Source organism: Erithacus rubecula (assembly GCF_903797595.1).
Source record: "Erithacus rubecula genome assembly, contig: SUPER_W_unloc_1, whole genome shotgun sequence".
Taxonomy (NCBI): Eukaryota; Metazoa; Chordata; class Aves; order Passeriformes; family Muscicapidae; genus Erithacus; species Erithacus rubecula.
In genome coordinates this window covers 528,402-672,580 of record NW_027635709.1, presented here as the reverse complement: position 1 = coordinate 672,580, position 144,179 = coordinate 528,402, and the positions used below count along the sequence as shown (strand labels likewise).

The window sequence follows — 144,179 nt, the reverse complement described above, 5'->3', positions numbered from 1 at the left end:
CTGTTACAAAAAATAATACCACGCTTTGGAGTTCCATCCACTATATCCTCAGATAGAGGACCACACTTTATTTCAAAAATAGTGCAACAAATTAGTCGTCACTTGGGCATAAATTGGGAACTTCACACCCCATATCATCCTCAGTCAAGTGGCCAAGTAGAGAAAATGAACCATTTAATTAAACAGCAAATTGTGAGGTTAGGACAAGAAGTTAATTTGCCCTGGCCCCAATCACTCCCATTGGCATTGATGCAAATTCGAACTAAGCCAAGGACTAAAAAAAAGTTAAGTCCCTTTGAAATGCTTTACAGGAGGCCATATAGAGTGCAAAGGGGAACTTCTACCCAAGTTGGAGAGAAGACACTGGCCACCTATATGGTGGCTTTGAGCAAACAGCTCAGAAATATTGAAAAACATGTGGCTGGAACTTGGGGCAGAGGTCTGGATGGACCAGTGCATAATATACAGTCTGGAGATTATGTATATGTTAAGTCTTTTACAGAAAAAACCCTCAAACCACAGTGGGAAGGACCATTCCAGGTGCTACTTACCACCTTCACTGCAATTAAGATCAAGAAACAGAGCGCTTGGATCCACCATTCTCGGGTGAAAAAAGCTCCAGAAGCCCCTTGGAGAGTAACATCTGGTGATAACGGACTAAAGCTCAAGTTTACACGGACAAAATGAGCATATTACAGTTAGGGGTGTTTGGTGATTCAGAACATAGAAATTTAATTGTTTTGTTTGTAAGTATAACTATATTCCAAGAATTGGAAAGTACCTTTAGCCAGAGCAATGTTGAATGGCCTTGGTCCCAGGCTTTTGTTCGGTACACCGGATATATGGGGAAGGTACAAAATTTGAACTTGTCAACTGTAGTCATGCATGGAAACCAGGTATATGAAAAGCAAGAATGGCAGAAACAAGAGTTGTGGTCACTTCAGGCGACTATAAGAGAGACCATCAGAACAAGATGTCGAATGATTAATGGAACTACCCATGAGAAACCAACTCAAATCAGAGTCTCATCTCCCCCTGCAAACAGACATGATGAGATTTGTAACCGACACAGTGAGCCACAGTGTTGGTATAATTTTACATTAGATCAGACTGTTGAGGCGGTATGCCTTTGGGCTCATAAAGATCTTGGGCTCTCATTTAAATTTAAAATAAATGCCATAACTGAACCTGTTCAGATTCAGACTCAGAGTATGCCACTTGAACTTAAACTTATGATTTATGAGGTAGGCCCATGTATAGTGAGAAATGCAGGTCAACAGCAATTATTATTCAATCCAGAATGGTCTCTCAAGCGTGTTGAATTGCTAATACAAACCAATATTTCAGAGATTCAACCAGCCTGTTCCTCCTTCCTAAAACCATCCCTAGAAGGGTGGGCAACATGGTTACAGAAGCAAGTACACCTTAGGGATAGGATGCGAAGAGATTTAACGGGAATGTTGGGAACAGGATTAGGAATTTTGAATGGAATTGACTCTGAAATACTAGTAAATAAGCTAGCAACTGCAACAAATGATTTGACAAAACTGAGCCAACCCCTACAATCATCTTTATTGGCATTAGGAAATAGTCGGTGGCAGGTTTCAAAGGTATTACCGAACTGGGAAAAGGCTGAGGACCAGGACCATAAATTGATAATAGACGCACTTAGCACTGTCCAAGATAATGTGTCTTTAGCTCTCAGTTGTATACAAGCGCAGTTATGGATCCAATCCACAGCTGCCTTGGCTATAAAAGAAGGGAGTGAAAGCACTTTTCCGATTGAGGTGCGAAAAGCTGTTTGGGACAATGCTAATTATTTTGAAAGAAAATTTCAATCCTGGTGGACTCAAGTGAATTTCACCTATGATCCTGTTGCTAATATGGCCACTACCTTTGTGCTTACTATACGTAATGCCACAGTTTATGCTATTCACCCCATCATTGCATTGGGACTCTACCATGAGGGGAGGGTGTTGTATCCCTCAGAGCATAGGGCGTGGGCCCGGACAGTAAATGGGAAATGGCAAACTGTGAATGTAGAATCCTGTGTTACTCGAGAACATCAAGGGTTTATCTGTGAAAGCAATACAATTGATGCTCAAAACGTATGCCTTGACACTGAGCAGGGTCTATGCCACTTTGAAATTCATCCAGATGCTGATCAAAAGACTATGTTTATATATACTGGTCGAGGATGTGTATGTTTAAGAACCACTTGTGTTGTTGTAAATATAGACAATGAGAATGTAACCTTGCCTGTTAAGAATAACTTCAACTTCTGTATTTGTAATTTCGTTAGAATTGTGGGATGTGATTTTTCATATTCGTCACCAGTTACATCCCACCAGCTGATAAGGTCTAACTACACGACATACCACGAACTGTCACCTACGCCCATTGGAATGAACCTCACATTGGTAAAGCAACTGGTAAAACATCAAGATTTTGCAAAAATTCTGGAAGAAATCAAAGAGAGCGGGCAAAAGACTTTAGTCATTGTTCATCATGATGTCCAAGAAGTAAATAGAGTCTTACAAAGGGTTAAGCAGGATACATGCCACAATTGGTGGGATGCCCTTTTCGGGTGGTCCCCAACTGCAACTGGAATTTTGAATACATTATGTCATCCAGTAATTGTGTTATTGGTTTTAGTTAGTCTAAGCTTACTGCTGTCTTTTGTACTACTTATTTGGAATTGGAAGATGCTACAACAGATGGCAATACTAACTTCATTGTCCAGAGTACATGGTAAGGCATTAAGAGATACATATCGTAAGAATGGAGAAAAATAAATCTTGTACTAAGTAAAAGAATTTACTAATTTTCTAGAAAAGGGGGGACTGAAACGGGATTTAAGGGTTAAATAGAATGAAGAGTAAAACATATGTTGTCAATTACTTAAGGAATGCACATAGGAGACCCCTGATGTATAGATCCTGCTGGGCTTGCAAAAATGAAGGGGGTCCCTCTTCGTAAAAGTGCAGAGTCTGCAAAATATCACAACCGAGAGACTACAGCGCACGCGTAGAAAGACAAGGTGAGAAGTTCAACAGTGAGGAAGACTGCTGATCTTCATCATTTCCAGCCCACCGACTCACCTAGAGACCACCGACCCAATAAACTACGCAGCCACAATGAATATGCAGCTGATTTCCATATGGAGCCGGGAACAGGCGGGGCAGATAATCAATATGTATAGGCGATTTAGAATATGCATGAACTTCCTAGATAAATAGAAGAGTAGAAATCATGTAAGGTACGCAGGATTTGGGAAGATGCTCTCCCCCTGCGTCCAGCGCTGAATAAAATATGTACCTACTCCACAACTTTATAGGTTGTGAAGTTTATTTCCGTGCTTCACTTCCTCCCCAAAAAACTCTCGCGCGAATGCTGGGAAAGCTGTGGCCGGATCGCCTGACTAATTCTGCTTCCGCACTCACTGCGGCTGTTCTCTCTGCTTTTAATTGCTTCAATGCCGTAATAACTACCTTCCAAACTGTGCTAAGTTCTCTGGAGTCTCTCGTACCATCCCTCACAGCATCCCAGAGATTCTCACCCAGCTTTTCCCACTCAAGAATATCAAAAACACTTCTAGGTGTAGCGAAAAATCCTTTCTCCTGTCCCCACTTCAATAACTTTTTCAGACCTAGGTCATATTTATCTGCTTTCATGGAGAGGATATGCTGGAGGACGTTTAACGTTGCCTGCTTTTTAGATAATGGCTTTCCCATCCCTCCAGCCCCAACTGCTAGCCTGTTATCGTAATTATTTGCTGTGCAGCACACGCTTTTCTCTCGGAGCTCTTCTCACGTTCTTCATCCCGCGCTCCTGCCGGCTTTCTTCCGATCCGCTCTTAAGCATCTTCTCTCTCTCCCGTATTCTTCGGGTTCTCTTCGGAGTCACGCTCCGACCCCCGCTGCCATGGTCCGGCCGCAGCAGCCCGTGGCTGGGCTTCCCACTTTTCACTCTGCGGCCCCCTTTCAGAGACTAAGTCTAAAAAGTTTCTGATCGTTTCATGCACGAGGTGCACGATCTATCACGTCGCCGGGTCACCAAATGCGGGAAATAACTGGACTTCTAGACAGCAAATCAATATGATTTTGCAGAAGCTGATTTATTGTTTACAATTCACCCCAATTATACATTTCTAGAACCATCACCCATGTGGGAACACACTTTACAATTGGTAATTTTAGGATATTAATCCACCCCTTCAGCCCCTCAAAAGTTTCTAATTGGTGGTCTTCAAAATCTTCACCGCCCCTTGCTATCTTGAATCCTCTAATCTTGGTATTCTTTGTTTTCAACTTCTTCTCTCCCGATTTAGCATAGTTGATGTTCCAGCGTCCTTGGGGGGTTTCAAGAAGTTATCGAAAAACTCCTAAAATTTTCTCATGCTGTGCACCTGTTGTAAACACTGGTCTAAACTGAGAAATACACAAAAACAGCTAGCATGTGAAAGAGGCAAAATGTGCAGAAATAACTGAACAGCAAAACATAGCAACTAAATATAGTTTTTGGATGGTGCACACACAAGGCCCAGATTGGTACAGACATGTCAACCGGGGTCCAAACCCCGTTCAGCCTTAAAACATTCAGCATCCAGTGTCCCAATAATTTTGGTGGCTGTTCCTTGACCCAAGCTTTTCAGTAGACACAATGTTGTCGTTTTGCATGACTTCTGCTTTATTGGCCTAATCTAGGTACACAGGGCTGAGGTAGCATCCCACTTGCCTGAGTTCCATCCTCTATCTACTTCTTCAATGCTACTTTGTTCCCTTTATTTGATAAGTGCAAAAATGTTCTGCTCTACTGTCTTTATCATTAACCAGATCTTGCCTCCTCCAAGCCTGGAATTAGTGCCTTCCAATCACAAGTCTCTCCCTTCTGTGCTTATCTCAGTTTCCTGCTATTGTGGCTTATGGCAAGTTCCTTCTGTTGACTTGAGAGTGTTTGAGACAGGTAACTCTGCTCTTTAACTTCTAACACCTTGGGTGAGCCCTCCTTAACAGCTTTCTTCCCTTCCAGTTCACTGACATGAGCTTCCAGCTAAAAGGTAGGCGCACCATCCCATTTCCTCTTGTCGTCCACTTGGTCACACAGAAAGATCCACGCAGTGGGCCACGCAGCTTGTGCTTAAAGCTTCCATTCCCTCTGGGCAGAGCAGAAGGGAACTGATTTCTTGCACCACTCCTGACAGTCAAGAACTGGCCCATAGGGATGAGGATGTTCAGAGATTTTCTTCAAAGTTTTGGAGCCAGGAAAACTCTCTACAGTTGGTGTATTCACTTCCTGGTGTTTAAGTTTAGGACAAATTTGGGGAAAAAGAGCTTTAAAGGCCCCGCCCCTCCCGGCACTTTTTCTTTTTCACTATTTCTTCCTTTACTGAGCTTAGAAAGAATTGTTTTTTAGGTGAAAATGGAAAAAACTTTTTTATTAACAAAAATACAAAAGAAACACTTTTTAACTTAAACTTAGATAAGACGAACTTAGCTGGTCTTTGCTGGGGAGAGCGGCAGAGCTTTTTAAGCCGACTTTTAGCAGCGGCTTCTGAAGTTTAGATTTTTGTCTTCTGGAGTCGGTGCAAATCCCTGGAGCAGGGAGAAGGGAGAGAGGGGGAGGGGCAGCCAGGAGCAGGCTAAAGCAAGCTTAAGACAAGCTAAAGCGAGCTTAAGACAAGCAAAAGCAAACCCAAGACAAGCTAAAACAGGGGCACAGGCAAAACAGCTGGGGGAAAGGGGAAAAAAACGGCCAAAGCAGCCAGGGGAGGGGGTTACAGATGTGCAGACGGCTAGAGCAAGACACAGCCCACAACCGAAGCGCAGCACGAGAGAGCTGGAAAACACCAGCCTAGTTAAAACAGCCTGAGGGAGGGACTGGCAGCTGCACGGGGGAAGCAAGGAGAGGAGCTAGTTTAAACATTAGCTTATAACATTTCACTCCTTATCCCATATCGTGATCATTGACACACGATTGGGATACACACTTACTAAACACGATATGAAAACTTTTTTTTACTTGCTTAAACTTTTAACACTTACACATTTCTTTTTATTTATAGAATTTAGTATACAATGGTGGTAACACTTAACAATAACATTTGTGTATACTTTATTTTATAGTTAGATTTCTTTGAGGTACACAGCGGGTTGTTTTATTTTTTTGCATTATTTACTAAGTACATTTTGGTTTTTGAGCAAAGGCAATTTTACGAATGGGTTTGCTTGTACTTGAGGCAGGATGAATTTATACTGGTTTTTTTAGCAACTTTTTGACATGGGCCACTGGGACTTTGTTTTTGTTTATTACAGTAAGGCTTTTAGACTGGGCAGGACTTGCTTGGTTGGTGGAACTTTGAGTGTTGATTAACTAAGTGGCTTTTGCTAGGTGCTGCTTTTAGTTTTTTAGAGATTTTTCACCCAATGCTTTTAAGGTGGTTTTTAACAATTTATTGTACTTTTTTACTTTATTTGCAGCTGGTGCATGGTAAGGGATACGGTACACTTACTTAATACTATGTTCCCTAGCCCAGGTGTTGACAAGCTTATTTTTAAAATGAGTTTTATTGTTTGACTTAATTTTTTTAGGGGTACTATGCTTTTAAAGGACTTGCTTTTTTAGACTTAGGATGGTGTTGCGGGCAGTAGCATGGGACACAGGGTAGGTTTCTAACTATTTAGTGGTGGCTTTTACTATGGTTAGCACATAACGTTTTCTCTGGCGGGTCTGAGGCAGTGTGATGTAGTTAATTTGCCAGGCCTCTTCATACTTGTACTTGGACCACCGTCCACCATACTAGAGGGGTTTTACCCGCTTGGCCTGCTTGATGGCAGCGCAAGTGTCACAGTCATGGATGACTTGGGTAATGCTGTTCATGGTAAGATCCACCCCTCGGTTTTGTGCTCACTTATAGGTGGCATCCCTACCCTGATGGCCTGAGGCATCATGGGCCCATCGAGCCAGGAACAACTCTCCCTTATGTTCCTAATTTAAGTCTATCTTTGAGACCTCTATCTGTGCAGTCTGATCTACCTGCTTGTTGTGCCTATGTTTTTCATTAGCCCAACTCTTGGGAACATGGGCATCTACATGACGGACTTTCACGGGGAGCTTCTCCACTTGAGTGGCAATGTTTTTCCACTTATTAGCAGCTTAGATTGGTTTTCTTTTACATTGCCAGTTAGCCTTTTTTCATCTTTTCAGCTAACCCCACAGAGCATTGGCTACTATTCACGAATTAGTGTAAAGGTAGAGCTTTGGCCATTTCTTTCTTTCAGCAATGTCCAAGGCCAGCTGATAATAGATTTATTAGGTCTCTGGGTGTAATTTTTTTTAATTTACAAAGATTTTTTAGGGAAAAGGACTCATTATTGGTTTTTGCTCTTTTACTAGTTGTTTTGACTCCTAATTTTACATTAGAGGTGTTGAGGGTTCTTCTCTATCATCATCATCATCATCATTATCTACCGGCCGATTGGTCTTTTTGGTGCGTTTCTCACTTCTTGTACTGGTAGCTACAGCCATTGGTTGGGGCTTATTTTCTAGTTTAGTTGCTGGGGTTTGGCTTAGGGTGTTGGCAACAACCTGTGTAACTGGGATAGGAGACAATTTATCTCCCAGTTCTTTTTCCTTTGTCTACTGCTCTATAGTGCCTAGCAGGGTGCGATATGCATGTGCTAGGGCTTAGCTTACTGTAATAATTCTTTTCTTTTTAAAACCATCTTGGCACTTCCTTTTTAAGTAGCTTGCAACCTCGATTGGATCTTGAATTTTTTCACTTGGGAATTCCCAGATTATGGGTCAGAAAATTCCTTTAAAATTTGGCCCATTTTCTCCCATTTGCCATTCCACTCAAGATTCTTCCTGCCGAGCTTGACTCCTAAATCAGGAGTCTTCCCAGCCCCTTTAGAAATCTCGGCCTTTATTCTGTATAGACTGCAAATGGTGCAACAAAGACTTACTAAATTAATTGCCATAAAGATGATTTCCTTAATACTTAGGGAGATCTGAATGTTTTCTAATAAAGATGTAACCGATTCAGAGGAGAGGAAAGGAAATAAAGGCAGGAAATCTTCTTTGCCTGCTTCTCCTCTAATAAATAACACAAACCATGATTTATACATTCCTGAAGCAGATTCCAACATTCTCATAAATCTCCTGTATGCCATTGCAACCAAGCCTAGCTCGATGAGCATTTTCGTCAATATCCCTTTTATACAAAAACTATGCATCAAAGACAACACCGGAGCTATCTCCGGATGAGTAAACAGACCCATTGACCACAAAGGTATTAAAACGTCAAAGAAACCTAACGAGCCGACATGCAAACAGGCCCCCACAACGAAAGACATTATGGATTTAAGAGACTTAGCCATGCCAACAGCTGAAAACAACATAGTATTAGATAAAAGTTTTTTCTACTTTTTTCTGGTGCTGATAATCTGAAGGTTGTGAGTTCGATCTTCACACGGGGCACCAAAAAGTATGTCCAAGTTTAGGACAAATTTGGGGAAAAAGAGCTCCAATGGGCTCCCCTCCCCCTTTTTCTTTTTCACAATTCCTTCCTTCACTGAGCTTAGAAAGAATTGTTTTTCAGGTGAAAATGGAAAAAACTTTTTTATTAACAAAAATACAAAAGAAACACTCCTCAACCCAAACCCAGATGAGACGAACTCAGCTGGTCCTCGCCGGGGAGAGCGGCAGAGCCTCCCAAGCCAACCTCCAGCAGCGGCCCCCGAAGTCCAGATCCTCGTCCTCCGGAGTCGGTGCAAATCCCTGGAGCAGGGAGAAGGGAGAGAGGGGGAGGGGCAGCCGGGAGCAGGCCAAAGCAAGCCCAAGACAAGCCAAAGCGAGCCTAAGACAAGCAAAAGAAAACCCAAAACAAGCCAAAACAGGCACAGGCAAAACAGCTGGGGGAAAGGGGAAAAAAACGGCCAAAGCAGCCAGGGGAGGGGGTTACAGCTTAGCAGATAGCAGAGAGCAAGACACAGCCCACAACCGAAGCGCAGCAAGCAAGAGAGAGCCGGAAAACACTAGCTTAGATAAAACAGCCTGAGGGAGGGACTGGCAGCTGCACGGGGGAAGCAAGGAGAGGAGCCAGTCCAAACATCAGCCCATAACACCTGGTAATACAGTGCTGCCAAGCTGTTGGAATATGATGCAGGGGCACTTTGAATCACCTTCCTCCACATGGTTCGTGTGCAAGGGACATCCTCTGGATCTTTAGGGACATTATCACTTTTTAGACCACTATAGATGACTACCAGCACTGCTAATTCTCTCAGGTACTGGTTACCTTTATCTGTAGTGGCCCACTTCCCTACAGAGTTCACAAGATCTTCCTTAAATGGATATCTTGCCCTCACACTTGAGAGGAGCTGTCTCCAGAGGCTGAAAATTGCTCCTTTTTTTTCAATTCCTCTTTCCATTTCCTGAACTATAGCAAGGGATGCCAGCTGTTGGACTTCCTGACCACCTAATTGCTGACTGTTGGCCCCATTATCCCAGTACTGAAGCAGTCAGGCAGAAATCTGCTTACCTGGATGGCAGCTGTAGATTTTCCACAAATCTCAAAGTTCTGATGAGGTCAGGAACCAGGTAACTTCAGTTTCCTGTTTGATGTGTCTCACTTTTCTTCAATTTCTTTGTTGAAGAACCAGCTTCTTGATCTGACCTTTCCTTTCCTCATTCTCCTTCTTTTCCTTCCTGCCTTTTTTAATCTATGACATGGACCTGCAGCTCATTTTATCAATTGTTTCTTCTTCACTACTGGGGCAATTACTGTAGTTGCTGTGGTTTGAGTCACTGTCTCAGCTATAGTGTCTTCAAATGCAGTTTGGGTTCCTGCCTCAACTATAGTCTTCTGAGAGTACTGAACAGTGGCTCAATAGGTGCAGGCCAGGCCCAGCCCCAGCAGAGGATGAGAAGGACTGGTTTTCATTGGGATAGGCGAGGTACCTTTCTATCAGGTGACACATCAGTTTGTCAGGGTTAGTTACCTGTTCAGGGGTAAAGTCCCAGGTTGTGGGAGGTGATAACTGACCTAGAAACCTCCCAAAATTCTGCCACACACCCTGCCACCCAGCAACAGGATGGCTAAGGGCACATTTCAATATCTCCTCACCTGAAGTTTGTTTTCTCTTACACCAGTATGACACCAGATTCTATAAACCCCATTGTGAGGTTAGACCTCCGGTGCTCTTAGGCACCAACTTAGTCGGGTTATTTTCTTAAATGAGCAAAGCAGCTAATAGTTGCTATAAAGCTTTTTATTACAAAGGCGCATCAGTCTCAGAAGCAAAGTCACAGACATTCAAGTCCATGCTAAGTTTTGGTATAGAGTCCCAAACAGAAGCAGAAGCTGCTCCAGTCAAGGTCCCAGGAAGTTGATGTTGCTGCGACAGCTCCTATCTTCTTCTTGGGTGTTGATGATGGAGGCAAGAGAGCAAAGCAAAGCAATGGCAAATGGCAGTGGCAAAAAGCAATGGCAAAAAGCACCAGCTCTCCCCAATGCATGCTCTTATATAGAATCTTCCCAACAAGCTAAGACACAAACTCGGATCATCACTCCTTAACCTATTAGAATTCTAGTTTCTTAACACGCTACATTATGTATAAACTATGCATATGGTCTATCTTGTTCTATCTGAAAAATGTAAGCAATATTCTTACTATAGCTCTATTATGTCTGAAACTGCATTCCTGTAGCCTCCACTGAAAACACTAGTATGTTTTTCAACCTTCACCAGAACTCGCACTGCTACTCTGGCATTTGAAACCTTTCACTTACTGAAAGCACTAGAGCTCATACTAAAACTTACTTACTGACTCACTTACTTATCCTAAATCTTAAACTTACACCTCTAGTTTATGTGTGAGTGGCTTAATATACTTCAATCCATCCAAAGGTTTAATTAAATCCCTGCATTCTGATTTTTCTCTAAAGAATTCAGAGACCCCCAACTCACTGACTCCAACACTCCATAGTGGGCCAAGAGTATTAATTAATTAAATTACAGAAAATTATTAATAGCAATATTTAATAGTACTGAACAGCTCACTAAGGAGGAACAAGGACTGAGGGAACCTGCATAATGAAATTATCCACATCAATCCAGGAAAGGGATGGGGAGCTGCAGTCTCTCAACTTCTCCACAAAATATCTCCCACAGCACAAGGCCACCAATCTAAGGGCCAAGCACAGAACCATTGTTTATATTAGTATGTTCCCAAACTCATCAAAGTAAAGGAATAAACAGCACAGCTGGAAAACTCCGTGTCCCATACAGGAGCTTGATCTTTGATTACTGTAGCTATAGCATGCTTACTATGTAACTTCTGTTGTTTCCCCTCACATTGGGCACCAAAAAGGACTATAGTGGATGGACCTTGGCTGGACACCAGGTGCCCACCAAGTTGCTCTATCACTCTCTTCCTCAGCAGGGTGGTGGGGAGAAAACAACGTGAAAAACAACTCATGGGACAAGATAAAGGCAGTTTACTAAAGCAAAAAGCAAAGATCATGCCCACAAAAGCAAAGAAAAAACCCAATTATTTTATTCTCTACTTCACATCAGCAAATGATTTCCAGCTATTACGATAGGGTCATTGGCTGGAGACAGAGAAGACACAAATTCACTGAGGGTCATCAACAAACAGCACTGAGTTTATTATGGCTGTCCCATTTATAGGGGGTTTGAATTTCCCAGGCTTACACATGTGATTGAGGTCTTAACACCACCCAGCTCCCTGGCCAATGATACATCTGCATTTAGGGCTGAATTCGATTCGCTGAGGGTCCCTGTGTGGGTTTTTAATCCAACCTATCCTTGTTCACCCAGGGACCTGTTTATCAAACCAGTCTGCATTTTCGTGACAAGCGTTCAGCCCTCCCTGGTGCCAGAGATTTTCTGAGTTTGTTCATCCTCTCAGACTGGTGAAAGAGTTTCTTTTGTCATCTGTGACTGTTTTTTTTTCTTGTGTTGGGGAGTGGGGTTTTTTTTGTGTTTGTTAAATAAACAGATTTTTTCCACTTTTCCTCTGAGGAAATTCTTCCCGAACCCAGTGGTGGGGGGAGAAGTGGTGGGGGGAGGAGTAGTGGGGGTTTGTTTTTGGGGACCTCCTTCTGGAGATTTTCCCCTAATTTGTCCTAAACCAGGACAAATATATTTGGCATCCAACGTAAGGGGCCCTAGAAAGTGGAAAAAACCTTATTACTTTGTATTGGTATAGATGTTGTTTGAACTTATAATGTCTTTTGGGATGGAGGCTGGCATGTGTTTTTGGTCACTAGGGTTTTTTGAGGTTTTAATACCTCTCTGGTCCCTAGTTTTATTTTCTTATCTGGAAATAGCTCCAGTATTGTCCCTTATACGTAGTTTCTGTAGTAGAGGGACACTGACCAGAATGTTCATTGGGCTGGGCTTTGTTCCAATGGCTTGCAGGAGGTTTATAAAGATGCTGGAGTCTGTTCCAGGAATGTATGGTTCATGGTTATTGTTGTGCACCCAGTTTGTTAGAGGAGAAGCAGAGGATGAGGCTTTTCAGCCTTTGTTTTCCTTTGTCTCCTCTGAATTTTTTACATCTCTATTAGAGAATGTTCAGTTTTCCCTGAGTGTTAAAGAGACCATCTTTCTGGTGTTTAATTTAGTAAGCTTTCTTTATATGGTCTGCAATATATATAGAATGAGCTGAGATTTCAAGAGGGGTTGGTGAGACTCCTGACTTAGGAGCAGAGCAAAGCGTGAGGAATCCTGAGTGGTGTGGGAAATGGGAGGACATGGGCCAAATCTTAAAGGAATTTTCTGACCCTATAGTCTGGGACTTTCCATGTGAACAAATTCAGAACCCAGCTGAGGTGGTAAAGTACCTGAAAGAGAAGTGCCATGATAACCCTAAGGAAAAAAAGATCATTGCAGTGAGCTGGGCCCTGGCATATGCTTATCACATCCTGCTAGATACTGTAGGGCCACAGACAGAGGAAAGCGAACAGGGAGATAAATCAGCTACTATCCCAGTCACTCAGGCTGCAGCCAACACCCCAGGCTCAAGGCCAGCAGCTAAACCAGACAGTAAGCCTCAACCAATGGCTGTTGCTACCAGCACGAGAAGTGGAAAGTGCACGGCCAAGACTGATCGAACAGTGGAGGACAATGATGATGATGATGATGATGCAGAAGAAGGACCCTCAATGCCTCCTGAAATGAAACCAGGAATCAAAGCAACCAGTGCAAGATCAGAGGTTAATACTGAGTCCTTTTCCCTAAAGAACCTCCGTGGTGTAAGAAAGGATTACACTTAACGACCTGATGAATCTATAATTAGCTGGTTAGTCCATCTTTGGGATGCTGCAGGCGAGGCTACAATTCTGGATGGCACTGAAGCGAGGCATTTGGCATCCCTGTCACATGATCCTGTCAACGATCAAGGAATGATGAGGGGGGCTAACCCTCACAGCCTCTGGGCACTGGTCCTGGACAGTGTAGCACAAAGATACCTATGTGCAGATGATCTGTATATGCAACAGACACAGTGGAAGACTATAGAACAAGGGATCCAACACCTGAGAGAAATGGCAGTGGCAGAGATTATCTTCTCATATGATATAACAACTAGTAATCCGGACTTGGTACCATGTACACCTGTGATGTGGAGAAAATTCGTGCAACTTGGGCCACCGGAATACGCTTCTGCTTTACCAATAATGAAGCAGGATGAGGTATACGAGACAGTTCTCGATATGGCAAAGAAGCTTTGAGCATATGCGGATGCAGTACATGGCCCAACTCATGCCAGAATCGCAGCTGTGGAAGCACGTCTGCAGAAATTAGAAGATAAGATAGAGGAGAATCATAAGAGACTCAGGGAGGAGATTAAGGAGGACCTCCTCCAAATCTCGGCTGTACAAATTAGAGACTCTGGTATCCAATGCAGATGTTCCCCTGATGGGGAGAGAAGGTACACTCCCCGAGCTGAGTTGTGGTTTTTCTTGCATGATTGTGGAGAAAACATGAGGAGATGGGACAGAAAATCTACGGCTGCTCTGGCAAAACGAGTGCGGGATTTGAAGGAAGGCAAGACTCAAAGAGGAAGTTCCAACAAAAGGAGAGCAGCTCCAGTTGCCCGTGGACAAAGTGCCAAGTATGATGATGATGATGACATGTCCGACCCTCTTGAAGGAACTTCTAAGACGTGCCACAGGAAAGAAGGATAAACAGGCTTAGAGGGGCCCTGTCTCTAGCCAGGGTGAGGCGAGGAAAAATCGTGTTTTCTGGACTGTGTGGATTTGTTGGCCTGGCACATCAAAACCACACAAGTATAAAGCTTTGGTTGACAATGGTGCACAATGTACATTAGTCCCATCAAGATACGTGGGGGCAGAATCTGTTTCAATTGCTGGTGTGACAGGTGGATCACAAGACTTTACCTTGGTGGAAACTGAAGTGAGTTTAACTGGAAAGGAATGGAAAAAACACCCTATTGTGACTGGCCCAGAGGCCCCATGTATTTTGGGAATAGATTACCTCCAAAGGGGGTATTTTAAAGACCCAAAAGGACTTAGGTGGGCATTTGAGATAGCAGCTGTGGTGACAGAGCGCATCCAGCAATTGAACACATTGCCTGGACTGTCCGAGAAACCAATTACAGTAGGACTTCTAAAGGGAGAAGAGCAAAAAGTACCAATTGCCACTTCAATAGTGTGTCGCCAACAATATAGAACAACTCGAGATGCTGTGATTCCTATTCATAAGATGATCTGAGAGCTGGAGAGCCAAGGGGTGGTCAGAAAAACCCACTCACCCTTCAACAGCCCCATCTGGCCTGTGCCTAAATCTGAAGGGGAATGGAGATTGACAGTGGACTACCGTGCATTGAATGAAGTGACTCCACCACTTAGTGCTGCCGTGCCGGACATGCTGGAGCTGCAGTACGAGTTGGAGTCCAAGGCAGCAAGGTGGTATGCCACCATTGACATTGCCAGTGCATTTTTCTTCATTCCTTTGGCAGCAGAGTGCAGACCTCAGTTTGCATTTACATGGAGGGACGTGCAGTACACCTGGAACCGACTGCGCCAGGGGTGGAAACACAGTCCTACCATCTGTCATGGACTGATCCAGACTACACTAGAAAAGGGTGAGGCTCCAGAACATTTACAATATATTCGTGATATCATTGTGTGGGGGGACACAGCAGCAGAAGTGTTTGAGAAAGGAGAGAAAATTATTCAAATTCTCCTGGAAGCTGGCTTTGCCATCAAGAAGGGTAAAATTAAGGGACCTGCTCAGGAGATCCAGTTCCTGGGAGTGAAGTGGCAAGATGGCATCAGATTCCTACTGATGTTATTAACAAGATTACAGCTATGTCCCCACCAACTAACAAGAAGGAGACACAAGCTTTCTTAGGTGTCATAGGTTTCTGGAGGATGCACATTCCTGAGTACAGTCAGATTGTGAGCCCTCTTTACCTGGTTACCCGCAAGAAGATTGATTTCAATTGGGGCCCTGAGCAGCAACAAGCTTTTGCCCAGATAAAGCAGCAAATTGCTCATGCAGTAGCCCTTGGCCCAGTCAGGACGGGACCAGATGTGAAGAATGTACTTTACTCAGCAGCTGGGATCCATGGTTTGTCTTGGAGCCTGTGGCAGAAGGTGCCTGGTGAGACCTGAGGCCGACCCCTGGGATTCTGGATTCGGAGCTAAAGAGGGTCTGAAGGTAACTACACCCCAACGGAGAAGGAAATCTTGGTCACCTACGAAGGAGTCCAAGCCGCTTCAGAGGTGATTGGTACAGAAACACAACTTCTCCTGCCACCCCAACTACCAGTGCTGGGGTGGATGTTCAGAGGAAAGGTTCCCTCCACACACCATGCCACCAGTGCTACATGGAGAAAGTGGATTGCCCTTATCGCTCAGCGCACCTGGATTGGAAAACTAAATCGTCCTGGGATTTTGGAAATAATTACAAACTGGCCCAAAGGTGAAAGTTTTGGTGTCACAGATGAGGAACAAGAACCAGTGACACGGGCTGAAGAAGCTCTGCCATACAACTAACTGCCAGCAGAGGAAACACGTTGCGCTCTATTCACCGACAGCTCCCGTCGCATCGTAGGGATGAATCGGAGGTGGAAAGCAGCTGTATGGAGCCCCACATAATGGGTCGCAGAGGCCACGGAAGGAGAGGGTGGATCAAGTCAATTTGCTGAACTCAAAGCTATTCAACTGGCCCTAGACATGGCAGAAAGAGATAAGTGGCCAAAGTTTTATTTGTACACTGATTCCTGGATGGTAGCCAATCCTCTGTGGGGCTGGCTGAAGAGGTGGAAAGAGGCAAACTGGCAGCGCAGAGGGAAACCAATTTGGGCTGCTGAAGTGTGGAAAGACATCGCTATTCAGCTAGAGAAACTACCTGTGAAAGTTCGCCATGTAGATTCCCATGTCCCCAGAAGTAGAGCTAATGAAGAGCAGCAAAACATTCAGCAGGTAGATCAGGCTGCAAAGATAGGGGTGTTGAAGATAGACCTTGATTGGGAGCACAAGAGAGAGTTGTTCCTAGCACGATGGGCCCGTGATACCTCAGGCCACCAGGGTAGAGATGCCACCTAGAAATGGGCACGAGACCGAGGGGTGGATCTAACCATGGACGGTATTTCCCAGGTTATCCATGACTATGAGATGTGTGCTGCCATCAAACAGGCCAAGCGGGTGAAGCCCCTCTGGTATGGTGGACGGTGGTCCAAGTACAAGTACGGAGAGGCCTGGCAGATTGACTACATCACACTGCCTCAGACCCGCCAGGGCAAGCGCTACGTGCTGACCATGGTGGAAGCCACCACCGGATGGTTGGAAACCTACCCGGTGTCTCATGCTACAGCCCGCAACACCATCCTGGGCCTGGAAAAGCAGGTCCTTTGGAGGCATGGTACCCCTGAGAGGACTGAGTCAGACAATGGGACTCATTTCAAGAATAACCTTATTAACACCTGGGCTAGGGAACATGGCACTGAGTGGGTGTTCCACATCTCCTACCATGCACTATCTACAGGTAAAGTGGAAAGGTACAATGGATTGCTAAAAACCACCTTGAAAGCATTGGGTGGGGGGATCTTTCAAAAACTGGGAGCAGCATTTAGCAAAGGCCATCTGGTTAGTTAACACCCAAGGTTCCACCAACTGAGCAGGTCCTGCCCAGTCTGAGTCCCTTACTATAGTAGATGGAGATAAAGTCCCAGTGGCCCATGACAGAGGTTTGTTAGGGAAGACAGTATGGATTAATTCTTCCTTGAGTACAGGCAAACACATTTGTGGGATTGTCTTTGCTCAAGGACCAGGTTGTACCTGGTGGATAATGCAGAAAGATGGAACAACCCGCTGTGTAACTCAGGGAGATCTGATTGTGGGGTGAGACAGAAGGAAATGTTTAAGTGTTGAAGGTCTGAGCAAGTGAGATGGAAGGAAATGTGTAAGTGTCGAAGGTCTGAGCAAGTGAGATGGAAGTTTTTACTTAATGAAGTTTTAATATATTCATGATATGGAGATAAGGGATGGAATGTCCTGAGTTGATGTTACGATGCTTTGTATCCCCAATCGTGTGTGCTGTTCATGCCTGGAATTATGTTCGATGCTTTCAGAATTGACTCTGAAAGTGAAGGTTTGTTTTTGTCTAGTTAGCCAGCGCCCCTCCCCCATCATCTGGGCTTATCTGCTGCTGCTGCTTTGCTTTGCTTTTTTCCTTATTAGTTAGTTTAGCTAGGAATACCATCCAAACCTGTTCCGGACCGGGACCTAGGAACAACGAGGAGCCCCAGAGTCTGCATTTTCGTTACAAGCGTTCAGCCCTCCCCGGTGCCAGAGACTTTCGGAGTTTGTTCATCCTCTCAGACTGGTGAAAGAGTTTCTTTTGTCATCTGTGGCTGGTTTTTTTCTTGTGTTGGGGAGGGAGGTTTTATTGTGTGTTTGCTAAATAAACAGGTTTTTTCCACTTTTCCTCTGAGGAAATTCTTCCCGAACCCGGTGGTGGGGGGAGGAGTCATGGGGGTTTGTTTTTGGGGGCCTCCTTCTGGAGGTGTTTCCCCTAATTTGTCCTAAACCAGGACAATATATAAAAAGGCAAACAAACAACAAATACCCCCCCCCCGCCGCTTCCCCTCCAGAAACCCAAAACCAGCCTTCTCTTGGCCGTCAAGCCTTTCCCCCTTTGACCACAGCTGGCAGGGTTGTCGTTGGTTCCCAGCTAGGCAGGGCAGGTGCAATGGTTCCCACGGTTGCAGGGGGCACTGTGGCATGAGCACAGCTGCCTCTCCACATGGTCAATGGAGACTTGGCTGGCGGGAGAGAGACAAAAGAGGCTCCCTTTGCAAACTCATGGGGAGCAGACAGTCTCAGGGGATGTCTGCCACTCCAGGTGGCAAAATGGACTTCAGCAAGAACCTGGGAGCAGCAGGCAGGAACAGCAGAGGTGAGCACACCCGGGGTGACAAAGTGTAGCAAAAACTTCTAAGCCATGGCAGAAGTCTCAGTGCTCTGGGCGGACATGGAATGTTGGGTTAAAGTGTGCCAAAAAAACTGATGCAGTGGCAGAAATCAGTGGGATTGGGCACCAGCAGACAGGCTTCAGCAAGCAGCTGCTGCAAGCAGCCAGAAGACGCTCCCTCTGGAGAGGTGGAGGGAGTTGGGGTTTCTGGTCTCCCCTGAGGCATCTGAGCAGATGGTGAAGGTCCTTCCCAGTGAAGTCAGGTGTTGAAAAGGTCCCAGTTCAATGACGACTCTTGCAAGCAAAGGCTCATCCACAGTAAGGAGAAGCAGTGAAGGACGAAACTCCGCAGTGGCAACGAATCCTCAGGGCAGCAAGTCTGGCACCAAAGCCACTGACCATCCTCCCTCCGATCCCGAGAGCAAGAGAGCAGGAGGAGGCTGAACCCAACCCCTGACTCCTAGCCCAGTCTGGGCAGTATCTCTGCACTTCATAAGAGAAAACCTGTCAGCTACCAAACGTACTCCCTGTAGGCACACAGGTTGTGGTAATTGGGAATGGGTTTGTGGCCAAGCCTCAGCCCTAATGGGCTACAACTGTGTAGGACAGGTGAACTGTATTGATGGTAAAGAAACATGGAATGCTGAGGTGAACTGACCAATCACAAAAGGGGAGAGAGGGCACACAGGTGGAATGCATGTAAGATGAAGAGTGTAAACGCCTGTGCTGGACAACAATAAAGTGCTGGTGCTTGCAGACCTACTGAAACACTAATCTTAGAAAAAGTAGGATTTTAGTTAAGAGTTAGTTATTTACTAGAATTAATTAAAAAGCAAATGGATAGATAGACCTAGCCGAAAATAATTAAAACTTAGAAGGAAAATTGGGCTTGAGGCAGTTATCTGAAACATAAATAATTGATTGTCTGTCATCTTATGTTTGCTCAGCTGGGCTTACAATGGGAAAAGACAAAACTAGTGGGCAGACCCAAAGAAACATAGACAATGCAACCAGAAACCCATTCTTTGGAAAATTGGACTATCCCCAGAAATCATTTGTATTGTCATTGATAGAAAAGGTCAAGAGTTCAGGGTGAGGAAGACTCACTTTCTCCTTTTAAGACCCCTCCCCACAAAAACGACCCTAGACATAATTTAGGAAGTCAATCACGCATGCTTAATAGCTATTCAAGCTAATTATCATAGGAAGAGGTGGATGGGAGGTGCTGTTATTATGAATATGTATTTGTTTGAATCCTTTGTCAATAGACTCTGTGATCACCTGTAATTTTGCAGTGCATATTAAAAGATTACCTCACGCTGCTGCCCAGCACTGAATAAGCATACGTTTTCTAATTTTAAATTGTTAGAGAGTCTTTTGTTCATCACAGTTGAGTATCGGTATTAGACCAATACTCATATTTTGGTAAATCAGTTGGTGACTCTGGTGGGACCCTGTTCTCTCTGGCCGAGGGGCCAGCGGGGTTTGGGACCCCTCTAGGGCGCCCACCTGGGATCTTCCTAGGAAGAGGGCTCCTTTTCCTCACTGGCACCCCGGGGAGCAGAACTAGAACTGCTGCAGATACAGACAAAAAGGTATGTTTAAAAATTCAAGATAGGTACCTTTAAGAGAAGCAAACTGGTAAGATGCTACGAGACATCGAGAGCACAGTGAAAAAGCCTAAAGTGGATTTGTTTATAAGTTTCCACAGAATTTGGTAGTGGTTTGTGTTCCCTGTGAGGCTGGTGACAGCACCAGGAATTCTTGCCCCGTAGTGGGTGAGTAGCGGCGGGCCGATAGTGGCTGCCAGGAGTAAAGCTCGCCTGGCAGCGGGTCAGCAGAGCTCAGGCAGAAGCAATAACAGCATTGCCAGTATTGTTGTGGTACAGGAGCAGTGGTGGCTCCAGTTTTATTTGTAGTTTAAAGGAGGCGTAGTGGTGATTTTCAGCTTGAATCACCAAGCTTGTTGGCATCGATGTATGGTAACTCCATTTGTGGGTGAGCCAAATGTATATATGTATGTTTGAGCGTGCAGCTTGTTTTTGTGAGCTTTGTTTGCTTGAACTGTGGGTTAGTGGCACTCTGTATGAACACATACATGGTTTGTGTGCTTTTGCGAGTGTGTTGGCAAAAGTTTTGTATGTGTAGGTTGTGAAAGAATTTTGAGATTTACACCTGAGTAGCAGAAGGCATATTTATGCCCAGGAGGGCAGAGGGATTTGGAGCGCTGGCATTACGCTTGAATTGTGTGAGCTAAGGTGTGTGTGTGTATTTTGACTGTGTGTGTAAGCAGCAGAATTGTGGAACTGTAAGAAAATATAGGGGTTTTTTGAGGCTTTAGAATTGCTAGTGTAAAGGGTAGTACTTTGACTAAATGTAGTTAGTTTCTAAATGCAGAGGGGTGAGGCAGCGGTGTGAGCCCAGAGATGCTCCCCCCCCCACCGCAGAGAAACTGACAAAAACCAATCAGGGATTAGTTTTGAGAACTGACAACCTGTTAAGCCACTGAGAAAGCTGAACACATCACTGTGAACACACGTTGAAAGCTCTCTTGCTTACCGGTCTTCGGAGAGAGAAGTTCCTTCCCCTCTCGGCCCAGTGGCCGAGTGGGGGAGGGGAGGCCCCGGGGCCCCGGCCGAGGGTGGGCGGGGCCGCGGCTGCTAACATCTTGCCGACAACTAAGCCCTGCCCTGCCGCTGGCCCGGGCCGAGCCGGGGTCTGCTGGGTCCCGGGAGCAGCTACGGGTTGGGACCGGGCCCCAGTGGTTGCCAGGCAGGGGGAGGGGAGGCCATTGGCCGCTGAGATCCTGGCTGCTTTCCCCCTCTCCCCCAGCGTGGCCAGACCCGCCCGCGGTGTAGCAATGTATTTGAAGAGTTTAGACCATAGTTTATACCAGGTGCACCAGCCTAACCATTTTTAGCTGGTTTTTTTTCTGTTTTATCAAACACTCTGGAATTCGTCAAGGCTACTGAAACATAAATTGTGCTAAATTGGGAGAGAAGAAGCTGAAAAACAGAATACCAAGATTAGAAGAACCAAGATAAAGGTGGGTGGCGAAGCGCTGGGCTGTAACGAATCAGATTTCCTTCAAAGTGAGTGCAGAGCGCATGGGCAAAATAGAGGCACCAATCAAAAAATGCATGATAGCGTGGACAGTAGTTTTAGAATATATAAGAGCATAATGTAAACAATAAATCGGCTTCTGCATACTCACATTCGTTCAGAAGTCCTTTGTGCCTGCATGTTGGTCAACCACAATGTGATAAACATTGTGCTTATGAAGCGGACCATCGGACTCTTTGGACTTTGTCTCTGAAGGAGGTCCGCGGATCAAAAAAGCGAGAGGTCTGGTTGGAGACCGCCGTGGCTGGACAGCGGTGGGGGGGAGCCGGAGAGCGCCTCTGTGGAATATGGGAGAGAGAAGGCTCCTGAGAAAGACTGGAAAGAAAGCGTGCACTGTGCAGCCGAGAACTACGTTAAGAAGGTGAGCGACCGCGGCTGGGAGGATGGGAAAGGCGCTGTTGAAAGAAGAGCAGGCAATGCTGAATATCCTCCAGTGTATTCTAAGAGAACAGTTAAATATGATCCGGAGGCTTTAAAAAGACTATTGAGATGGGGTCAGGAAACAGGATTTTTGCTACACCCAGGAGTGTTTTCGACACCCTTGAGTGGGAAAGGATGGAAGTAATTCTCTGGGATGCCATAAATGATGGATCAAAATGAAACTAAGGGACTTAGCATGTCATGGAAAGCAATGATAACTGTTAAAGGCAGCAGCAGCTTTAAAGCCGGATGACCCTGCAGCTGCCTTCCCGACATTTGCACAAGAGTTCTTTGGGGAGGAAGGACCCAGTTATACTGTCCCTACCTTCTGCAGTTGCAGGTTCCACAGGCGGTTTCAGACAGTAACAACGCAGAGTCACAGCTCGCACCGGCTCCATAGCCCACGACAGAACCAGAAAAAATGGAAGTAGATATGCCTCTCCCTCTACCGGCACAGGGACTACATATGAGGTGCGAATTCCACCCCTGACACGGAGGAAAAAAAAAGGGGAAAAATAAAAAAGAAAAAAAAAAAAGAGGAGGGGGAAGACAAAAGTGAATTTTACATTTTACATGGTTAGATCCACCCCTCGGTCTCGTGCCCACTTATAGGTGGCGTCTCTGCCCTGATGGCCTGAGGCATCGTGGGCCCATCGAGCCAGGAACAGTTCTCCCTTGTGTTCCCAATCTAAGTCTATCTTTGAGACCTCTATCTGTGCAGCCTGATCTACCTGCTTGTTGTGTCTGTGTTCTTCATTAGCCCGACTCTTGGGAACATGGGCATCCACATGACGGACTTTCACGGGGAGCTTCTCTACCCGAGTGGCAATGTCTTTCCACTCATCAGCAGCCCAGATTGGTTTTCCTCTACGTTGCCAGTCAGCCTTTTTCCACCTTTCCAGCCAACCCCACAGAGCATTGGCTACCATCCACGAATCAGTGTAAAGGTAGAGCTTTGGCCATTTCTCTCTCTCAGCAATGTCCAAGGCCAGCTGAACAGCTTTGAGTTCAGCAAGTTGACTCGATCCACCTTCTCCTTCGGTAGCTTGTCCAACCTGTCATGTGGGGCTCCATACGGCAGCTTTCCACTTCCGGTTCATCCCCACAATGCGGCAGGAACCGTCGGTGAAAAGGGCGTAGCGTGTTTCATCTGCTGGCAGCTGGTTGTACGGTGGAGCTTCTTCAGCCCGGGTCACTTGCTTCTGCTCCTCTTCATCAGCGAGACCAAAATCTTCACCTTCTGGCCAGTTCGTAATTATCTCCAAAATCCCAGGGCGATTTGGGTTACCAATACGGGCGCGCTGCGTGATGAGGGCAATCCACTTGCTCCATGTGGCGTCGGTGGCGTGGTGAGTAGAGGGAACCTTTCCTTTGAACATCCACCCCAGCACTGGCAGTCGGGGTGCCAGGAGAAGCTGTGCTTCTGTGCCAATCACCTCTGAGGCAGCTTGAACTCCCTCATAGGCAGCCAAGATTTCCTTCTCTGTGGGAGTGTAATTGGCTTCAGACCCTTTGTAGCTTCTGCTCCAGAATCCCAGGGGTCGGCCTCGGGTCTCACCAGGCACCTTCTGCCAAAGGCTCCAGGACAGACCATGGTTCCCAGCTGCAGAGTAGAGCACATTCTTTACCTCTGGTCCTGTCCTGACTGGGCCAAGGGCCACTGCATGAGCGATTTCCTGTTTGATCTGGGCAAAGGCTTGCTGTTGTTCAGGGCCCCAATGGAAATCGTTCTTCTTGCGAGTGACCTGGTAGAGAGGGCTCACAATCTGGCTGTACTCAGGGACGTGCATTCTCCAAAAGCCGATAGCACCTAGAAAAGCTTGTGTCTCCTTCTTGCTTGTTGGTGGGGACATTGCAGTGATCTTATTGATGACTTCAGTGGGGATCTGGCGCCGTCCATCCTGCCACTTCACTCCCAGGAACTGGATCTCTCGGGCAGGTCCTTTGACTTTGCTCTTTTTAATGGCGAAACCGGCTCCCAGTAAAATCTGGATGATCTTCTCTCCTTTCTCAAACACCTCCATTGCTGTGTTCCCCCACACAATGATGTCATCGATGTACTGCAAATGTTCTGGAGCCTCACCCTTTTCCAGTGCAGCCTGGATCAGTCCGTGGCAGATGGTGGGGCTGTGCTTCCACCCCTGGGGCAGTCGGTTCCAGGTGTACTGCACGCCCCTCCAGGTGAAAGCAAACTGAGGCCTGCACTCTGCTGCCAAAGGAATGGAGAAGAATGCATTTGCAATGTCAATGGTGGCATACCACCTTGCTGCCTTGGACTCCAGCTCGTACTGGAGTTCCAGCATGTTTGGCACGGCAGTGCTCAGTGGTGGAGTCACTTCATTCAATGCCCGATAGTCCACAGTCAGTCTCCATTCTCCATCAGATTTCTGCACAGGCCAGATAGGACTGTTGAAGGGTGAGTGGCTCTTGCTGACCACTCCTTGGCTCTCTAGATCACGGATCATCTTGTGGATGGGGATCACAGCATCTCGATTTGTCCGGTACTGCCGGCGGTGCACGGTCATGGTGGCAATTGGCACCTGTTGTTCAGTCACTTTCAGGAGTCCTACTGCAGAGGGGTTTTCTGACAGTCCAGGCAAGGTGTTCAACTGCTTAATGCTCTCTGTCTCTACAGCAGCTATTCCAAAAGCCCACTTGAACCCCTTTGGGTCTTTGTAGTAGCCGTTCCTGAGGAAGTCTATGCCTAGAATGCACGGTGCCCCTGGGCCAGTTACAATTGGATGTTTCTGCCACCCCTTCCCTGTCAGGCTAATCTCAGCTTCCAGCAAAGTGAATTCCTGTGATCCCCCCGTCACCCCAACAATGGAAACAGGTACCTTCCCCACATGTTCTGATGGTATCAGGGTGCATTGTGAACCAGTATCAACTAACACTTTATGTTTCTGTGGCTTTGACGTGCCAGGCCATCGCACCCACACTATCCAATAGATCCTGTCATCCCATGCCTCTCCCTGGCTAGAGGCAGGGCCCCTCTAGCCCTGGTTATTATTTCTTTCCTGGGCATACATAGTGGAGGTTCCTTCCAGGGGATCTGACAGAACATCCTCCTTGCTGTAATACCCTGCACCTTGCTTGTGGGAGGTTGAGGCTACCTTCATTTTAGTGCGGCTCCCTCGGTTAGCATTTCCCTCCCTGAGCTGACGCACCCGTGCTGCCAGGACAGAAGTGGGTTTCCCATCCCATTTTCCCATGTCTTCCCCATGGTCTCGCAGGAAAAACCACAGGTCAGCTCGTGAGGTGTACCCTCTCTCCCTAGCTGGGGGACGTGAAGCTCTGACTTGGGGGCCTGTGACTCGTACTGCTGCTACGCTGATCTTCCTCACCTCCTCCCTCACCTCCCTCATCTCCTCCATCATCTCCTCCCTCATATCCCTCATCCTATCTTCGACCTGTTGGAGGTCCCTGGCCACGGCAGAGACATTAGCCTGCATTGGGCCATTCATCATGCTCTCAAAATTTCTGAGTTTGTTGGCAACAGAACACACTGTCTCTGGACTGTTATCGGCATTAATCATTGCTATGTAGGTGGTATATTGAGATGGACCCAAGGTTGCCAGATTCCACAACATCTGCCCTGTGCACTTGACCTTGTCAGGGTCATTGTCATGCTGTCCATCCCTCCCAAAGCTACCTCTAATACTGCTGTCTCTCTCAGCTGCTGGATCCCTTCCTCAAGGGTCTTCCAGCGCATCCTACGGTGGTGCTCCTGCATTCTCTCTCTGTGTACAAACTTCTCTCTCACACTCATTAAAAGCCGGTCCCAGAGGGAAAGGAGGCCTTGCTCCCTTACGAATATCTGGTCCACACCTGAATCCTGGGCCAAGGATCCCAAATTCCTGGCCTCAGTTCCATCCAGTTGAACACCTGTTCCCGTAAGGTCCCAGACCCGGAGTAACCAAGTTGTGAAAGGCTCACAGCCCCGCTGTGCAATGTCTTTATGCAGGTTACAGAGACTATCGTATGAGAGGGACTCGGTGACGATCTCAGCCTCTGGCTCCCTTGCTGGTTGGGAGGACCCTCCTTGCTGATCCCCATTATCTAAGTGCCTCATTTTAATCTTAGATTTCCTAGTTTCCACAGGAGCAACTGCTGCTCGCTGTGGCTGCTCCTGTGATCCAGCTGGAACCTGGACAGATACAACATCTACGGGTTCCACTGCAGCACCATCTGACTCTCCCTCTTTAGGGCAGGGTTTCTCACCAGCTGGAGAAAAATACTCCTTCATCATCTGGCTATGCTCCTTCAACATTTGGCCTATATCCTTCACTAGAGCCCCCACCCACTCTGGGTGGCTCATTTCTGCAGTGGGATGTGGGGCAGCATCAGGCTCTGGGGCTGCATCCCTAGTCCCTGGGGCAGGCTCTGGGGCAGCATCCCTAGTCTCTGGGGCAGAGGCAGGTTCTGGGACAACATCCCTAGTCTCTGGGGCAGAGGCAGGTTCTGGGACAACATCCCTAGTTCCTGGGGCAGGTATCAGAGTTGTTGTCCAAGCCAATATTCCCTTGTTTCTGAATGCTAAGTAGAACAAGCCTACCAGCAACACCAGCCACTGTATAATAGCACTGGCAATTACAACAGATCTGAAATCCTTGAGAACCAGTGGGGTAGCCTCAAAAAACTGGGTGATGGGTTGGGAGAAAATTTCCCTTGCACTCGTTATCTCACAGTAAGTACCATTACTGAAATAGCCCCAGAAACACGCAGTTAGAGTACGATAGCTCCAGATCCATGCAACCGCTTCCCAGAAAAAATTAAAAACCCATGAATTCCTGACATAATCAATCCACCAAACCAATCGGACAATAGCCACAGCAACCTTGGTGAGGGGGCCCAAATTCAAAAAAGGGCTTACAAATGGGAGGGAGATGGCTGTGGCCACATGGAACACAAACCAGATTAAACCAGACAACATATTGCCAGTTAAGAGAGCTGTTATTCCTGTGTTAACTGTCAACTCAGTGTCCTCTGCCCCGCGTTGGGCGCCAAAATCTGTCCTGGTTTGAAAGGACAGGTGTCTGCCAGTAGGGGCAGAAGTTTCCCTTTTTGGAATAGAGACTTTGGTTCCACTCCTCTCCCCCAAGTATTACGATTGTTTGAATCAAGGACTCTGAGGCAGAGATAAGGGGGGTGGGAATAACAGCTCTTTTACTAATATATCTAACTATACAAACAGAAAACAATAACAGTTAAAATTGCTAACAGAACGAAATAGATAACTCGGTGTCAGTCCCTTTAGATGCAAGTACGCTGTCTCTGTGCTTAGTCCAGAGCCCGGATTTGCCAGAGGGCAGACGGGAACGAAGGCAGGAGGGAGGGGGGAGGGGCAGCAGCGGCCACGCTGGTCTCGGGCGGGAACGGGCTCACCCTCACCGAGGGCGGCGGCTCCTCGCTCACCGTGTGTGTCCGGGGGATCAGCTGTGTCCGCAGAGGCAGGAGGCTGGAACGGGGCAGATGCAGGGCAGGTGATCGCAGAGGGTCTGGCTCTGCTGTGCTCGGCCGCGTGGCTCAACGATCCCAGGCGTCCTCCTCCCGGCTCGCCGGAAACGCGAGTGCCCTCCCGGAAGCCTCAGAGGCCCCTCTGGGGGCCATCCCCACCCACACCTTTGTCTGGACCCATCAGGGACCCTGGGTGTAGCCCGGCCAGCTCCATTGGCATGATAATGGGAAAAATTCTTACAATTGACACAGTAACAGAAAAACACTCAACCCCGAACAGTCTCCAACCATCCAGTGGTGGCTTCCACCATGGTCAGCACATAACGTTTTCCCTGGCGGGTTTGAGGCAGTGTGATGTAGTCAATCTGCCAGGCCTCTCCATACTTGTACTTGGACCACCATCCACCATACCAGAGGGGCTTTACCCGCTTGGCCTGTTTGATGGCAGCACAAGTGTCACATTCATGGATAACTTGAGTAATTCTGTCCATGGTAAGATCCACCCCTCGGTCTCGTGCCCACTTATAGGTGGCATCCCTACCCTGATGGCCTGAGGCATCATGGGCCCATCGAGCCAGGAACAATTCTCCCTTATGTTCTCAATCCAAATCTATTTCCAACCCCCCTATCTTTGCAGCCTGATCTACTTGCTGGTTGTTTTGCTGTTCTTCATTAGCTCTGCTTCTGGGGACATGGGCATCTACATGGCGAACCTTAACAAGTAGTTTTTCTACCCGAGTGGCAATGTCTTTCCACTCGTCAGCAGCCCAAATTGTTCTTCCTCTACGCTGCCAGTTCGCCTCTTTCCATTTCTTCAGCCACCCCCACAGAGCATTGGCTACCATCCAGAAATCAGTATACAAATAGAGCTTTGGCCACCTTTCCCTTTCGGCGATATTTAAGGCCAGTTGGACAGCTTTAAGTTCAGCAAATTGACTAGATCCTCCTTCTCCTTCAGTAGCCTCTGCAACCCGTCGTGTAGGGCTCCATACAGCTGCTTTCCATCTCCGATTTGTCCCTACAACGCGACAGGAACCATCAGTGAATAAAGCATAGCATGCTTCCTCTGCTGGCAACTGGTTGTAGGGTGGAGCTTCTTCAGCCCGTATCACTGGTTCTTGTTCCTCATCTGTGACACCAAAACTTTCACTTTCTGGCCAGTTTGTAATTATTTCCAAAATCCCAGGGCGATTTAGTTTTCCAATCCGGGCGTGCTGAGTGATAAGGGCAATCCACTTGCTCCACGTGGCACTGGTGGCATGGTGGGTGGAGGGAACCTTTCCTCTGAACATCCACCCCAGCACTGGCAGTTGGAGTGCCAGGAGAAGCTGTGCTTCCGTACCAATCACTTCTGAAGCAGCTTGGACTCAGGATTTCCTTCTCTGTGGGAGTGTAATTACCTTTGGACCCTCTGTAACTTCTGCTCCAAAATCCCAGGGGTCGACCTCGGGTCTCTCCAGGCACCTTCTGCCACAGGCTCCAAGACAAACCATGGCTCCCAGCTGCTGAGTAAAGTACGTTCTTCACATCTGGTCCCCTCCTGACTGGGTCAAGGGCTACTGCATGGGCAATCTCCTGTTTAATCTGAGCAAAGGCTTGCTGCTGTTCAGGGCCCCAGTGGAAATTGTTCTTCTTGCGGGTAACAAGGTATAGAGGGCTCACAGTCTGGCTGTACTCAGGGATGTGCATTCTCCAGAAATCTATGGCACCTAGGAAAGCTTGTGTCTCCTTCTTTTTAGTAGGTGGGGACATAGCTGTAATCTTGTTAATAACATCAGTAGGAATCTGACGTCGTCCATCTTGCCACTTCACTCCCAGGAACTGAATCTCCCGAGCAGGTCCTTTAACTTTACTCTTCTTGATGGCGAAGTCGGCTTCCAGGAGAATTTGGATAATTTTCTCTCCTTTCTCAAACACTTCCGCTGCTCTGTTTCCCCATACGACATCATCAATATATTGTAGATGTTCCGGGGCTTCACCCTTTTCCAGTGCAGCCTGGATCAGTCCATGACAGATGGTAGGACTGTGCTTCCACCCCTGGGGTAGTTGGTTCCAGTTCTACTGCACGCCCCTCCAGGTAAAAGGAAACTGAGGCCTGCACTCTGCTGCCAAAGGAATGGAGAAGAATGCATTTGCTATGTCAATGGTGGCATACCACCTTGCTGCCTTGGACTCCAGCTCATACTGGAGTTCCAGCATGTCCAGTACGGCAGCGCTCAGCGGTGGAGTCACTTCATTCAATGCCCGATAGTCCACAGTCAGTCTCCATTCCCCATCAGATTTACGCACAGGCCAAATGGGGCTGTTAAAGGGTGAGTGGGTTTTGCTGACCACCCCTTGGCTCTCCAGCTCTCGGATCATCTTATGAATAGGAATCACAGCGTCTCGCGTTGTTCTATACTGCCGGCGGTGTACTATTGAAGTGGCAATTGGTACTCGTTGTTCTTCTCCCTGCAGAAGTCCTACTGTAATTGGATTCTCAGATAGTCCAGGCAAGGTGTTCAATTGTCGGATACGCTCTGCCATCACAGTTGCAATTCCAAATGCCCATCTTAGTCGTTTTGGGTCCTTAAAATACCCGCTCTGAAGGTAATCTATGCTTAAAATACATGGGGCCTCTGGACCAGTCGCAATAAGATCTTTCTTCCAATCCTTTCCAGTTAAACTCACTTCCACTTCCACCAGGGTCAAGTCCTGCGATCCACCTGTCACACCAGCAATTGAAACAGATTCTGCTCCCACGTGTCTTGATGGAAGTATCGTACACTGTGCACCTGTGTCCACTAAAGCTTTATATTTCCGTGGTTTCAAAGTTCCAGGCCATCGAATCCACACAGTCCAAAAAACACGGTTCTCCCTCACCTCACCCTGGCAAGAGGCAGGGCCCCTCTAAGCCTGTTGCTCCTTCTTTTCTGGGGCATACATCTTAGAAGTTCCCTCAAGAGGATCAGACATGTCATTATCAGTATCACGTTCAGCACTTTGGCTGCGAGAAACAGGAGCGGCTCTCCTTTTGGTGGAACTTCGTCTTTCAATCTTTCCTTCCTTCAAATCCCGCACTCGTTTTGCCAGAGCAGCCGTAGGCTTCCCATCCCATCTTCTCATGTTATCTCCAGAATCTGCAAGAAAAACCACAACTCAGCTCAGGGAGTGTACCTCCTCTCCCAACTGGGGGAACGTCTGCGTTGGGTACCAGGGTTTCTAATCTGTACAGCTGAAATTTGGAGGAGGTCCTCCTTAATCTCCTCTCTGAGTCTCCGATGATTTTTCTCTATTTTATCTTCTAAATCTTGCAAGCGTGTTTCCACCGCTGCAATTCTATCATGAGTTGGGCCATGTACTGCATCCGCATATGCACGAAGCTTCTTTGCCATATCGAGTACTGTCTCATACACCTCATCTCTCTTCATTATCGCTAGGGCAGACGCATACTCAGGTGGCCCAAGCCGCACGAGTTTTCTCCACATCACCGGTGTGCATGGTACCAGGTCTGGATTTCTAGTTGTTACGTCATCCGAAAAAATAATTTCTGCTACTGCCATTTCCCTGAGGCGTTGGACCCCCTGCTCTATGGTTTTCCATCGGGTCTGCTGCATATACAGGTCATCCACACACAGATATCTTTGTGCCACACTATCCAGGACCCGTGCCCAGAGGCTTTGAGGGTTAGCCCCCCTCATCACACCCTGGTCGATAACAGGATCGTGGGACAGAGACCCCAAATGTCTCGCTTCAGAGCCATCCAAAACTGTGGCCTCACCTGCTGCATCCCAGAGATGAACTAGCTAGCTAATAATAGATTCATCAGGTCTCCAGGTGTAATCGTTTCTTAAACCACCAAGATCTTTTAGAGAAAGGGATTCATTATTATTCTCTGCTCCCCCACTAGTTGTTTTAACTCCTGATTTTACATCAGGAGGTGTTGAGGGTCCCTCTCCAGCATCATCATCATCATTCACCGGCCGATCGGTCTTCTTGGTGCACTTCCCACTTCTTGTACTAGTAGCCACAGCCATTGGTTGGGGCTTATTATCCAGTTTAGCTGATGGGTTTAGGCCTAGGGGGTTGGCTGCAACTTGAGTTACTGGGATAGGAGATAATTTATCTCCCTATTCCCTCTCCTCTGTCTCTTGCTCTATAGTGCCTAGCAGGGTGCGATATGCATGTGCCAGGGCCCAGCTCACTGTAATAATCCTTTTCTCTTTAGAACTATCCTGGCACTTCCCCTTTAAGTACCTTGCAACCTCAATCGGGTCCTAAATCTGTTCAGATGGGAATTCCCAAATTATGGGGTCAGAAAATTCCTTTAAAATCTGGCCCATTTTCTCCCATTTGCCATTCCACTCAAGATTCCTCCTACTTAGCTTGACTCCTAAATCAGGAGTCTTCCCAGCCCCTTTAGAAATCTCGGCCTTTATTCTGTATAAACTGCAAATGGTGCAACAAAGACTTACCAAATTAACTGCCAGAAAGATGATTTCCTTAATATTCAGGGAGATCTGAATGTTTTCTAATACAGATGTAACTAATTCAGAGGAGAGGAAAGGAAATAAAGGCAGAAAATCCTCTTTTCCTGCTTCTCCTCTAAGAAATAACACAAGCCATGATTTATACATTCCTGAAGCAGATTCCAACATTCTTATAAATCTCCTGTATGCCATTATCACCAAGCCTAGCCCAATGAGTATTTTTGTTAATACCCCTTTAATACAAAAACTGCGTATTAAAGACAACACGGGAGCTATCTCCGGATAAGTGAACAAGCCCAACGACCACAATGGTATTAACACTTCAAAGAAACCTAATGACCACCCATACAGGCAGGCTCCCACAACAAAAGACATTCTGGATTCAATAGACATACCAATACCAAGAGTTGAAAACAAAATATTATTAGAATAGTTTTTTCCACTTTTTCTGGTTTCCCCGTACGGGCCACCAAAATAATTTGTCCAAGTTTAGGACAAATTTAGGGAAAAAGACCTCCAAAGGGCCCCCTCCCCCCCCTTACAATTCCTTCCTTCACCGAGCTCGAAAAGAATTTTTCTTCAGGGGAAAGTGGAAAAAACTTTTTATTAACAAAAATACAAAAGAAACACTTCCCAGCACAGACCCAGATGAGATGAACTTGGCTGATCTTCGCCGGGAAGGGCAGCAGAGATTCTTGGCAGACTTCCAGAGGTTGTTTCTGAAGTTCAGATCCATTTCCTCTGGAGCCGGTGCAAATCTTAGGGATGAGGAGGAGGGAGAGAGGGAGAGGGGCAGCTGGGAGCAAGCTAAAGCAAGCCCAGGGCAACCAGGGCAAGCTGAAGCGGGAAGGCGGGGGGGGGGGGGGGGGGGGGGGGGGGCAGCTAAAGCAGCCGGGGAGGAGAAGCAGCTAAAGCAGCGGAGGCGGGGGGAGGCGGGGGTGGGGGGGGGGGGGGGGCAGTAGCAGCAGCAGCAGCAGCAGCAAAAGCAGCAAGCCAGCCAGCAGAAAACACCCACCTAGATAAAACAGCCCGGGGGAGGGGTCGGCAGCTGCATGGTGGGGGGTAGGGAGAGGAGCTAGTCAAAACATAACCCATAACAGTCTGTGGTACTTTTATGCTTATATTTCTAACAGTTTGACTCCTAAAGTACAATGAAGTAATGCTATTTTTGCCTCCTCATCCGACATATTCTTTTGTCTGCTAACTTTCAGTGTTTAATAATAGGACATGCTCTGCTGAAAGCTGAACTTAAGTATGATAATATTTTGAACTGGTAGAATTGTAGGTAAGGGGTTAGAGCCTACTTCTAGAAGGGTAAAAAAAGTACAGTAATGCCCGTATCTAAAGAGATTTTATTTTTTTTTAGTTCTTTATTTTGTTAATATTAGAGAATGAACTGAACATTAGTGACTTAAAAATTCTGAAGAACTGAAAAGAGTAAAATAATATGAAATTATAATAATAGAGGAATGAACGTTATATATTGAACTTTTGTATAAAGGCATTACTGACATATCTTTAGATATCCAAATTAACATACAAAGTGCAATGCTACAAGCAGGAATAAAAGCACTCAACTCCCAGTTTTGAAAAGAAAGTAATTATTTAGCTTGAGAATTCTGGCTAATCATTTGTTTAAATGCCATATATTTCAAGAGAAGAATCGATCTCAATTGTCCCTTACTGAATTGAGGTGGACTTGTATCCTGCTTTGAAGGACAGGTCTCTGCCAACAAAGGCAGAACTTCTCTTTGAAATGGAGAATGTAAACCTCCTCCCTCAAAATTATATTATAATTTTGAAATTAAAGAGCTATCAGGCAAAGGTATGGGAATTAGGAATAAAAGTTCTTTACTAGGAAAATTAAAATAGAAATGCAGTATTACAAAGAACAATCCCAAAACACTGACAGTCAGAATACAACCTGACACCCTGTTGAATTACCAAAATATGAGTATTGGTCTAATACCGATACTCAACTGTGACGGACAAAAGACTCTCTAACAGTTAGAAAGTGTATGTTTATTCAGCGCTGGGCAACAGTGTGAGGTAATCTTGCAATATGCACCGCCAAATCACAGATGATCACAGTCTATTTATTGACAAAGGATTCAAACAAATACATATTCATAATAACAGCCCCTCCCATCCCCTGATTCCTATGATAATTAGCTTGAATAGCTATTAAGCATGCGTGATTGGCTTCTTAAATTGAGTCTGGGGTTGTTTTTGTGGGGAGGGGTCTTAATAGGAGGAAGTAAGGCGAGTCTTCCTCACCCTGAACTCTTGAACTTTTCTATTAATGACAATACAAGTGATTGTTGGGGATAGACCAGTTTTCCAAAGAATGGGTTTCTGGTTGCATTGTCTATGTTCCTTTGGATCTGCTCACTAGTTTCGTCTTTCCCCATTGTAAGTGCAGCTGAGCAAACATGAAATGACAGGCGATCAATTATTTAATTTTCAGATAACTACTCCCTTCTAACTTCTAACTTTTAATTATTTCCAGCAGGGTAACTAAAATCCTAATTTTCTAAGATTAGTGTTTCATTCCCCACTTCTCCTTTGAAATGAGTAAATTCTTTTACTCAATATGGGGATTTTTCTTCATCTATGCAAGATGCATGGCGGCGATCACTTAAAACCAAGCCATACGCCTTTGATAGCGATGCCAAGTCTGCCACTTGTCGTAATATTCTCCAATTCCAAACAAGTACAGCAATAGACAAAATCAAACTTATACTGACTAAAATAAGCAGCACAGTGATTGGGTGAATCAAGGCATTAAGCAAACTGGTTGCTGTTGGTGACTATATAAATAGAACATCCCACCAACGATGATACAAATGTTCTTCAAATAGTTTAAAAAACCCTTTTATGGTCTCCGCGTCATGGTGTATCATGATCAAAGTCCTTTTCCCTGCATCTTGAATCTCTTTTAAAATTTTTCTTAATTCCTGATGTTTCAGTAGCTGAGCGACTAGGCTTAAAATCATTCCTATAGGTGCAGGCAATGTTTCTTGCACAGAAACCTGGTTTGCCTTTATGTACTGATGTGATATTATTATAGGTGCCTGATAGGAAAAGTCGCATCCTTTGATTTTAGCAAAATTGCAAAGACATAAACTGAATTGAGTTTCATTCATGATTTGATTGTCTATTGTTATGGTGGGACATGCTGTTCTGAGACAGACTGTCCTGGTTTAGGACAAATTAGGGGAAACACCTCCAGAAGGAGGCCCCCAAAAACAAACCCCCATGACTCCTCTTCCCCACCACCGTGTTCAGGAAGAATTTCCGCAGAGGAAAAGTGGAAAAAATCTGTTTATTTAGCAAACACACAAAAAAACCTCCCTCCCCAACACAAGAAAAAACAGCCACAGATGACAAAACAAACACTTTCACCAGTCTGAGAGGATGAACAAACTCCGAAAGTCTCTGGCACCGGGGAGGGCTGAACGCTTGTAACGAAAATGCAGACTCTGGGGCTCCTCGTTGTTCCTAGGTCCCGGTCCGGAACAGGTTTGGATGGTATTCCTAGCTAAACTAACTAATAAGGAAAAAAGCAAAGCAAAGCAGCAGCAGCAGATAAGCCCAGATGATGGGGGAGGGGCGCTGGCTAACTAGACAAAACAAACCTTCACTTTCAGAGTCAATTCTGAAAGCACCGAACATAATTCCAGGCATGAACAGCACACACGATTGGGGATGCAAAGCATCGTAACATCAACCCAGGACACAGACACAACTTTGTCCCATATACAGAAGTGAAGTTGCTTCACATATATATCCCAATTGTTTTTTCATAGAACAGGGCTCTAGGTTAATGGTCTGCCATTTTCCTTCAATTCCTGTGCTTGTATTTTATGTTCAGAAGGGTACAATGCAGTCTCTTTATGACTTAGTCTTTAAACCCTTTTCTGCGCATCTTTTAATTTTAAGTCAAAATTTAGGACGTGGTCAAGCATTTGTCACAGCATCCAGGACTAATTTTGATGAGTTCCATGGGTGGATGGTGAGCCTCATGGAACCCATCTTGTATGAATGCATATTCACATCCCCAAACATTATTCTTTTCCCACATACTTGCATTCATGACCCTTAACATTTTGCTCAAAGCCCTATGAGAGTAGGGATTGTACGCTTTCCCTTGGCATCGATAAATCCTAGTTACATTGTACTGATGTGGAGTTGCTTTGACTCTTATTGTAGTTCTGGCAATGATCACAAGGGTCACAACCGTTTGCATTATGTCCATCATAGCTGTAAGTCTATTACTCGCTGTTCTTGGTGAATTTTAACTTCAGGTCTTCGTCAGCTGGTGTAATTTTCCAAATTTCTTCAGGAGCCTTCTTCACTCGGGAGTAATGGATCCAAGCCTTTTGTTCTTTGACCTTGACTGCCGGGAAGGTGGTGAGGAGTACCTGGAATGGTCCTTCCCACTGTGGTTCCAAAATCTTCTCTACAAAAGACTTAACATATGCATAATCCCCAGGTTGTACATCTAATCCTCTGCTTTGGGCCCCAGCCACATATTTTCCAATTTCTCTAAGTGGTTTTTTCAGGGCCACCATGTATTTGTGTAGAGTTTCTTCTTCTACTTGAATGGGTGTTATCCTTCTTGGACTGCATATGGTCTCCCATACAGTATTTCAAAAGGGCTGAATTTCCTTTTTGTTCTTGGTTTTGTTCTAATCCGTACTAATGCCAGTGGAAGAGCCTGGGGCCAAGGCAAATTTGTCTCTTGCCCCAGCCTAACAATTTGTTGTTTGATCAAATGGTTCATTTTCTCTACTTGGCCACTGGATTGAGGGTTATATGGAGTATGCAATTCCCAATCTATCCCAAGGTGAAGACTAATTTGCTGCACAATTTTTGAGATAAAATGTGGCCCTCTATCAGAAGATATAGCGGCCTGGACTCCAAAACGTGGTATTATTTCTTGTAATAATGACTTGGTCACCTCTCATGCCTTAGCTGTCTGGCTAGGGAAGGCTTCTTGCCATCCTGAAAAGGTATCTGTTAACACTAACAGGTAACGATACCCCCCTTTCCTGGGCAATTCCGTAAAATCAATTTGCCATTGTTGCCCAGGTCCACAACCTTTCCCAATTTGTCCAACTTTAGGCTTTGGAAAGTTTTTAGGATTAATTTGGAGGCAAAGACCACACCTACGAGTTACTTGTGTAAATCTGCCTTGTAATTATCTAGCCAGAATTCTGTTCTTTAAATAATTGTACAGGGCGTCCATTCCTCAATGTGTTTTCTCATGTTCTTTTAGCACTAGTGACCACAACAAGTAAGAAGGTACTACAACTTTTCCTTCCTTTGTTACAGCCCACTCGTCCTGGTTATAAGTTGCTTCTTCTTCCTTAATAAATATATTATCCTTTTTGTTATATACTGGCTTACCTTCAATAGAGATCTTTCCATCTGGAATTAATGCTGCCTCGACTATTTCACTGGGTACCTCACCTTTGGCTGTGTCTTTTGCCTCTCTGTCCGCCACAATATTTCCTTCTTCCAATTCTGAGCTCACTTTTTGGTGTGCCTTGATGTGCATAATAGCTACCTTTTCAGGTAACTGAACTGCATCTAATAGTTTTAGTATTTCTTGGGCATGTTTAATATTTTTTCCTTGTGAGTTCAGCAGTCCTTTCTCTTTCCAAATTGCTCCATGTGCATGTACCACTCCAAATGCATACCTTGAGTCTGTATAAATGTTGATTTCTTTTCCTTTTGCCACCTCTAAGACCTGGGTTACCGAGTTAAGGCAATTATTTCAGCTTTTTGTGCAGAGGAATTTGTTGGCAATGGTCCAGACTCTATTACCTCTCTGCTTGTGGTAACTGCATACCCAGCATGTCTTTTTCCACTGATGATAGAGCTGCTCCCATCAGTCAACCAGCTCTCAGCGTCCTCGAGAGGGGTGTCCTTCAGATCCGGGTGACTGGAGTAGGTGGCTTCAATGGTCTCCAGGCAGTCGTGGATCACTGGTTCTCCCATGCTCCAGCTGAGGAAAGAAGCTGGGTTCACAATGTTAGTTACCACAATTTCAACATCATCTTGTTCTACCAGTATGGTCTGGTACTTTAGAAATCTTTGTGGGCAAAGCCAATGTCCCCCTTTCGCCTCCAGGACTGCAGACACTGTGTGAGATACTAGCACAGTTATCTTCTGGCCTAGGGGGAATTTGCATGCCTCTTGGATGTTCACTGCTACTGCTGCAACAGCTCTGAGGCACCCTGGCCACCCCTCGGCTGCCGTGTCCAGCTGTTTGGAGAGGTAGGTGATTGTCCTCTGGTACAGCCCCAGGTCTTGTGCTAGTACTCCCAGAGCAATCCCTTGTTTTTTGTGAGAAAACAGAAAGAATGGCTTACTCACATCTGGAAGTCTCTAGGCTGGAGCTGACATAGGAGCCTTCTTTAGTTGGTTGAAGGCTTGTGTTGTTTCTGTTGTCTACTGAAGATCCCTGCTCCCTTCCCTAATTAAGACATACAGGGCTTTAACAAACAATCCATAAGTATAAATCCACAGTCTGCACCACCCCGTCATGCCTAGAAAGTTTCTCAGTTCTTTTACTGTCTGGGGTTTCAGGTTTTGACATATTGCTTCTTTATGGTCTTGCCCCAAGGTCCTTTTGTCCAGCACTTACTTCATAGCCCAGCTAAATCACTGTTTGTTTCACCATCTGGGCTTTCTTTTGAGATACCCGATACCCCTGCAGGCCCAAAAAGTTTAGGAGGCTTACCGTCCAATCCACACATGCCTCCTGGGTCTGGGTGGCTATTAAGAGGTCATCCACGTACTGAAGCAGCTGTCCTTCCCCTGGTGGGAGTTCCTAAGACTCCAAATCCTTTGCCAGCTGTTCTTCAAATATAGTAGGGGAGTTCTTGCACCCCTGGGGCAGTACACACCATGTGAGCTGATTTTTACGTCCAGTTTTGGGATTCTTCCATTCTAATGCAAAAATTTTCTGGCTGGCTTCATGGAGAGGGCGGCAAAAGAAAGCATCCTTCAAATCTAAAACAGTAAACCAGGTTAGTTCAGGTGTTAAAAGAGTTAACAAGGTGTAGGGGTTTGCAACCACTGGATATAAATGTTTAGTTATCTTATTAAACGCTGTTAAATCTTGTACTAACCTGTATGATTCATCAGGCTTTTTAAGGGGCAAAATAGGAGTATTAAAATCAGATTGACACTCTTTTAATAGTCCTATTTGCAAAAAGTTTTGAATGATTGGGCTAATTCCTTCTCTGTCTTCCCTTTTCAAGGGACGTTGTTTGACCCTTATCTATTGTTCTCCTTCTTTAAGCCAGATTTGAACTGGTGGAGTATTCTTTGCTTTCCCTGGTATATTAGAGGCCCACACGCCAGGGAACACCTGATCTTTTATTTTCTTAATAACTTCTTCATATTCAACTTCAATTTTTTTGGTTATTAGCATTAAGCTTAACAGTTCCACATATTGTTGATCTTTTACCTCCAAGCTAATTTCTCCATCTTTAAATATTTTTTTTGCTTCCAGGTGCTCTAGCAGATCCCTGCCCAAAAATGCAGATGGAACTTTAGGCATAGACAAAAATCGATGAATTCCCCACTGTTTTCCCAATTTATACTCTCATGATTTACAAAAATATGCTTTTTTCAGGTCGGCCAGTGGCCCTTTTACATTTTCCTGTATTATTGCTACTCGTTTCTTTGTCCCTGGTTTACACCCCTCTTTCCGATTGCTGAAAACTCTCCATGCCTCATCTGGCAAAGTCTCCAAGTTCCGACTTGCTGGACCCTGCATCTTCTGGAGCTTTCACTTGATGTCACGTGTAGATTGCCTTAAAAACAAGTTTACCAAGTGTTGTATTCCCTCATCAGATTCAGGATCCAGTGTCTTGTGCTGACGCATTGCCTCTCGCAATTGGTCTAGAAATTCAGGAGTTTGAGAGGAATTCTGTTTAATAGCATAAAGGGCTGACCAGTTTATAGTTCTAGGAATTGCTTTTCCAGTCCTTTAATTATCAATTCCTGATATTTTGTTAGTCGTGCTCTTCCCTCTGGCCTATTAGCATTCCAACCTGGGTCATAAAGGGGAAATACATCCTTAACATCATCCTGTGTTATTCTACAATCATCCTCAGCCAGATCTTTAGTCACGTTTAAAACAATCTGCCTCTCTGATTCTGTTAAGGAATCAAGTAGTATCAGAATGTTAGTCCAATCAGGCCTATGTTGTTTAACTATAAATTTCATCCTTTTAGCAACACTTAGTGGGTCAATCCGATAATTTTTAGCAATCTTTTCCCAGGAATCTAAATCCCAGGCAGAAAAGGGGACTCTGGCTAACACCCTCTCCCCCTCAGAGGTGACTGTTTCCCTTAAAGGGGCTTGTATGGCCTCTCTCATTTTTCTTCGGGTCCTTGACGCTACAGGACCCTATGGGGATCATTATTCCTCCTCACTATAACTGGAGGGAAAGGTGGATGCAGTCGGATTGGCTCCTGTGGTTTGGGAATTGGGAGGGGGTTCTCCCATATTAAATACTTTTCCCTCAAGTGAGGATGAAGCAGGGGATGAAGCAGAGGTAAAACCTGAAGTCGATGGATATTCTAAATCTGCTTCCCCTACCACCCTTCCTCTTCCTTGCTTTAAGGTGTGGTTTAAGCAATTCCCTTGTTTCCTCTTCCTGAGTCTCCATACAATATACCTTGTCAGGATGTGTACAGCTTTGATTTATTGAGCATGTGCTGCAACAACTCTTGGGTTTTTCCTTATTAGCTTTATTATCTTTCTCAAGAGCCAACACTAAAGGGTCAGAGGGTGGTTTAATTCCACAAGCCCTTTGCCACTCAGGGTGATTCCTAACAGTGAAACACGTCAGCATAAATAACCTCATGCCATTTCTGCTCACGCCTAAGGAAAAGTATCAGCTGTACCAAAGTGTTATATTCCAACGTCCCTGATGGGGGCCACTTGGCCCCCTCCTCAAGTCTATAAAGTGGCCACCACTGTGTGCACAACTTAATAAGCTCTCTTGTCGTTTCTGTATCCTTATGATCCACCAGCTCTTTCCAATATGCCAAAACACATCCTGTAGGACTACCTTTAGGAACCTCTTTGCTTTCACTTGCTCCCATACTGAAAATTCTTTTTCTCTCAATGCTTTTTAACCTTATCCCAGCTCCAGAGCTTCACCTAGCAGTAACTTGGTACAAAGATCTTCCACTTATACACTTGTCTGACCCACAGTTCTCAACAAACTACACAATGAAACACAACTCAGGGATTACAGTCACAGCCCTCTCTTGGACAGGGATGTTCCTTTGTCCTGGGATCCCCCTCCCTGAACCTTCTATTCCTTGGCATATAATTTTATCAGCAAAGGAAAGGGGAAGGGATAAAAGCAACCAACAAAATAAAGAGCTAACAGTGAAAACCAATGAACCAAATCACTTAAAATAACTCTAAAGTGCACACATATCACAAACACTCTTAAACAGTTCACTCAAAAAACAACAAATTCTCTTTATACTTAGGGTGAAATATTCACAAAGCTATGCCAAAAATCTATAAAATTTTGTCCAAAACAGTTTCTCTGCGGTGGGGGAAGAGACCAGCTCTGTGCTCACGTCGCTGCCTCACCCCTCTGCATTTAGAAACTAACCATGCTTAGTCAAAACATCACCTTTCACACTAACAATTCTAAAGCCTCTCAAACAACTAACTATATTTTCTCACAAATCCACAATTCTTCTACTTACACACAGTCAAAATACACACACAGCCTAGCTTACACAATTCAAGTGTAATGCCAGCACTCCAAATTCCTCTGCCCTCCTGGGCATAAATATCCCTTCTAGTATTCAGGTGTAAACCTCAAAGTTTTTCACAACTTACAAATGCAAAACCTTTGCCAACACACTCCCAAAAGCATATAAAGCAAAACACATACAGCGCACCACTGACCCACAATTCACACACACAAATCTCACAGAAACAAGCTGCATGCTCAAACACACATATATTTGGCACACGCAAACTGTGATCAAGCCCACAAAAGGAGTCACGACAACCCAACACCCGCAAGCTTGGTGACCCAAGCTGAAAATTACCACCACGCCGCCTTTAAACCACAAATAAAACTGGAGCCACCACTGCTCCAGTACCACAACAATACTGGCAATGCTGTTATTGCTTCTGCCCGAGCTCCGCCAACCCTCTGCTGGGCGAGCTTTACTCCCGATGGCCACAACTGGCCCGCCGCTAGTCCCCCACTATGGGACAAGAGTTCCTGGTGCTGTTACCAGCCTCACCTGGAACACAAACCACTACCAAATTCCGTGGAAACTTACAAATTCACTTTAGGCTTTTTTCACTGTGCGCTCGACGTCTCGCAGCGTCTTACCAGTTTGCCTCTCTTACAGGTACCTGCCTATAATTTTTAAACATGCCTTTTTGTCCGTATCTGTGGCAGTTCTAATTCTCCTCCCCGGGGTGCCAGTAAAGAAAAGGAGCCCTCTTCCTAGGAAGATCCCAGGTGGGCACCCTAGAGTGGTCCCGAACCCCACTGGCCCCTCAGCTAGAGAGAACAGGGTCCCACCAGAGTCGCCAACTGATTTACCAAACTATGAGTATTGGTCTAATACCGATACTCCACTGTGACGGACAAAAGACTCTCTAACAGTTTAAAGTTAGAAAGTGTATGTTTATTCAGCGCTGGGCAGCAGCGTGAGGTAATCCTGCAATATGCACTGCCAAATCACAGGTGATCACAGAGTCTATATATTAGCAAAAGAATCAAACAAATACATATTCATAATAACAGCCCCTCCCATTCCCCACTTCCTATGATAATTAGCTTGAATAGCTTTAAGCATGCGTGATTGGCTTCTTAAATTAAGTCTGGGGTCCCTTTTCGTGGGGAGGGGTCTTAAAAGGAGGAAGTAAGGCGAATCTTCCTCACCCTGAACTCTTGACCTTTTCTATCAATGACAACACAAATGATTTTTGGGGATAGTCAAATTTCCCAAAGAATGGGTTTCTGGTTGCATTGTCTATGTTTCTTTGGGTCTGCTCACTAGTTTCGTCTTTTCCCATTTTAAGTACAGCTGAGCAAACTTGAAATGACAGACAATAAATTATTTAAGTTTCAGATAACTACTTCCTTATTACTTTTAACTTTTTATTCTTTTTGGCAAGGTAACTAAAATCCCAATTTTCTAAAATTAGTGTTTCACTGTCAGTCAGGGCGTTGGTAGCATTCCAATTAAATTGTGGCTGCTGTCCTCCTGCAGTGGCAGATGTGGCTCAGCTGAAGCAGTGCTCCTGTAGAAGAGTGCAGTTTTCCTCTGAAGGTCCAGTGATGATGTGGAAATGTCCGTTTTTCCTCTGGAATGCAATGGAAAGAAGGTATCTTGGTGTCCAAAATCTCAGGTTTTTATCTAGGTAGGAAAGGCTTGGCTCTTCCCCCTGCCTGGAGCATCTCCCAATGGGTTGATGTAATTTTATCAGTCATACAGTGGGACTTAATGGGTCAGCAGCACATGATATTTTCCTGGATGGAGGATGGGTTGTGGAAAAGATAAAGATGATTGCCCCACCTAGTCTTAAAGATGGCCCATTAGCAGATAATATGTGCTATGGAGATAAGGGTCACTACCCCACCCGGCTTCAACAGATGGTGATAGAATACACATTTCTAGCAACATCATAGATTGCAACCCAAGATATTATCCACCCCTTATTGCATAATGAAAACCTTACACAGAGTTCTCTCTTTAAATTAGGTTTCCCTGTGGTACACAATGGGTTTCCCCATCTTTCTGCATTACCCACCAAGTGTAACCAGGTCCTTGAGCAAAGACAATCCCACGGATGGGTTTGTCCTTGACTGAGGAGGGAATAATCCAAACAGACTTTCCTAAAATACCTTTTATCTGTCCTACAGGGACTTTATGTCCATCCACTGTGTGCAAGGGTTCAGATTGGGAAGAACCAGCTAGACTGCTGTACCCTCGGGTGTTGACCATCCAGGTGGCCTTTACTAAGTTTGTTTCCCAATTCTTGAAGGTTCTGCCACCAAGTGCCTTCAGGGTAGTCTTGAGTAGGCCGTTGCACCGTTCAACTTTCCTGGCAGCTGGTGCATGGTAAGGGTTATGATATATCCATTCAATGCCATGTTCTCTGGCCCAGGCATTGATAAGGCCATTTTTTAAATGGGTACTATTGTCTTACTCGATTCTCTCAGAGGTGGCATGTCTCCAGAGGACCTGCTTTTCCAGGCCCAGGATGGTGTTCCAAGCAGTAGCTCAGGCACAGGGTAGGCCTGCAACCATCCAGTGGTGGCTTCCACCACGGTCAGCACGTAGCGCTTGCCCTGGCGGGTCTGAGGCAGTGTGATATAGTCAATCTGCCAGGCCTCTCCATACTTATATTTGGACCATCGCCCCCCATACCAGAGGGGCTTCACCCGCTTGGCCTGTTTGATGGCAGCGCAAGTGCCACAGTCATGAATAACCTGAGAAATGCTGTCCATGGTTAGATCCACCCCTCGGTCTCGTGCCCACTTATAGGTGGCCTCTCTGCCCTGATGACCTGAGGCATCGTGGGCCCATCGAGCCAGGAACAATTCTCCCTTGTGTTCCCAATCTAAGTCTATCTTTGAGACCTCTATCTGTGCAGCCTGATCTACCTGCTTGTTGTGCCTATGTTCTTCATTAGCCCGACTCTTGGGAACATGGGCATCCACATGACGGACTTTCACGGGGAGCTTCTCTATCCGAGTGGCAATGTCTTTCCACTCATCAGCAGCCCAGATTGGTTTTCCTCTACGTTGCCAGTCAGCCTTTTTCCACCTTTCCAGCCAACCCCACAGAGCATTGGCTACCATCCACGAATCAGTGTAAAGGTAGAGCTTTGGCCATTTCTCTCTCTCAGCAATGTCCAAGGCCAGCTGAACAGCTTTGAGTTCAGCAAGTTGACTTGATCCATCTTCTCCTTTGGTAGCTTGTGCAACCTGTCGTGTGGTGCTCCATACGGCAGCTTTCCACTTCCGGTTCATCCCCTGGATGCAACAGGAACTCTCGGAGAAAAGAGCATAGCATGTTTCATCTGCTGGCAGTTTGTTGTATGGTGGAGTTTCTTCAGCCTGGGTCACTTGTTCCTCTTCATTGGTGATAGCAAAATCTTCAGCGTTGGGCCAGTTTGTAAAAATCTCCAAAATCCCAGGGTGATTTGAGTTGCCAATAGAGGTGCACTGTGTGATGAGGGCAATCCACTTGCTCCATGTGACATCGGTGACGTGATGAGTAAAGGGAACCTTTCCTTTAAACATCCACCCCAGCACTGGCAGTCAGGGTTCCAGGAGTAGTTGTGCTTCTGTGCCAGTCACCTCTGAGGCAGCTTGAACTCCCTCATAGGCAGCCAAGATTTCCTTCTCTGTGGGAGTGGAATTGGCTTCGGACCCTCTGTAACTTCTACTCCAGAATCCCAGGGGTCGGCCTCGGGTCTCACCAGGCACCTTCTGCCACAGGCTCCAGGACAGACCATGGTTCCCAGCTGCAGAGTAGAGCACATTCTTTACCTCTGGTCCCTTCCTGACTGGGCCAAGGGCTACTGCATGAGCGAATTCCTGTTTGATCTGGGCAAAGGCTTGCTGTTGTTCGGGGCCCCAGTGGAAATTATTCTTCTTGTGGGTGACTAGGTAGAGAGTGCTCACAACCTGGCTATACTCAGGGATGTGCATTCTCCAAAAGCCTATGGCACCTAGGAAAGCTTGCATTTCCTTCTTGCTTGTTGGTGGAGACATTGCAGTGATCTTATTGATGACCTGAGTGAGGATCAGGCACTGCCTGTCTTGCCACTTCACTTCCAGGAACTGGATCTCTCGGGCAGGTCCTTTGACTTTGCTCTTTTTAGTGGCGAAACTGGCTCCCAGCAAAATCTGGATGATCTTCTTCCCTTTCTCAAATATCTCCATTGCTCTGTTCCCCCACACAATGATGTCACTGATGTATTGCAGGTGTTCTGGAGCCTCACCCTTCTCCAGTACAGCCTGGATCAGTCCGTGGCAGATGGTGGGGCTGTGCTTCCACCCCTGGGGCAGTCGGTTCCAGGTGTACTGCACACCCCTCCAGGTGAAAGCAAACTGAGGCCTGCACTCTGCTGCCAGAGGAATGGAGAAAAATGCATTGACAATGTCAATGGTGGCATACCACCTTGCTGCCTTGGACTCCAGCTCGTACTGGAGTTCCAGCATGTCCGGCACGGCAGCGCTCAGCGGTGGAGTCACTTCATTCAATGCCCGATAGTCCACAGTCAGTCTCCATTCTCCATCAGATTTCTGCACAGGCCAAATAGGACTGTTGAAGGGTGAATGGGTTTTATTGACCACCACTTGGCTTTCCAGTTCATGGATCATCTTGTGGCTGGAGATCAGAGATCTCAATTTGTCCGGTACTGCCGGCGGTGCACTGTCGAGATGGCAATTGGTACCTGTTGCTCTGTCACTTTCGGGAGTCCTACTGCAGAGGGGTTTTCTGACAGTCCAGGCAAGGTGTTCAACTGCTTAATGCTCTCTGCCGCTACAGCAGCTATTCCAAAAGCCCACCTGAACCCCTTTGGGTCTTTGTAATAGCCATTTCAAAGGAAGCCTGTGTCTAGAATATGTGGAGCTTTTGGGCCAGTTACAATTGGATGTTTTAGCCACCCCTTCCCTGTTAGGCTCACCTCAGCTTGCAGCCGAGCCAGTTCCTGTCATACACCCGTTACGCCAACAATGGAGACGTTCTTCCCCCACATGTTCTGATGGTATTATGGTACACTGTGAACCAGTATCAACTAATACGTTATATTTTTGTGGCTCTGATGTGCCAGGCCATCGGATCCACACCGTCTAAAAGATCCTGTTATCCCATGCCTCTCCCTGGCTTGAGTCAGGGCCCCTCTGGCTCTGGTTATTATTCCCATCCTGGTCATACATAGTAGAGCTTCCTTCAAGTGGATTTGATAGATTACCTTCCCTTCTGTAATACCCTGCACCTTACTTATGGGAGGTTGAGGCTACCTTCACTTTAGTCGAAGCCTCTTGGTTAGTGCTTCCCTCGCTGAGTTGACGCACTCGTGCTGCCAGTACTTAAGTGGGTTTCCCATCCCATTTTCCCATGTCTTCCCCATGGTCACGCAAAAAGAACCACAGGTCAGCTTGTGGGGTGTACCCTCTCTGCCTAGCTGGGGGGCGTTGCGCTCTAACTTTGGGGTCTGTCACTCACAATGGTGCTGCACTGATCTTCCTCATCTCCTCCCTCATGCCTCTCATCTCCTCATTAAACTCCTCTTTGACTTACTTAACCACAGCAGAGACATGAGTCTGCATTGGGTCATTGATCATTCTCTCAAAATTTCTGAGCTTGTTAGCAACAGAACCCACTGTGTCTTGGTGGATATCAGCATTGATCATTGCAATAAAAGTGGTATATTGAGATGGCCCCAGGTTTGCCAGATTCCACAACATCTGCCCTGTGCACCTGACCTTGTCAGGGTCATTGTCATGCTGTCCATCCCTCGCAAAGAGTACCTCTAATATCACCACTTCTCTCTCAGCTGCTGGATCCCTTCCTCAAGGGTCTTCCAGCACATTCTACTTTGGTGCTCCTGCATTCTCTCTCTGTGATCAAACCTCTCTCTCATGCTCATTAAAAGCCTTTCCCAGAGGAAAAGGGGGCCTGGCTTCCTTACGAATACCTGATCCGCACCTGAGTCCTGAGTCAAGGGTCCCAAATTCCTTGCCTCAGTACAATTCAGTTGCATGCTTGTACCCATAAGGTCCCAGACCTGAAATCACCAGGTTGTATATGCCTCACGGCCCCGTTGTACAATGTCTTTTTGCAGATTATGGAGACTTTCATATGACAGGGACTCGGTGATTATCTCAGTCTCTGTGTCCCCTACTGGTTGTGAAGGCCCTCCTTTCTTATCCTTATTATCTAGGTGCTTTGTTTTCGTCTTAGATTTTCTAGTTTCCACAGGGGCAACTGCTGCTGGCTGTGACTGCCCCTGTGGTTCAGCTGGAACCTGGACAGATGTAATGTCTATGGGTTCCACTGCAGCACCATCAGATTCTCCCTCTTTAGGGCAGGGGGAGGGTTCCTCATCAGCTGGGGAAAAGTACTCCTTCAGCATCTGACGCATCTTCTTCTCCATTAACTCCATCCAATCTGGGTAGTTTATTTTTGACGTGGTCTCTAGGGCAGGGTCAGGCTCTGGGGCAGCATCCCTGTTTCCTTGGTTATGTATCAGAGTGGTTATACAAGCCGATATCCCCCTATCTCTGAGTGCTAAATAGAACAGGCCTATCAGCAACACCAGCCACTGTATGGTATCATTAACATTCAGAAGAGATTTAAACCCTGCAAAAACTGGTGGGGTAGAGCCAAAAAACTGGGTGAAGGGTCAGGAAAAAATTTTCCCTGGTGCCATTCCCTCACAGTTGGTGCCATTATTAAAGTAATCCCAAAAACATACAGTTAGTGTGTGATAGCCCTGAATCCATGTACCCGCCTTCCAAAGGCAGTTAAAAATCCATGGATTCCTCACCTTATTAACCCATAAAGCGAACTGGATAACAGACACAGTAGCCTTAGTTATAGGGCCCATGTTAAGATAAGGGCCTGCAAATGGGAAAAATATAGCCATGACCACGTGCCACCCGAACCAGGGTAAGCTAGACAACATGGTGCCACCTAATGAGGTTTCTGTATCCAGCAAACAAAAATTAGGTTATTCAAGAACTGTTATTCCTTTTATCTCTTGATGCCCTCGTGCCCACGGTGGCTGCCAAAATCAGTCCTGGTTTGAAGGACAAGTGCCTGCCAACAAAGGCAAAAGCTTTCCTTTTAAATGGAGAATACAAACACTCTCCCTCAAAATTATTGTTATAATTTTGAAATTAAGGGACTATAAGATAAATATATAGCAATTAGGAATCACAGTTCTTTACTAGGAAAATTAAAATAGAAATACAGTATTACAACGAACAATCCCAAAACACTAACAGAGTCAGAATACAACCTGACACCCCGTCAGTCAGGGTGTTGGTAGCAGTCCAATTAAATTGTGGCTACAGTCCTCCTGCAGTGGCAGATGTGGCTCAGCTGAAGCAGTGCTCCTGTAGAAGAGTGCAGTTTTCCTCTGAAGGTCCAGTGATGATATGGAAAGGTCTGGTTTTCCTCTGGAATCCAATGGAAAGAAGGTATCTTGGTGTCCAAAATCTCAGTTTTTATCTAGGTAGGAAAGGCTTGGCTCTTCCCCCTGCCTGGAGCATCTCCCAATGGGATGATGTAATTTTATCAGTCATACAGTGGGACTTAATGGGTCAGCAGCACATGATATCTTCCTGGATGGAGGATGGGTTGTGGAAAAGATAAAGATGATTGCCCCACCTAGTCTTAAAGATGGCCCATTAGCAGATAATATGTGCTATGGAGATAAGGGTCACTACCCCACCCGGCTTCAATAGATGGTGATAGAATACATGCAGCGACTATCTGGGACCTCCTCCTGGCTAGCTCAGTACTAGGAGGAAGTCCAGAGCCCTGCAGGAACAAGATAAAAGACCAAAAGAGGCTCCTTTCCCCAGAGGGTTCCTGTTGGTGCCAGTGACATCTCTTTGAGCCTGAGATCACTCACCGCACAATATTTGGTGGTTTTAGAGTTCTTGTTTTTCCAGCTCCCAGCTCGAGCACCAAAGCAAGAGTCAGGAGCCATTTTCTGAGGTTTCCAAGGTTGTTTATTCTTTCTTATCTAAGAAATTCTTTCTCTGACTTACAGAGATCTGTCTAGCATGTCAGTTGGAGGCACACTGCCTGCCCTCTGGACAGGTTTTATCTTTTATACTATAAATTACGTACATGATGTTTACAATTACTTTCCAATGCATGACACTTACATTGCACTGTCCAGCTTTCTCCCAAACCAATCCAGAAGTGCCATCCTAACCCAAAAGGTGGATGCCATGAAGAAGCAAAGACATACCACGCCCAAATTCCTCCATCTTAGCTCCGGACCCCTTATTACAAACAATTCTATAAATTCACTTTTCTACCTTCTGACAATCTAATTTATGCTCTACTTATTTTTTGTGACTGGTAATTCTTCCTGTAATTATGGCAATTTTTCCCAGGGACTGAGATCAAACCCACAGGGGTCTTGGGCACTGTGCCAAGGCCTCTGAGCCCCCTGCCCGGGTCTGGAGGTGTTCAGGGAAGCCAGGGGAATATCCTGGATTCCCACAGGTTCCAAGCTTTAGTCTCAAAAGTCTTTTAGGAAAAAAGAGGAAGCTGCACTGGCTGCCCAGTCTTTTCAAACCCTCAGCCAAGGGAGGAGGGAACCCACACCTCAGCCAATCAGCGCAGGACTGAGGGAAAGGGGAGGGGAAAGGACCAAACTATGAGACAGGCTACAGGGGGTTTCAGGGGAAAACCGTTCTTCAGTGCTACATAAACCACATAAGTGAAATACAACATCTCCCCATTTTTTGTTTAAAAAAGTTAAAGGAAAGGCATCGGGTTCATTTTGATTCAGAATATGAATTTGAAATATGAACTTACAGTTTGGGGGGAAAATTAGACTGTTTTTGGTTTGTCAACTCTATGTGGTTGACTACTGAGATAAAAGATATGAGACAACTAATAGCTTTGAAAATCAAGCAACGAAGGATCCCAAACACCATTATTATACGGAAAAAACCAACAAAAATATGACAAAATTGTTTTAGCTATGGATGTCTATCACCCTGTGAGTCCACATCCTTTGAACAGTTCTTTGAACCAATCCTCAGATTCTTGTTTCCCTTGCCCGATCAAGCTATTCATGCTTCAGAGGGCAGCGTGGATGTTAGGAGCTTTCAAGGTAAGGTTCATGCAGCAAAGTCCTTCAAATTCCTGGCACTCATGCCCATGCAGTAGCAGGAGGAAGACTATGGCAGCACGATTTTGGAGTGTGGCCTGACTGGTAATTTCCTCATCTTCTGGGAGGTTTATGGTTTATGATCTAGGAGGGAGCTGATGGTGGTGGATATTAAGTTTGCCTCTTTGACTACCCAGCACTCTGGGTGACCCAATTCACCTAGAGCCTTGGCTGCTGAGACCCATGGAAGGAACAGGGACACAGCAACTCTTTTTTACTTGGCCCAATGAAAAATTTCAGAATTACAGTTTGGGTCGCATTTGTCAGCACTTCTCTTTTGGATTTTGTTAGCCGATTCGTTTTTATGAGTCCATTAGCCAATTAAGGTTTGGTTGGGCGCCAACAGGGACAACCACCCAAAGGTACAATAGCCGAGAAGGGATCCCTGCCCATGCCCGATCTCCACAAATCAAGAACAATCCCTTAGGGAGGCTTTTGGGACTTGAATGAGATGGGTTGTCTGCTGTAACGTGGTGTAGGGTATTAGACCAACTTTAGCAGTGAAATCTCCATTATATTGCAGTATGTTGTGGAACTCATTGGTGCTAGAAGGTTTTGGGATGACAATAAAATGAATGCAGTATGGTGCAGGGGAGGAACCCAATAGCTCTAATTCTTGCGGTTCCTGGGCTACTTTGGGCAAGTTTGGCAGCCAGACCTCTATGGGGTTCTTAATAATTAAAGATTGCTGCTGATTTTTGTGTGTTTGGATGCTGTGTAACTCAAGAACTTGGTAGGACATATATGTGCTAAACCTGTCTGGATATTCTTTATTTTCAATGGGATCCCTACCAGGCAGGTGGACGTAGGGTCTTTTGCTGCTGCAGTGGACAGGCATATGCTTTCCTGTTGAAGCATTTGTGCCAGGGTCACCCAGATGTTTTGACGTGGCTGAGGGATGATCCATGCAGCTGCCAGACTGTTCAGTGTTAATACGATGAAAAGTTGGATGGGGCTCATTGCGAGATTGAGTGGGAGGTAGGTTTTCTCTAAAAGGGAAAAACAAACATTTTTAATGCATGTTCAAATCACTGTTTCTGCTGGAATGTAGTCACATTTAGGAAGATTTTTTTCTCCTCTTTCCGGTGGCGTTTTTTTTTTTTTTTTTTTTTTAAGCAATGGCTACTTGCTTCTCATCCCCTTCTGCTGGAGCTGGATTTTTGGGAACAAAAGGTTTGACCCATTTCTGGGAAATCCACCGAGGGCCTGAGGGGATGGATATGCATGCATAGCCACGGCCCCAGGTAACAAGTTCATAGGGACCTTTGGTTTCCCATGTTTCTGGGTCCCTAATCAAAACTGGTGGACGTTGGGACAATTTGAACTGATTACCACTGTTAAAGTGACATACCACAGGTGGACTCGCTTTCAAATGAACAATTCAGGAAATTGATAGTAAACATAGCTTTGCAGAGCTTCTGCTGTGGAGGCATCCACACAGTTGAACTGCTCTGTCTAGCCAGGACCTGCTTGAGTGTCTGGTGGGCACGCTCAATCACAGCTTGGCCTGTGGGGGTGTGGGGGATGCCAGTTTTATGTTCCACTCCCCACTGCTGGAGAAACCACAGGAACTCCTTGGATGCGTACGCTGGGCCATTATCTGTTTTGATTTCCCTAGGGAACCCCAACACTGAAAAAGCTTGCACTAGGTGTTGTTTCGCATGCACAGCCATTTCTCCTGCATGAGCAGAGGCATAAACTGCACCTGAATATGTGTCAATACTTATATGAACATATTTGAGGCGACCAAAACTGGGAATGTGTGTGATGTCTGTCTGCCACACTTCACAGCTGCCAAGGTCTCGGGGGTTAACCCCCATACCCAGTGATGGCATGGCCTGGAGCTGGCAGCTGGGACAGGTGGCCACAATGGCTCGAGCCTAATTCCGTGTTAGCTGGAACTGATGCATCAGACCTGGCACATTCTAGTGTTATTGCTGGTGGCTCAGCTTTGCCTGTTGCAAGATGTCAGGGAGGCGTGATTTCTCAGCTGGGGCTGCAAGGGAGTCTGCCACTCGATTCCCTTCTGCGATTTTGCCTGGCAAATCGGTGTGCGACCTTACATGCATCACACAGAAAAGATGCTCTCTATGTGAAACTAAATAGATTAGTTTTGAAAGTAACCTGAAGAGATACTTGTTCTCAATGTCTTTGAGAACTGTCTGCTCTACTCTGGACACTACCCCATGTACATAAGCTGAATCGGTTACCAAATTAATTGGCTCAGAGAACTTCTCAAAGGCTCTCACAACTGCAGCCAGTTCAGCTACCTGGGGCGACCCCTCCACAAACTCAACATCAGCTTCCCAATGCTGAGTCTGGGGATTTCTCCAAGTCATCACCCACTTGTGGGAAGCCCCAAACGCGTCTGTGAACACTGTGAGAGCCTCGAGTGGTCTCCGACTCCTCCTCTCACAAGGAATGAGGTGGAATTCCTCATTAAACAACTTGTGAGCCAGAGCGTGGACTGATATTTGTCCACTGTAGCTGTCTAGAGATATTTGGAGGCTGACATTGCTCTGGAGCAAGTGCTCAAACATCCTTTTGGTCAGCCTTCCAGGAGAGTTCCTTCCCTCCTCAGAAAGTTTGACCGGGAGGTGAATGCATGCAATGTCACAACCAGCCAGCTCACGCAGTCTCATCCTTGCCTTCTGAATCAGCTGAGCCATCAGGTCTTGTGACTGTGTGATGGTCTTTGATGGGAGAGGAAGACCCACTCTATGATTAAGAGTGTGCCTCTCTGCCCCTCTATAAACTGGAATATCAAACCATGCAAGTGTGGCAATTTCCCAGGACAATGAATTTGAAAGGCAGCTCAGGCTGGTTACTGTGAACCTGCCTTTCAGCCAAACCCTTCTGTACGTTTTCAATTGCAGCTTTTGCCTCTGGGGTCAGTTCCCTGGGAGAAACCAACTCTCTCTCCCCCTTCAATAAATTGAAGAAGGGGTCTAGGTCTTCAGTGGTGAAGCCTAGCCAGGGCCTGACCCAGTTCAAAGACCCACACAAGGACATCTGCTAGGGTTTTGGGATTACAATTGATTTCCAATTTCTGCAGGACTATGGTCCATGCAGTGATTTTCAAGCCCAGGTACTTCCAAAGTGGCATCCTTTGGACTTGTCTTCCTGCAATTGAAATCCAGCAGAGGTTAAAACTTTAACCACTAGATCAAGTGTATGTTGCACTGTAGAGTCATCGGGGGCACAAACAAGCACATCATCCATGTAGTGTAAGATGATGGCATCCCTTCTTTGTGCGTGCACAAGGGGCAGCAATGTGGCCACGTACCACTGGCAGATGGAAGGACTGCACTTCATGCCTTGCGGAAACACTTTCCAGTGGTAGCGCTTCATTGGGGCTTCTCAATTTATCGAAGGAACTCAGAAGGCAAACTGTGCGGCATCCTCAGGGTGTAGGGGAATTTGGAAAAAACAATCTTTTATGTCTAGGACAGCCAACTGCCAATTTTGGGGAAGCATCGTTGGGGAGGGCATGCCAGGTTGTGGGGACCCCATGTCCTCAATTACTTTATTTCTCGGAGGTTGTGTAGCAGCCTCCACTTGTCCTTCCCTGGTTTCTTTATTACGAAGACCAGGGAATTCCAAGGCCTTGTTGTCTCCTCTATGTTGTTTTTTGCCAATTGCTCCTCCACAAGCTCCTCAAGCGCCTTGAGCTTCTCTTTACTAAATGACCACTGTGCTACCCATTTAGGGGTGTCAGCCTTTTAAGATTTGTGGACTAGCAAGTCCATATAAAAATGTGATTATCTTAGAAACTATTTCTACCAAATAAACTTGTGATTTCATCCTCCCCATCCCTTGCTTCCTATTAAAAGTTCATTTGCCAGTGCATTAGAGATATTTTAAAATGTATTTGTTCTCATTATCTAGTGAATATGTTTGGTTGTTAAACTCCTGCTGAAGACCCTGCTTTCTGCACCCCTTGCTCCTATATCTCACCACCAGACACATTTCCTATTCCTCCAGAAAAAGATTTTCTGTAGGAGCTTTCCAACTGCTTGCTCTAACCTGTCTTTTAGGAGGTATCTGACTTTTGCTCTGAGGCTAGGAAGTGGCAAAAGAATACAGCAACACAACTTCTCTTTCAAGCAGCAAGAATAAGCAATTTATTGAAAAGCCACAGCATACATATAAGGGAGATCACGAAAAACAAAGGAGAAAAGACTCATTGGTCAAAGAAGGCAACACCTCTTTCAAAACATGCTCTCTGCAAAATACCATGAGACACACGACTTGGTGGTCAACACCAGGTGTCTGTGTTTTCTTTCTACCTTTCCTTGTTTTGTCTCTGGGAAAGATTTCCAGCCTGGGAAAGATTTAGGCTGGACCTGAGAAAAGTCAACAAACTGGGAAAAAACCCGATTAGGTTCCCCACGAGCCTTTAAGCAGTGTCCACAAGTCCCCCATTTTACTTGAAAAAATAAAAGAAATGTTTGGTGATCCCCTGCAGGGCCCTTCGCAAGGGAGAAGAAACACAACTCAAGAGACCTGAGAACACCTAAAGTGCTCAAACCTGTTGCTTTTTTTCCACAAAGTCAAAAACCAAACCACTTATTTCTAATACAATAGTAAAAATCTGTCTAACAATGTTTCAGTGATTCAAAAAACAGTTCTGAACATAAACTGATGAATGTTCATCGTCTATTTGTAGAGGGACCATCTGGCTGGTCATCGGCATGGTGATAAGCATTTGAAGGCTGTGCATCAGCTACATTCTGTCTCTGATGTTGCAGGTCAGGGAGGACACATCTTGCAGGCAGCCAGTGTACCCCAGTATCCGTTGAGATGCAAGCATACCTGCAATCCAAAACAATAAGTTCATGCAGGCCCTCCCACTTGTTCGTGGTCAAGTCCCATATAAAGACCTTCACTCGAGGCAGGCGTGTCTCATCTACAGCCTGTAATGAGGTGAAATGATTCACAATAACAGGGTTATTTGAATCTTTCGGCACAGTAAGGTGATTGATAGTGTACAAAGCTTTTTCCAATCGACTGTGTAGTGTTTCACCAGCCATTCCCCTTTTCTGTTTGTCAAGAACACACTTCAGAGTACCATGAGTGTGTTCAACAATGGCCTGACCTGTTGGAGAATGTGGAATACCAAACTTATGTGAGACTCCCCACATCTGCAAAAACTGCCTTGTTGTCCTGGTTTGAAGGACAGGTGTCTGCCAGGAAAGACAGAAGTTTTCCTTTGAAATAGAGACTTTAATTCCACTCCCCCCAAGTATTATAATTGTTTGAATCAAGGACTCTGAGGCAGAGATAAGGGGGTAGGAATAACAGCTCTTTTACTATTATATCTAACCGTACCAGCAGAAACAACAGCAGTTGTTAAAATTACCAACAAAACAGAACAAATAGCTCGGTTCCAGTCCCTTCTCAAGCTGCAGGCACACTCTCTCTGTGCTCGGTCCCGGTGCTGCAGCTGGAACAAAGCCCGGAGCTGCTGAGGGCAGGCGGGAGCGGAGGCAGGAGGGGGCGGCAGCGGCCACGCCGGTCTCGGGTGGGAACGGGCTGGAGCGGCGGCTCCTTGCTCACCGTTTGTGTCTGGGTGATCAGCTGTGTCCGCAGAGGCAGGAGGCTGGAACGGGGCAGATGCAGGGCAGGTGATCACAGAGGGTCTGGCTCTCCTGTCTTCCACAGCAGGGGCTGCAGTCTGGGTGTCCTCCTCTGAGCTCCCCAGAAACACGAGTCGTCCCGTCCCCCCCCCCCGGAAGCACGAGAGGCCCCTCCGGAAGCCGCTGCCACCGACCCCTTTTGTCTGGAGTCATCAGAGGTCCTGGGTGTAACCTGGCCAGCTCCATTGGCGTGATAATGGGAAAAATTCTTTAAATTGACACAGAAAAACACTCAACCCCCAACATTTGGGTTGGAAGGAATTGTAAAGATCCCTGCCAGGGACAGGGACATCTTCCACTAGACCAGGTTGCTCAAAGCCTCATCCAACCTGGCTTTGGTAGGAGTCACCATGTAGGATTTATGGGGAGTATTTGTTGTGTGTGAAGTCATGTTGCTGCCACAGCAGGGATGGCCCTGAAGCCGTGAACTCATTTTGCCATTCAAAAGAGCAAATTGAAATTAACCAAGAGGCAGAACTTCCGCTACATTCAACTGGCTTCCACCTGCATCTACATTTGATATACCCCATAATCCTTTTGTACTGCCTACTCCTACAGACAATAGAGTAATGTAACTATTTTACAACCAATAAGGACAGAAGTTTGGAGAATTAAACATTTTTTTATTGACTGCAAAGTTACTGTACAAGTCTATCACCTCAAATATGAGCACAGTAGAAAGAACTTGATATTCCTGAAGCAGATTATAACAGCTTTATTTAATTATAACTTGTAGCATGGGCTATAAATTGTTCAAGCCATAGTGCTCATATCTATGTCATTGACACATTGGGCTAACCTTGAAGATGCTGTGTTTAATAAAACAACTAACTCCGTGAGAGATCACTTTCAAGCACTTTATTATGGTTTTATTACAATGTCCACAGCCAATTGCCTTTGCTTTTAGCACGGAGAAGGGAGATGAGCTCTGTTAGGGATGGTAACTGGCAAATGACAGAGCCTTTACTTCAGCGGGGAAATACACAACAAGGTATGAGGGGAAAAAGGGCACCACGTCCATCAGAGACTTTTGTGTTATAAATGAGCACAAGGGGCCATACTCAAAACCAATTTGAAAAAAATTATTGATTACAGACGGCAAAGGCAAAATTGCAGCGCTGGGTGGCAGGGAGTCTCCGCTCCACAAAACTGCCACACTTTCCCCCAAAGTTCGTTCTCTTTTAAGTCCCCTGATTTCCGGGTACGTGTCGTTTCTACGGACTTTTGTGCACGTTCCTCCGGTTGCTAGGGGTTCTTCCGTTGTCAGCGTTAACCCTTGCAGTACCCTTTGTTTTCCTGGGGAATTACTAAGACGTTTGGTTATTGTGCAAGCCTAAGCAATCAGTAATCACATACCCACAGACCAGCCTGCATATCCGGGTTTCAAGATTACTTATCTTAGAACGAACAAAAAGGTCACCATTCTCTCACAATCCCCCCTTTTTCTATTTGCCTATTTTTGTTCGTTGTATCTCTGGAGCTCTTTTCTGCTAAGTTCTAAGCAATCCTCAGTGTTCATCCATATTACACATACCCCCAGAACCAGGTGAGATCCATTGCCAGAATGAGTTTTTCTTATTTTTATCCCTATCGTTCTCCCCCTGTTACCTCCTCTTCGACCCTGTTCCCTTCGGACCTTAGGTGCCATATCCACCTTTTCCTCATCCTGGCGAATCCTTTCTTTCCCACATCTCATCCCTCTGCCTCGCCCATCAACTCGGTTGCTACGAGCTACGGGGTAAACCATCTTCTCGGCAGCAAGGATGTTCTTCAGGGACAGGATGAGTTCCTCTCTCCCATTTATTCCTTTTGGAGCTCCAATTTTTCTTTTAGTGGAGGGATATCGCACCGGAGCTTTTTTTTCCCTCTTTCGGCACCTTACTTCTAGGATGTCCACAATGTATGGAACAAAGGGTTCGTTAGGATGGTAACAACAAAGGTCAGGGTTCACTCCCTTTGGATATATCTGCCACCAAGATGCAGATCCTACTTTTAGTTCCTGAGCTGCCACCTTCTGGTTCAATACCCAGGTAGTCAGTTCCCGCTGCTCCTCCCAACAAGGTTGACAGACACTTTTAGGAGCCCTCCCTCTCTGGCAGTGGATCCACCACAGCTCTTTACAAATTTTACAAGAAAAACACACAAATGGGTAACAACTACAATCTAGCCAGCTACACTTTACCCTTATATCTCTATGATTAACATGCTCCTCCCCATTCCATAATTGAGATTTATATTCCAATCTAATAGGTCGATAATATGGTTGTTGAGCAAGATCTTCTAAATATTTACAATATCCTGGGGACTCCGAGTGTCCTATTAGTTCTTTTTATAACACCCAGTTTTCCCCCACCCAGATATCCCCTGAGTCCATTCAGCGGTATACCAAAATTCAGTCTCCCTTCAATTTTCGACACGGTCTCTCAGGACTGTGTCTTTCTCTTTAAAGTTAACTTCAAGTCTCCAGCTGCACCCTTTACCTCCCAACCAGAGTCCTTGGTGAATTTGGATGGGTCTACCGGTCCTTTTATTCGACTCGCATGAGTCCACCCCCTTTCTGCGGTGCGTATCGCCGTGTCCGTTGTAAGTAGCACCAAATAAGGTCCTTCCCACTTGGGTGTTATCGGATTTTCTTTCCAACTCCGGATCAATATCCAGTCCCCGGGCTGTACCTGGTGTTAGAGCTACCAGGTACTTATTGATATAAATTTCATAACATTTCAAATGGGGAAAGCCCCACATCCGCTCGGGGTTGGGTTCGGATGTTCAGCAAGGCTAGTGGAATACATTTTCCATCCTCTAGCATCCATTTTCCTGACTTCTCCTTAACCCCCATTTTCCTTAATTTTTCCTTTTCCTCATTAGTAAAAATTATGTTAGTACTTTCCTCATTATGTACTTTTTGGTTTTCTTGCCCCCCTTTTTCTTTTAGGACCATCTCTCTTAAGGCTGCCTACTTAGCTTCTTGGTCCGCTGCATTATTTCCTCTGCTTTTGAAATCTATCCCCCGTTGGTGTCCTTTTAAATGGACCACGGCCACTCTCCTAGGTCCCCTCAAAGCCTGCAATACTTCAACTATTAGCTTCTGGTGCACTAGGTCTTTCCCCTGTGAATTGATCAAGTCCCTTTCTTCCCATAATTTTCCAAAGGTATGTACCACCCCAAATCCATATCTGGAGTCAGTATATATTGTCCCTTCTTTTCCCTTGAGGAGTTTTAGGGCTCTTAATATGGCATACAACTCGCATGTTTGTGCAGACCAAGATTTATCTAAAGTACCTGACTCTATCACTTGCAGGTCGGAACCCCCCACAATTGCGTATCCTGATCTCCTTCTTCCTTCAATCACCCTAGAGGATCCATCCACAAATAATCTTTCACCATCTTCTAACTCCTCTTCCTCCAAATCAGGCCTAATCTTTGTTTGCTCTTCAATGGTTGCTATGCAATCGTGGGTTAGGGGTTGATGTTCCAGTTCCCCATATAAAAATGCAGCTGGGTTCTGTAAGGTGGTAGTTTCTAGTGTTAAATCGGGGGCTTCTACTAGAATGCCCTCATACTTTAAAAGTCTCGCATCAGAGATCCATTTGTCTGCCTTTTGTTGCATCACACTCCGGATATTATGAGGAGACATCACCTTTAGGGTACTATTAAAGGTAATTTTTCTAGCTTCTTCAACCAATAGAGTGCATCTCGCTACAATTTGCAAGCATGTGGGCCACCCCCTACTCACTGGATCTAAAATTTTTGACAAATATGCCACTGGCTTCTTCCTCCCTGCCCAGTCCTGAGTAAGCACCCCAAAAGCAATACCTTCTTCTATGTTAACAAATAAAAAGAATGGCCTCCTTAGATCGGGGAGGCTTAGGACTGGGGCATGGACCAGGCTCTCTTTTAACTCCTGGAGTTTGTCTGTGTTCTCTTGGCTCCATTTTAACAACCCTTCTTGTATTAATTTGTAATACAAAAATCTGGCCTTGCTGCTATAGTTTTCAATCCACTGTCTACAATACCCAGTAAGTCCTAAAATTTGGCGAATTTGTCTTTTATTCTTTGGTATTGGCAATGCCACAATTGCTTGGATCCTTTCGGGATCTAGTCTCTTTTCTCCCCTTCTCAAGTAATGTCCCAAATACTTGACTTCCTCCTCCACAAATTGAAGTTTGGCTTTGGAAACTTTCAGCCTTTAAGTCCCAGAAAATTCAATAGCCGGATACTTTCTTCTCTTACGTCCTCCTCCAATTTCCCTGCCAGCAATAGGTCATCCACATATTGTATCACGGTCACCCCCGGCCTAGTTTGATAATCTTGTAAGATCTGTTCCAGTGCCTGTCCAAACAAGTTTGGAGATTCCGTAAACCCCTGGGGTAACACTGTCCATCTAAGCTGTTGTCTTCTTCCTGTATCAGGGTTTTCCCATTCGAAAGCAAAGTAATCTCGGCTTGCTTCATCGAGGGGACAGGCCCAAAAGGCATCCTTTAAGTCTACTACACTATACCATAAATTATCAGGTCCTAGTTTGCTCAAAAGGGTATAGGGGTTTGCTACTACAGGAAACCTCGCTATGGTCCGTTTGTTTATCTCCCTCAAATCATGTACTAGACGGTACGACCCATCCGTCTTTTTGACAGGAAGTATAGGCGTATTGTAAGGAGACATACAAGGCTCCAGCAGCCCCCTATTTAGTAGTCTTTCTATCTCAGGTTTTAGTCCCCTCCTTCCTTCCAGGGAAATGGGGTATTGTTTTATTCTCATGGGGACCTCAGGATTCTTAATTTTTACCGTGAATGGGGCTATTTTCAGTTGTCCAACGCTTCCTGGGTTGTACCACACATCAGGATTTATTCTGTCCTCCTCCTCTTGTCTAAGGGGGCAAAGCCTAATTTGTAATTCCTTTTCCACTACTTCTATTTGAATTCCTAATTCTATGATCATGTCTCTTCCTAATAGGTTATAATCAGATTCTGGTACTAGTAAAAAGTCCCCTATTCCTATCTTTGATTCTGATTCCACCGTCACCCTTTTTATCACCCTTACTTCAAAAGGTTCTCCTTTTGCCCCCACCACAGTGGCGGTTTCTTTAGACAGGGTGCATCCCTTGGGCAAAAATTGAATGGTAGATCTTTCTGCACCAGTGTCGACCAGAAAGGTTATCTCCTGGTCATGGGGACCCACTCTCAGTTTTATCAAGGGCTCTTTTTGTTGTTTCCGGGTCCCCATTAAATAGAGCCCCTGACCCTTCTAATCTGCTTTGAATTTTCTCATCTCTAATTCGAACTCGACATTCCCTCTTGAAATGTCCTCTCTTTCCACAGTAAAAGCACACCTTCTGGTCTTGCCTCTCCCTCGAATCTCTCGGACCCCCAAACTCTCTTATAGGCTCTTTTTGCATCTTTCCCTGATCATGCCCTCTACTTTCCCGCACCGCTATGGGGGAGGGGCTATCATAGTCTCCTCAGCTCGACCCCCCTTCTTCTTCTCCTTATTCTCGCTAGATTTTTCTGTTAGTTTAAAAATAAACACCTCTGGGCGGCCCACCCACACCTTAGCATATTCACTCTCCTCCAGGTGAAAAGGTTTCTTTGTATTTACCCAAATGTTTAGTTTTTTGCTTCACCCAGTCCTCGGAAGACCCAAATACTGGCCAAAACACACCCTTTGAGATTTCCTTTCCACCCCATATCTCTACACAATAGTGTATCATCCTAGCCTTATCCTTCCCCCCTGTGTCCGGAAAATGTTCCCAATTATCTAATAAAAACCCCAAGGGACTGTCCCTTGGTACAGGTGGGAGTTTAATCCCTGCAGGAGGCTTACTCTTCCCCTGTCCCATTCCTCCGGAGTGCCTTCATTCACACAAAAAGTCACTTTCGCTTCCCCTGTTTCGTGGCCCAAGCCCTCGCGGGTCAATGGGAACCGCACTACTAAAGGGTCCGCACTCACTTGGGGAATCTGGCTGCCAGTTCCCCTCTCAGTCACACACCACGTCGCCGCACTCCGGGATCCCGACCCCACCCGAACGGATCCCCTTTTACTTACGCGTCCCGCGTCTTCGTCCAGACTTTGTGCACAAAATTTAAGGGGTCAACCGGGCCCTTTTCTCCTTTGCTTTTGCCTTCTGGTTTTAGGTTCGTCGGTCGAGGTGGGAGCGGGGGCTCCCGTCCCTCGGGACCACCAAGAGGGTGGGGCGCGCCTTCCCACAGACGGGAAATCCCCCTTACCCAATCTCGATCCGAGTCACGGCACCAAATTGTTATAAATGAGCACAAAGGGCCATACTCCAAACCAATTTGAAAAATTTATTGAGTACAGACGGCAAAAGCAAATTGCAGCGCTGGGTGGCAGGGAGTCTCCGCTCCACAAAACTGCCACACTTTCCCCCAAAGTTCGTTCTCTTTTAAGTCCCCTGATTTCCGGGTACGTGTCGTTTCTATGGACTTTTGTGCACGTTCCTCCGGTTGCTATGGGGTCTTCCGTTGTCAGCGTTAACCCTTGCAGTACCCTTTGTTTTCCTGGAGAATTACTAAGACGTTTGGTTATTGTGCAAGCCTAAGCAATCAGTAATCACATACCCACAGACCAGCCTGCATATCCGGGTTTCAAGATTACTTATCTTACAACGAACAAAAAGGTCACCATTCTCTCACATTTTGGGTTTTATTTTAGTCTGTTTGAGGCTCACCCCGTCTCACTGGACCTTAACTCACAACACCTCACCGTCCCAGGACTCAACGAAGCACTGAGGCGGCGGGCCCGAGGGCGGGCCCGAGGGCGGGGCCGAGGGCGGGGCCTCCCCACACCCCGCAGGCCCCATTTACCCCTGGCACCGCTCAGGAACCGGCTCTGCTGCCCAATGGTGATTCGGCGAGTGCGGGGTGGGACCACCTCCTCCTCTCTGATCCTCCTATTCCAGCGCGGTCTGTGGTCCTTCCACGAGGAGAATTATGGGGCAAAAGGTGTGCTGAGAGCGCGGCCTTGGGGCCCGGGTCGTGCTCCTCACGGCATGGAGGCTCCGCGCCGCTAGGCCCTGCCCGGCCTGCAGTGCTTCCCCCGCCATGCCGAGCAGCAGCGCCGCCGCGGGTTCCCGTGCCGCCGAGCTGCCGCGCCTCCCCCCCCACCCGCTGCCGCTGCTCCAGCAGCACATCTCCGGCCTCGGCTTCCGCGACCATTGCCTGCCCGCCAGAGGCAGCGGAATAATGGGGGTGGCCTGGCAGCGGGCGGGCTTGGCGCAGACGCCCAACTCTCTCGGGGAGCCGAGGCTTGGTGGAGCGGGGGAGGCGGCGGTGAGGGGCGAGGGAGATCTGGAGCTGGAGAAAGAAGAGGACGAAGAGGACCACCTGGCTGCGCTGCTGCTGCTCTCCACGTCTTCTTCGCTCTCCCAGCCTCTCCCGCTGCTGCCGGCGTTGGGATCCGTCCTGCTCTCGCCCGCTCTTGATGAGCAGGAGACAGCGGCGGGGGCGCACGATCCTGAGGGCATGATAGCAGCAATGCTGTCCCACGCTTACAGCGGCGATCTGAGTGGCGATGGTGCGATGGGCCTCAGCGGCGAGCAGACGGTGCTGCTCTGCGGAAAGAGCGTCAACACCACCGAGTGCGTGCCCGTGCCCAGCTCTGAGCATGTGGCTGAGATCGTGGGCCGCCAGGGTGAGTGGAGGACTGGATGGTGTGTGGGGCGGCCTGGGCCTGCTGTCCTTCTCCGGGGTTCGTGGCAGGCCTCTCCCCGCATGCCCCTGGGGCGTGCCCCTTTGGGGCCGGCTGCAGGAGCCCCTGGCCTCGGTAGTGGCTTTATGCCCTCTGGGGATGACCTCTCCCTCCCAGACCCCGGCTTCCCCAGGGGGTATAGGATGCTGGCATCAGGCCAGCTCTGCTTGAGAAGGCGAGAGCAAGGACTGGATTAGCTCAGATCTTCCATTTGTGTTCATCTGAGCTGTAAAATGCAGTGACTAGCCTGTCAACGTACAGGTAGGTGCTGGTATAGGCTTTGTTCTTTAGTGACACTTGGCTCATGGTCTTTAGTGAGAAGCTGCCTTTCACTGTAGGAACTTAGTACTGTGTTTTACGAAGATTTTGAGTGAAGGGCTTTAATTTGCCTTGGAGAGCAAGGTATGGGCTGATATTGTTGCTACAGCTTTTCATGGTGCTCACCGATTACAAAGACCCGAGGAGTCAACGAGATGGAGAAAGGAGCCATGTTTAGCCCTCCTCTGTGTGAAAGCCCTTGTCTTTCTGCTCAGGTTATGGTTTCCTGTTGATTGCTGTTGCTACACTCGGTGGGTCTCTATTATGTCATTAGGATGAGGTCATATCAGTGATGTTACCTTAATTTTGTGCCTTTCATGTGGTCTTGTGGGAGCAGTGCTTGGAGGAGTTAGAAAATATGTTTTGCACCAGCTTTCTAGTGGTGAACCTAATTTTAAAATCCCTTTTTATATATTGAGAGAAGCACTGAGCAGTGTCAAGTGTAGATGTGGAAATGCAGACAATGAAGTTGCAACTCTCTCTTCCCTTTCTGTGTTATTTTTTATTGTTTTGGGGGTGGTGTGTCTCATTTGCTGATGAGCTCTGATAATGAGCAGTTATGCTGCCTGGTCTCTCTACCCCAGTGTGGCTTTGGATTGTTTTTTTTCCCTTGAATATGGAAGAAATTGTAAGATTGGTCTAAACCAATGTGCTACTAAAGAAAGGCCCACTGAGCACCAATGCTTAGACAGACTTGTTTTCTCTTTCTACATTTATTTTAGGTTTTTAGCAGTTAAGGGTGGGGTCTTTGCTGTATATGTCAAAGGCGAATAGAAGGCTGTGCAGCAGATATTTGGTGGTAGCTTCCTCTGATGCAGACAAGTCTGTTCTGTTCAAGCAGAAAATTTCCAAGAAATGGTGTTTCAATGTCTTAAGACTGTTCATGTGTCACTGGGGATGGTGGGCAGAGGGGAAGGGGATGGGTGGAAAACAGAACTGAAAACTGTGATTGCTACAGTCCTCTAAAGGAGAAATAGAAACTATTGGGCTTTAAGAACTGATTAGGCTGCCATGTTTATTCTCCACCAGATCAGGACTGTTCTCTCTAGTATATTTTTCTGTACTTCAAGTCACTTAAAGACAAGATAATGGGTTTGCATAAAAATAGGATCATTGTTCCTGAGTGTTCATTTGCTGCTTCTGCTTTTATTTTTCATCTGGTGTCACACTGTTTGGCTTGTGATAAAATATTTAGCCTTGATGGGGAGGGATTTTATAAGACAAAGAATTAGGGCTAAAAAAGAGGAAAGGAGCAGGAGTGGAGGGAGAGCTAAAAAACTTGTTACCAAATATACTTGCATGAAGCTTTGTGCAAGGAGGCCCTTCAAAATTCTCATTCATGGGAGACATGCTTAAAGACTGTCTTATGTAAGTTGTATTAGTTCCACTGAAACAGGGGATTTAAGGGTTAAATAGAATGAGGAGTAGAACATATGTTTTCAGTTACTGTGTGCTTATAAGGAAAAGAATGTACAACAAGAGACCCCTGATGTATAGGTATCAGTTACTGTGTGCTTATAAGGAAAAGGAATGCACGATAAGAAGACCCCTGATGTATAAGGAAAGGGGCCCCTCTTTGTAAAAGTGCAAAGTCTGCAAAATATCACGACCAAGAGGCTAAAAGCGCATGCGTGGAAAGACAAGGTGAAAAGTTCAACTAGTGAGGAAGACTGTTACTTCATCATTTTCCACCCACAGACTCATTTGAAGACCACCGACTCAATTAACTACGCAGCCGCAATGAATATGCAACTAATCTCCATATGAAGCGGGAAACAGGCGGGGCAGATAATCAATATGTATAGGCGATTTAGAATATGCATGAACTTCCTAGATAAATAGAAGGTTAGAAGCATGTACGGTACGCAGGATTTGGGAAGATGCTCTCCCCCTGCGTCCAGCGCTGAATAAAATACGTACCTACTCCACAACTTTACAGGTTGTGAAGTTTATTTTCCGCGCTTCACCACTAACTATTTGTCAAACGTTTTAAGACGTACTAGTCCTTGCATCCCCTTTTATGGTCCAGAACTGTGCTGGCTTATTGCATGGGTTAGAGGCTCTTGCTTTCTCATCCACTTGCTTTGCATGTATTTGTGCCCTGGCCCATAAAGTGTTGTCAACTGTAGTGAAGCTTGGTCTGCCTTGAGCAAGGCTGGTCAGAGCTGCATCCTTCACAGATCATTCTGCTCTCTGTAAAAATGAAGATGCATATTCTCTTCATAGCAGACATCCTAACCAGCTGGTTATATTATCATAGTTTCCACTAGACCAGGTTGTGCAAAGCCCCATCCAACCTGGCCTTGAACACTTCCAAGGATGGGGCATCCACAGCTGCTCTGGGCAACCTGTCCCAGTACCTCACCATCCTCACAGGAAAGAATTTCTTCCTAATATCTAATCTAAACCTACTCTCAGTTTGGATCCATTCCCCCTTGTTCTGTCACTACACGCTCTTGTAAATAGTCTCTTTCCATCTTTCTTGTAGGCTCCCTTCAGATACTGGAAGGCCACAATTAGGTCACCCCAAAGCCTTCTCTTTTCCAGGCTCAACGATCCCAATTCTCCTAGCTTTTCCTCATAGGAGAGATACTTCATCCCTATAATCTTGGTGGCCTCCTCTGGACTCCAACAGGTCAATGTCCTTCCTGTGCTGGGGACCTCAGAGCTGAATGTAGCACTGCAGGTGGGGTTTCATGAGAGTGGCGGAGAGGGACAGAATCACCTCTCTTGCCTTGCTGCCCACACTGCTTTTGATGCAGCTCAGCATACAATTGGCTTTCCGGGCTGTAAGTGCACATTGCCAGCTCATGTCCCGCCTCTCATCCACCAGCACCACCAAGTCCTTCTCAGCAGGGCTGCTCTTGATCTCTTCATCCCCCAGCCTGGATTGCCCTGACCCAGATGCAGGACCTTGCACTTGGTCCTGTTAAACCTCATGAGATTCCCATGGGCCCACTTGAGCTTGTCCAGGTCCCTCTGAATGGCATCCCATCCTTCAGGAGTGTCAACAGCACCACTCAGCTTGGTGTCATTTGCAAATTTGCTGGGGGTGCACTCAATCCCTTTGTCTATGTCCTTAATAAAGATATGAACTGTCTTCCTGGGTTGGTAGATGATGTCAGGGAGCAGAATGATCCCCCTGTTATCCAGGACGAGGCAGTGAGAGAACTGCTGAGCTGCTTGGATGTTCCTAAATCTATGGGACCAGATGAGATCCACCCCAGGGTGATGAGGGGGATGGCAGATGAGCTTGCAAAGCCACTCTTCATCATTTACCAGCAGTCCTGGCTCACTGGCAAGGTTCCAGATAACTGGAAGATGGCTAATGTGACACCCATTCACAAAAAGGGTGGGAAGGAGGATCCTGGTAACTATAGGCCAGTTAGCCTGACCTCAGTACCCAGTAAGTTAATGGAACAGTTTATACTGAGTGCCATCACAGCACTTAAAGGATGGCCAGGTGTGAGAGTCCGTCCGAGCCTCTCGTCTGTTTTTGCCCAACGACCCTCGCCTGAGGCCTGCACTGCCCAGGGATGGGAGGAACGCCAAGTGACTGTTCCGCAGGTGATGCCTACCAGGACTGGTTTCTCATGACAACTAGTCACGGGGCGTTTACTCATCAAAGCTCCCACAGATGGAAGAACAATGGACTGGTCAGTATGGGCTGCCCTGCGTGTGTTCATAACAACAAAGATGGTTTGGTGTGCCTTGAAACGTCTTGTTTCCACCTGTTCCTCAGGGTAACGAGCTCCACATACAATAGTCCATAAATCTTCCCACCTTTTGGCCAAAAGCCACTCGCTTTGGGAAAGGACTGTAAAAGTGACTTTCTCAGAGGAGACCCCCGAGATCTCCCCAGATGGCAACAGACATCTATTGGCTGGCTCCACGAGGATTCGTCTGCCCGTCTTGGTAGCTATAATCCCGACCCCCCTTTTCTCTCTCTCTCTCTCTCTCTCTCTCTCTGTCCCACTATCACATTTTGGTTGGCACTAAATAAAGTGCATTTCTGTAGAAGTAAACTGGTTTTGTCCCCTGCTGTGTCTTTTGCGCTCTGAGATCCATAAAAGAACCAGTCACGACTCCCCCTCGGGTTGGGCAGACCGTGACATTATTTGGCGTAGTCGGCCATTGAATTCCCGATACTGGGGGAGTTGGGGTTTCTGTGCACTTTGTACCGGGGAAGACCTGTGCCATTTCAGCTGCATCTGGCCTGTCAGTGCCGTAAGGACTGAACAGTGTTAGAAAGCAAGGGAGGTGGTATTGGGTTCTTCCCACAATCTGCACACAGACCAAGGTGGATAATCAACTACATTCCCGTTATCGGAGAATTTTTTTAAAGGATCTCAACTGAGCAAAAGATGGGACTTGTGTTTTTTGTTGTTTGCTGCTTGGTGTAGTTGAGGATACAACCATTGTGCAACTAAAGAGAACCTCCCAAGTGGTTTGGTCCCCTCAGCCACCCAGGGAAGAGAGAGGGTTGTCCCCAGCGAAAGTCTGGGTGTTAAGTCTTGACCTCCCTGAAGTGGTTTTTCCCCCCTCACACATAATCATAACTCGCAGTACATTGTTATTGTTGTTGTTTAGTTGTTGTATTTGACTACTTGGTATCGCGAAGAGACAAGCTGTTTCTGTAATTAAGTTAGTACCTCCCAAGTAGTGTGTCTCTTCACCCGCTCCAGGGAAGAGAAGGGATTCACAGTTTCAGCTGTGTTTTTGTGTAACTTTAGGTGTGTCTCCCTGAGAGTGGTTTTGGTCCCTTCGTAAAAATGTCTGAAAATGATAAAACTGCATTTTACGCTTTACTAGCTAAGTATAATGCCAGACCCCCCCCAAGGGGGGGAGGACTGGGCACACAGTAATTGGTTTAATTTAGAAAATGTGCTTGATCAGATACATTCTTTGCAACATGAAACAAAATTCAAACTGAGCAAGAAAAATAAAACCACACTTTGCTCAGTTCTAGGTGCTTGTCTTTCAGCTGCTGTAGAATCTCGTTTCAAATGAGTGAGTGAGGAAAATGCAGTGATAGACTCCTTGCAAAACCTAGTGGAAGCTTTGCAAAAAGTATTACAGGAGGAAAGAAATGAGGTAAAAATTCTGCCAAACCAACTAGAAGAGAAAACAAATCAGGTAGAAACTCTGCAAAACCAACTAGAGCAGGAAAGAAATCACAACTATTTGCTACAACTATCACATGCCTCACAACATGCAGATACACCTAATGAAACAGAAGAAAAGGAAACATATCACATAAAGCAGATATACCCACAGACAGAATTAGTACACATACAAAATAGTGGGGAAAATTGCTGCTCTAAAATGTGACCTCTCGTTAAAACGGAATATAGGTACCTGAACAACGAGGATTTTGACCCCCACATAACCTCCAAAGAAATACCATACACTGCTACTGAATTGGCCAAATTAAAGAAAGAATACTCACGTCTCCCACAAGAATCTGTGACCGAGTATGTTTTTAGAGTTTCACTCACTGGAGGAGATCAAATTAAATTATCAGAAAAAGAAGCCAGTGGGTACTGGGCGCCTGGAGTTATCTTAACAACTGGAAACGCTCGTGTTCCATGGTCCCTAACTCAGCATGCTGTTTTTTGGGCAGAGGGGCTTAACCCTTTGGAAAGGGGAGACCTTGTAGCTTTAGTTGGTACCCCCGACCAACTCCTAAGAAACATTCAAAAAGCTGCCTGCTTGAAAATTATACATGAAATAAAATTCACTGCTGGCCATAAGTCACCTCTGCAATTACCTGTAAATGTAAAACAATACCCTCTTCTCTCTGGTGCCAAAGTAGAGATCAAACCAGTTATACAGGACTTGCAAAACTCCACTGTATGGACAATCCAAAAAGCCAAACCTGACACTGTAGCTATGTACCAATACATAGATGATGTATTGATAGGAGGAGAAGAAAAAGAAGTGAGGGATGTGCAACAGAAAATAATTTTACACCTAAAAAGCCTTGGTTTGAAGATTCCTTCAGGGAAAATTTGAAAACTTTTCAGGAAGTGAAGTTTTTGAAGACAGCCACTACTGGGACTGCCCCCCCCGACGGGGTGGCCCAGAAATCCTCAGTAACAGAAGGAACTGTAAAAAATCTGGCAATAACAGAAACTGAGAACTTGGGCAACAGCGATGACAAACTTGCCTCAATAATTAAAGTAGCCTCTGCTTTCTCCCCCAAACAATCTTTGTTCACTAATCCTTTGTTCACTGATGCTTCTGCTGAGCAAAGTATTGCTGGGGGACGGGGTGACTCTTGGGTTGGGGCGCTGATGGTTATTTGGGGTGTTTTCCAGCTTGAAATGTGGAGTGCCTCCTTTGTCTGCAACTACACTGACTCTTATGCTGTCTTTAAAGAAGGTACAGAGTGGCTTCCTTCTTGGCAGCAAAATGATTGGGAAGTTAACAGAATTTCTGTCTGCATAGTTCCATCATTTTAACCTCCTACCTCTGTGGCAGATTGTGTTGTGTTTACTTTTCACAGAATAATGCCATGGAACATGAAGATTAATTGCTGAATCCCTCATTGAACCTGTATACAGTTACAGCACAGGACCTTATAGCTGTGTTTTATTTTGTGAAGATTCAAAATCAAAATTGAACTGTTGTACAATTTTCCCAAAAAAAAATATGTGTGGGAAAAAACAATACAAAATATAAAGAGGAACTCAATGTCAATGTTGTAACACCTACTACCCAACCACCAGTTACACTGAGCCTGAAAATTTTTGAAATTGGACCTTGGGTAATTCAAAAACTGGCCAACAGCAAATATTGTTTAATTCAGCATGGTCTTTTAAACAAGTCAAATTGCCAATGCAAAACAATGTCTCAGTAATTCAGCTGGCTTGTTCACCTTTTCTTGGGGTGGACAAATAACCTGGTTGCAAAACCAGGAGGATCTTTTACAAGAGACAGAACCGTGTTGTGGGAACAGGATTGGGAATTTTAAATAGCATTGATTCAGAGGTATTAATGAACAAATTGGTTGTCACCACCAGAGACCTGACCAAACTGAAACAACCTCTGCAGTCCTCTTTAACAGCCCTGGGGACGCAACAGTGGTTATTATCAAACATTTTACCAAATTGGGAAAAGGCAAATACAAGTGATCACAAATTGATAATTGATGCTCTTGGTACTGCTCAAAACAACATCTCCTTTGCCCTCAGCTGTATCCAGGCTCAGCTTTGGATGCAAACAGTTGTTGCCTCAATTATAAGGGAAGGGGAAGAAGACATCTTCCCTACTGAAATCCAGACAATAATTTGGGACAATGCTAATGATTTTGAAAGGAAGTTTCAGTCCTGGTGCAATCTGGTAAACTTTACCTACAACCCCAGTACAAACACAGCCACAGCCTTTGTGCTGACAATACGCACTGCTTCAGTGCATTTGATATACCCCATCATTGCATTAGGATTGAATCACGATGGAACTATTCTCTATCCTTTCGAGCATAGAGAATGGGCCCGTCAAATTGGTGAGAAATGGGAAACTGTTAATTTGGAATCTTGTGTTGTTCGGGAGCAACAGGGTTTCATTTGTGAAAGCAATGCCATTGTGGCCCAAGACATCTGTTTAGACACAGAGCAAACTATCTGTCATTTTGAAATACACCTTGATGAGACTCCTGCAACAATGCTGGTGTACATAGGAAATGGATGTGTGTGTGTAAGAACTGCTTGCAACTTAGTGTTTGTAGAAAATGTAACAGTGGATCTAAAAAATCATTTAAATTTTTGTGTTTGTAATTTTACCACGATCATGGGCTGTGACTTTTCCTATACTGTTCTGGTTATGTCTTATCACCTTTTGCAATCCAATTTTGCACTGATTCATCAGTTAGTGCCTGCTCCCATCAGGATGAACCTCACTTTGATTAAACAATTGTTGCTTCACCAGGACTTAATTGGGATCTTGGGAAAGATCAAGAAAAATGGGCAGAAGACCCTGGTGACAGTCCATCACGATGTGAAAGAAATACATCGGGTTTTAGAAAGGGTAAAAGGGGATGCTGAACTCAGGTGGTGGGATACTCTTTTTGGGTGGTCACCTACTGCTACCGACATCCTAAACAAATTGTGTCATCCCATCGTTGTGCTTTTGATTTTGGTTTTTATCGGTTTTGTTTTGTCCGTCATTCTATACATCCTGAATTGGAGAATGGTAAAACGGCTGACACAATTGGCATCAACAATGGAAGCACATAATTTGATCATTACTCCATCTGCTAAAGATACCCCTAAAGTTATTGACACCAGACAAATTACACGAGCAGTAAATGTCAGGCCTTTAACAGCAAACTGATTAGAATTGTTTGTTGCTGGTTATGATTGGTATGATTAGTTTTACTAATGTTAAGCTTTTGATTGAAAATGGTTTTGGAAAATAATTGTTTTAATCATAAAAACATATTATAATGGATACTGATTTGCTTTATTTTTGATTGTTTGAATTTTAATTGTTTGGATGTTATTTCATTGATTTGATTTTGTTTTAATTGTTTGTATTTTAATTGTTTGAATGCTATTTCATTGATTTCGTTTTAATTGTTTGAAAGTTATTTTAGCTAATTTGATTATGATTTGTTTGAAAAATTGTTCTAATCAATTTTGTTGTGATTATTTTGCTTTTTTATTTTTCTGTTTATTTTCCTTTTCCCTTTTCCTTCTTATCCCCGGTTTTTTGTTTTCCTTGTCCCTGTTCTCGGGATGTGCTACCAATGACAGAACCTGAAGATGCTACAACGTCACAACATGATGCTGATGGAGTTTCTCAGCGACGCTCATTGGTCATGGGGTGATGTGAGAGTCCGTCCGAGCCTCTCGTCTGTTTCTGCCCAACAACCCTCGCCTGAGGCCTGCGCTGGCCAGGGATGGGAGGAACACCAAGGGACTGTTCCGCAGGTGATGCCTACCAGGACTGGTTTCTCATGACAACTAGTCACGGGGCGTTTACTCAACAAAGCTCCCACAGATGGAAGAACAATGGACTGGTCCGGTATGGGCTGCCCTGCGTGTGTTCATAACAACAAAGATGGTTTGATGTGCCTTGAAACGTCCTGTTTCCACCTGTTCCTCAGGGTAACGAGCTCCACATACAATAGTCCATAAATCTTCCCACCTTTTGCCCAGAAACCACTCACTTTGGGAAAGGACAATAAAAGTGACTTTCTCAGAGGAGACCCCCGAGATCTCCCCAGATGGCAACAGACATCTATTGGCTGGCTCCACGAGGATTCGTCTGCCCGTCTTGGTAGCTATAATCCCGACCCCCCTTTTCTCTCTCTCTTTCTCTCTCTCTCTCTGTCCCACTATCACATTTTGGTTGGCACTAAATAAAGTGCATTTCTGTAAAAGTAAAATGGTTTTGTCCCCTGCTGTGTCTTTTGCGCTCTGAGATCCATAAAAGAATCAGTCACAACTCCCTCTTGGGTTGGGCAGATCGTGACACCAGGGTATCAGACCCAGCCAGCATGGGTTTAGGAGGGATAAGTCATGCTCGTTTTATGCCCAAGTGACCTGCCTGGTGGATGCAGGAAAGGCTGTGGATGTCGTATACCTGGACTTCAGCAAGGCCTTTGACACTGTCTCCCACAGCATACTTCTGGAAAAGCTGGCAGCCCGTGGCTTGGACAGGAGCACTCTTCACTGGGTTAAGAACTGGCTGGATGGCTGGGTCCTGAGAGTGGTGGTGAATGGTGCTGCATCCAGTTGGTGACCAGTCACCAGTGGTGTCCCTCAGGGCTCTGTGCTGGGGCTTGTTGTGTCAATATTTTTATTGATGACATGGATGAGGGTATTGAGTCCTTCATGAGTAAATTTGCAGATGACACTAAGCTAGGAGCATGTGTTGATCTGTTGGAAGGTAGGAGGGCTCTGCAGAGACCTAGAATGGTTGGATGGATGGTCGTAGTCCAACAAGATGAAGTTTAATAAGTCCAAGTGCAGAGTCCTGCATTTTGGCCACAATAACCCCCTGCAGCGTTATAGGCTGGGGCCGGTGTTGCTGGACAGTTCCCAGGCAGAAAGGGACCTGGGGGTATTGGTTGACAGATGACTGAACATGAGCCAGCAGTGTGCCCAGGTAGCCAAGAAGGCCAATGGCATCCTGGCCTGTATCAGGAATAGTGTGGCCAGAGGAGCAGGGAGGTAATTCTTCCCCTGTACTTGGCACTGGTGAGGCCACACCTTGAGTACTGTGTCCAGTTCTGGGCCCCTCAGTTTAGGAAGGACGTTGAGATGCTTGAGGGCATCCAGAGGAGAGCAACAAGGCTGGTGAGAGGCTTGGAACACAAGCCCAGTGAGGAATGGCTGAGGGAGCTGGGGTTGTTTAGCCTGGAGAAAAGGAGACTCAGGAGTGACCTTCTCACTCTCTACAACTTCCTTAGAGGTGGTTGTAGTCAGGTGGGGGTTGGTCTCTTTGACCAGGCAGCAACTAATAGAATGAGACAATATAGTCTCAAACCATGTCAAGGGAAAATTAGGTTGGATATTAGGAAAAAGTTTTTCACTGAAAGAGGGATAAAGCACTGGAATGGTCTGCCTGGGGAGGTGGTAGAGTCACTATCCCTGGATGTATTTAAAAAAAGACTGGATATGGCACTTGGTGCCATGGTCTAGTTGAGATGTTAGGGCATGGGTTGGACTCGATGATCTTGAAGGTCTCTTCCAACCTAGTGATTCTGTGATTCTGTGATATTAAATAACACTGATCCCAATACAGACCCCTGAGGGACACCACTTTTCACTGATGTCCATTGGGACTCTGAGCTGTTGACCGCTACCTTCTGGATTCAACTGTCCAACCAATTTTGTTATCCATCTAACAGTCCACTCATCAAATCCATCTCTCTCCAATTTTGAGAGAAGGATGTTATGTTGGACTGTGCGCAGGCCTTACAGAAGTCCAGATAAATAGCATCTGTAGCCCTTCCTTTGTTCACTGATGTCACCACCATAGAAGGCCGCTAGGTTGGTCAAGCAGGACTTGCCCTTGGTAAAGCCATGCTGGCTGTCCTGAATTATCTCCTTGTCTTCCATATGCCTTAGCATAGCTTCTAGGAAGATCTGTTCCATGATCTTCCTAGGATTATCTTGAACTAATTCAAATAAGTTTTATGCCAGACACCTCTGTACTGCAGTATTTTAATATCTAATTATATAAGGGTGATGAGATTGAAATGCTATTTGTGATAGATTTCCACAAAGATTAAGTTTATATTCTTTCTGTTGCTGTCTGATGTATAAAAAGAACTTGAAATGTCTGCAGTCTAAAAACATCAGCTCTGAAATACCAGGATTCCTGAGTTTGATCTAGGCTTTGCTTGAGGCCTCACTACTTTTTCTGAGAGCATGTTTTATGTAAGTCCTAACTGAAAAAGTAATGATAACTAGAATTCCACAGTATTTTTTATCTGAATTTAATTTTTGCACAGTGGAAGAGAATCTCTAGACACTTTAACAGACCAAAGGAGCTTCTTGAGTCCTAAGCAAGCTGTAAACAAGCAAAGACCTTACGATGCACACATTTAACATTTTTTCAATTGAGTGTGAGTTTCAGAAATAAATTTAGCACTTAAGGTAGTGAAGTGGTATTCCCACAGCCCTGCTCTAGGTTGCTGGATTCCAGATTAGAATCATAGAATGGTTTGGGTTAGAAAGGACTTTAAAGATCATTTAGTTCCAACCCTCCCCTGCCATGGGCGGGGGTGCCTTTCACTAGATCAGGTTGCTCAAGCTCTCATCCAACCTGGCTCTGAACACTTGCAGGGATGGAGCATCCACATCTCTGGACAATTTGTTCCAGTGCTTCATCATCATTTGAATAAAGAATTTCTTCCTAACATCTCCTCTAAACCTGCCTTCTTTCAGTTTAAAACCATTCCCCCTTGTCCTGTCACTATCTGCTTGTATGAAGAGCCCCTCTCCCTCCTCTTTATAAACCCCCTTTAGTTACTGGAAGGCTGCAATGAGGTCTCTCTGAAGCCTTCTCCTCTCCATGCTGGACAATCCCATGTCTCAGCCTGTCTTCATAGGAGAGAGGTGCGCCAATCCTCTGATCATCTTTGTGGCCACCTCTGGACCCACTCTAACAGGTCCACATCTTTCTTGTCCTGAGGACCCCAGACCTGGACACGGTACTACAGATGGGGTCTCAAAAGGGCAGAGTAGAGGGGGAGAATCTCCTCCCTCGACCTGCTGGGCATGTCTTGTGCTGCAGCCCAGGATGTGGTTGGTCTTGTGTGGGCAATTTTGCTGGTAGCTGTGCACAGATGTGGGATGCCACAGCTATAGAAGGTGTGGAGTGCTTAAAATGTACCTTGTGGTTTATAGTTGAAACTATGTTGGAGGTTCCTGGGGTACTGTGACAGTAATTTGTTGCAGTAATAAAGCAGACGAGACTCAGTTTCTTCATGCAGAAAAGCCAGTTCTTAATTCACATAACTTATTTTTATAGTTTTCACAGATCTCATGTTCAAATCCAATTGGCTAACAATTTTCTTGCTACTCAATGCATTGGTCGGTAACTGGCCAGGGTGTATGTCTGTCAAATCTCTTTATTTTTGGTTAGTTTATATATTTTGTTCACTGATTCTCATGGGACAGATTTCTTGTTTATGCAGGTGCAAACTTATTTTTCTTACCAGAATAGGTTGTTATGTTTAACTGACTTTTTATTCTTCTGATTCTTTCTTATGGGAATTTACAGGCTTAGCTGGTAATTTAGCAGAACAAGGCCTGAATTTATAAGGGCTTTCTTTTATAATTTCTTTACTTGTATGCAACAGTAGTTCAATGTGTTGCTGCTGGAAACATTTACATCACTGGAAAAAGCTTAAGACTTTAATGAACAGTTAAGAGCTCCTTAAAAGTCATGTATTATTTCTGAAACCTGGCAGGATTTTGTGCCTTTTTTTTCTTTTGATGTTATTTTTATTAATCTTAAATGTTGTCAGCCTTTTCTTATTCCCCTTCCCCCCCTGCTCCCCCCCCCAAATGAAGTTGACAGACATTTGTTGGGGTAGTGCAATAAAGATTTTTGTATCCTTTTATTCTTGTGTAGGCATGTGGCTGGAAGCCAGGAAAACTAGATTCCATTCGAGCTAGTTGTTGAATCCACCCTTTGCTAACTTGGCCAGTCATCATCCTGAGCAGAAAAGCTACTTCCTCTGCTGTCAGCAGCTAAAAATTCTGCATGCACAATGTTGCATTGGTTTAAAAAAATTACATCAAGTTAGAGAAAGTGCTCTTGAGAAGTGGTAGCAAGAAAGCTGTGTTGCTCAGGAGGTGACATTGTTTGCATGAGAAAAGCTGGAATTAAATAATCATGTATCCAGACTTAAAAAGCTTCTGAAGGTCTAACTTAGAAGTTTTTTTTTTAATCTCTAAATCATGTGAAGGACTTGTGAAAGTCTGCTGTGGATCACCTGAAAACTGTTTCCCCTAGATAAAGTTGATGATTCTAAGTCTTCAGTGCCTCCTGCACTTTGCACTTGAAGTAAGACACATTTAAACACTGAAATTTCTTTTGAATAATGCAAAAAGAGGGGTAGTGTCTAAAGACAAACAGAAAACCTGAAAGATGCTGGAAGAGACAAAGTCGGTCCTGTAGAGATGCTGCATCCCTGAGTATATTGACTGTCTTCAGATAGTGATGGCTGGAATATATTTAATACATTCCAGTGTTTTGACTATCCTAGTAATGTGATTTTTCCAAGTGTTTATATCCTCATTAAAACTGACAATAGTGGGTTTTCTCCCTAAAACATCACTAGAGTTGGGAGCTGCTTAACTCTAAAGCAACACTTTAATGCAGATTTAATGATCCTGGACTCTTTTTCGTTCTTTTTTTTTTTTTTTTTTAATGTGGGCTCTTGAGCAAAATATTACTGTGCTTAAAATAATACTGGAAAATGAAACAGAAACATAATTCTGGTAAATTGGTAGCTGATAACTATCTAACATAGCTGAACAGCCAAATAAAAGCAATAGCTATCACTCTTAGGTAGTGGAAAACTGCTAAAAAAAATCCTAGAGCTAAATATATTATAATAAAATATAATAATAGTAATATAATCCTAGACTTGATGTTAGGATATCTATGTACTGTATTTAGCTATGGGAGGATTAATTATAGTCCTTTCAAAAATACTGAATATCTGATTTTATCTCTCAGTGTGTTGTGGTAATAGTATTACTGAATTACTGACAGTACTTACATAGCCTTGACTGATTATTAATTACCCATAAGGAGTAGTCAGCATAAGCATAGCTAACTAACCTGAACTGCATGTTTGTTGTTTTTTGCTTTGTTTTTTTTTTTTAACTGAATTCTTAAGATTTCTACTTTAATGGATAAATTTAATTTGTATGACAGAAATTGTCATGTATCTCGGTGCCAACTGATTGCCACAGACAACAAAGACCGCAGGTTCAACTAACTTAAGTGAAAAAGGCAATTACACTTCAGATTATTTTTTTGCATCTTCTATAACAAGCCAGTTATTAAATGATATATTAAATGGCTTGTTCTAAAGACTGAAATAAAACTTGAGCTATTTGTTGAAAAGCTATTTTTCTAGGTAGTTGAAGTCTTGCCATTTTTAGAGTCTGGAACTCCAGGATCTGAAACGTGAGCATACTGTGGCCTGGCAGAGTCTGAAATTACTGCTGAATTTTCAGTGGCCTATTGCTCTGATACCATGTAATAAATGTGATTTCAGTTATGTTATTTGTCATTTGTGCTATGCAAAGATCCAAGTCAAGTTGCGAAGTGTGTTAGAAAAGTACAGATTTTCCAGCTGGGATTGTAAATCCTTGCTCATAAATGCTGTTCTTGTCTGGCTTCTTAGGTGGTAAAGACACCAAACAGAGTGCACACTCAGGAGACTGTGTAGTCTGCCAGAAATTCTGTAGATTTTAATGTGTGAATGCACCATAAGATTTTTTTTAAAATGAAGCTGAAATTAAAAATCTTGTAAGGTAAAATATAAATTTCTAATTGTCTAGTCCTTTTGTTTTTCTTGTAAAATTGCTGTGTTATAAAAGAGTATGGTTTTCTTTTTTATGTTTATAACATACACATAGAAAAGAAATCCTGATTAATGTGCTTCTGAACTGCACTGGATTGACCTGTCTGGCATGAGAAAATTGATGAATTATTTTAAGCTGTTAGTAAAGTCAGCAGATGATGTGTGTTTCTCTGTCTCAGCCCCTGTTACCCTCTCTTCTAGTACGCTGTGGTCTGAATTTCTGGAAAAGAAACTTTGTTCTAAACAGTGTTGGATATCTCAAAGATCTTAAATTTTGTTTTGATGCAATGCTTCCATCCCACAGAGCCAATTTCTCATTGAAGGCAAAAAAATTTAGCAGGGATAAGGTTGCAAACTTTGTGTAACAAAAAATATTACTGAGCACTAGTACACTTATTTAATCAAAAGAAAAGGCCAAAGAACTCTAAATCAAGCATTTGTTTCCAATTTCAGTTACTCCTTAATGTCTTCATTTTTTCTTTCATATATTCCTTTAAGAGCCTGAGATTTTGTCAGAGATCCCTGTTTTCTTCACTGGTGTGAGTCAGTAGTTCTGAGGTCTGCATCAGGTTCTCTATTTCTTTTGAACAAAGACACAGTATCTGTTACTTGTTACCTTCTAGATCATTTTGCCTTTGACATTGTACTGTGGGATTTTGTCTATAAAAACACAGGTCTAGTGGCATTTTTGAATCAAGGTTTTGGTGTAGGTGAAGATTTGTATAGTCTTTTGCAACTTTCCTTTATTGACCATCTACCACATGGCATGAATAGTGTTTCTTGTTAATATCATCATGCAAGTCAGTTTTCTCAATGCTGTTGCTCACACAAATGTGTTTCATTCACTAGATCAATGTTCCTAATCAAAACAACTTTTTTTTCCCTGTAGTTATTTGTTGGATGTACTCCCTCTCTTATAACTATTGCTTTTCTGCTACTGTACCTTCCTAATTTGGCGAAACAGCTGCTACCTTAGTCCTGGTGCTACAGCAGTGCAAGTAATTAATAATACAAGTTTCTGCCCTCTGGCTTTTTTGCTCCATGGAACTTTAGTTGCCATCTGTTTTGGGAATTGGAGTAATCGTCTGCCTGTGAGATTGCTGATTTGATAATGTCCTGGACTGGCATATAGAAGGAAACTGTGTAGGCTGACTATTTCATTCTGTCCTAGACTGATTGATATCTATATCTATATCTATATCTATATCTATATCTATATCTATATCTATATCTATATCTATATCTATATCTATATTAATGCATGCCTAAGAAATCTTTAATAAATATTTTCTATATGGTTCTTGAACCAGGGCTCTTTTTATTTATTTATTTATATATTTTTTTAGAAGAGGGAAATATCCTTTAGAGTAGCTTTTTCTTGGAAAACTTTCTCAACATCATCAGAGACTCTTAAAGCTGTCCTCTTTTCCCATCTCTTAACTTGGCACCAATAGGGTCAAACAAAATCCTGCTTCCTTTGATCTGGCATAGCCAAGTGGTTGGCCTCAATTCCTTGGCTCTTGGTTAAAGTACTTGAGATCTCCAGACTCCTCTGTCCTTGTACCTAGGCAAAGCCTGTGTGGCTGCAGCACCTGGTGCACTTGAGCTTGAAGCACTGGTCTGGAAAGTATCTTGTCTAAAAACATTTCTACAGCTCCAGATGGATAATGAGAAGTAGGAAAGCCATGTATCACCTTTGCTTTGTATTTTTTTTTACATGTACTAATGCTAAGTAAGTGGTCAGTTGCTCCTCAGAAATGGGTGTGATGGAATTATAATGGGAGCAGTCTTGCTCACTATATATAGCACAGAATCATAGAATATCCTGAGTTGAAAGTGACCCACAAGGGTCATCAAAGTCCAACTCCTGGCTCTGCATGGGTGTGCTGGTTTTGCATTAATTGGCATTTAGAAGAGGGCATCCACAGAAGTTTTCTCCTGAGAACTTCCTCTGTGACTTGATAGGACCAATTGGAGGATGGTTTGGTTGTTGACAGCCTGGAAAACCAATTGGAGGATTTGGTCTGCCTCTGTACATTCACATTTTGAAGCTAGATAACCCTGGGTGTGGCCCTTTTCTGTCAGGAGTGCAGGTAACAGGGCCTGAGCCTGGCTCCACTGCATGGCCTGCAGGCCTGGCAGGGGGCAGGGCTGGGCCCTGCTGTGTGGGAAAGCTGGCATGTCCCGGCAGGGAGGAGGGGTGATCGGCAGTGGATGCCAGCTGGGCCCAGGGAGGCTGATTGAGGTCCCAGCCGTCCCCCCTCCCCCCTTTCCAGAGCATCCGCTGCTGTTTCTGGCTTGGGCCAGCCCCTCCCAGTGTGGCCTGAGTCTCCTGAGATCCTGGCACAGCTCCAGCATGGCCTGGCCACAGCCTCTGCATCCCCCATGTAAGATCTTAACTCTTTCAATGCTCAGATAAAACTTGCAGACCTTCAACCCTCCCTTGAGTGAGAGGGAAAAAAACAGAGAGAAGACACCAAGGTCAGTGAAGCAGAAATTAGGTTGCAGATAGAAGGAGAATGAGGAGATGCTGTGAATTTAGGCTGAAAATCCTTTTGTAAGTTATGGGATGGACTGTAATTCACTAAAGATTCCTATAAACTGTGGAAAAAGACATGAGGAGTGTTCAACTTGTAGATCTTGAGCAAAGGCACCTGTGTTGAAGACCCTTTGCCCCAAGGGAAGATCTCTGTTCCTAGAGATGGAGTATGAACAGAGAGATAGATGAAGAGAACCTTTGCTTTTGAACAGCTCATCCTCAAAAGTAATATCCCATGAGTTTGACATGGCCCATAAGCACAGCTCTGGGAAGGCTGTGAAGATGGGAGGAGTTTCACGATTGCAGATTCCCCAGGTGGTTGCTATTTCTGAAAAGTGAGGCCTCGAGAGAACTGGTTTTTTTTTCCTCTTGTGGAGAAGTCCTTATAGCTTGCCAAGGGGAGACTCCTCTCCGCAGAGTGAACTGAAAAGGACTATTCTTAAGTTGGTAACTGACTGAAGTGTTTCTGTATGTTGTTGTTGAGAAGGAGAAGGTGATGTGGGAGAGGGGAGGAGGGGTGGTCTGGAGGTTTTATTCTGAATTCTATTATTGATTTATGTTGTTAATAAAAGTTTTCTTTACACCCTTTAAGTTTTAAACCTGCCTTACTTTTGCTCCTAATCTTATCTCACAGTAGGAAATGAGTATATTGAAATCAGTGAATCTAAACCACTACAATGGGACAGCCTCAAAAATCACACCATGGGCCTGAGAGTATTGTCAAAACACTTCCTGAATTCTGTCAAGCTTGGTGCTGTGACCACTTCCCTGGGGAGCCTGTTCCAATGCCCAACCACCCTCTGGGTGAAAAACCTTATCTTAATATCCAACCTAAACCTCCCAACACATCACGCCATTCCCTTGGGTCCTGCCACTGATCACCAGAGTAAAGAGATTTGTGCCTGCCCCTCCAGTTCCCCGGAAATTGTAGACTGTGATGAGGTCTCCCCTCAGTCTCTTCTGGGCTGAACAGGTCAAGTGACCTCAACTGCTCCTTGTATAGCTTCCCCTTCAGATTCTTCACCATCTTTGTTGCCCTCCTTTGGATACTCTCTAATAGCTTTATAGCTTTCTTATACTGAGGTGCTCAAAACTGCACAAAACTTAAGGTGAGTCTGTAGTGGGTTGACCTTGGCTGGATGCCAGGTGCCCACCAAGCCGCTCTATCACTCCCCCTTCCCAGCTGGGCAAGGGAGAGAAAATAAGATGGAAAATGACTTGTATGTTGAGATAAGGCAGTTTACTAAGGCAAAAGTGAAAGCTTGTGCGTGCACAAGCAAAGAGGAAAAATTTTTTTTCATTTTCTACTTCCCATCAGCAAGTGATGTCTGGCCACTTACTGGGAAGCAGGGTTTCAGCATGTGTAGTAGTTACTCCAGAAGGCAAACACTGTAAGTAAGGAATTCCCCCCTTCCTCCTGCTTTTCTAAGCTTTTATATCCCTTATGGAATATCCATTTGGTTAATTTGGGTCAGCTGGCCTAGTTGTGTCCCTTCCCAGGATCTTGCCCACTCCCAGCCCCTAATGAGGGGAATGTTGAGAGACAGCACTGATGCTGTGCCAGAGCTGCTAAGCAGTAACCAAAACACTGGTGTGTTATCCACACCTTTCTAGCTAGCAATGCAAAGCATAGCACTGTGAGGGCTGCTTTGGGGAAATGAACTCTGGCTCAGCCAGACTGAATACAGAGCCATCTTGATATGTTCCACAGGCAGGCACAGGGGTTTGGTAAGTGCATGTCTTGGTTTGGGACAGATTTGGGAGGGAACTTCCCAAAGGGGTCTCTAGAAAACAAATTCAAGTGGCCCCTTCCCCAACCGGATTGGAGGGTAAACCTCCTTTGAGAAAAGTGGAAAAAACTGTTTATTTAACAAGCAAAGTACTCACAAACATGAAAAAATGAATAATATTAAATAATGGAACTTCTAATTGTTCTGAAGAGATGGCAAATTCAGAGAGACTCCTTCTTGTGGGGTGTAGCTCGGATTGCTCAGTCTCATCAGTCCCTCCTGATGGTCTACAAGTGTGAGCTCCTGGTGTTTTTCTGGGTTTTCAGTCCACAGCAGGGCTGATCAGTTCCAAGAAAAAGAAAAGACAGTCTGGGGAACTTCTCTGCCTCAGCTAGCTAAAAAAACAAACTAAAAGTGAAGACGAGCTCTCTTCTGCTGTCCATGCTGCAGACACCATAGTCCATGAGAAGGAAATGCAGGGATGCAAGTGCACTTTCTGCAGAAAAACAGTATGCTTCTCCCCCCCCCTTCATTCTCGGATCTAGTTTTAAAGGCGCAGAACTCAATATCCAGATTAAAAAAATAAAAGATTGCAGATACAAGGATCATAAAGTCACCCTAGGACACTGCAGTGTAACTAAAAGATTGTGATTGTGGGGATGAGTTGTTGCTGGGTAAGGAGGCAAGGAAAAATATGTTTAGTATAAAATGGTCCAATTTTTTTATTATAATATAGTGAAAGGTCACAAATTAATGGCAGGGAAAGATCACTCACAGATAGCCATCACTGGCAAAACAGACTCAACTTGGGGATATTAATTGAATTTATTACTAACAAAATCAGAGCAGGATAATGAGAAGTAAAATAAGACCTTAAAAACATCTTTCCACTCCTCCCTCCTTCCTGGGGTGTTACCTCCTTCCCCAGCATTGCAAGGAGACAGGGAATGGGGGTTACGGTCAGTTCATCTTGTCGCCAGTGTGAGAGTCCGTCCGAGTCTCTCGTCTGTTTCTGCCCAACGACCCTCGCCTGAGGCCTGCACTGCCCAGGGATGGGAGGAACGCCAAGTGACTGTTCCGCAGGTGATGCCCACCAGGACTGGTTTCTCATGACAACTAGTCACGGGGAGTTTACTCAACAAAGCTCCCACAGATGGAAGAACAATGGACTGGTCAGTATGGGCTGCCCTGCGTGTGTTCATAACAACAGAGATGGTTTGGTGTTCCTTGAAGCGTCCTGTTTCCACCTGTTCCTCAGGGTAACGAGCTCCACATACAATAGTCCATAAATCTTCCCACCTTTTGCCCAGAAACCACTCACTTTGGGAAAGGACAATAAAAGTGACTTTCTCAGAGGAGACCCCCGGAGATTTCCCTACACGGCAACAGACATCTATTGGCTGGCTCCACGAGGATTCGTCTGCCCGTCTTGGTAGCTATAATCCCAACCCCCCTTTCTCTCTCTCTCTGTCCCACTATCGCATTTTGGTTGGCACTAAATAAAGTGCATTTCTGCAAAAGTAAACTGGTTTTGTCCCCTGCTGTGTCTTTTGCGCTCTGAGATCCATAAAAGAACCAGTCACGACTCCCCCTCGGGTTGGGCAGACCGTGACATTATTTGGCGTAGTCGGCCATTGAATTCCCGATACTGGGGGAGTTGGGGTTTCTGTGCACTTTGTACCGGGGAAGACCTGTGCCATTTCAGCTGCATCTGGCCTGTCAGTGCCATAAGGACTGAACAGTGTTAGAAAGCAAGGGAGGTGGTATTGGGTTCTTCCCGCAATCTGCACACAGACCCAGGTGGATAATCAACTCCATTTCAGTTATCGGAGATTTTTTTGAAAGGATTTAAACTGAGAAAAAGATAGGACTTGTGTTTTTCGTTGTTTGCTGCTTGGTGTAGTTGAGGATACAACCATTGTGCAACTAAAGAGAACCTCCCAAGTGGTTTGGTCCCCTCAGCCACCCAGGGAAGAGAGAGGGTTGTCCTCAGCGAAAGTCTGGGTGTTAAGTCTTGACCTCCCTGAAGTGGTTTTTCCCCCTCGCACATAATCGTAACTTCCAAAATATTGTTATTTATATAATTATATATTTATTATACTTTTATTATAAATATATGTTTAGTTGTTGTATTGGACTACTTGGGATCGCGAAGAGACAAGCTGTTTCTGTAATTAAGTTAGTACCTCCCAAGTAGTGTGTCTCTTCACCCGCTCCAGGGAAGAGAAGGGATTCACAGTTTCAGCTGTGCTTTTTGTGTAACTTGAAGTGTGTCTCCCTGAGAGTGGTTTCAGTCCCTTCGCAAAAATGTCTGAAAATGATAAAACTGCATTTTATGCTTGACTAGCTAAGTATAATGCCAGACCCTCCCAAGGGGGGGGGAAGACTGGGCACACAGTAATTGGTTTAATTTAGATAATGTGATTGATCGGATACATTGTTTGCAACATGAAACAAAATTCAAACTGGGCAAGAAAAATAAAACCACACTTTGCTTAGTTCTAGGCGCTTGTCTTTCAGCTGCTGTAGAATCTCGTTTCAAATGAGTGAGTGAGGAAAATGCAGTGATAGACTCCTTGCAAAACCTAGTGGAAGCTTTGCAAAAAGTATTATAGGAGGAAAGAAATGAGGTAAAAATTCTGCCAAACCAACTAGAAGAGAAAACAAATCAGGTAGAAACTCTGCAAAACCAACTAGAGCAGGAAAGAAATCACAACTATTTGCTACAACTATCACATGCCTCACAACATGCAGATACACCTAATGAAACAGAAGAAAAGGAAACATATCACATAAAGCAGATATACCCACAGAGAGAATTAGTACATGTACAAAATAGTGGGGAAAATTGCTGCTCTAAAATGAGACCTCTCATTAAAACGGAATATAGGTACCTGAACAACGAGGATTTTGACCCCCACATAACCTCCAAAGAAATACCATACACTGCTACTGAATTGGCCAAATTAAAGAAAGAATACTCACGTCTCCCACAAGAATCTGTGACCGAGTATGTTTTTAGAGTTTCACTCACTGGAGGAGATCAAATTAAATTATCAGAAAAAGAAGCCAGTGGGTACTGGGGCCTTGAAGCTCTCTTAACAATGGGTGACAAATTTAACTTATGGTCCCTAACTCAGCATGCTGTTTTTTGGGCAGAGGGGCTTAACCCTTTGGAAAGGGGAGACCTTGTAGCTTTAGTTGGTACCCCCGACCAACTCCTAAGAAACATTCAAAAAGCTGCCTGCTTGAAAATTATACATGAAATAAAATTCACTGCTGGCCATAAATCACCTCTGCAATTACCTGTAAATGTAAAACAAAAGCCTCTTCTCTCTGGTGCCAAAGTAGAGATCAAACCGGTTATACAGGACTTGCAAAACTCCACTGTATGGCCAATCCAAAAAGCCAAACCTGACACTGTAGCTATGTACCAATACACAGATGATGTATTGATAGGAGGAGAAGAAAAAGAAGTAGTGAGGGATGTGCAACAGAAAACAATTTCACACCTAAAAAGCCTTGGTTTGAAAATTTCTTCAGGGAAAATTTGAAAACTTTTCAGGAAGTGAAGTTTTTGAAGACAGCCACTACTGGGACTGCCCCCCCCGACGGGGTGGCCCAGAAATCCTCAGTAACAGAAGGAACTGTAAAAAATCTGGCAATAACAGAAACTGAGAACTTGGGCAACAGCAATGACAAACCTGCCTCAGTAATTAAAGTAGGCTCTGCTTTCTCCCCCAAACAATCTTTGTTCACTAATCCTTTGTTCACTGATGCTTCTGCTGAGCAAATTATTGCTGGGGGACAGGGTGACTCTTGGGTTGGGGCGCTGATGGTTATTTGGGGTGTTTTCCAGCTTGAAATGTGGAGTGCCTCCTTTGTTTGCAACTGCACTGACTCTTATGCTGTCTTTAAAGAAGGTACAGAGTGGCTTCCTTCTTGGCAGCAAAATGATTGGGAAGTTAACAGAATTTCTGTCTGCATAGTTCCATCATTTTAACCTCCTACCTCTGTGGCAGATTCTGTTGTGTTTACTTTTCACAGAATAATGCCATGGAATATGAAGATTAATTGCTGAATCCCTCATTGACCCTTTATATAGTTATGGCACAGGACCTTATAGCTGTGTTTTATTTTGTGAAGATTCAAAATCAAAATTGAACTGTTGTTCAATTTTTCCAAAAAATTATTTGTGGGAAAAACAATTTTTTAAATTTTAATTGTTTGAATGTCATTTCATTTATTTGTTTTAATTTTTTGAAAGATATTTTAGCTAATATGATTGTGATTTGTTTGAAAAATTGTTTTAATCAATTTTGTTGTGATAATTTTGCTTTTTTATTTTTCTGTTTATTTCCTTCCTTTTCCTTTTCCCTTTTCCTTCTTATCCCTGGTTTTTGTTTTCCCTTTCCCTGTTCTCGGGATGTGCTATCAAGGGCAGGTCCTGAAGCTGCTACAACGTCACAACATGATGCTGATGGAGTTTCTCAGCGACGCTCATTGGTCATGGGGTGATGTGAGAGTCCGTCCGAGCCTCTCGTCTGTTTCTGCCCAACAACCCTCGCCTGAGGCCTGCGCTGGCCAGGGATGGGAGGAACGCCAAGGGACTGTTCCGCAGGTGATGCCTACCAGGACTGGTTTCTCATGACAACGAGTCACGGGGCGTTTACTCATCAAAGCTCCCACAGATGGAAGAACAATGGACTGGTCAGTATGGGCTGCCCTGCGTGTGTTCATAACAACAGAGATGGTTTGGTGTTCCTTGAAGCGTCCTGTTTCCACCTGTTCCTCAGGGTAACGAGCTCCACATACAATAGTCCATAAATCTTCCCACCTTTTGCCCAGAAACCACTCACTTTGGGAAAGGACAATAAAAGTGACTTTCTCAGAGGAGACCCCCGAGATCTCCCCAGATGGCAACAGACATCTATTGGCTGGTTCCACGAGGATTCGTCTGCCCGTCTTGGTAGCTATAATCCCGACCCCCATTTTCTCTCTCTCTTTCTCTCTCTCTCTCTGTCCCACTATCGCATTTTGGTTGGCACTAAATAAAGTGCATTTCTGTAAAAGTAAACTGGTTTTGTCCCCTGCTGTGTCTTTTGCACTCAGAGATCCATAAAAGAATCAGTCACAACTCCCTCTTGGGTTGGGCGGACTGTGACAGCCAGAAATGTCAGGTGTGGCAGTTTCAGTTGAACTGGGTGGAAACACCAATTAAGTGTAGTGCTTTTGGTTCGCCAATCTGTCTTTTTTCCCCTTATAACTAATGGAGTGCATTGGGGGGAATGTAGTGTTATAGCCATAGCCATGAGCAGAAGCACCAGTGTTGAAGCAAGTAGATGTTGAAGTAGCTGTAATCTAATGAGAAGTTTGAACAGGGAGAGATGAGAAACCTGGCCCCAGGCATGGGAGGAGAAAACCTCTGTTCCCAGAGATAAAAGAAGAAAACTTTTGTTTCTGTACTAGAACAGCTCATCCTTAAAATTGCACCCCAATAAGCTGAGATGACCCATGGTGGTAGTTTTGGGAAGACTATCAAACTGTGGGAGGGCTTTCATGATTGCAGATTTCTGGGTGGCTGCTATTCGTGAAAATTAAAACCACAAGAGAATTGTTTCTTGTGGAAAAGTCTCCATGGGATGGCAGTAGAGACTCCTCTCCCTAAGTGAACTGGAGAAAGATTTTTTTTTTAAGTGGCAAACTGACTGAAAATACCAAATTTGTCTCTTTACATTGTCAGGAGGAAAAAAACCAAAGAGTTGGGGGAGAAGTGTTCTGAAGGTTTATTCTGTTTTTTTACTATTTTTTTTCTTTTTGTTCTGTTAGTAACGTTTTCTTTATACCCTTTAAAGTTTAGAGCCTGCTTTTCTCTCCTCCTAATCCTTATCTCGCAGCAGAAAATTAGTAAATAATTCTAGGGGGTGCACTGGCATTTGGCCAGCACTAGACCCAGTACATTAATTGGTACATTGCCTAGGAAACTCACATTGGTGAACCAAAACCACTACATCAGGATAAATGAAACTCTCTGACACTATTTCTTTTAGTATTCTGGAGTAGGCATTACTTTATTCTGGCCAGGGTCCATAGTGGATAACTTTAGCCATATACACCACATTCATTGCTTTTCACTTATTTATACATATTTAGCAAACAGAGAAATTTATGTCTTTTGGTTCTAAATTGCATAATTCTCTTCATTAATTAGTAGTCTGTCTCCTACTGGTTATTGATTTCTTGCTTCTCATGCTAATTAGTCCACATTTTTCACTCTTTTTATTTTTTTCTCAGACAGGGAGTCTCCAGCTCTCAGGGTGAAATGTCGTTGTTAGTCTCTTTTTTATCTTCTGGTTACTGTAACATGTCCTTGAAAAACTATAAATTCTGGATTCCAGGTGTCCAGCCTTTAACTCCCCCAGGCTTTGTTCACTGAAACTTATCAAGGTTAGTGTGCTGCTTTCACGTGAAAGGGGGGAGGGGTAGAGCCGCCTCAGGGAAAGCAGCATGAGTCTGGGGAACAGGAGGGCTGTTATGTTCCTGGGGGCTACCCCTGTGAGCTGCGGGGACCAATCAGATAGCTGATTTAGTAGTGGACAGCTTGGGAAACCATTTAAAAAGTTTTTTTGCTTTCACAAATCACATGGATAAAGTTAACTAGCCCTCTTTCGGCTTCCGGCCTCCTTGGAGGTGAGATGGCCTCTGGCCGGGGCCCTGGCCCGGCTCCGGGCTCGGCCTTGGCCTTGGTCCCAGCACCCCGGCCTTGGCTTGGCGGGGGGCCCGGCCCGGCCCCAGCCCTGGCTTTGCGGGGCTCAGCCCCGGCCCCAGCGGAGTGGGGCTCTGGCATGGCTCCCAGCCCCCCCCAGATCCCAGTCCCAGCTCAGTTCGACTTGGTTTTGACGCAGCCCGGGTCGGCCCAGCTCCAGGCTCGGCCCCGGCAGGGCTCCACATGACCCCCTGGCTCTGTGCAGCTCCCGGCTCTGCTCGGCTTGGCTCCGCTCCGCTCCTGCTCGGCTACCACGTGGCTCAGAGTTTTTCCAGCAACAGCCTGGCCCAGCTTCTTCACGTCCTGGATGCAACTTTAACCCTTTTAATGCCTGGATAAGACTCTAGATCTCCCGAGCTCCTCGAAATGAGAGGAATGAAGAGGAACTCTACTGAATCAGTGAAATGAAAGCTAAGTTTCCAGATGGGAAGAGATTGAAAAGTTGCCACTCTTAAGTAGCTGAAAACCTTTTTTGTGGGCTATAAGGAAACTGTGACTACACTAAAATTTCTTTAAACTGTGACATATACTTGGGGAGGTTTAAGTGCTTGAAAAGAAGACCTTTTTGCTTTGAGGAAATGAGGCTCTCTCTTTTACGACTGGAAATATGGACAGAGACATTTAATAGAAAAAGAGATGAAGAGAATTTTGTCTTTCAGCAGCTTGCCTTTAAAAGTGGCACCCCAAGTGTGTAACATAACCCATAGCACAGCTCTGGAAGGACTGTGAAAATGGGAGGAAATTCATAGTTTTGTAGTTCTGGGCGGATGCAGACTGGGAAAGTGAAGACACCCCCTAAGCCAAAACCAAGAAAGGGACTTTTCTCTCTAGAGTGAACTGAAATGATTATTTAAGTAGATAACTGACTGAAGTGTTCTCTGTATGTTGTTAAGAAATGTGAAATGAAGGGAGGGGGAGGAGGGAACAATCTAGGAATCTTATTCTGAATTCTTTTTGTGTTATTAATAAATTTCTTCTTATACCCTTTAAGTTTTAAGCCTGCCTTGTCTCTCCTCCTAAATCCTATCTCTAAAAGAAATTAAATATATTAAAATTGGCAAAACCCAAGTCACATCGTGACAGTTAGTTTAGCAAAACTTAAAAGTTTTGGTGATCTAATAATCTCACTTTAACAATAAGAGTCTGTGAAAAGAAAGTTAGCTATGTGCTGGCCAGAGGGAAAAACTACACTGCTTAACTTCTTATGATTAATTAGAACAATTTAAAACTTAATTAAATTCATTTATTAGAAAAATTAATTAGGAAAGTTACATAATTTCGAACAATCATGTTGTTCCTGCTGCTGCTCAGGGAGAAGAGTCCTTCCCCTCTTCCAGCATGGGGTCCCTTCCATGGGAGACAGTCCTTTATGAACTTCTCTAATGTAAGTCTATCCCACAAGCACCAGTTCTCAATGAACTGTTCCAATGTGGCCCCATTTTCATGGGGTGCAGTCCTTCAGGCACAACCTGCTCCAGTGTTGGTCCCCCACAGGGTCACAAGTGTTACCAGGAAACCTGCTCTAGTGTGGGCTCCTCTCTCCACAGGTCCCTGCCAGGATCCTGTTCCAGTGTGGGCTTCCTACAGGGTCACAGCCTTTTTTGAGCATCCACCTGCTCCCATGTGGGTCCATCTTGGAGCTGGCTGGCATTGGTTCTGTCTGACATAGGGGAAGTTTCTGGCAGCTTTTTACACAAGCCACCCCTGCAGCCCCCTGGCTACCAAAACCTGGCCATGCAAACTCAGTACAATATAGATCAGCATCTTATGCAAGTATAGAGAAATTACTATCTTCATCTTCCTTAAATCAACTAATTATATTCAACAGTCAGTTTAAAAAAATAAAATTGTCAAGAGTTAAAATTTACTAGTCCATTAATTAAAACAAGGTGTGAGATGAAATTAATTGATCTTAGTTGAAAGATGATAGTAACTAGTCAGTCTATCAACTGACTATACAACAGGTAGTATTTAAAATGGCTTTAATAACCCAGTGAAAAACCACAAATGTTCTGGTTTTAATTTTCTTGTGTAGCCAGCCTGCTTAATGAGGTTTAGCCATTAAACAATTTTGAATAGGTTTTAATTTTTTTTCCCAATGCTGCTTCATCTCTGCTTAATAAATAGGGCATTTATCTGTTTTGTACTGTATAATCACAAACTGTAGAAATACTTTTAGTCATTTCACAACTGAGAGGAAGTGTTCTGTTTAAACAAAAGAATGCAGCTTGAGAATGAATGAACAGCTCTTCTGAAATATATGTCAAGCAGTCATTCTTAAAGAAGTTGATTATTTTTTCTTTCTTCGTTAATCAGGTGTGCAGTGTTATGCTCTGCAGACCAGCAGCTGTTGGCCTTGTGGTACTACCATCCAATGTTTCAGTCAGGTAACAAAGGACTTGCACGTAGTCACAGGGATTCTTGCTTTCTGATTAAAAATTTGTGGCAACCTAGCAATGAAATAAGGACTGTACCAGCTTAACAGACTTTTCCTTTAAAGCTATGTCCATATGCAGCTGTTGCAGGCTCATAGAAAACACGTCCCTGCATATTCCCCTCAGCACACTTGGCAGTGCTATGCCATCCCCTGCTGGTCTGGGGGGACTTCCCAGACCTTGCCCTTGCTTTCTAGGCAAGAAATTAGCTATGTTTCTGCTAGCAGCTCATTGTTTGGGGTTGATGTCAGTAATTATTCTGTTGCTGCCTTATTACTTGGTGTCAGCTTATTATGGTGGTCAGAGCGCTAGAGAATATTCAGAATATTCAGAATAGAGGCTGCAATACGGTATTGTCTTTCATCAGCTAACTGCAAAGCTACTGAAAAATATATTCCTGTGAACTATGGCTTTCGCTTTAATGCTGATGAGCTGTGAGATCTGTGGTTGCTCTGGGGAGAAGTTGAAGGATGCCAGACTTGGTCAGGGCTGATGAGCAGCCTTCCCTCCTGTTTAAGAGATGAGTTGGTGCTAATACAACTTCACCCTGCTTGCTGCTCTTCCAGCCTAGGCTGTACTGGTGGCTTCACACAGGATTTGTATGTTTGAAGAGCTGCAGGAAGTTCTCAGTTTTGATCCCCATAGCTAGTTACTTGTCAGGAGCAGGGAAGGAAAACAAACTGGTGTAATTTGATTGTGGTTCACAGGGGCTGCTCACAGAATTTTTACCCACCGTGACTTTCAGGCTTCTGTTTGGATAAATTTCTTCTAGCTTTTTTTCCCCTAAAGCCTTCTGTAATTGGGGAGGCAAAATTAAACAGACATGATGGTAAGAAGATTTAAGTTCCTGTGTGTGCCTGAACCCCAGTTTTGCAGCGCTTGGCAAGAGGAATGTGGGTAAAAGGTGTGTGTCCCTGTCGTGACAAGTTGCATTTTGCTACTGTTGATAACTGGAAGGATTAAGGACTTCTGTCCTGTTGTGAGAGAGGGGATACCACACAACAAAGGGAACCTGATCTATAAATTGATCCTTGTCCCATTCCCACTGTGTGACATGGACGTGAATTCAGCAGAAGAAAGAAATGGGGGAAAGGTTGCACTTCTCCATGGCTGTGCAGAACAGGAGTCTGGAATACTTTTTTTTGGGATGGTTCTTGGCTCATGGCAGTAGCTTAGCTGGTGTGGTGTGAAGCAGGTGTGCACAGGGTTCCCACTGCAGTCACTTGACTCTGCTGGCTCCATTGGGGAGTTTCCTTCATGGATTGAATGGCCTAAGACTGGTTTTGATGTATCTCATCTTGTTAGTAATGATGAAAGGTGAAAGGGGGAGTGAGAGCTGAGCTGTTTGTTGCAGTATGATGGGTGAGGACTGCAGGTGCTATGGCTGTGTCCTAGTTTGAAGGACAGGTGTCTGCCAAAAAAGGCAGGAGCTTCTCTTTGAAATGGAGAATGTAAACCCCCTCCCTCCCAATTATTATAATTTTGAATTTAAGGGGCTATAAGGCAAAGATATGGGAATTAGAAATAACAGTTTGTTGGGGGTTGAGTGTTTTTTCTATTAATGTGTCAACTGAAAGAATTTTTCCCATTATCATGCCAATGGAGCTGGCCGGGCTACACCCAGGATCTCTGATGGCTCCAGACAAAAGGGGTGGGTGGCAACGGCTCCCGGAGGGGCCTCTGAGGCTTCCAGGAGGGGACTCGTGTTTCCGGCGAGCTTGGAGGAGGACGCCCGGATCTCCAGCCCACGCGGCCGAGCACAGGAGAGCCAGACCCTCTGTGATCACCTGCCCTGCATCTGCCCCGTTTCCAGCCTCCTGCCTCTGCAGACACAGCTGATCACCCGGACACACACGGTGAGCGAGGAGCCGCCGCTGCAGCCCGTTCCCGCCCGGGACCGGCATGGCCGCTGCTGCCCCCTCCTGCCTCCGTTCCCGTCTGCCCTTCAGCAGATCCGGGCTGGGACTAAGCACAGAGACAGCGTGCTTGCATCTAAAGGGACTGACACCGAGTTATCTATTCTGTTCTGTTAGCAATTTTAACAACTGCTGTCTTTTTCTGCTTGTACAGTTAGATATATTAGTAAAAGAGCTGTTATTCCCACCCCCTTATCTCTGCCTCAGACTCCTTGATTCAAACAATTATAATACTTGGGGGGGGGGAGTGGAACCAAAGTCTCTATCCCAAAGGGAAACTTCTGCCCTTACTGGCAGACACCTGTCCTTTCAAACCAGGACAGATTTTGGCGCCCAGACGTGGGACAGAGGGCACTGAGTTGAGAGTTAAGACAGGAATAACAGCTCTCTTAAGTGGCAATATGTTGTCTGGTTTAATCTGGTTTATGTTCCATGTGGTCACAGCCATCTCCCTCCCATTTGCAAGCCCCTATTTGAATTTGGGCTCCCTCAACATAGTTACTGTAGCTATTATCCGATTCGTTTGGTGGATTGATTATGTCAGGAATTCATGAGTTTTTAATTTTTTCTGGGAAGTGGTTGCATGGATCCAGAACTATCGTAGTCTAACTGCGTGTTTCTGGGGCTATTTCAGTAATGTTACTTACTGTGAGGTAATGAGTGCAAGGGAAATTTTCTCCCAACCCATCACCCAGTTTTTTGAGGCTACCCCACCGGTTCTCAAGGATTTCAGATCTGTTTTAATTGCCAGTGTTCTTATACAGTGGCTGGTGCTGCTGATAGGCCTGTTCTACTTAGCACTGAGAAACAAGGGAATATTGGCTTGGACAACAACTCTGATACCTGCCCCAGGGACTAGGGATGTTGTCCCAGAACCTGCCTCTGCCCCAGGGACTATGGATATTGCCCCAGAGCCTGCCCCTGGGACTAGGGATATTGCCCCAGAACCGGCCTCTGCCCCAGGGACTAGGGATGCTGCCCCAGAACCTGCCTCTGCCCCAGGGACTAGAGATGTGGACCCAGAACCTGCCTCTGCCCCAGGGACTAGGAATGCTGCCCCAGAGCCTAACCCTGCCCCACAGCCCACTGCAGAAATGAGCCACCCAGAGTGGGTGGGGGACTCTAGTGAAGGATATAGGCCAAAGGTTGAAGGGGCAAAGCCAGATGTTGAAGGAGCATAGCCAGATGATGAAGGACCATTTTTCTCCAGCTGGTGAGAAACCCTCCCCCTGCCCTAAAGAGGGAGAGTCAGATGGTGCTGCAGTGGAACCCGTAGATGTTGTATCTGTCCAGGTTCCAGCTGGATCACAGGAGCAGCCACAGCCAGCAGCAGTTGCTCCTGTGGAAACTAGGAAATCTAAGAATAAAACGAGGCACTTAGATAATGGGGATCAGCAAGGAGGGTCCTCACAACCAGCAAGGGAGCCAGAGGTTGAGATTGTCACCGAGTCCCTCTCATACGATAGTCTCCGTAACCTGTGAAAAGACATTGCACAGCGGGGCCGTGAGCCTTTTACAACTTGGTTACTCCGGGTCTGGGACCTTACGGGAACAGGTGTACAACTGGATAGAACTGAGGCCAGGAATTTGGGATCCTTCGCCCAGGATTCAGGTGTGGACCAGATATTCGTAAGGGAGCAAGGCCTCTTTTCCCTCTGGGACCGGCTTTTAATCAGTGTGAGAGAGAAGTTTGTCCACAGAGAGAGAATGCAGGAGCACCACCGTAGGATGCGCTGGAAGACCCTTGAGGAAGGGATCCAGCAGCTTAGAGAGACAGCAGTATTAGAGGTACTTTTTGGGAGGGATGGACAGCATGACAATGACCCTGACAAGGTCAAGTGCACAGGGCAGATGTTATGGAATTTGGCAACCTTGGGTCCATCTCAATATACCACCTACATAGCAATGATTAATGCTGATAACCACCCAGAGAAGGTGTGTTCTATTGCCAACAAACTCAGAAATTTCGAGAGCATGATGAATGGCCTAATGCAGGCTAATGTCTCTGCCGTGGCCAGGGACCTCCAACAGGTCGAAGATAGGATGAGGGATATGATGGAGGAGATGATGGAGAGAATTGAGGAGGTGAGGAAGATCAGCGTAGCATCAGTACGAGTCACAGGCCCCCAAGTCAGAGCTTCACGTCCCCCAGCTAGGGAGAGAGGGTACACCTCACGAGCTGACCTGTGGTTTTTCCTGCGAGACCATGGGGAAGACATGGGAAAATGGGATGGGAAACCCACTTCTGTCCTGGCAGCACGGGTGCGTCATCTCAGGGAGGGAAATGCTAACCGAGGGAGCCGCACTAAAATGAAGGTAGCCTCAACCTCCCACAAGCAAGGTGCAGGGTATTACAGCAAGGAGGATGATCTGTCAGATCCCCTGGAAGGAACCTCCACTATGTATGACCAGGAAAGAAATAATAACCAGGGCTAGAGGGGCCCTGCCTCTAGCCAGGGAGAGGCATGGGATGACAGGATTTATTGGATAGTGTGGGTGCGATGGCCTGGCACATCAAAACCACAGAAACATAAAGTGTTAGTTGATACTGGTTCACAATGCACCCTGATACCATCAGAACATGTGGGGAAGGTACCTGTTTCCATTGTTGGGGTGACGGGGGGATCACAGGAATTCACTTTGCTGGAAGCTGAGATTAGCCTGACAGGGAAGGGGTGGCAGAAACATCCAATTGTAACTGGCCCAGGGGCACTGTGCATTCTAGGCATAGACTTCCTCAGGAACGGCTACTACAAAGACCCAAAGGGGTTCAGGTGGGCTTTTGGAATAGCTGCTGTAGAGACAGAGAGCATTAAGAAGTTGAACACCTTGCCTGGACTGTCAGAAAACCCCTCTGCAGTAGGACTCCTGAAAGTGACTGAGCAACAGGTGCCAATTGCCACCATGACAGTGCACCGCCGGCAGTACCGGACAAATCGAGATGCTCTGATCCCCATCCACAAGATGATCCGTGATCTAGAGAGCCAAGGGGTGGTCAGCAAGAGCCACTCACCCTTCAACAGTCCAATCTGGCCTGTGCAGAAACCTGATGGAGAATGGAGACTGACTGTGGACTATCGGGCATTGAATGAAGTGACTCCACCGCTGAGCGCTGCCGTGCCGGACATGCTGGAACTCCAGTATGAGCTGGAGTCCAAGGCAGCAAGGTGGTATGCCACCATTGACATTGCAAATGCATTCTTCTCCATTCCTTTGGCAGCAGAGTGCAGGCCTCAGTTTGCTTTTACCTGGAGAGGCATTCAGTACACCTGGAACCGACTGCCCCAGGGGTGGAAACACAGCCCCACCATCTGCCACGGACTGATCCAGGCTGCACTGGAGAAGGGTGAGGCTCCAGAACATTTGCAGTACATCGATGACATCATTGTGTGGGAACACAGCAATGAAGGTATTTGAGAAAGGAGAGAAGATCATCCAGATTTTGCTGGGAGCCGGTTTTTGCATTAAAAAGAGCAAAGTCAAAGGACCTGCCCGAGAGATCCAGTTCCTGGGAGTGAAGTGGCAGGATGGATGGCACTAGATCCCCACTAAGGTCATCAATAAGATCACTGCAATGTCTCCACCAACAAGCAAGAAGGAGACTCAAGCTTTCCTAGGTGCTATCGGCTTTTGGAGAATGCACATCCCTGAGTAGAGCCAGATTGTGAGCCCTCTCTACCAGGTCACTCGCAAGAAGAACGATTTCCATTGGGGCCCTGAACAAGAGCAAGCCTTTGCCCAGATCAAACAGGAAATCGCTCATGCAGTGGCCCTTGGCCCAGTCAGGACAGGACCAGAGGTAAAGAATGTGCTTTACTCTGCAGCTGGGAACCATGGTCTGTCCTGGAGCCTTTGGCAGAAGGTGCCTGGTGAGACCCGAGGCCGACCCCTGGGATTCTGGAGCAGAAGCTACAAAGGATCTGAAGCCAACTACACTCCCACAGAGAAGGAAATCTTGGCTGCCTATGAGGGAGTTCAAGCTGCCTCAGAGGTGATTGGCACAGCACAGCTTCTCCTGGCACCCCGACTGCCAGTGCTGGGGTGGATGTTCAAAGGAAAGGTTCCCTCTACTCACCACGCCACCGACGCCACATGGAGCAAGTGGATTGCCCTGATCACGCAGCGCACCCGTATTGGCAACCCGAATCGCCCTGGGATTTTGGAGATAATTACAAACTGGCCAGAAGGTGAAGATTTTGGTCTCGCTGATGAAGAGGAGCAGAAGCAAGTGACCCGGGCTGAAGAAGCTCCACCGTACAACCAGCTGCCAGCAGATGAAACACGCTATGCCCTTTTCACCGACGGTTCCTGCCGCATTGTGGGGATGAACCGGAAGTGGAAAGCAGCCGTATGGAGCCCCACACGACAGGTTGCACAAGCTACCGAAGGAGAAGGTGGATCGAGTCAACTTGCTGAACTCAAAGCTGTTCAGCTGGCCTTGGACATTGCTGAGAGAGAGAAATGGCCAAAGCTCTACCTTTACACTGATTCGTGGATGGTAGCCAATGCTCTGTGGGGTTGGCTGGAAAGGTGGAAAAAGGCTGACTGGCAACGTAGAGGAAAACCAATCTGGGCTGCTGATGAGTGGAAAGACATTGCCACTCGGGTAGAGAAGCTGCCTGTGAAAGTCCGTCATGTGGATGCCCATGTTCCCAAGAGTCGGGCTAATGAAGAACACAGGCACAACGAGCAGGTTGATCAGGCTGCACAGATAGAGGTGTCAAAGATAGATTGAGAACACAAGGGAGAACTGTTCCCGGCTCGATGGGCCCACGATGCCTCAGGCCATCAGGGCAGAGACGCCACCTATAAGTGGGCACGAGACCGAGGGGTGGATCTAACCATGGACAGCATCTCTCAGGTTATTCATGACTGTGACACGTGCGCTGCCATCAAACAGGCCAAGCGGGTGAAGCCCCTCTGGTATGGGGGGCGATGGTCCAAATATAAGTATGGAGAGGCCTGGCAGATTGACTATATCACACTGCCTCAGACCCGCCAAGGCAAGCGCTACGTGCTGACCATGGTGGAAGCCACCACCGGATGGTTGGAGACCTACGCTGTGCCCCACGCCACTGCTCAGAACACCATCCTGGGCCTGGAAAAGCAAGTCCTCTGCAGGCATGGTACCCCTGAAAGAATTGAGTCAGACAATGAGACTCATTTCAAAAATAGCCTTATTAACACCTGGGCTAAAGAACATGGCATCGAGTGGGTGTACCATATTCCCTACCATGCACCAGCGGCTGGGAAAGTCGAACGGTGCAATGGTCTGCTTAAAACCACCTTAAAGGCACTTGGTGGAGGGACTTTCAAGAACTGGGAGATCAATCTACCAAAGGCCACATGGTTAGTGAATACCCAAGGTTCCACTAACCGAGCAGGCCATGCCCAATCAGAGCCCTTGGGAGCACCAGATGGAGATAAGGTTCCAGTGGTACACCTGAGAGGCATGTTAGGATAAACTGTCTGGGTGAACTCTGCTTCCAGCAAAGACAATCCTGTTCGTGGGGTGTTTTTCGCTCAAGGACCAGGTTGCACTTGGTGGGTGATGCAAAAGGATGGAGAGACCTGATGCATACCCCATGGGGACCTTGTTCTAGGGTGAACTATCTATGATACTGTGCCTGTAACTACATGTATGTATATAATTTAAAGGTTTCAATATGATGTAGCATGTTGGCATGGAAAAAATTCAGGGTGGATAATGTTGGGGGTTGAGTGTTTTTTCTATTACTGTGTCAATTGAAATAATTTTTCCCATTATCATGCCAATGGAGCTGGCTGGGTTACACCCAGGATCTCTGATGACTCCAGACAAAAGGGGTAGGTGGGAACGGCTCCCGGAGGGGCCTCTGAGGCTTCCAGGAGGGGACTCGTGTTTCCGGCAAGCTCGGAGGAGGACGCCCGGATCTTCAGCCACGCGGCCGGAGCACAGGAGAGCCAGACCCTCTGTGATCACCTGCCCTGCATCTGCCCCGTTCCAGCCTCCTGCCTCTGCAGACACAGCTGATCACCCGGACACACACGGTGAGCGAGGAGCCGCCGCTCCAGCCCGTTCCCACCCGAGACCGGCATGGCCGCTGCCGCCCCCTCCTGCCTCCGTTCCCGCCTGCCCTTGGCAGATCCGGACTGGGACTAAGCACAGAGACAGCGTGCTTGCACCTAAAGGGACTGACACCGAGTTATCTGTTCTGTTCTGTTAGCAATTTTAACAACTGCTGTCTTTTTCTGCTTGTACAGTTAGATATATTAGTAAAGAGCTGTTATTCCCACCCCCTTATCTCTGCCTCAGAGTCCTTGATTCAAACAATTATAATACTTGGCGGGGGGGGGGGGGAGGGGAACCAAAGTCTCTATCCCAAAGGGAAACTTCCACCCTTACTGGCAGACACCTGTCCTTTCAAACCAGGACACAGTTCTTTACTAGGAAAATTAAAAATAGAAATACAGTATTACCAAGAACAATCCCAAAACACTGACAGAGTCAGAATACAACCTGACACCCCATAAGTCAATCAGGGTGGTGGCAGCAGTCCAATTCAATGGTGGCTGCATCCTCCTCCAGTGGCAGATGTGGTTCAACTGGAGCAGTGCTCCTGGAGAAACTGCAGTTTTCCTCTGAAGGTCCAGGGATGATGTGAAAAGGTCCAGCTTTCCTCTGGAATCCAGTGGAAAGATGGTATCTTGCTGTCCAAAATCTCAGTGTTTTATCTAGGTAGTAAAGGCTTGGCTCCTCCCCCTGGCTGGAGCATCTCCCAATGGGATGATGTAATTTTATCAGTTATACAGTGGGACTTAATGACTTTTCATGGATGATATCTTCCTGGAGGGAGGATGGGTCGTGGAAAAGATAAAGATGATTGCCCCACCTAGTCTTAAAGATGGCCCATTAGCAGATAATATGTGCCACTTAAGGGGGAAAAATGGGGTGAAGGCTTGAGAAGAATGATACAAATCAGCCAGCACAGGGTGAACACTGCCTACAGAACTTAGCTCAGGCCTGGCTCCTCATCAGGTTCCTGGGCAGGCAAGCACTAAATCTTTACCTAAATGAAAATAAACTGAAATGTTTTTAACTGTGTCTGTATGTACTTATGGCTGAATGTGCTGCTTAGGAATGCTTATACTGCTGAACCAAGGATGGTAACTGGTATTGAATAGACTTTTGTTTTCACACCAAACTAAAATCACTTGAAAAGATTTGATTAAATTAAATTTCTGGTCTAGAAGTCCCCTTTTCAGGCTTTTTTTTTTTCTTATGTACTTAAAAATCTTGGATACAAAAATCTTATTTACTGCAAAACTGTGTGTGATATATTTTTTCCCCTTTGTCTTTCCCAGTCTCCTGAGCTTAGATACAGAAATTTCTTGATTTATCCTTTGACCATGTGATTTCATAGCTAGCAGAACTTGTCATTGTGGCTGCAGAATTGTTGGAGAGGGGATAGGATCAGCTATGCTTTGCAGCATTGCCTCAGTAGTGACTAATGGAGGAGGGTGGGAAACCAGAGCAGCTGAGTAAAAACAAATAGAAAGGTCATTCAGCTGGAGTGGTATAATGGGCTACTGATCTTGTATTTTGACATGAGTGTCTTTTGTGAGGGTTTCCATCACTCCTTGTAGACAGAATCCAGTGGGTATTGACTGACTCATTTTGAAATACTGGGTTTTGTACATGGTGACTTTCTTCAGTTCTTTCTAACTTTTCAGATAAAGATTGAGAATTGATCTTGATGGTTTGAGGAGTCAGCCTTCCACTGAAGCTTAACTTTCTGATGTTTAAAAGTCTTGTTCTGTTGCTACAGGGATTTAAGGCAGTGTTTAGCCTCTGCTTTCTAGGTATGTGACTCATACCTTAAAAGCAAAGCTCTACCTGTCTTGGTCTGTGCCGTTCTGCAGCCTGAAGAAGAAAGGCAAGAAGGCTGTTCTTTATACCGGAATGGTTTGAAATGTGACACTGGCAAAGCAATCTCTGGGAATTTGCAGGTGTTGGGGGTTGGGTTTATTTTGTTCCAGTTTAAAGAATTTTTCCCATTATCATGCTAACGGACCCTGCTGGGTTACACCCCGGATCTTTTTGACAACTCTGGACAAAGGGGTAGGTGGGAGCTGGCTTCCGGGAGGGGCTACTCGTGTTTCCGGGGAGCTCAGGGGAAGAGGACCCTCCCGTCTACAGCACTCGTGGCCGAGCACAGGAGAGCCAGACCCTCTGCGATCACCTGCCCTGCATCTGCCCCGTTCCAGCCTCCTGCCTCTGCAGACACAGCTGATCCCCCGGACACACACGGTGAGCGAGGAGCCGCCGCTCCAGCCCGTTCTCACCTGAGACACAGCGCGCCCATTGTTGTCGTCGTCGTCCCCCGCTCTCCCTTATCTCTGTCTTAGAGTTCTTAATTCAATTCTAACACTTGGGAGGAAGCAGAATTAAATTCTCTATTTTGAAAGAGGAGCTTCTGCCTTTACTGGCAGACACCTGTACTTCAAACGGGGACGGCAGGGAATGAAGGTGCATAATTCTAACTTAATTTGAGTTTCTAAAATATCAGGAAAATCTTGTCTAAAATGTAAGCTGTAAGACTTGGTAAGGCTGTTTGGAATCTGGAATTAATTGAGCTCTGAACTGTGATATATAATATAGAATTATATTGCTATTTAGATGTCTATGTTTAAATGTCTCTAGTATTCTTTAAATGTTGCCTCTGCAATTTTTCTGGAAATAAGGATATATACTTGGGTGGAATGGAGTAAATGAAAGTAATCTCTGTATATTGGAGAATAATTGATACACCTCAGGAGACTGACTGGTTTTAGGTGTTCCAGTAAAACGAGTGTGAAAACTTCAGTGGCACCATTTTACAGATCCTTTGGGTTTAATGTTTGAGCCCACTATATTTTCTGAGTAACTGCGAAGGAATGGGAATGGAGTGGGAAAGCAGATTTATTACAGGGAGAAATGCAAACAAAGAGATGGAAGGAGTAAAGGTAAATTGCCAAAGTGAGGTGCTGCTCTCTGGTACATGTAGGGAAATGGCGTGGCTTCAAAGGATGTGTGCTTTGCCACCTCTCTAAGGCATCTCATGTGTTTTCCCTTTTATTTAATCTAGTAGAGCACTAGTGCCTTCTCAGTGGGCTGTAGTGGGAGGTTGAGGCTTATGGGTTTTTTCTCTACTGCTGACACTTGCTGCTCTTGCTGATCGACATGTTTCGTTCTCTGGTCTGCATCCCCTCCTTTGCACAGATCTGTCTGTGCCTCACACCCCCTCTCATGGGAGCCCTCCCGTGCTCCTCTGTGTGCTTTCTGGGGGAGTTAGGGCCTTTCAGAGCCCTCACTAGCTGTTGAAGATAAATGAACTTTCTTTCCAGCTGTGTCATGAAAACAAAGGGCTATTGTGTTCAGTCTTTGTGTTTTCTACGTGCAGGGGCCCTTAAAGAAGCAGCTCTTCCTCCTCTCTATTCCAACCAGAATTTGCATATTTGCTATTTTCTTTTTATTAGTAGATAGTACTGAATAAAGTGCATCTTTGTGTGGTTTTCTAACTGTACAATTTATTGCTTGTGATACCTTGGGTACAAAGGACTAACAAAACACTATTTTGAGTACCCAAACAGTTATTAAATGCTTAAAGTAAATAAGGAAAAGGTGAATAAATTGCTGCAAGTGAAATGATGCTTAAAACACTTAATCTGAAAATGTTACTTATAATTTTTTCAAGATGAGGTTCACTGTAAAACAACATTTACTCTGACATGCTTTTGAATTTGTTTTAAAATAGGATAAATTCAATTAAGACTGAATCCAGTAGACTGTCTTGCATGTCATGGACCTGCTTGTGTCTCTTCATTTTGCAATGCCTGCTTTTCTGGTCCTGTCATGAGTAAAAGGGGCTTCTGCATGTACCATGCCTTTCAAAATGCATTGAGCAACTTGGGAAAGAGCCTGTTGTCACTGTGTCATAGCAAACTTTATAATTCAGTCCCCAAAAATCAAATACAAATGTTTCATTAACTTTTTTCTTTTATTTCAGACTGTATTTTCTCAATGAATGAGAGAAATTCCATGTAGGCACATACTATTACATAGTAAGCCTTATTTGCATGCAACAAAGTGCTTGAACTCCTACTTGACAGTTCAAGGAGTGGCTCCTTCATCCCCCAGGGAAGAGTAGTTTTAAATAACACTTACTGATAAAAGGAAGCAAATTAAGAGTTCTCAGTTAATCAATTTTATCGATACCCTACACAGGTTGCAATACAGACACTTCTTTCTCTTGTAGATGTTTAATTTGCTTTTAAGTCATGCTTGTTGGTGGAAGGCTAATATATCAGCAAACTTGTGTGTGAACCTTTACTCCTTTTGCAGGATCTTAGAAATAACTGACCTATACCAAATCAATGGAAAAAAAATTAAACCTACCAGTATCTATGGGATAATAACAAAGGTGACTGACAAGAAAGTCATTCATGTTTATTCACCATCTAATAGCAATTGAGGAGTTGCTGAGCTAAACCAGCCCAAAAAACATTGCTAAAATTGTTTGTGGCTATAAGTATCAGAGGCCTGTTTGGAAATAATAGGTATAAGTTGTTACTGCTTTTGCTGATATGACTTGCAGAGATACAAACAGCTGCTTCTGGTTTCACTCTATGGTTTCTTGAAACTCTCAAACAGCTTAAAATAGATGGCTTTCTTGTGGCTTTCTAAACTTGGATGTCTTGCTAAACTTGTATATGTTTCCTTTAAACAGGTTGCAAAATAAAAGCGCTAAGGGCCAAGACAAATACTTACATTAAGACCCCTGTTCGTGGAGAAGAACCTGTCTTTGTTGTCACTGGGCGAAAGGAGGACGTAGCCATGGCTAAAAGGGAAATTCTCTCAGCTGCTGAACACTTCTCCATGATCAGAGCATCATGCAACAAGAGCAGTCCTGCCCTGGGAGGCCTGCCATGTACCCCTAACCTTCCAGGTCAGATGACAGTTCAAGTCAGGGTGCCTTACCGTGTAGTTGGGCTGGTGGTTGGACCAAAAGGAGCTACAATCAAAAGAATTCAGCAGCAGACCCATACCTACATAGTCACCCCCAGCAGGGATAAGGAGCCAGTCTTCGAAGTCACAGGAATGCCTGAAAATGTCAACTGTGCACGTGAGGAGATAGAGATGCATATAGCCATGCGTACTGGGAACTGCATCAAGCTGAATAAAGAGAATGATTTCTACTACAATGGTACAGATGTGAGCTTTGAAGGAGGCACTCTCAGGTCTGTATGTCTTGCTTCTAATCCTGTCTCTCTTAGCCGCACCAGAATGATTTCTAATTATAGGAATGACAGCTCCAGCTCCTTGGGAAGTAGTTGCACAGATTCCTGTTTTGGAAGCAATAGATTGACTGCCTTCAGCCCAACAAGTCTGTTCAGCACAGGCAACTTTTGGTTTGGAGAAACGTTGCCTTCAGTGGGCATGGAAGACCTCATGGTTGACTCTCCTGTGTATGACTCCTTATCAATGCCTTCCCAAACCATTTGTACTCCTTTTGAACCTGTAAACCCTCTCCCTGGCTTTGATAGTGACCCTGCTAGTAACACCAAGCTTCAATGCCGAGGGAAACAGCCATCTACTGCTTGTCTGTCACCCACATTTCCAGAAAGCCTGGATCACCCGCTGACTGGGAGAGTGAGTAGTGACCCACCTAGCACTGGCCACCAAGTAGGCCTTCCCATCTATATCCCTGCATTCTCCAATGGCACCAACAGCTATTCATCTTCCAGTGGTGGCTCCACGTCCAGCTCTCCCCCTGAGTTGAGACAGAAGCACGACTGCGTAATGTGCTTCGAGAACCAAGTTGTTGTGGCCCTGGTCCCCTGTGGTCACAATCTCTTCTGCCTGGAGTGTGCCAACAAAATCTGTGAAAAGGAAGTCCCACTGTGTCCTGTTTGCCAGACAGCTGTTACTCAGGCAATTCAAATTCACTCTTAAATAGAGATATTATAGAGATATTATTATATGTGGACTTTTAAAGGCATGAATGTAATGGTACCCTCTAGTAAACTTTCTAATGAATACTGACTGTTGGACTTCCTTGGGATTAGGCTGAAGTTATTAATAAATTTTTACTTTCTCAAAAGGCTGCTATGGTAACACTAAACTTAAGTGGTCTCCGTCTGGTTCAGTGTAAGCAGATAGCATGTTTAGCAGAGATAGATCTGGTGTAATGTTATGGTACAGTGAGGGCAAGTTTTCATAAATTACACAACTGAAAAAAATCCTCAAATTTTCCCGGCTTTTCTAAAGGATCTCTGTTAATTGTTTGGCTTCTGTGAGCTGGCAGCAATGAACCTTGTTGCCTAAATGCAAAAGTACTTGTCTGCTATGGAGGATGTGTGGCATTATCAGTATATCAAACAACACTTCCAATGCTGTCTTCTGCCAGTTTTGAGGAAATATTTTTTGCTTTATGTGACAACTTATGCCTAATTCTTCAGTGTTGCAAATATCTTTTAAAGCATTGTTTGATTTATTGAAACAAATTGTGTTATTGGCAGGTTCAGCTAATAAATGATAGTGAGGTGGGAAGAAAGAAGCTGCCAGATGCACCTCCATTTTGTCCTTGATAAGGGCAGTATGTCCAGAGGATTAGGAATGTCTCAATTTGTGAATTCCTACCCACTGCTTTTGTTAGTGTAATATAGAAAAAGTCTGGCTGGCTTCATCCAGTTACAGTAAGGGCTTTGGGATGCACATACTTTGACTTAAGAGTGATGATGCTGACATTCTGTTCATTAGTCTGATCAAGCTGTTCTTTACCTTTTTAGAGAGTATATAGTTCAAAATGTGAAGCATTTTTATGTTCAATTCATGTCTTACACATAAATATATATTTTTAGTAAGAAAAAGAAAATGCCCTTGTATTATTCATGACAGTAGCTGTGACAGTGGCCCTGTAATCAGTTTACTTTATTTCAAAACTCTTTCCAAAAAACAAGTCTCTTGAATGACCTTCTTACATTTCAACCTGTGGATGTTTCTAGCTTTTTCATCCTCAGTACACTCCCAAATCTGTACTGACATATATTAAAACAGCAAAAACAAACCAAAAAAGACACAAGTATAGTTCTGATGTATTTTTTTCCTCTTTTTTTAAAGCATTATTTTCCCAAGACAATCTTTTTCTCACTGTAACAAAAAGAAGAAATTGTGTATTAAAGTAGTAAATATGCAGAAAATTTTATTTTTATTTCCACTTGAAGAGTTACATTTCGTATAAAAGTTTACAACTAGGAGTTGCCTTAAAGGCGTCTTATATACTGCATAACTTTAATACTGTAATTGCTTGTAGTATTAAAATCTGATCTCTAGCTGCAGTCTTCTAGATGCAAACAAATGTTCCCCGAGGGTGTATTTTGTTTTATTGCATTGTACACTGCAACTAATAAGCCAAGGAATCAACAGACATTAGGTGTGCGCACCATTTCTATAAACCACAACCTAAGAATAAACTGATAAACTATTGATCTAGCTTAGTATTTGCTAATTTTGCTACACTCTTTGTTATGTATATGTAGGGAAGTCATAGAGATTATAAATTCAATTTTGGTAAAGTTTAAAAATATATATTTTATGATAAAGGGCCTTTAACTTATGATGGCCAAAGCACTGATATTATATATTTGCTGTAAAGACAATTTTAAGAGTTTATTTTTCTGATCTTAAAAGTTATTTAATAAAGGTTTGTTTCCATTAACTTGAATGTTTTCCTCTCTTCATGGTTGTCACTTGGAGCAGCTTAGGCAGGCTGGGGATGGCTGATATCCCCCACCCAACCAGGGGCATTCCTGGTGCTTGTTATTTCATGTGCAGGGCTCAGGCTGGTGGGATCCCATTCCAGTGCTGCAGGGCTCCACTCCTGAAAGAAGTTTAACTGGTATAAACAAAAATTGGGGGGTTTTTTTGGTGTTTTTTTCCTCCCAAAATACCCTTTGCCCAATTTTTCCCAAAGTTGCAGGGAAAAGTTTCCAGGAGCTGTTGGTTAGAGTTAAAAATAAATGCATGCAAAATGAGCTGAAGTAGCTGAGGGGAGGATGCAGGTTGTTGCTAAGAAAATAAATGGGGTTTGGGCAAATTAGCTGCACCAGAAGCTATAGGAAATCCCAAATATTGAGGCTAGCAGGTGCCTGCCCCAGGGTGTGACATTGTTTAGTGGTGGACTTGGCAGGGCTGGGTCAATGGTTTGACTCAATGGTCTTAAAGGTTTTTTCCAATCTAAACCATTCTCTGTCCCTAAGTCAAGGGGGAAAAGAAATATGGACCATACAGTCACTTAGGTTGGAAAAGACCTCTAAAATCAGAGTTCAGTTGTTAACTCAGCACTGCCAAGTCCACCCCTAAACCATGTCTCCAAGTGTCGCATCTACATGCTTTTTAAATCCTTCCAGGGATGGTGACTCCATTACTACTCTGGGGAGCCTGTTCCACTGCCTGACCACCCTTTCAGGGAATAAATTTTTTTATAATCTCCAATTTAAACTGCCCCTGGCACAACATGAGACTCATCCTACTATTTGTTACTTGGGATGCTCCATGCCTGCTCCCCACTTGGGGTCTGCTCTCTCAACCTGTGCTAATCTGAGTGGCATGTCAGTGGTGCATCCCTTCTGCCTGCTGCTGACACCAGCTTCCCAGGTGTCCCCATGGATCTCTGCCCACAGCAGCCATTCCCACCTCTGCTACCACCATACTACGTGTCCTTGGTCATGTCACTACACCCAGAGGCAGCCTCACTGCAGTACTCAAACCTGTCATCTTTGTGCTGGCCATGCTGCTTTGCACTGCTTCAGCTGCATTTACTTCAAGACAATGCTTCACCCTGACTCAACAAATCAACAAAATCAACCCGAACTGCCAGTCTGCCCCAGGGTGTCCCCATCTTTTGTTGCCATCCTATATCTGTGAAGAACATGATCAAAAGGAGCCATGACCCACACTATCTGTGGGATGCTCCCAAAGCTTCCCCCTCCCATGTTTTCAGCCATGGAAGATGGAGCACTAGTGGACATCTAGTGGCACCTGCCCCAGATGCCCTGAGGCAGCTACAGAACCCCCTGGTGCATAGCCATCACCCTTTGGCAGAACCCAGCCTTGTGTCCCTTGGGTCATTCCAGTACCCCCATGGACATGCAAATAGCAACAGTGTGGGCAGGGGTCTGACATGGGGCCATCCTTCAGCCTCTGGGGCAGCACAGAGGTGCTCAAATAGACATTTTGGTTCAGCTTTAGCTTTGTGATATGGATTTATTCCATGCCTATATCCATGTGACAATCACTCACCCACACCTGGTACTCATTCTGATCTCTAGTCCTTCCTCTGAGACCCTACCACATGCACACAGCGTGGTTGGTGGCTTAAATGAAGTAATTTCCATTAATATGAAACCCACAGAACTGTTGTGCCCCACAGACTTAAGGCAGAGTGGTATCTGCACACCTGCAGGCGCCCAGAGACATTTCTACACTGGATACTGACCTTGGCTTTGGGTTTGATTCTAGTTGTACCCAAGTATGACATGGGACTCCAAGGAGGGACCCTCTGGAATCACAGCCCTGCTCTAGCAAGCTCCCCTAGCCTTGACACAGTTCAATACCACAGCTAGCAGCTCCAACAGCTGACCAGAAACAGGATAAAAGCTCTCCACTGAATGAAGTAAAGAAGCCAAAGACTTGAATCTTTACCTTTTTTAATCAAAAGCATACTCCATAACAGAATTTCAGGAAAGTTAACTACAGTATATTATCCACAAACTAGGTTGAATGAAAAACATACAGTAAGCTACAAAGGAACTACTGGGAATTCTGTTGACCGCTTATCAAAAGGCAATGGCTGAAAGAAGAAATGCTTAACTAGGTTTCCATGCTCAAAAAAACCCTCTTATAGCAGGTTTTGGGTTGTGGATATTTTGCAGCTCTCAGTCCAGCTCAATCACTCTGTCCTGATACCAAACTTCACCAGAAAGGCACAGAAAAAGGTACAGGAGCAAGAAAGTGCTATGTGGTTTTGGTGAACTTGTATAAGTCCTGCAAATTTAGGAGTGATGTGTCACCCAAAAGGCACAACAGCAGCCAACAGTGCCAAAACCTCTTGAGATATTGTTGACAATAGTTCTGCTTTCATGAGGTCTCACCAAGTGAAACTTTCACGTTGCTGAAAAGTCAAGTCAAATCTTGGGGACCTCAGCAGCATCATGTGCAGCAGCTTTGAGTCAGCATGGTCACATGCCTTAGATAATTTTCAGAAACAATCAAGAAGAGTGTTTTGAAAGTGAATGACACAATAAAAGGAGATGTTCAGCATCCAGCTCTTACAGCTGGTGGAGAAGCACTTTCCATTTTTGTTTCCCTGTCCAGGACCAAAGTGCCAATGAGCTGCATCAGAGGTTAGAAGCATGAGTACAAAGTTGGCTCACACATGCCTAGGACAGGCAACTTGCAAATCTCAGTCCCAAGAACGATGCCACAGTCCACAAAAACCTAATACTAGTCATGGAAATACTCCAGTTATCAGCAGGACCAGGCAAGACCATAGCTTTTAAAGTCTTTCAAAAACCAAAAGGTAACCTCTCCAAAATTGCATCCTTAAAAATACCTGACAACTAAGCATCTCAGAATTTTATAGAGCAGATGTTAATTAGCATAGGGCCTGAGAGGAGGGAGGTGGGAAGAAAGAGGATTTCTTAAATGAAGTCTGAATCCCACTTAGATGAAGATTCATGTGGCTGTCTTTAACTGGTTGCATTAACGTGACCAGCAAACCCAGTCACTCTGTGTATCAGAGTAAAAATGTGAATTGAGGGGACAGTCCTTTCTAAAGTGCTTACTCTTCAAAGAAGAGATAAAAGATGCCTCAATAAAGACCACTATCAAGACATAACATTTGAAGGGTTTAGAGGCAGAAGCCACTCCTATATACACTGATATATTAATTTTGTAATGGTCCCTAGTAAAAGAAAAGACAGTAGTTCCTGAGCCACACAGAGAGAACACTGTCATCAGAAGTGTTATAAGAAGATGGTCTCAAAGGTAAGGCACAGGAATTGAACACAGGTTTGATGACTACTGCTGCTACAGACCTCTTTGGTGACTTGGGGAGACCATTGTATTGTTTGCAGTGTAGGTCCCTCTCTAGAAAGCAGAAGGGTACTTCCCAGGTCTTCAGTAGGCCAGAGCTGTAAATGAAGTGGTTTATATCACAGCAAGGGGCTCCAGGTCTCTGAGCACATCATTCTCATCAAGCCCAGAAGACTGATGAAAGGAACAACCACTTTCAACCACCACTGTTTAGCGGTTATGGCACCTTCCAAGGGACTCCTGTAGAATTAAGTATTTTTAAACCATTCCAGGGAAAAGCTTTTCTCTCCTACATCTCTACCATGTTAACCTTCAATGCCCTTGCTTTCAAAACTAACAGCAACACAGAAAGCGATCTAAACCTTCTGGTGTTAATCCCAGCTCACCAGTACATGAAGTGAAATTACACAGTATTCCAGCACAATGTGTTTTTTGAGAAGCACATAATCAAGGGTGAGAAACAAAGAGGTAATTAATTCATTGAACGAACTAAGCAAAGCAGACATGGGAACAGGACTGCAAGCAAATTGCTAGCTGAAAAAATACTTGTTGAATTTGAAACATTCGGAGCTGAAGGAGACATGATTTTGGCATCCTTGACATTCCTGTCTGCTGTATGCATAGAGGTCATTATGGCTATCAAGTAGCTATAGCTCTTCAACTCAGAAAAAAACATAAATGCAAGACTCAAAGATTCAGTATGCTGCCACTGAAGGGTTTCTAATCCATTATGCACTGCTTTTTATGCCTTGTCATAAAAGTACAAAAAATTAAGTAAAATGCATATTAAGATGAGATTCTCTCATTTTGACCTTTAACAGTTACAACAGCATCTTATCAGAAACTGCCCAGTGGAGAAGATGAATGCCTTTTCAGTATTTGTACTGCCTCACACAATGCTCAGATTTCTCCTGACGTGGAGCCTGAATTTTCTTGTTTCTGATAAACTCATCTGACATTTTGTTGTTCTATTCCAAACATTTTGGGCCATCTAAATACTACACTGTATGTGCAGACTTAAGGAGACTTGCAAAACATCTGCAAAGAAAACTAATCTTGAAAGTTGAATTCTTTCAGACCATAGTACAGGCCAATACACCAACAGGTGGAAGCAATCTTTCACTATTTTATCAAGTTATGGCACAATCAAAGCAGAAGCAACTGGTACAGAAAGTTGTCTGTGAAGCAGTCATATACAAATCAGTCATCCACTAAGAAAAACACCTTGCAAAGCCACAAAGTTAAATAAGGAGTAAGTTCATGGACTCCTAATCAAACGGACAGTCTGTTATAAGCAATTTGTCAGTCAGAATGTTACATACTTTCCAAACACTGAGGCACCTTGAACCCAGCAGTAAGTGCAGGGCAGACAATCTAATAAGGGAGGCTGGCAAGAAAAACACGTAGGCTTTTAATTTCTTCCCCAAAATCAAGGTTTCTGTTGTGGATGAAGTGTAACCAAGCTGCTGGTTAATAAGCTTCTCTGAGGATGTGGTCTGAATCCTCTACTGAGAGTGCTCCTCAAGACCGTGAAGCAGCTTGCTTTGCAGACAAAATAGATCACTTGGGAGAGAAAGCAAAATGAAAAAGGTTTTAAACTAAAGGCCTTGAGAAAAGCAAACACTATTTTTTCATACATCAAGAAGTTGCCACATAAATGAAAAGAAAAAGTGATCTCATTAGAGGTTAGTCTGAAGAATACAGCACTGTTAGTGAAAATAGAGAAAATGGATCAATTTCTGGCCATCACTCCCAGATCATGTGTCTTCTGTACTTCCACACCTAAGAGAAACAATGACTGCTGACTTCATAAGAATTCCAGCATATGGGAGAAGCAATACCTAAACACTGTGTCACAACCCTCTACAGATTCCTGAAACTATGCAAGAAACTTGTCCAAAAGCTTTTGAATAATCTCTTCCAAGACTTCTACTTTTGTTAACCACTCTAGCTGTGCTGCCAGGTCAGCTCAGCACAGCAGGCAGACTAAACTTGCAGCGCATGAAGGACTTCAGTGTATGTCCTTCTAAGCCTGTTTAATTAAGCTCCAACTCCCTACACACATGCTGAAAAAGAAGGAATTCCTGCTCTCTCCATACCCCATCAAACAGTCAAAAATATATATCCTCAGGACACGCTTTTATTGAGAAGCGGTGGAAGTAAGAAAAATTTTAGTTGTTCCTGGCAAATTTAAACCAACAAAAATTCCTACCACTATTGGCTGCTGCAGGTTTTGCAAAGGAAAGGAATCCATTGCTTAAGATCAGTGGTTTCAAGATGCAGAATTACATTATATAAGCAAACAGAATTTATAAAAATCAGGCTTTTCATCATTTTATTTATACTATTAGCTAGAGAGAAAGCATACACATTGTATCTGTCATACAGTCAATACAGTTGCAGTTTTTTTACTATAAATTCTCTATACAAAGTCATTGCCTATTGATATGGTCATTGATGGCATAGGGCTTAAAATAACCAAGAGCTATAAAAACAAGTTTGTCATCTTGCCCTGAGTGGAAATGGTGAACAGATACAAAAACTGGATCCTAAATACTGATGCAATATTATACATTATTTAATCGTATATGCAAGTAAAAAGAGTCATGCAACTTCTTTAAAATACCTGCCAAATTTCAGTTGAGTAAAATCACAGAAGTCAGTAGTAATTATGAAAATATGTTCCTGCCATTGGGTGCTTGTTAAGCAATTTCAGTGGCAATTTTACAGACTAGGTATTTCATGTTGAGTGCCAGCACTGAAAGAATCAAATTTCCTTTAGTGTTTTAAAACTCACCTGTCTATATAAATAAAATCTAAGATTTCTTTTTTTAAATAACTAGTGAAGGAAAAGCCACATTTCTTTTCCTTGCTATTTTTAATCAGTGCCAACAACATATGTCTCATCCCCTCACTTTTTCGCAGCTTCTACGTTTTAATCGGGAAAAATCATAACAAGATTGTCAACAAAATAAAGATGTCTTCTGTTAACTATTGTTCCCTAAAAAGAACATCATAAATCAGCTGGAACTTTAAAGTTGCTACAAGGTAAATGTTTGCAACTAGTAGAAAAAATTTTCAGATTGAAAAAAAAAAAAAAAAAAAAAAAAAAAAAATATATATATATATATATATAATCTATTCTGCATACAAAAGGCCCCTGTGAGACTTATCACCAAGATGCCATAACAGAGAAGGAAAGTTTCAAAGGGAACAAACCCAATACTATAAAGTCTCTGTAAGGCATTTACCTTCCACTTTATGCTCTGTATTATGACAATTAAGTTCTGAAAATAACAAAGCCAAATTCTGCATATTTAATTTCTTTCTGCTTAGAGCAAGATGGCAAACATATTTTTAAAACCTGGGTTTGGAAGATTAAGTAGAACAAAAGTAAAACATATCTTCAGGTTATAAACAGTACTGTATTTTACAATCCATCATCCTCACAATATAATGGCCTGCAGCAGAGGGATCTCAGTCTAAAGGCTGTGGATCTGCAATAGGCATGGTATGAAGTACTTCATCTAGAAGCTGGAGGGCACGGTGTAAGTGAATTTCAATCCAGCACGGTGTCTCTTTGATGCTCTGCCTTGGGTAATCAGGTCCCCAACCTTTTACAAAACTCATCCTGAGTATGCATAAGCGTCGAAGATCATCTACACCAATTCCAGCAGCAGCTGACAAACCTAAACAGAAGTTTCAAGTAAGTGTTCAGACATGTTCTTTTATCATGTTTGTTTAGCCATTCCTGTTTGCTTGGCTTTTGCTTCACATACAATTTCCTCTCACCACAGCCAAGGCCAGTCCATATTTCTAGATCTTTGCTATAATGTATGCAGTAATTAATTTGCATTTCTTTCAATTAATTTTTTTTCATTATTCTGCAATCTTGGAAGGGTGCTAAAATATAAAACTCTATAATAAAGCAGATAAGATGACACTCAATGTCTTACGTGATACAATGCACGTAATCCTTATGTAGAAGTAAAAATACGCTTATTTTTGATATTTGCCAAATGCTGCATTTTCAGCATAGGAAATCAGACTGACCACCTGCAGGAAGTTGGATTAACAAACAACACTACTTACACGAAATAAAAAGATGAACACTGCTGGCAAACTTCAAATTGCCAAGTATGGCTAAGACAAAAGCCAAACACATTTCCCCAAGATGCCTTCAGCAATTTGTAAGATAGCTGGAAAGAGTCATGTAGCAATACAAGGAATACAGAAAACATTATGGCACATAAAGCAGCCTGAGACATGTAAGTACTTACACTTTTAAAAGTACTTAGGTACAATTTCAAGAATCTAGAACTTAGTAACTAAGAAAACTCCAGCCCAGAATAACTTAAAAAACAAAACAAAAAAAAAAACAGAAAAAAACTTGACCACAAAAAAACCCCACCCTCACACTCTCTTCTTCCTCTTCTCAAGGATCTTAAGTCTTCCTAAACCTAGTCAAGGACTTTGTTGCCAAGTAATCCCTATTGTTCTGAGTAACATTTTTATGAGCTTGGATCCAAGCAGCCAAAAGTAGCTCTGTTTAAAGTAATAAGAGTTATGCTATTTGACCTTGTATATAACATGCTTTCTGTCATACTGCAACACTTCCTGCAGTACAATAAGCAGCCACTTCTGTATCCAACATTCCTTGAAGACTACAGAATGAAAAATGGTGTGTGGAATGAGTACAAAGTGAATGAATACAGACTTACCACAATGCCATCCCAGCCCCACCTTATCCCAATCCTGATATTTCATTCCAAGTCTGTCTGTTGCAGGGGCGGTGGGTGGATGCTGCTATGAGGGAAAGCTGTGTTATTTGTTTTCAGGTAAGAAATAAAGGAAACCAAGAAGCTAATGCACTTACTAATGGCTGGGGCTATTCCACCTACTGATCCTGGTCCAGGGATGTTTCCTGCTACTGCTGCAGCTTGAGCAGCAGCAGCAGCTTGGGCTGTGGCAGCCTGCTGTTGCATCTGACGATGACATTGGCGTAAATCAAACACCTTTAAAAAAATAAAAATATTGAACTATTAGACTTACCAAAATCAATAAAGAAAATAATTTCTCAACTCTCAGCCCCAGTAATCTGGACCTCTCTCCTATCCCAAAGCAACTTGTAAAATCTCACCACACCCTTGAGTAAAAGCAAACCTTCCCTGACTAGTTTAATTTCTAACAGAAATAATCAATTAAAGCTGATTCTTAGAAACATCTTATATGACATTACTGCCACTGGCACCACCAGAACTTGGCTGAACTGAGCAGGCTACAAAAGTATCATGTGTGGGACTGACTGCAAGATCAAAGTCTGAAGGATACTGAAGGCTGATAAAATCCCAAGTTTTAAATCCCAGTATTTCTAGAATATAGGCATATAAATAAAAACGGATGCCAACAAGTCCATCTTAACTTTGTCAGACTTTATTCTTCACTGTTTTACTGAAATGTGTTAGCCTATTTAAAAGAAATACCAATAATTGACAGGTCTGAAGTTTCAGCAGCTAGGTTTCAGGTTGGTGGTATTTTATATCTTTGTGATCAGGCTTAGCACTAATATATATACACAGGAACTCTGTTCTCATACTAGAAAGCTTGTAAAAAAAACCAAAAAACCCAATCAATGCAAACTTCAAGCAGTTTAATTTAAAAAAATGTATTTTTACAAGTGCAACTTGTCCTAAATAAAGTTTCAAGTCTGGCAGAGGCACATCTAAGTAAGAACATACTCAAAATAATTTGTTTCCATGCAATGTTCTGTGACCTCCAGATCACTTCACATTCATAACACTAACATGCACTTTAACATACACTTTACACTTCTACTGCATTTATACATAATTTCACAACTTTCCTTGTTTTGGAAAGAGAAAGTAAAGAAACAGATAACCTATGCTAAAAATTTTAGTAGCAATTAATTTAAACCTGTAAGGCTAAAAATACAGAAAACTGCTATCGAGATTGCAAGTGACAAAATTAGTTACTTTTATGGTATCTAGAAGACACTTTCAGTTTAGTCAATTTTAAAAAAGTCATCTTAAGTGACTTGTCAAATGGAAATTTTTAGGGGTTTTCAAAGCCAAGTTACATTTATTTCAGTATCTCAGCTTCTCTAACATTTACAAGACTCAAATATATGCTATTTCCCCTACAATTTTCATCTAGGAACATCAAACCAACCTTTATATATGCACTTGGGTAAATCTTGTGAACTGCATCCCCTGGTGCACGCCCTGCTTCTCTATCCAGGTAGTAACTCTGAACGAAGACTGCATGGTCACTGAGGCATCTAACCCACACATCACCTTCTCCTTTGCATTCCAACTGCACGCCTTTACCTATGTGCAACCTTAAAAAGAAAAACAGATCCAATGCACCTGTGCACACATACTATAAATCAGACCTTTCCTAAATAAATCAGAAACAGTTATCCAGCGTTCTGCTCATACAAGGACTTGAAATTGTAGTTATTATCTTAGGCATAAGTTACCATTTGTTATGCAAAATCTGTAAATTAAAAAAAACCACATCTGTAATACCATGTAAAGATCTATGGGAAACAGAATGCAGAAGCAATGATATTTGAGTTGCAACTACCACAGTCATTAACAATACAGAGTTGGGATACCAAACACACTCAGTTCTGTTCAGAAGTGTAAAATCCCACAAGTATTCTAGAATAGAAAGTCAATGAAGTACATATACAAAGCCACATTTTAATGCAGAACTGTATGTTTGTTTGGGTCACATTATAGCAATCTAACATTTTGATTGACACAACGCAAAATTTCTGAAGACATGGAATAATTTTCTTCCTTTTTGTTTCAAAGGAGTGGAAAAAAAATTGAAAGACTGCTTCAGTTCCACATCAAAGCATAGCATGTGCATGGTGAGAATGAATGAAAATCCAACTAGCTCTCTATCAACCTTCCTTTGCTCCTTTGATAAATCTATATATTGCAGTTATTTTCATATCACTCTCTAATGTGAAGAACTAATATTCAATTTGCATATATAATGGCATAAGTTGCTAATTTTATCCTTGAAGCCACAGCCTTTGAAAGCAATGAAAAGTAACATGCTACTACTGTAAAGCTCTGAAGGGCTTTGTCACACAGTTCACATTATGAATGTGTTACAGGAGCGGCCTAGAAAAATTACTCTGGTATAGTTAATTCAGTTCAAAGAAACATACCATACTTATGATTTCAAAAGAGAGGCACACACTGAGGGCAAACCAAAATATTTTCAAATACCACAGACATCTGGAGCTTTTGGGATCGGCAGAATACCTTGCCCTCTCAATGGCTTCTGTTCTATGCACGTTGGAAAGCTGGCCCAGGCAAAAACGGTCTCCTCCAGAAGGATCCACATATCCATCAACAGTAACAATTGGACAGCTTGAAGGGACCTTAAATGTTTCCCCGACTTGCACATCCATTTCAAAATATGCGATTGAGCACCAATATTCTGGAGCTAAAGAATATATACAATTAACTGACTGAAAGGTGCAAAAAACCCCAACAAACCCATTCAGACAACCAATTAAGCCTTCTGCAACTGCATTTGTCATTCAGACTAAGAGTGCACATTCACATAAGCAAGTTCAGATAGACAAAGACACATCTACTAGCACAGAAAATTACTATATACTACAATGAACATGGGCTTGTCTTTTTATTAAAGCACATATCAATATGTAGAAGCCTGGGCAGTAAGGAGTTAGTGCACTGCTATGCCTCAAACCCCAATGACCATTCAAGCAGGCAAGTTAGAACATCATGTGTCTGGAAATGGGGGCCTTATGAAGGTATGACAGCACCTTTCTGAAGCAAATTTTCCTGTTCAGGTCCATGGTGACAGCACAACATACAGCAGAAGCTCAGAAGTGGGATCAAGGAGCAGGCAAGACCAATAGAGGGGGATTGAGACCACCAAAGGAACTTCAAAACCCCCTGACCCATTTCCAGAAAGGTCCAGAAGAACAGACTGCACATGCTAACTCATTTACATGAAGAGGGAGGAACTTAATGCCAGGGCAGAGAAAAATTACCTATAAGAAGGTACCCCCACAGAGCCTAGGTGGCATGCCCAGGACTCCCTGCCATCTGTACTGATGCTGGACCCAGGACCGGTGATCCCCTTTCCTCTCTTTCTGATCTCCCTTTCATTTTTCTATTTTTTCTCCTCTTTATTTTTATTATATTATTATTATTAGCATCATCATCATCGTTATTAAGGGGAAAAATATACACCAATTTCCATGCAGAGTGCATAGTTTATTATTAAAACTTTGTGAGGGTTTTTTTGGACCCTTTTGGATTTTGCCATTCTTTTTTGACCACAGGCATCCATAAACCTTGGGTGCTCCCTTCTGTGTAGGGGTGGGATGCAACACAATGCTATGTTTTTTTTGTAGATCTTACAAATCTTTATACAGTTTATAATTCCCATAAGATTTTGTAAGCCATCTGCATTCCTGCACTTTATGACTATAGCTTTAGCATAAAGAAGTAACATATGCCTATTCATGGCTAGGCTAGCAGAAACTAACTTTGAAACAGATCTGGCTTAAGATAGGAGTAATCACCCCCTATCCTAACTGAAGTCAGTTTCCTCTATCCTCCCTGCAAAGCAAACCAGATTTGCAAAGTAGGGCAAGAGGAGAAAAAACAAAGATCACATAGTGACCGTCTGCACACAAAGTCAGGTACGGGCTAAAACAAGGAAGTATTAAGCAAGGGAGCAGAACAAAATGGCATGTTTTAATAGCCAAGTGGTGCCTTTTAACTCCTACTATTAAAAAAATTGGCTACAAAAGAAAGATGATAGTTGGAAGAAACTACCATATCTACCTGGACTACAGCAAAGCCTTTGATACTGTCTCCCATAGCATACTCCTGGAAAAGCTGGCAGCCCATGGCTTGGACAGGTATACTCCTCACTGGTTTAAAAACTCCCTGGATGGCTGGCCCTGAGCATGGTGTTAAATGGTGCCACATTCACTTGGTGGCCAGTGACTAGTGGGGTCCCCCAGGGCTCAGTATTGGGGCCAGCCCTGTTTAATAGCTTTACTGATGATCTGGAAGAGGGGATCGAGTGTACCCTCAGTAAGTTCACAGACAACACTAAGTTGGGTGGGAGTGTTGATCTGCTGGAGGGCAGGAAGGCTCTGCAGAGGGATCTGGACCAGCTGGATCAATGGGCCAAGGCCTATGGTATGAGATTCAATACGGCCAAATGCCAGGTGGATCTTGCACTTCAGTTACAACAACCCCATGCAGTATTACAGGCTCAGAGAAGAGTGGAATGGTTGGAAAGCTGTCTGACAGAAAAGGACCTTGGGGTGTTGGTTGACAGTCAGCTGAACATGAGCCAGCAGTGTGCCCAGGTGGCCAAGAAGGCCAATGGCATCCTGGCTGGTATCAGGAATAGTTTGGGTAGCAGGACTAGGGAAGTGATTGTCCCTCTGTACTCAGCACTGGTGAGGACACACCTCGAATCCTGCACCCAGTTCTGGGCCCCTCACTGCAAGAAAGACATTGAGGTGCTGGAGCATGTCCAGAGAAGGGCAACAGAGCTGGTGAAGGGTCTGGAGCACAAGTCCTATGAGGAGCAGCTGAGGGCACTGAGGATGCTTAGCCTGGATAAAAGGAGGCTCAGGGGAGATCTCACTCTCTACGACCACCTGAAAGGAGGTTTTAGACAGGCAGGGGTCAGTCTCTTCTCCCAAGTAACAGGTGACAGGACAAGAGGAAATCGCCTCAAGTTGCACCAGGGGAGGTTTAGATTGGATATTAGGGAAAATTTCTTCACTGAAACGGTGGTTAAGCATTTGAATTGGACGTCCAGGGAGGTGGTGGAGTCACAATCCCTGAAAACATTCCAGAAATGACTGGACATGCTTAGTGCAGTAGGACCTAAATACAACAGCCTGATAAGCCAACAGGAAGAAGAGCTCTTCCTGTGCTCTAAGTGGTACTCATTCATTATAAACAGCAGCTCCCAACATTACACCTATTTGCCTCAAGAAACTGTTCTGGTTTTATTAGAAAACAATAAACAAAGGTGCCTAAATTACTTTAAGTTTTTTTATCTTCAAATAAATACTCATGGCTCTGAGGACTGAATAGGATGAAATCAATAGAGTGAAAGAGACATATTAAATAATGTGAAATACAATTCAGCTACAGTTAAGTTTAGCCAGCAATTATCAACATTTTTATTTCTGGTATGCATTTAGTCACTAGCCAATGAATAAAACAGTTAAACTTTTAGGCTTTTCAACTATACAGATCTCCCTATGCAGGCAACAGCCTTGCTATTGTTAAAAACAGGATATCACCTTGCACCTACATGAGAGCTAGCCTGTACCACAAGACAAAACCTCCTTGGCTCCCTGTTACCATTAATGAAGACTCTTGGAAAGAACAAGCTTTATGCAAAGATCCAATGAGGAGCTTCAGCACCAAAATGCTAAGCAGCACAATACCTATCTTTCAGGACATCTGGCTGTAATGATGGACTAGATTATGGATCCAAGAGAACTTTGGCATGACCAAAGTACAACTACGGGCACCTTGAAAAGTTTAGGATCAAGGACATTCAGAGTTCTGGTACCTCCAGGGTAGGCACCAGCTCAGTGTGGGCTTGAGGGTTGCAATGTTTGACTTAGGCATCTCAATTAAATTCAGTTCACAGCCTATGTCACCATTCCAAGAGAGGTCCAAATTCAAAACAAGAATTAATCACAAAATTCTTCCTCTTCTTTGGAATTTATATCTCTCAAATTTCAGAGTACTTGATACAAAAAATAATCAAACTTAAACCACAAAGTTATAAGTTAGCATTGCATGTTAGATTTTACTCACCAGGATGATTTGATATAGGAGGCTGGAATGCAAGTTCATTGTGAACTGGCCCTTTAAAAGAAAACATGCAATTTTTTTTACATGAGGAAAAAATATTTTCTTACTTAGCTTGTTTTCCTATTAAAAAAAAGTTGTGAGGATGCCTGATGTTATAAATCCCAGAAATTTCTGAATCAATTAGCCTAATCTGACAGGCGATAAAAATGCCCACTGAAAAATTACACTCTTAGAGGTTTCCTAAAAATTCAGAAGTTGACTAAAGAGCTCCATTAGTATCCCAGGAGGAAAGGCTGAATTGCTGCTCAACCCAGACCTGGCTCCAGGAGAGAACAGAAACCAGATATAGCATTGAGACATAAAATAAATAAGACTTCACATCTGCCCCCAAGTTGTGCAGAGAGAAACAATGTACAGAGGTGGGTGATGCAAGTCTGTCAGAAACCATACTTAGTTTCATCAATCACAAAACAAGTTGCCCAGCATGCTGTGGACTTAACCAGAAGATACACTCACTGAAGATGGAAAGAAGCCCTAGAAAAATCATATTATAAGAAAAAAAAAAATACAATGAATCAAGTCTTGGTATTAGTCAGTTTAGTCTCCACTTTTATGAATTAACTGCCTTACAGGCAGCAGAGAACAAGGAGGAAAAATTTAAACATAGTATTATAAGTAAGAGCTGCTTTTGCAACAAGATGTCAAAAGAAACACAACACTGGTAAGGTGTCAAAGCATAACTGAAGTGAGAAACGGCAGCAGCCAAAAAAAGCCCTATGTAGTACCACCAGCCAGTTATAAATAATAACTATGGAAGGATACATGCACTGAAAAACACTTATAGAGTATCTACAGCACAACTAAAGTTTTTTTACATCCTGGTATTTCTGACAAACTAGATGACAGATGAAGTGGGATCCTAACAGACCAAAATAATGAAACTTAATAACTGTATCTAAACCACAATTTTCTCAATAAAGACAAGCTGAAAAGTCACTCTAATATTAACTCACAGTTTATTCTCCCCTCTGCTAACCATGACTGCTGCAAACAGGTGATCTGGTTAAGTACTATTTAAGAAGACCAAGAACTGTTCTAGCTTTTTGCCACAAAATTTAGAAAAACTTTAATTTGCGTGGGTTTTTCCCCACTATACTCTTATAATACATATACCGTGCTAGACACACTAGCAGTTTGATCACTTTTTTCCTTCCTATCCTCTGTACCTTAAAATCAGAGATTCAAGTTTGTGTGCTGAATGTACTCATGAATCAGGCTGTGGCAAGACCAGTTTATTGAGAAGTACTTTACTGCACGAGCTTTCACAAGGTTCTTTTAAACTGGCTAGGGTATGTAGACACATTTTCCAAAGCTTAGTATGACTTCAAAATTTTCAGAAAATAAAAACAGCCAAGAACTTCCAAGTTTTTAAAGAAAAACATGCAAACAAAACGTTCTGAATCAAGTTCCTTTTCTGCAAAGGAAATATTTAGTACAGGGTTGCAAAGCCTTAAAAATAGAGGTTTAGAAAGGAAATGCTAGTTTTGATAGGTATAGTAAGACATGTAATATGGATGGTATCACCATAGCTGAGTTTCTAATCTCTGCTGCTGTAACAGAGGAAAGTCCATCAGGCTTTTATAATTAACTGTCGGAAAATACTAAACACAGTAGTGGTAGGTCTGTAACATTAAACAAAAAAAAAAAAAATTAAAAAAGAAAAGGATTTGGGGGTAAACAGTAATCACAAATGAGCCCCCACCATTCAACAGAATTGAAAGTTAAGTGATCTGGAAATCTGCAAATCTGCACTACTTACAGTAATGCCCAGGATGCATAGGTGGATGATGTTGAAGATGGCCATTCTGGTGGTGAGGTATGGTAGGTGTGTAGGCTGCTGTCCGACTTCCAGTCCAAGTTGTAGTACTATCTAGAAAAAGAAAGGAGTGGTTGGTTTTAAAGGGATTTTTTTTTTTTTTTTTTTTGTATCTCACTTCTAATCCTCTGTTTCTCCTGACATTTGGAAACTGGTTTTAGAAAACTAAGAAGAGTGCACAAATATATATATATATACACACACACTCACTGTGATGGTAAGTAGCTGGCTGAGCTCTAAACCCATTCTGCTGAGTTCCTGGCTGAGGCCCTGAAGCAATCTGTAAGAGTCCATTAGTATGGCTACCTGTCAATATACTGGTAGGTTGACCTGGTAAAAGAACACACTACCTATTCATGAACATTACAAAATTTTAATTAATAAGAGCTCAGCACTACTGGGTAGGAAAATACACCCAACTAGGGGCACTGCAATACAAAGTTCCTACAAGTCTGGTTTTAGTATTTTTTTCCATCCACCAGAGTGTCTTAGGGAAACTTGAAGCAAGATGCTCTGCATCAACTTATTTTGACTCTGACACCCTTAATATTTTAAAGAGTAAAAGTATGCAAAGAACCATACTTATCAAATGCATCTTTGTTTTGTTCACATCTCATTTTTCAGTTTGAAAGGAAAGAAGAAACGTCAGGTTTTACTGAATAACATAGCTGGAGTAAATTTGGTGTGAATCCAAACAGGCCAGCAGCAGGTCCAATAAGTTATTTTCAGCATGTCATAACTACTGTTCCTAAAGAGAACACTCATTTGTGTTCATCCAAAACATACTAAACGGTATTTTGTTTTTAGAAATAGTTCTTGAATAGAGCTGCATACATGACTGGATTCCTTCCTGAGCAAGTTGCTGGGCTTTTTCCCTCCCAAATAAGTATTTCAAGAATTATCTAAGCTTTAAAGTAAAACTACAGATATTTCAGCACAGGTTAACATAACTTGATTTTAAAAGACCTCAGCTCAGCCATTAACAATAAACCAATCAGCAGTTTCACAAGTGCACTTTCACTCTCAAACTGATGTGGGCTACCAGAATTTAATACATTGAGAACTTGAACTAAAACCTAAAAATTATCTTTTTTTTTTCTTGTCCACTTGGCTCCAACAATTATAACACTGATGAGAAAAAGTTACTGACAATAAACTGTTGTGCAAAAGCAATACAATTAAACTGCTTATACTTTTTTCACTACAGGAGACAAATACAGACACCACATCTCAGCTTGGCAAAACCATCATTAGCTTTAACAAAGTTAAAAGCCAAAATTGCCAGCTAAAATTCAAGACATTATAAAAAACATAATTCCACCATAATTCAAATCTGATAACATGAAATCCATCATATTCACACATCCTTGATATTAAAGTGACAATGAGTATGTGAAACCTCTCCAAACTTCATGGTTTCCCTACATTAGGGCTACAGGACACTGCACACATAATGCTTTACTGTCCTGCTGGAGTGAAATGCGAGGTTCAGTGCTGGCAAACCAGACTCTTTCACTTGTGCCAAATACACACAAAAAAGTAACAAAAAACTTCAACGCAGCACTTCCACAGACTCATGAAAATATTAATTAGGGTTGTCTCTTTGGTAGTACAGTGGGCCATTATAAAAATAATCAAGTTAAAACTGAAAGATACATTTTGTAAATTGTGGAACACTAAAGAATTGCCTTAAAACATCATGATACTGCTATCTTACAGCATATCTGTTATCCCATTTGCTGTTGTGAAAAAATAATAAAATTCTTTCATTTCTACAACAGTTATCAAATAATAGCCGTAATATTTTCTTACTGGCCAATTATTTTAAGACTGTGTCCTGGGGTGATGCTACAATACTCTGTATCCCCAATAGTGTGTGCTGTTCATGCCTGGAAGGTTTGTTTCATTTAGTTAGCCGGCGCCCCTCCCCCATCAGTGGCAGCTGCCGCCGTGCCTGCTTTGTTCGGCCGCTTCGCAAGCTGCTTCTGCCGCTTTTGCTGCTTTGCATTGCTTTGCTTTGTTTTTTCCTTCCCTTATTAGTTAGTTTAGCTAGGAATCCCACCCGAACCTGATCCAGATCTGACCTGGAACATCAAGAAACCCGGGACTCTGCCTGTTTGTGACAAGCACTACGTGTTTTGCTCTCCCCAGCGCCAGAGACGTTTTGAGTCTGTACATCCACTCAGATGGGTGAAAGTTTCTTTGTCATCCGTGGCTGTTTTTTCTTGTGTTGGGGAGTGTTTTTTCTTTGTGTGTTTGCTAAATAAACAGGTTTTTTTCCACTTTTCCTCTGAGGAAATTCTTCCCGAACCCGGTGGTGGGAGGGGGAGGAGTTTTGGGGGTTTGGTCTCTGAGGGGCTCCTTTTTGGAGATTTTCACCTAATTTTGTCCTAAACCAGGACACACTGTGTTACTGAACCTTTGGCATATTCAAGAATCTTGTAACAGTCATGTAGTGTCAGTCTCATTGAAGAAAGACTGGGCCACCACCAGGAAAAGTTACTTAAATTATGCTCCAAGGTAAAACCTTATGTTAATGCTTACGAGACTGCCTAGATCATATTGCCACACATTTTTACCGGTGTAGTGTGCCAGCAGCACAGTTCCAATACCAGATCTACTTTGTCAAAAATCAGTGGTTATCTTTGAGCTTTCACAGTTTCAGAGTTTAGTATTTCATATCATCTCAATCTTACTTGTTGAAGCCACAGGAATGTTGGGAAAATTAGTGGTGCTGGTAGTGCTAGCCTCAGTGGGAGCTAACATGGCTGGGGTGCTATAAGGCTCTGTAGATGCCCTGTTACTTGGTGGATGCTGGATGGTTTGGACTGAATGGCCTTCAGCAGAAGACAGTGATGGCTGCCCCTCATAGTCATGAACATATTCGTCTTTCACCAACATACTTGATGGAGCTGTGAAGAAACAAACAGTTAAACATGCAAAGCAAATACATTTTCAGGATTTAACTACAGATTGTGCTACTACATTCAAGCAGTAACAATGCCATTAAAACTAGTGGGGGGAGAATTTAACCTATATAAACATTGCTAAAGCACTCCACTAAATTACAAATAAACACTTCAAGCCAGCAGTAAGAAATTTTGAAGCATAACCGAATAAAAAAGCAAACTGTTTATTTTGCTTACTGCTATCAAGCAAGCCCCATAATAGTAGACTCGAATAGCATTTTGCTTTCTAATCCATCACTGTGTGATTGGACACAGTTAATAAAAGGGAAGAACGTGCTTTTTGTCAAGCACCTAAATATATATTAATGCAGTAGTTAACAAACCAATTCAGAGTATACAAATAAGAACATAAATAAAGATCCTATGAAAAACTATTCATTAACATAGTACATAAACTTCATGCATCCCTTAAATAATTTTAAGCAACTCCCATCCAAATTGACTAGAAATATCGAATTCACATTCAAAGACAAAACATCACTACTCCATATTTAATAATGTAGCCACTAATTCAGAATATTCCACATACAATGTAAGGAAATTCCTACCATTGTCACTACAAGAATTTATTTCTATGTATCCTATCCTATCTATATCCTATTGAGCATCTAAATAACACATTGCATTAGCTCCCATGCTCATTTTTAAAGCAGACCTAAAGATATTAAAATCTGACTTGATTCTGTATAAAAGGATCCTTTTTCAGAAGACACATGTAGCAATTGGCAGAGATGAGTAAACAAGATAAAGCTTGTGAAGTTAACAGTTTCTTGGGTGGGTTGGTTTTTTTTTAAGTTGTCTTTGCTAAAAATATTGGGTAACCCAAATCTCTATGAATTTCTTCCTGAAGGAAAAAAAAAAATCAGCTTTGAAATACAGCAGTTACCAGCTGCACAATCTCATAATTTCTGAATAATGTTCATTGGAGATTTAATGTTCAATTTCTCTCAAGTTTCAGAGACAGCAAGAACATTACTCCTTCGTTCAATTGCATATTAATTACAGAACTTATACCAGTTTATTGTTAAACTACTTATTACATCATAAGCATCTATTATGCCCAATTCAATTAATTAGCATATCATAGAGGTGTGCAGAGTTTTGGGTGTCCAGGTTTTTTTATTAATTAGCAGCATTCAACACTGAGAGTTCTGTTTGGGTGTTTTGATTTTTTTTGTGGGGCTTATAAGCTGTGAGCAATGAAAACAGAACCTACTGACAAGCTCAATGAAGCCTCAATTTAAAGAATTTATCACGCCTCTTATATGCTACTTAGCTGGTTTTTCCAAAACCAAAGAGAAAAATGCATTTCCGTCTGTTCTCCATAGTCTTTCCCAAGGAGATACAATGGAATAAACTGTGTACATACTGAAGAATTTAACACAGTTTGTGCCCATAGAAATGCAATAATAAACAGAACTACTTACCAGAACTCTGGAGTGTCAGTCCCGAGAGATCTTTAAAAAGAAGAAAAAGAAAAGGAGGCATAGGAAATTATATTAAGAGATTTTCAACAACTTTTGAACATAAAGTTTATAAACTTTACAAATTGGTACTACAGACTACATATTATACCCCCTCTATCTCAACAAAGTTGTCAATGCTAAATTATTCCTAGGATACACATTAACTGCAGGAACTGTGTGCAAAGCCAACAGAAATGCTTAAACAAAAGCCACAAATTGTTCTATTAATTTTGGAATAAAAGAATAGTTCCATTAAGATGATGGAAGAGAGTATATGAGAGCAATTAGATAATTAAAAATTAATGTTTCTAATTTAGGACTGTATTTTCTACACTCAAAAGGAAACATTTTACATTTTATTCCCACTGTTCCATTTTAAATCAAGAGTCTACTTACCAATCCCAGGCGATACTACACGCTCATAATGATAAGGATTTACACAGACACTGTCACATTTTAAGTCAAAAGCATACTGACAATATTTAACATGCTTGAGTTCATTTTTATGAAGATCAGGCCACCTCCAAAGACGAGCATAAATCACATGAGGGAATCCCTTGCGACCAGCCACCTAAAAAGTTAGACACAAAAGTTGATTGGGAAAGTAGCAACACATTTCATTTTACTTAGTGAGGAGCAAAGCTGGAAGAGGATGAACAACACAACCTCTCTCCATCATCAAAATATGGAAAAGAAAAATGGTGATGTACAGTTTACCCAAGTTCTGTACTCAACAGAAATAAATATTAGGGTTTTGCTATGGTGAAATCAACACTGTGATTCTTAAGAAAAAAATACTGGATACAAAATGGCAGAAGCAGAATTTGTGCTTAAGGTAGTATGTATGGTCGGAGCTTTTCCCCAGAAGAGGAATGAGGTGCTGAGCTACACTATAAGGAATTTACAAGTAGAAGAATGCCAATCCATTTTAACAAAAAAAAAAAAAAAAAAATTTAAAAAATGCTTCTAGGGTAGAAAGAAAGCTAGCCAGAAAACATGACATCTGTCCTGGAATAAGGAAATTGCAACCCAAGCTATACAGGTACTGAGTACTGGTGATATAAGGTTAACATAAACCCTCAGTGCAGACTCCTTGGAGTAGCTTCTTAGAATAGGTCTTCCTTTATACTTCTAACCAACACAGAACTAACAGAAGCTTGTAGTGAAAATATCAGGACAAACAGCTGAATTTGTTACATAACCCTGGTTTTTACTGCCACACACATACTCATTTAGAACAGCTGATCCAATGCCTTCTGCTCCTTTTGGGAAAAAAAAAAAACAACAAAAAACCCACAAAAAAACTACTGCAGCAGTCCAGAGCTCTGGCCATAAAACATGCCTACAAACGGGGGCAAGGGTAGATGCAAGAGAAGAGCTACTCTTCCTCAACACACTAGGATCTTGTGTCACTCACTTTTGTTCCAGCTTCACTAGGAGGAAAACATCTAATTTTCACTTGTACTAACCTGAAGCCTCCCATCCAGCGTTCTCTGTATTGTAACACACTTGCTAGGATGAGCTCCGTTTGTGGTTATAGCTGTAATCAAAGAATCCAATTCATCTTTTTTCTCCTTTAGCTTTTTAACTAAACTTTCAATTGCGCGTTTTGCAAAAGTTTCACTCTCTCCACCTTGTCGATGGCACATCAAGCTGTGAACAATGCTCAGACAAGCATCATTACTTGTTGGCGTGTTAGTAATAGACATATTGTCCATTTGTCACAGCTTTTTCTTTCAGATCAAATGTGAGTTTTGGGGGCTGTTATGATTTTCAAGCTGATGAACAAGAGATGATCCAAGTTAAGTGTTAGATGTACTGTCTCTTGGTAAAACCTAGGAGGAAAAAATATCTACATTAGATTTCTTTTTAACATTGCAGATCATGTTTCTAAGGAAGTCTGTGGCTTTGTGCTTCTTTTATTTTCAAGTGCAGGATATTAAAAGCACATGACAAAACTGCATTTCTTGTCCCATGATACCTAAAACATGCTTAAAACACTGTTGGCACAGTTTTAGATATAAGATTTACTTTCCCCTAGTAACAATATTTAAATAAAGATTATAGTTTATATATATGTACACATAGTATGTACATATAGAAATTTATTAAATGAATGAGGAAAAGGAGAATAGTAACAATTATTTCCTATGTTTTATACTGGCAAGATGAAAACAAGTGAAAATACTGGCTGGGAATCAAGTGGCACTGATTTAAACAAAATGTGAATAGCGAATAAGCATGAATACACACCAGAATCATCTGTCATCTTCATTTAATAATTCTGTTCAAATAGTTCAACTATGTTCTGACCTCCAACCAATTCTATTTCTCTTTGCTAATGAGAAAGGCAAAAATTGTACATGGCCATTAACTTAATACACATTTATATAAATTAGTATTGTGTGTATCTTTTGATATAGAAACCTAAACTGGCACATTTGTCTTTTCTTGTTTGGATACAGCTCCTTCTGGATCAAGAAAAATCGACTGAAGTCACAAAAAAGCACTTCTGAATTGTCTCAAACAGTACTGTCTTAATTACACTAAATATAAGCTCAAGACCAAGTCCCTCCTAACACAGCCTTTAAACTCAATTTGTTAAGAACCTGCAGTGGTTTCTAGTCATGAAGTCATTCTTCTCAAAGCCAGTAGACATGATCCTTTTTAAGTTTCCTTTAATCTACAAATTATAGCTGGCCTGATTTTCTTGATTCTGAATGAGCCAATTACTACACTTTATCTTGCTTTATCCAGAAACATCGGACAGCAGGTTTTGTGCAGTCGCAGAAAAGGAGTCTAATGTTGTCAAAAAGCTCCTCTGGTTCTTCAAGCAGCCCTGGCTTCACTAACACCATTCTATGAACTATGTAGTCTGATTTTAAGAAACTGGCAGAAAATACCTATAAGTGATTTTACTACATTTACATTTTCCAAGTAAGCTTAAAATATAAGTCTTTCTGAAACTACCATGTTGTTCTCAGCAATGCAAATAAAATATATGTGATTTCATTTGTTAAAGAAAAAAAATTTTTGTTCTCATTATCTGAAGAACACATCCAGTCAAAGACCTGTTTCTGTACTGGAATTTTCCATGTCATTAGAGGTATAGCGGTAGCAGCTATTTATTGGAAACAAATGCATTGCACAAAAATAAGAGTGGGATGCTAACTTAGAAAGTTAATGCATCACACAAATTACAGTATTAACATGACTTCCCACCTTGTAAAAAGAATATTGCAACACAAATCCAGCACAATTATAAAAGGAAACAAACTCCTCCCTATTTAGTGTTTTTTTCTGATTTCAACTTGAATATATCACATTTTGGTATACTTGGTAAAAAACACAGTGCAAATCCTCCCCCCCTCCATTTTCAATACTTTTCTTTTGTAAGGATGCTTCTGGACCTAATTTCTTCCAAAGGAAAACAATTACCTATAAGTTTGAGTAAGATCCTTTTACCTAGCTATTAAAGTTTTTCCCTCAATACTAGCTTCTTTTAATGCTTCAAATCAATAAGCCTCTATTAAAAGTCAAGCTTAATTTACCATTCATTCTCCACAGAAACTCAAATTCACACAAATCTCAAAGCTTACCAGTTAAAACAAAACAGAACATCATTTTCCTTAAATATAAAATAGCATCCCAGATAGATACACATAAGTAATCACAAATAAGTGATTTGATAAAGCTACTAGCTAAAGGAGCTTTAAATAGAGATGCTTAAAATTAGACATGCAGCTTTTTTACATCCCTAAAACCATGAATGAGAATTTTGATGGCTGACTTTCAGAAGACTGAGATCAAGTAAATAAACCCTTATTTAAGTGTAATGATCTTCAGAAAGGTTGAGTAACCCCTCAGCTGCCACAGTGCTCAGTAGGAGCTTCTGATTATTTAGCATTTTTGAAAGCCAGGCCAGTTGTTTAGGATTCTTAATACTGTTAAACACTGCTGGTGTATAATTGCACATTAATTCAGGAGCCTCCTTATAGAAGTCACATCTACAGAAATCTTGTCTTTAATCTTGCAATTTTGATCCCCAAAAAGAGGGAGTGAGGTCAGTGGGTAACAATCTGGCACATATTGATAAGTGTCATGACATATTTCCTCTGAAGCATCAGTATATTTTGGAGACAAGCCAAGTTTTATGTTTTACAAATGAACACTACATTTCAAGCTTAGATTTACAGTTGAATACATAGGGCCAAATATATTGAGCAAAGAAGTTCTTAATTCCCTCTACCCAGGAATTTAATGGAAACAGAAATGGGTGAGTGCTTTGGGAAAAAAGAGGCAGAGAGAAGAGACAAGGAACGTGAGAAAAACAGCAGCAGGAGACATTGCTTTTAGTAAAGCTTAGCTTCAGTCACCAAGGAACAAAAAGGTATTTCTCTCCTTTTTGCTATAGTGTGATGCAAGCAGAACGGGGAAAAAAAGGGACAGGTAACATAAAATGCTAACAATTTACAATGTTATAGAGAAGTATTTCATTATGTTTGGACTCAAACATCTTTTTCAACCTTAAAGATTCTATAATTCTATGTTATAGAAAGTAATTTATTTCAATAACTAAGTATTAATAGGCATATTATAAAGCAAGTGAACAACAACTAGTGTTCTGCAATACTCTAAGTATTGGAACAAAAATAAGAGAGTGAATAGGTAAATCTGTAAGACAAAATTAGTTCAATTACCAGGTAATTAAAAACACCCGTGATGATCTGTAACAAGCACACTATTACCTCAGAGAGCTGATAAGTAACCATTAACTGCAACTCTTCCATCAAGATTGATGCAAACTTGAACATACACCATAATTCTTCCATACATCCTATATAGCCTGAAGACCTCACCTAAACTCCCATTAAATGTGCCATAGTCACTCAGCCAAGCAAATCTTGAAGCTCATCTGAAAAATCCTTTCCTCCAAATAATTCCCATTTCCAATACTCTAATCTGGTTGAAATTTTCTGAGAAGTTACAAATACAAATTTCTTAAAAAGAACTCTCATCTTTTTCTACATATGAAGAATGATCTTAAGCCACATTTTGCAATTTGAGGAGAACAATCAACCCTCAACAAGAAAAGGAAACAATATGCTTATGCAGACAAGCCAAGCAGTTATGGAGCTGGAAATCAGGGATGTAATCCAAAGGAATATGATCCAGGCAATCAGTAATCCAACATCTTGGGCCAGCCAGTTAATCCAGGCCCGACACTGAGATGATAAATCATACTGTAAACAAATATAGTAGTGAACCTGCCACTGATACTCTGGAATGTGATTTACTAGTAACAGCCATCCCAAACAGATTTCCAGCATTTTGATACTAGGCAGTAATGAGATGCTAACAAACTGGCTAATTAGAAAAGCACACAAATTGACAGCTTGCTAGGACATTTCACACAAATAAAGGACAAGAAAGGCTCTTGTCTCCAAAATTAGACAAACACAAAGATGTCAGAAAATCAGCATATACATTTGATAGCTTTTAACTACCAAAACATTACTTCAGTTTTGCTGTTTGATAATGCAGCAGTATAAGTTTTATGATAAAGAAAAATCCATAAACCAATAAAACAAAAGGCAGCTTGCGATTTGATGAATATATGAATTATTAAACTGCAGCTACATTCCAGCATATTAGACTATTATCTATTTGTCCAAAGGGTAAACAGGAACAAAGTGTAAACATAAGAACAATTAGCATTAAAGAGTAAGAGAGAGTACTAAGAAGGTACTACACTCACACTGTTTTGTACAGTAAGAGCCAATATTCCCCAGAATACTATACTTGTGTACATATCTGAATCATGTCTCAATTCTGTGCATCTCACTGTCAGTAGCTACAAAAATTTAAGACACATGACAGCATAAAAGGAACTGGAAAAGTTTTAAGTCAACTCTGATTGGCAACTTTCATCTTAACATAAATTCAGTTTAAAAAAGTAGGAGCAACCATTTCTTTGTGGAAGAAGCTGATCTGATGTAGCTACCAAGTGCAGCTCTCAGCTTCAACCTGTGCACTTCAACTGCTTTGAAAAGCACTTTACAAATGCAACTGACTGATCCCACAAACAGAGCAAACGTTTCTGCTGCACACAGTTCCAGCTTTCTTAATCGTGTTCAAGAAACTAATACAACAGTAAAAACACATCCCAACCCCTATCTTGTTTTTGAATGCATGGAGGGGCAGGACACAATGGGCAAGGTAGAACTACTATGCTGATGTGACTACATACACATACATTTTAAATCCTAGAAAGTTTCATTTTTCATTTTGGTTCCACTCCCCTCTCTCCACATTTTTATTTTTGAGAAAGCATACAGCTGAAATCAACTCCTCTTTTCAATACAGACTTCTGTATGGTCAGAGAAGGAAGACTACTGCCCCTTACACCATGAGAGTGGGAAGGGCAGTAAGCTCCTCTACAACTGGATCTATTTCCATAATACAGTTCTAGGCACCTCAAACTACCTCGCTTGTGAAAGAGCACCCCGGTGTCCCACTGAGCAAAAGGTCATCCCCTCCTCATCCTAACACCTGAGGATGAGGATAAAAACCCAGAAACGGCAGGAGACCGCATTCAGAGAGCAGAAAGTGATGAAAATCCTTGCCATAGAATGACATGGCAAATCTGAACTCTTCCTCAGAAGATCCTGCAAGATTCCTCTTGTGGAAGGCTTCCTTCAAACAAGGGCAAATAGTAATTGGTCAAAAGTTCACAGAGAAAACAATTGTGGCTACACCAAGCAATAAAAGGAAGAATCAAACCTTGCTCAGGCAAAAATGGTATGATTTTTCACTTGCATGTAACATTTTGGTACCCTAGCAATAGGTGTATTAGAGAACATCTGTTCTTTATTGCAATCTGCACAGGGATAATGTTCTCTGCACTTGTTCAAATTTGAAAAAAAAAATCACCTCTGGAAACATGGAAAATTCTGGCCTCGAACAAAAGTAGATTTTTTCACAAGGTTAGCAATGTAGAAAAAGAGTCCTAAAATTCCTGCAAGACCTTAACAGCACAGCAAAGGCTGCTCCTCATCAGGATCCAGGGATCTACTCTCAGCACACCTTTGTTCTCCACTAAATCTGTTGATTCCTCTCAAAACTCACATCCCTATTGTGTTACCTTTGCCTGAATGCATTATGTAAAGAGACATCTACGTAAAAAAAGGAATTCTAATTACTTTGAGACACTGCTTTTCTTTAGGCTTCAGCTCTTTGAAATAAAGTTTCTATATCAATATTAAACATGCCTACACAACAAGCAAATCAAAAGAGGTTCATGAATGCAAAGTGAGAAGACACTCCTTCCAGTCAGAATCCAACCAAGAAAAATAAGAGGGCCAGAACGACAAGTTACCTACTTATCACGATGCTGGAATACAAAAACACGTTTAGTTTTATAGGGCAGTATAGCTATTTCAACAACCTTGCATGGAATTATCTACATTACTGAACAAAGTAACAACAGTGCAGAAGTCTGAATTCACTCTTGCCTGTTGACAGTGGCACACTATTATTAAGCAGGATAATTTGAGAAGTGGTGTTAAAAGACACCACGATCCTAATCCAACGGTATGTGTTTGAGAACTAGCTTGTAGTAGCACAATTTGGGTATTAAGTGATAACACACCTAACCCTCAACTAGATTACCCCACAAATTAACCCGTCTTCATAGGTAAAACATATAAGGCTCAACTATGCAGCAAGTCACAAACCTCACACAAAACTCACACTCTCAGAAATAGGGATGAGAAGGTGAAGAATAAAGAAGGAACAATCTTAATACCCCTTGTGCTGAGCAGCCCCACGCTGTCTGAAAATGAGCTAAAAGCAGCGTTCTTTGTTACTGAAAATAAGATGGCAGATTTCAAAGAACTAAAAGAGATGCGGCTCACATAAAACCACCCAGAGCGTTTCTCCAGCGTGCAGGAGAGAGGAGGAAGAGAGCAGTCTGCACGAACAGCAGCGGAAGAAAGTTTAACTGGGAGCAGGCCGACTGGAGAGGCTTTGCCGGGATTTAAAAAAAAATAATACTGAAAGTTTGAAGGCGGAGCGATCATATTTTTTTTCTCGTTCAGGAAAAGAGGGAGAGATGGGGAAAGAGCCAGGGAAGGGAAGCCAGAGAAGCGGGGCCGCGGAGAAGCCCCTGGGAGGCGGGTGGGGGGAGCCGCTGTCTCGGCTCCCTAGAGCAGCATGCCCCCAGTGCGGCGGAGCGCGGCCCGGCCCGGCCCAGCCCGGCCCGGTCCCGCGGCAGCCCCGGCGGCGAGCGGTAGGAGAGGGCGTGTTGCGGGAAGCCTCGGCGGGCAGGCGGACGAGAGGCGAGAGCGGATGTTACCTGGGCCGCGGGCGGCGACAGAACGGCCTCTCTCGGGGCGCGGCCTGTGGCTGGGGTGAGGGGTGGCGACAGCTGCAGGGATGAGCCTACTCTCCTCTCAGCCGGGCCCAGTGCGGCAGAGCGGGCCAGGCCTCCGCCCCCCCACCCTCAGGCCGGCGGTGCGGGGGAGGGAGAACCCAGGCGCCCAGTGACAGCCGTCGTCGCCTCGTTGCCGCAGCTCCGGCCGCTTGCACTCCGTGGCCGCCTCCGACACGTCCAGACACCACCACACATGCGCGACATCCGGGTAACACTCTCCGCCGCCAGAACCGAGCGCCTCCGCGCTCCCCTCGTCACACGCCACAATTACGCCTGCGCGCCCGTCGCCCCGCAATAGCCATGCTGCCGGCAGCCGGAAACTGGGGCGGGAGGGCACAATCAAGGTTTAATTTTATGGTTGACGTCCGGCGGTGGCGCATCAGAAGAGACAGGCAGCGCTTCTGCAACCGCGGCCCCTAAAATGAACAGGTCCAAAAATGGAGACCCAACAAATGCGCAGGGCCGCGAAAGCAACCCCCATAAAATGTATGGCCACGGAAATACAACCCCCATAAGTGCAAAGCCCTACAAACACAACCCAAACAAATGCACTGCACCACAAATCAGAATCCTAGAATGGTTTGGGTTGGAAGATATCTCAAAGCTCATATAGCTCCAATTCCCCCCGCTCACATGGGCAGACACACCTTCCAAAGACCAAGTTGCTCAAAGCCACATCCAACCTGGCCTTGGACTCTTTCAGGCATGGGGCAACCACAGCTCCTCTGGGCAACCTGTTCCAGTTCTTCACCACCCTCACAGGAAAAAAATTCTTCGAAATATCCAGTCTAAAGCTGCTCTCTGTCAGTGTTTAGTGGAAAGGGTTAAAAGTGGAAGAATGGCAAGGAGGATGGTAGATTTGCTCAAGTGACCTTGCAGCTGAGAATGCCAAGGCCTGGAGAATAACAGTGGAAACCCCATATATTATGTCCACTGCTGTTTATCCTCTGTTTTGAAAAGTAGAATTTCTGCTTAGAGACAATGTAGGTGTTTGAAGAGACTTGGAGGAACTCTTATGGACATTCTTGAGCTCCCTGTTTTGGGAGAGAGATCAAAACTCAGGGATCATAAAAAGCACAGAGGACATCACAGCATGGTGCTAAACTATGCACGCATGGGCCCTGAATAAATTGGTGCAAACAGCAGATCTGCTGCCTGCTAACATGAACTGAGTCTAATGGTGCCTGTGTTGCTGCCCGTGTGTCTCCACTTGGGTGTTGCTTTGGGATCCTCTGGTTAGCGAGGTAATGAAATAAATTTACTCTTTGCATTTCAGCCGTGGTTTTGTGGTTGTGTCACCAAAAACGTCAGGTTAAATGAAACTCTCTAACACTATTTCTTTAATATTGAGGAGTAGGCATTACTTTATTCTGTCCAGGATGCATAGGGATGGCTCCACCTACATGCACACAACTTTCAGAATTTTCCACTTATTTAATTATTTTTAGCAAACAAAGAAATTAATGTTCATTTGGTTTAAATTTCATAATTCTCTTCATTAATAGTTTTCTGTCTTCTACTGGTTATTGATTTCTCGCTTCTCATGCCAATTGGTCCATGTTTTTCAGTCTTTTTATTATCTTTTTCCCAGACAGGGACACTCCAGCACTCAGGCTGAAATGTCTTTGTTAGTCTCTTCTTTATCTTCTGGTCACTCCAACATGTCCTTGGAGGGCTATAAATTCTGGATTCCAGGTGTCCAGCCTTTAACTCTCCCAGGCTTTTGATGCAGAAACAAAGACTTTTTAACTAGCTAAAGTTAGAAAATGGTATGTTTATTACTACCCTGGGCACATCCAGGAGAAATCTCCCACAGGTGAAGCACGGAAATAAACTTCACAACCTATAAAGTTGTGGAGTAGGTACGTATTTTATTCAGCGCTGGATGCAGGGGGAGAGCATCTTCCCAAATCCTGCGTACCTTACATGATTTCTACTCTTCTATTTATCTAGGAAGTTCATGCATATTCTAAATCGCCTATACATATTGATTATCTGCCCTGCCTGTTCCCGGCTCCATATGGAAATCAGCTGCATATTCATTGTGGCTGCGTAGTTTATTGGGTCGGTGGTCTCTAGGTGAGTCGGTGGGCTGGAAATGATGAAGATCAGCAGTCTTCCTCGCTGTTGAACTTTTCACCTTGTCTTTTTACACGTGCGCTGTAGTCTCTCGGTTGTGATATTTTGCAGACTCTGCACTTTTACGAAGAGGGACCCCCTTCATTTTGCAAGCCCAGCAAGATCTATAAATCAGGGGTCTCCTATATGCATTCCTTAAGTAATTGACACCATATATTCTACTCTTCATTCTATTTAACCCTTAAATCCCCTGTTTCTGTCCCCCCTTTTCTAGAAAATTAGTAAATTCTTTTACTTAATACAAGATTTATTTTTCTCCATTCTTACGATATGTATCTCTTAATGCCTTACCATGTACTCTGGACAATGAAGTTAGTATTTCCATCTGTTGTAGCATCTTCCAATTCCAAATAAGTAGTACAAAAGACAGCAGTAAGCTTAGACTAACTAAAACCAATAACACAATTACTGGATGACATAATGTATTCAAAATTCCAGTTGCAGTTGGGGACCACCCAAAAAGGGCATCCCACCAATTGTGGCATGTATCCTGCTTAACCCTTTGTAAGACTCTATTTACTTCTTGGACATCATGATGAACAATGACTAAAGTCTTTTGCCCGCTCTCTTTGATTTCTTCCAGAATTTTTGCAAAATCTTGATGTTTTACCAGTTGCTTTACCAATGTGAGGTTCATTCCAATGGGCGTAGGTGACAGTTTGTGGTATGTCGTGTAGTTAGACCTTATCAGCTGGTGGGATGTAACTGGTGACGAATATGAAAAATCACATCCCACAATTCTAACGAAATTACAAATACAGAAGTTGAAGTTATTCTTAACAGGCAAGGTTACATTCTCATTGTTTATGTTTACAAAAACACAAGTGGTTCTTAAACACATACATCCTCGGCCAGTATATATAAGCATAGTCTTTTGATCAGCATCTGGATGAATTTCAAAGTGACATAGACCCTGCTCAGTGTCAAGGCCTACGTCTTGAGCATCAATTGTATTGCTTTCACAGATAAACCCTTGATGTTCTCGAGTAACACAGGATTCTACATTCACAGTTTGCCATTTCCCATTTACTGACCGGGCCCACGCCCTATGCTCTGAGGGATACAACACCCTCCCCTCATGGTTGAGTCCCAATGCAATGATGGGGTGAATAGCATAAACTGTGGCATTACGTATGGTAAGCACAAAGGTAGTGGCCATATTAGCAACAGGATCATAGGTGAAATTCACTTGAGTTCACCAGGATTGAAATTTTCTTTCAAAATCATTAGCATTGTCCCAAACAGCTTTTCGCACCTCAATCGGAAAAGTGCTTTCACTCCCTTCTCTTATAGCCAAGGCAGCTGCGGATTGAATCCATAACTGCGCTTGTATACAACTGAAAGCTAAAGACATATTATCTTGGACAGTGCTAAGTGCGTCTATTATCAATTTATGGTCCTGGTCCTCAGCCTTTTCCCAGTTCGGTAATACCTTTGAAACCTGCCACTGACTATTTCCTAATGCCAATAAAGATGATTGTAGGGGTTGTCTCAGTTTTGTCAAATCATTTGTTGCAGTTGCTAGCTTATTTACTAGTATTTCAGAGTCAATTCCATTCAAAATTCCTAATCCTGTTCCCTACATTCCCATTAAATCTCTTCGCATCCTATCCCTAAGGTGTACTTGCTTCTGTAACCATGTTGCCCACCCTTCTAGGGATGGTTTTAGGAAGGAGGAACAGGCTGGTTGAATCTCTGAAATATTGGTTTGTATTAGCAATTCAACACGCTTGAGAGACCATTCTGGATTGAATAATAATTGCTGTTGACCTGCATTTCTCACTATACATGGGCCTACCTCATAAATCATAAGTTTAAGTTCAAGTGGCATACTCTGAGTCTGAATCTGAACAGGTTCAGTTATGGCATTTATTTTAAATTTAAATGAGAGCCCAAGATCTTTATGAGCCCAAAGGCATACCACCTCAACAGTCTGATCTAATGTAAAATTATACCAACACTGTGGCTCACTGTGTCGGTTACAAATCTCATCATGTCTGTTTGCAGGGAGAGATGAGACTCTGATTTGAGTTGGTTTCTCATGGGTAGTTCCATTAATCATTCGACATCCTGTTCTGATGGTCTCTCCTATAGTCCCCTGAAGTGACCACAACTCTTGTTTCTGCCATTCTTGCTTTTCATATACCTGGTTTCCATGCATAACTACAGTTGACAAGTTCAAATTTTGTACCTTCCCCATATATCCGGTAGACCGAACAAAAGCCTGGGACCAAGGCCATTCAACATTGCTCTGGCTAAAGGTACTTTCCAATTCTTGGAATATAGTTATACTTACAAACAAAACAATTAAATTTCTACATCCTGAATCACCAAACACCCTTAACTGTAATATGCTCATTTTGTTCGTGTAAACTTGAGCTTTAGTCCGTTATCACCAGATGTTACTCTCCAAGGGGCTTCTGGAGCTTTCTTCACCCGAGAATGGTGGATCCAAGCGCTCTGTTTCTTGATCTTAATTGCAGTGAAGGTGGTAAGTAGCACCTGGAATGGTCCTTCCCACTGTGGTTTGAGGGTTTTTCTGTAAAAGACTTAACATATACATAATCTCCAGACTGTATATTATGCACTGGTCCATCCAGACCTCTGCCCCAAGTTCCAGCCACATGTTTTTCAATATTTCTGAGCTGTTTGCTCAAAGCCACCATATAGGTGGTCAATGTCTCCTCTCCGACTTGGGTAGAATTTCCCTTTTGCACTCCATATGGCCTCCCGTAAAGCATTTCAAAGGGGCTTAACTTTTCTTTAGTCCTTGGCTTAGTTCGAATTCGCATCAATGCCAATGGGAGTGATTGGGGCCAGGGCAAATTAACTTCTTGTCCTAACCTCACAATTTGCTGTTTAATTAAATGGTTCATTTTCTCTACTTGGCCACTTGACTGAGGATGATATGGGGTGTGAAGTTCCCAATTTATGCCCAAGTGACGACTAATTTGTTGCACTATTTTTGAAATAAAGTGTGGTCCTCTATCTGAGGATATAGTGGATGGAACTCCAAAGCGTGGTATTATTTTTTGTAACAGCACTCTAGTTACCTCCCGGGCTTTGGCAGTTCTAGTTGGGAAGGCTTCTGGCCACCCTGAAAAGGTATCTGTCATCACCAGTAAATATCTATACCCCCCTTTTCTTGGAAGTTCTGAAAAATCAATTTGCCACTGCTGCCCAGGCCCCTGGCCTCTTCCAATTAGACCAAGTTTTGGTTTAGGGGTATTCTTAGGATTAGTCTGGAGGCAAAGGTCACACTGCCGAGTAACCTGGGTAACAATAGTATATACATTTCTGGCAGTAATCTTTTCAATTAGATGGGTATATAGAGCGTCTGCTCCCCAGTGTGTTTTCTGATGTTCCTTTTTAACTAGGGACCATAGTATGTGGGAGGGGACAACCAGCCTCCCTTCTGTAGTGACAGCCCATCCTTCCTCATTATATGTTCCTTTCTGATCCTCAATTAATTCCTTATCTTTTTTATCGTATATTGGCTTACCTTCAAGGGATATCTGTCCGTCTGGAATCAAGGTTCCCTCAATTGTTATCTCACCCTTTGCTGCCTCTTTTGCCTCTCTGTCCACCAGCTCATTTCCTTCTTCCAGTTCTGAGCTCACCTTCTGGTGTGCTCTAATGTGCACAATTGCTACCTTCTCAGGCATCTGGGCTGCTTCCAATAATCGCATTATTTCTTGTGCATGCTTTATGTTTTTTCCTTGTGAATTTAACAGTCCTCTCTCTTTCCAGATAGCTCCATGTGTGTGCACAACCCCAAATGCATATCTCGAGTCTGTATATATATTTATTTTCTTCCCTTTTGCCATTTCCAAGGCACGAATCAGGGCAATTATCTCAGCCTTCTGTGCAGAGGTATCTATTGGCAAAGATCCAGATTTCAGTACCTTTTTACTGGTGGTAACTGCATACCCAGCATACTGCTTCCCACTGATGATGTAGCTACTCCCATCAGTAAACCAGGTTTCTGCGTCGTCAAAAGGGGTGTCCTTCAAGTCTGGTCGGCTGAAGTAGGTGGCTCATGCAAATCAGTATTGGTGTCTTCAAAAGTGTCTGAGTATCTGTTTCGGCCACGGCGCTTTTTAAAATGAGAATGCAGGGCCTTGGGAGAAGCCGCAGGGACCAGCCCGAGGGGCAGGGCAGGGGGCGATGAGCGGAGGGCAGGGGGGAGTGGAAGATTGGGTTTGACATAGGTGGGTGCATGGCATGGTTTGACCACAGGGTGGTGGTGGTGCGGTAGAGATTGAGACATTTGTGGAGATGGAATGGGGGGGTGGTATGGG

The 144,179-nt window shown here is 43.9% G+C and overlaps 2 protein-coding genes and 1 long non-coding RNA gene across 4 annotated transcripts in view; 1 reads left to right on the top strand and 2 right to left on the bottom strand.

The window, feature by feature from the left end:
* Nucleotides 1–34,924, bottom strand: part of LOC306814083 — a 432,110-nt gene extending 397,186 nt beyond the window's left edge. Inside the window, exon 1 of the long non-coding RNA XR_013777085.1 lies at nucleotides 34,232–34,924. This is a non-coding gene — a long non-coding RNA (uncharacterized lncRNA). The remainder of the gene's footprint in view (nucleotides 1–34,231) is intronic.
* A 28,488-nt stretch (nucleotides 34,925–63,412) lies between these two features.
* On the top strand, nucleotides 63,413–108,740 carry MEX3C (mex-3 RNA binding family member C). Its single transcript, XM_079329792.1, has 2 exons — nucleotides 63,413–64,179; nucleotides 105,750–108,740. The coding sequence occupies exons 1-2, from the start codon at nucleotides 63,591–63,593 to the stop codon at nucleotides 106,973–106,975; spliced, it is 1,815 nt and encodes a 604-aa protein (XP_079185918.1). The 5' UTR covers nucleotides 63,413–63,590; the 3' UTR covers nucleotides 106,976–108,740.
* Nucleotides 108,741–114,436: 5,696 nt separating this feature from the next.
* SMAD4 (SMAD family member 4) lies at nucleotides 114,437–137,965 on the bottom strand. 2 transcript variants are annotated; one of them, XM_079329779.1, is made up of 12 exons: nucleotides 137,662–137,965; nucleotides 130,775–131,140; nucleotides 129,702–129,876; nucleotides 129,267–129,296; nucleotides 127,567–127,782; nucleotides 124,814–124,924; nucleotides 122,998–123,048; nucleotides 119,419–119,602; nucleotides 118,307–118,475; nucleotides 116,994–117,132; nucleotides 116,839–116,920; nucleotides 115,692–115,806 (listed from the first exon to the last, which is right to left on the bottom strand). In XM_079329779.1, the coding sequence occupies exons 2-11, from the start codon at nucleotides 131,021–131,023 to the stop codon at nucleotides 116,862–116,864; spliced, it is 1,383 nt and encodes a 460-aa protein (XP_079185905.1). In that variant the 5' UTR covers nucleotides 131,024–131,140; nucleotides 137,662–137,965; the 3' UTR covers nucleotides 115,692–115,806; nucleotides 116,839–116,861. The 2 variants fall into 2 exon arrangements, with proteins under 2 accessions (XP_079185904.1, XP_079185905.1); XM_079329778.1 differs by lacking the exon at nucleotides 116,839–116,920 and having other exon boundaries at nucleotides 114,437–115,806.
* Nucleotides 137,966–144,179: the final 6,214 nt, after the last annotated feature.

What these genes read in the sequence shown, in the direction of transcription:
- MEX3C (XM_079329792.1), top strand. Translation starts at nt 63,591, where the DNA reads ATGCCGAGCAGCAGCGCCGCCGCGGGTTCCCGTGCCGCCGAGCTGCCG. An exon ending in TGAGATCGTGGGCCGCCAGG is followed by an intron (nt 64,180 to 105,749) that starts GTGAGTGGAGGA and finishes TCCTTTAAACAG; the next exon opens with GTTGCAAAATAAAAGCGCTA.
- SMAD4 (XM_079329778.1), bottom strand. Translation starts at nt 131,023, where the DNA reads ATGGACAATATGTCTATTACTAACACGCCAACAAGTAATGATGCTTGT. An exon ending in ACTGACACTCCAGAGTTCTG is followed by an intron (nt 127,783 to 129,266) that starts GTAAGTAGTTCT and finishes GTTTCTTCACAG; the next exon opens with CTCCATCAAGTATGTTGGTG. An exon ending in CATTCCTGTGGCTTCAACAA is followed by an intron (nt 124,925 to 127,566) that starts GTAAGATTGAGA and finishes TTCTTTTTCTAG; the next exon opens with ATAGTACTACAACTTGGACT.